The sequence below is a fragment of the Crocodylus siamensis genome, chromosome 1 (assembly GCF_052110815.1).
Source record: "Crocodylus siamensis isolate JL-2025a chromosome 1, ASM5211081v1, whole genome shotgun sequence".
NCBI classification, from domain to species: domain Eukaryota; kingdom Metazoa; phylum Chordata; order Crocodylia; family Crocodylidae; genus Crocodylus; species Crocodylus siamensis.
The window spans coordinates 102976954-103112052 of NC_143395.1; the positions used below are offsets into that span (position 1 = coordinate 102976954).

General features: G+C 44.6%; 1 protein-coding gene across 1 annotated transcript; it reads left to right on the top strand.

Annotated features, from left to right (window-relative positions):
• Positions 1 to 964: 964 nt before the first annotated feature.
• On the top strand, positions 965 to 84416 carry ENPP3 (ectonucleotide pyrophosphatase/phosphodiesterase 3). The gene is made up of 26 exons (XM_090039209.1): positions 965 to 1245; positions 11924 to 12002; positions 15151 to 15273; positions 21396 to 21521; positions 23119 to 23179; positions 30100 to 30197; positions 34552 to 34631; positions 35275 to 35394; positions 36824 to 36933; positions 39080 to 39145; positions 40214 to 40286; positions 40738 to 40846; positions 41015 to 41143; positions 42820 to 42851; positions 46813 to 46940; positions 49101 to 49167; positions 53438 to 53525; positions 54451 to 54623; positions 54720 to 54765; positions 57474 to 57628; positions 64649 to 64787; positions 65821 to 65898; positions 66879 to 67011; positions 70413 to 70569; positions 74792 to 76177; positions 81347 to 84416. Exons 1-25 carry the CDS (start codon positions 1129 to 1131, stop codon positions 74957 to 74959), a joined length of 2655 nt encoding a protein of 884 aa, XP_089895335.1. The 5' UTR covers positions 965 to 1128; the 3' UTR covers positions 74960 to 76177; positions 81347 to 84416.
• The last annotated feature ends 50683 nt before the right edge of the window (positions 84417 to 135099 follow it).

The following is a 135099-nucleotide window of genomic DNA, read 5'->3' on the forward strand; positions in this document are numbered from 1 at the left end:
AACTCAGCCCACTGACTCAGTTTCCCTCCCCAGCCCTACTATCAGGAAAGGGAAGGGAACTGAGCCCACCTGGGCTGAGTTCCTTTTCTCAGCCTGATTGATCCCAGCGCTGGGGAGGGGAACTGAGCGATAGGGCTCAGTTCCCTTCCCCAGCTCCCCAGTCCCAGGCGGCAGCACCCGGCTTCCCTCCTTCATCTGGCAGGCAGATCAGGGGCCTGCAGTCCCAGGAGGACTGGCACAGCCTCCACAGCCCTTCCGGGGTTGTGGGCCCCCATCTGCCTGCCAGATGAGAAAGGCTGTTTTGAGCTTCCCCGTTATAGTGTATGGGCTAAACATTGAAACAGCGTCACTTTTTAGATGAAACAAAATGAAACAGTGGTTTCTAATCGAAATGAAATTCAGAACGAACCACCGTTCTGTCAAAACCTTGAAACTCAAGTCGAAAAGGAACAGAGCCATTTTGCACAGCCCTACAAGACACCAAACTGTATTTTTTTTAAAAGGAGAAATCTCATGGTTTTTAAGCACCTACATTAGTTTTGGCAATATACAATGTTTTAGCTTATATAGGTTGCTGATAGGTTTTGACTGAAGCTATAAAGGAAGCATATCTTAAGGAGGACTGGAAAGACGGGAAGGGAATGGCATAGTACCGAAAAAAGACAAGAGTTCAGAATATAGCAGCATGAATAAAAGCACAGTGTTATAAGTTAGAATTCAATATCAGAATGCTGTTATATAAACCTGATTTGACTTAACGTATTTTAATGCGATTCTGAGAATTAAACATTGCATATTGAATTAAGGAAAGGGTGTTAATCAAAAGTTTGCATTTCACTGATACCATTTTGTGTGTGATCACTTTGTTGCTTCAGATTTCCAAGAAGTGCCCGTATCTTTAATCACCCCCCCCCATGATAGTGCTTTTCAAACTTTGACCTTACTGAGTGGATTTCACTGTTAATGTGCCTTTCTGTAACCCTATCACTCAAGGACTATGACCTCATCACAATCCTGAAATTACAGTGACTTCAGTTCACGCTCGTGAATGCTAGGAGTAGCCACACTAAAGAAAAAAGAAACAAAGGTATATAGCAGAGTCAGAAGTAAGAGACAAATAACAGCCAAATGCTACCGGACAATGAACACAGCACATTTCAAAACAGCAGGATGGAGTTAGTGAATTTACAAACAGAGCAACCTGTTAAGAAAAGCACACTTTTGAAATACAAGATACTAAGTGGAGTAAGTAATACCTTTTCTTTCTTTTATTCTTTAAGAATTCTCAGTTGTTATTATTACTTGATATACTTTACATTTGTTGGAGATAAGTTTAATTGTATTTTATCTAACTGTATGAATCTGTACAAGAAATACTTGGAATTGGGGTTGAATTTAAACACAGAATGAATAAGGTAGTACATTCTCTCACCCTCTGTTGTAACATTGTTTTGTTATTTGTTTTGTCCTAGCAACCAATTAGACATATATTTAATGTTTATATGTTGTATTCCTGTTTAAAATGAGAAAAAATAGCTTCTTGTGTTGGTGCCTAAACAACACTTTAATGTTGTTTGTATGTATTCAGATACAACATTAGCAAATCCTAATAATCAGGCAAGTCACTAGTAAATAACATCCTGATGGTGAGGTATGGGGAAATGGCAGTGAATGGGGTTGCATATTGTATTATGCAGCTCCAAACATTAAAAATATTCTGAATGACCCTCTCCACTAATATTATGATATTGACTTAAAATAATGAGATTGTTGTATAAATAATAAATCTGGAATTGTTGTTATTAGCTTTCTGTTTTTGACCCTTTGTGTACACTCAGTGCATATTTTCAGGCTTTTGTTTGCAACCACAAAGGCAAGAACTTTTTTTTTCAATGAAAACTGAGATTTTCATGTAATCACTAGCCTCTGAGAGCTGGGACTTGAAAAACACCAAATATTGAGTTAGGAAAACTGTGGGGTTCTGAAACTAGAAACTTCACTTATAATAATAAAAACAAAGCTATATAGAAAAGTCTGAATGACAGTATACACTGCCACAGAAAGCAATTTATGACACTGCTCAGCATTATCTCAACAAAGAGAACAACTTCAAACAGGGCAAAACAAACTGTGATTAACCATATAGTGTGACAGCATAAACTGTGATGACAGTTACAATATTAGGTACCAAAGAGGAATCAGGTCCACCAATGCTTTTCTTTTTAAATAAAATCAAATCTATTGTCAATGACAATGTGAACAAAAAATAAAAATATAAGGGGAAGCTTAGTAGAAAAAGTTGAGTTGCCAGGAGGTTTCTGAAGTACAGCATAATTATATTCTAAAATATCTAGTAATTATTCTTATTCTCCAAGATTACAGTGATAGCTGTTGAAAAAAATCCTACTATAGGAGGATTCAGCCACTATATTTCATGCATCATTGTTTGTGGATAAGGTATACACACTGGAATCTGTTAAATTAATAATGCTTGCCTCTCAATTGAATAACTGTTTTAAAGATATTTTCTACACTACTTGTTCCTAACAGTCTAGCATATGTGCAGTGTAATCTGAGCTGGAGGTAATGCTGTATGTATACTTCAATGATGCATGCCCAGACATTAAGGGGTTTTATGTAAATAATGCAATACTGTTTTTGCATATCAAAGGCTATGTGTTATATGATTTGTATAAAGTATATTTTAATTTGGTACATATAAAATTTTTTTCTATTCCTTCCCCAAAGCCCTCATCACAGAATAAGATGCTTTGCCACAGTGACCGTTAGACTTAAAACATCAGCATACTTTTTATTAGACTTTCAGATGCCTTTAAATCTTAGTAATAAAAAATTGCCAAATATGAAGCAGAATTTAAAGACTAAGCCCGGGCACCATGGCAAAAGGGCAGGAAATGCATTGTCCTAGTTGAGTACCCAAAATACTATAGAATCCCAGGAAGCTTGAACTGTTTTTGCTCCTTTTTCCCTCAGGGGGTACTTTGCTTCCCTGCAAGCTACTCCTCTCCAGTTGCTAGCCTCATCTCCGCTGACTACACTTTATCCCTCTTCCTTCTCTTCACAGTTATAGTGGCCATGAGTATTGGCGATGCGTAGGGGGTGCACACAGGTGCATGCGCACCTCCTGAGGTTGGCTGTGCACCCCCTGGAAGCACCAGCCGTGAAATCAGAAGTGCTGGCAGAATTGCACTTCCGGTTTTGCTGGTTTCGTCTCTAGTGGTTCCAGGCTCGGCCACTATATTAGGACCCCCCTGTCTCCTCCATCGGCAATCTGTTGCCCCGACAGACTTGGGAAGCACCAGTCACCCACGGCCATGAGTCTGCCTTTCATACCAAAATGCTGTTGGTTCCCTGGCGCTTTTCCCTAAGTCCTGCACTGCATGCTGCTTCCTGGCTTGCTTACCCACTCAACCCTTACCCATACACCCACTCCTTCTCTCCTTGTTATACGTCCACCTCTTTTGGTCTGGCTGCTGTGACCTGCATCATGTTTCTGAGACACACTTTTATGGTTAGAATTTACTTTCAGCCTGGTTCACTAGGGCCTCATCTTGAAGACCCGGTGGGCATGCTGTGCGGCCTATCTTTTTTCTCAAGTGTTTCAAAGAAAGGAAAGTGGGTAAGGACCCATGTTCAGAAGATGATGCCTGAGAGAAAATAATTTTAGTATTGAGGAAGCTAGTAAGTGTGTGTGGGTGCACACATGGGTGCATGCGTCTATACCATATATTCTCACATGCAGCACTCCTTGGAACATAATGCACACCTTGTTTCTGAAAGGCATGTGAAGAAAGGTCTTTCCTTGTAGTAAGTAACAGAGTAGCAGCAGCTAGGGAGCTAAGCTAGTGCATTGATCTGTTCTCTGTGTATCACTGTAGATTTTAAGTTTCATGCAGTAAGTGGCATAACCTACACTTTCTGTATTCTTTACATAGGATGCACGCTCATTTTCCAGCAGCTGTTTTTTGGGGAAAAGGTGCATGTTGTATGTGAAGAAATATGGTGTGTTTATATGGCCCTTGCTGTATGTTACACTTAGGACATATTAACTGCTCTTAAAACTCTAGCATCTGAGCATTCAAGCGGTAAAATCCATCCCAAAATGCCATCACAGTGTAGCAAAGCTGGCACTTTTCTGGCAAGTGGTACTTCCAGTGCAGTTGGGAGTGCTGGAACTGACAAACAGCTGCTTGTGGCACTCAGCATTGCAACAGAGCCTTAAACAAGCTGGGTTGCATTGGTGGGCCTGGGACCAACGAACAGCTGTTTGTTACTCCCAGCCTCCATAGCACCCCATAAGACACTGGAATCTTCAAAGGCTCCAGAGCTTAGGAACCGGTTTTTTAGGTCATAATAAGCATATTGTGTAACTGCTCAGTTTGATAAAATACCCATTGAGCATGGGAGGAATCAAACTCCAAGTTGTTAAAACCTATAAGTACTTGGGTATGATGGAGAGGCTACGGGACCTGAACCTATTCAGTCTCCAAAAGAGAAGGCTGAGGGGGGATCTTGTGGCCTGTTATAAACTAGTCAGGGGGGATCAGCAGGCATTGGGGGAGTCACTGTTCCCCCGAGCACCGCCAGGAGTAACCAGGAATAACGGTCACAAGCTGGCAGAGGGTAGGTTTAGGTTAGATATCAGGAGGCGCTACTTCACGGTCAGGGCGGCTAGGGCCTGGAACCAACTTCCAAGGATGTGGTGCAGGCTCCTACCTCCTACCCTTTTAAGAGGAGGGTGGATGAACACCTTGCTGGGGTCGTTTGACCCCAGTACTCTTTTCTGCCATGGCGGGGGGTCGGACTAGATGATCTGTTCAGGTCCCTTTCGACCCTAGAAACTATGAAACTATGAAACTATGTTTACAGCTTTTCCATAATGGAAACACCACATTCAGTTGGTTAAAACTAAGGCAGCCCAACTGGCAGTGGCTATAAAGAAATTTCACGAGATCACAGCAGGACAATCAGTCCAAGCTCCCATATTAGCATATAAAACCAAAGTTGTGTCTCAGATTCTATGTGGAGCTGAAGTATGGGATTATACTGCCAGTAATGATGTAGACATACCTCAGGATAAGTTTCTCAGGACTCTTCTGGGTCTTCCTCCTACAACTCCTGCATCCTTCTTGAGATTAGAGACAGGATTAGATTCCATTTTAACTAATATTATTATTAGAATGTGGGATTTGTCACATCCGAGGACCGGTGCACCCTTGACCTGCAAGCCTGGGTTGGCACGACCGGCTGGACGCAGGTACGATACGGTGGTCGTACAGGTGGAAAAGTGAGAGGAGTCAGGGAGTTTAAATGCATTTCGGTTAAAGATTTATTGTTACTTACACCACAGAAGAGTTGAGGCGTAGGAAGGAAGTCGTGGTTACACAGTGAGAAAGGACAAGTTCAGTTCAGCTTACAGATGCTTTCTCGCTGCACAGATCATAAACTGCTTGGTGCAGGTTTTCAGCAAAGCGTACAGGTAACTTCGGTTTAAAGACGTTTGTGAGCTCTTGGAGAATGGACGAGTCGACAAAAATTTGGATACAACACCTGAAATTTTTTTTCGCCGCAGGTGGGGAGGTTTCAAGCTTAGCAGAATGATGTTGTAGTGGCCAGGGCTACTTGCATCGCCCCTCAATCTAATTACCAACAAATATGTAAGGGAGGGGAGAATATGTAGTGGAGGGGAGTTGTGGGGAAGTATTTACAGCTGGATCTCAGTGGTAAATGGTGTGTCAAAGAAAAATCTTTGATTTCAGCTGCCGATGGCAAAAAGGTCAAAAGGTTAACATAACATATTTCGTCATCACAGTTCCGTGTTCAGCCCTCCCCCAGCTTAAATGTAAAATACACGCGCAGTCATTCTTGCATGAAACCTGAGCAGAAGTAAGAAACACGCAAAGTCTGCTCACAGTCGTAATTGGCAGTCCTGTAATTATTCAAGCCTGGTGTGTTGTGATTGGCTACCTGAAAACCTTTAATTTTGGAAAGATTTCCGCCTTCTGCAGAGACTTCCACGCACACCCAGGAGACATAGTCAGTGGCCTGGCCAGTCGCTGACCCCTCCCCACCTGCGGCAAAAAAAATTTTCAGGTGTTGTATCCGAATTTTTGTCGACTCGTCCGTTCTCCAAGAGCTCACAAACGTCTTTAAACCGAAGTTACCTGTACGCTTTGCTGAAAACCTGCACCAAGCAGTTTATGATCTGTGCAACGAGAAAGCATCTGTAAGCTGAATTGAACTTGTCCTTTCTCACTGTGTAACCACGACTTCCTTCCTACGCCGCAACTCTTCTGTGGTGTAAGTAACAATAAATCTTTAACCGAAACGCATTTAAACTCCCTGACTCCTCGCTTTTCCACCTGTACAACCACCATATCGTACTCATGTCCAGCCAGTCGTGCCGACCCAGGCTCGCGGGTCAAGGGTGCACCGGTCCTCGGACGTGACATGGTGAACCTCTTTGACTAGGCTCAGGATTGAACAGATGCCCACAGCTGTTTTGGCTGGATATAGACTTTCCATTCTAAGGGCTAAAAGATGTTGCCCAGCCTGTCTAGGAGCTTATAAATAGTGGAAGACACTATTTATTATGTCTTAGAATGTCCTGACATAATGACATAAGGAGAAAGTATTTATCATGGTTCTTGCAGAAATTAACATACTTCTCAAATAGAAATTAAATAAATTTAATAAACTGAACTGCAATTCTTGCTTACAAGGACGAAGCGATTAAACATCCTTTACTATTGATATGACCGATAAACTTTATCATTATATTTGTTTTTTATTGTGATAATTGTGGACCTATGCACAACATTTTTATAGATTCATGATCTGATTTGTCACCATATTTCTACTTGATTATGTTTATTTCAGGAGTAGGAATGATGCTTTTATAATGGTTGGCCCTATATTATATTATATTATATTATATTATATTATATTATATTGGCATTTCTTTTATTTTTGTTTAAATTTATATTATGGTTATATATCTGGATTTGGGAGCAAGGCTTTCAGCCACAATCCTTAATAAATTGAATTGAATTAAATTGTAGCACATGCCAGAACCAATTTGGGGTGCCCTGGTGTAGCAGGGCACTAGGGTGCCTGCTACTGAAGATAAGAAGTAGCTTAGCTGCCAGTTAGTAAGGCAGCAGGTGTTAGCTGTTGGAGCTGAGTAGATCAGCTGACCGCCAGGGGGCGAGGCTTGGCCTTCATGAGGAAGGGAAGGCTGAGGCCAGAAACAGTTCCCCTCTGGCCACTGCAGGAGCAGGAGCTCTGCGGCGGAGAGCTGAGCAGCAGAGCTTACGCTGGCAGTGTGACCGCTGCAATGATGCGAGGGGAGGGAGAGAACCCCTGAGAAAGGTATTGGAGAGAGCCAGCATAGTTTTGTGGAGTTGTGAGTATTACACCGCAGGACCGGGCGAGGCTGTAGGGGTGGAGGAGGCCTCAGCAGGAGCTCCCCAGTAAGGAGGGGGAGTTCCTGGCACCAAGAGGGTGCCGTGTGTGGGGCTGTCCTGACCCCAGCCCATTGGGGCGACTTCGGGAAGAGCCTAGCAGAGGTGGAAGCCCAGTAGGGTGTGGGCCCAGGAAGGTGGGCCTAAGCAGTGGGGGGGTCCCGACCCCAGCCCAGTGTGGGCATTACTGGGACAGGCCCCAATTGGAAGAGCCCCAGTGGGGCGTAGGCCCAGGTTGGGCATAGACTGGTCCGAGTGCGGGTGGGGAGCACACGAGGCATGACCACAGGCCCAGTGGGGGCATAGAAGGCCCGAGGGCAGGCAGCGAGCGCAAGAGGCGCGAGCAAGGGCCCCAGTGGGGGCAGAGAGGGCCCGAGTGCGGGCAGCGAGTGCAAGAGGCACGAGCGAGGGCCCCAGTGGGGGCATAGAAGGCCCGAGTGCGGGCAGCGAGTGCAAGAGGCGCGAGCGAGGGGCCCCAGTGGGGGCATAGAAGGCCTGAGTGCAGGCGACGAACATAAGGAGCGCGAGTAAGGGCCCCAGGGCGGGCAGCGAGCTCAGGAGGCACGACCACAGACCTGAGCGCGGGCGTAGAGACCACGGGGAGCGCGGGACGCAGGTCAGGATGCGAGTGGCCGCAGAATATAAGGGAGGCAGGCCCAAGTGGGGCGCTGCCTGTGAGACGCGAAGCCCCGAGAGGGGAGTAAGCCTGTTGGGGTTCTGGACTGGGCGAGAAGGAGCGCAGTCAGAGAGAGCCGCCCCAGGAGGGGGCGCGTGTATTGAGTTGGCCCCGGGATAAGACCAGCACCGGGACTCAGAGGAAATCCTGGCACAGTAAGACCAGCCCCGTGCCAAGAAGGGTAGGAAGGCAGCCTCCTTCACTGAACTAATAAGAGCAAAGATGTGGTGGGCGAGGCGGAGGATGTGAAAGACCCAGATTTGGCACGGTAGACAGGGACACTAGGGGAGGTCACGGCACCCCTAGGGGCCGTCCTGCCACACCTGGCCAACATGGTTCTGTATGCAGCACACACTCTGGAGTGTCTAACCATGGTCCTGGTCCAGGTCCTGAATTGCATGTGGTACATGGGATCACCATGGGGGGGAAGCGGGGGAGTGCATTATATGCGGTACCTGAGCTGTATGTGGTGCCTGCACTGGATTGGTCCTGCATGCTAACTCTGGTGTGCAGCGATGGTCTGTTGGCCCAATCCAGCCCTGGAGACAGCTCACAGGACCAGTCTGGCACCAGTGCTGCGTGTAGTACATGCCAGGCTCTGGCTTCTCATAGCACATGCAGTGCACAGAGTTGGGCCTACAACATAATGTTTGCTGCATGTGGGGGTGGTCCAAGACCTACAGGCCAGGTCTTAGCGTGCCATGGGCTGAATCTTTTGAAATTCCTAGTTTAAATAAAATGTGTTGAAAATGTAATGTGCAACAAGGCCCTGTATGTCTTTTTCTTTAAACCTAGATTAAAATAGATTTAATAGATTTCATAGACATCAGGGCTGGAAGGGACCTCGGGAGATCATCGAGTCCATCCCCCTGCCCAAAGGGCAGGAAGTCAGCTGGGGTCATAGGATCCCAGCAAGATAAGCGTCCAATTTACTCTTGAAGGTGTTCAATGTAGGTGCTTGAACCACCTCCGCTGGCAGACTGTTCCAGACCTTGGGGGCTCAGACAGTAAAGAAATTCTTCCTTATGTCCAACCTGAAACGGTCTTGCAGGAGTTTGTGACCGTTCGACCTAGTCATCCCTTGGGGTGCTCTGGTGAACAAACGTTCCCCCAGATCCTGGTGGTCACCCCGATAAACTTATAGGTGGCCATCAGGTCACTCCTGAGCCTATGCTTTTCCAGGCTAAAGAGTCCCATGTCTCTCAGCCTATCATCATAAGATCTGTTTTCCTGACCTCTGATCATGCGCGTGGCTCTTCTCTGGACTCTCTCAAGCTTTTCCACATCCTTTTTGAATTGTGGAGCCTAAAACTGGATGCAGTACTCCAGCTGCAGCCTCACCAAGGCCTCACCAAGGTCAGGATTTGCTCGAGAAGCATCTATGGATGCACGCCAGCGTTTTGGTCGCTTTATTAGCCGCAGCATCGCATTGCAGCCTCATGTTCATCTTGTGGTCAATGATGACCCCCAAGTCTCTTTCTTCTGTAGTGCTATCCAACGTAGCACTGCCGAGCCTATAAGGATGTTGCAGGTTTTTCCTCCCAAGGTGGAGAACCTTGCATTTTTCGGTGTTAAACACCAGCAGGTTCTCATCTGCCCATTTGCTGAGCTTGTCCAGGTCAGCCTGGATCACCCGCCTATCTTCTGGCGTGGATGCTTTGCCCCAAAGTTTGGTGTCATTGGCAAACTTGGCCAGTCCACTCCTGACTCCAATGTCCACATCATTAATGAAGATGTTGAACAGGATGGGTCCAAGGACAGAGCCTTGAGGGACCCCACTGGTCACAGGGCACCACGATGAGTGACTGCCATCAATTACAACCCTCTGGGTCCGACCACGGTGCCAATTTCCCAGCCAGCGGATCGTGGTGGAGCCAAGGCCACAACTGGCCAGTTTGGCCAAGAGGTGATCATGGGATACCAGATCAAAAGCTTTTTTGAAGTCAAGATATATGACATCAATCTCTTCTCCCTCGTCCAGGTGATAGGTCACCTGGTCATAGAAGGAAATGAGATTGGTCAAACAAGACCTACCCGCAACAAACCTGTGCCGGCTATCCCTTAGGATGTTAGCCTGGGCCAGTCCCTCAAGGATGGCCTCCTTAATAAACTTTTCTAAGATCTTCCCCAGGATAGAAGTCAGGCTAATGGGCCTGTAGTTAGCCGGATCCACTCTCCTCCCTTTCTTGAAGATCGACACCACATTGGCCTTCTTCCAGTCTTCGGGCACTACACCAGAGCACCAGGAGTTTTCAAAGATCCGTGCCAGGGGCTGGGCTATGACGCTCGCCAGCTCCTTGAGTACCCTGGGGTGCAGGTTATCAGGGCCAGCTGACTTGAAGGTATTCAGCTTCTCAAGATGTTCCTTCACGAGGTCAGCATTTATGGAGGGTAGGGGATCCCCATCACCCGGATCTCCCTGTCCCATAGCAGGCATGGGCGTCCCATGGGACTGATGAAAGACTGACACAAAGTACCTGTTTAATTGATTGACTTTTTCCTTGGCGTCAGTTGCCAGTTGCCCCATCTGGTTTAGCAGGGGTCCAACGTTGCCCTTGCTTTTCCTCCAGCTCCTCACATATCTGAAAAAGGACTTTTTGTTGTCCTTGATGCCTGAAGCTAGTTGGAGTTCAGTTGCAGCCTTGGCTTTCCTGGTTTGCTCCCTGCAGGATCGGACCAGCGTGGAGTAATCCTCCTTGGAGGTGAATCCCATCCTCCATCCTTTGTAGGCTTTTCTTTTAAGCCACAGGAGGTCCGCTAGGTCCCTGGAGAGCCAGGGGGGCTGCTGTGCCTTCTTGCTGCCTTTCCTCCGTGTTGAAATAGATTTAGCTTGTGCATTGAGGATTGCTTCTTTGAGGAGCAGCCACTCTTCTTGAACTCCCATCACCCTGGGGTCATGGTCCCTGAGGGCCTGACCGACTATCCTCTTGACCTTGTCAAAGTCAGCTTTTCTGAAGTCAAGGACTTCTGTGTTGCTGACTGACTTGCCAGCTTTACGGTGGATGGTGAAGGTGATCAGCTCGTGGTCGCTTTCACCCAGCTTCCCATCGATCACTAGGTCGCCGATTAGGTCGTCCCCTGTAGCCAGTATCAGGTCGAGCAGCGCTTTGCCTCTCATTGGCACATAGACTTCTTGAGTCAGGTAGAGGTCATCCATGCACGAGAGAAAGCTTTGTGACCGCTCGGATTTTGCTGAGTGATCTTCCCACGAGATGTCCGGGTAATTGAAGTCACCCATGACAACCAAGGTCCTGGAGCAAGCAGCCTCAGTGAGTTCCCGGGCGAACTCCTCGTCAAGCTCAGGACTTTGATATTTGATAAATATTTGTGTGTGTGTAAAATACACCCTTTACAAATTGTACAGGGTGGCCAGCATGGGTTATACTTTTCAGGATTAAGTATAACCATTTTAACCCTGGTATACATAACCTGGTTTGCTGACAATTGTCCCTTTCAGCAGTATAAGGAAACATTTTCCTTCCTCCTTTTTTTGCAAGTGAACATATTCCTGCTTGCCACATAAAATTGGTCATGGCTAAAAGGAAAGTATTTGGGTGACAACTTCTTGTTAAAATATAGGCAGCTCATCAGATTTTATTTTTGTCTTTCTCTCAAATCTGTTCTTCCTTTCATATCACTCAGCTCAAGATGTCCCTTCTTTCCAAATAAGTTACTTCCCATTATACGTACAATTGATGTATTGTTATATATATTATAAAGATAATGACATGTTTCACGGCATGTGGATTTTTTTTTGTGACAGGTTCTCTTGGTTTCTTTGGTGGTTATATCGCTTGGACTAGGTTTGGGACTAGGACTGAAACGTGAAGCTCAGGTGCAAGGTATGTCTACTAGCAGCCATTTTGGCTTTGATCCAGCAATACACTAAAGCAGAGGATGTTTCATAATTTAAAAAATAATTTTAAATGCTCATTAGTTGTGGAAATAATATTCTAGGCTTTTAAAATGTGCAAAATAAAGATAAGACATCTAAAGTTGGTGGGCTCTTTTGAAAAATTATTCTTTAATTGTTGTGTGTGAATTATTGTCCTTCTGTAAAGTATAATACTTGTTTCACAAAGGGGTTGGGAATCTTACTTTAATAATGCTTCTTGGTGAGTTGTGCTAGAAGTTATTTAAAAGCATTACTACACAGATATACTTTGTATAGGAGCCTCTTAAAACCCCAGTTATTAAATAGATGGAATTTCATTCAATTGGTTCATACCAGACCTGTTTGAAGATTTTCTGTCAAAAATACAGTTTCGGCAAAATTGTAAAAAATCATTTAAAATGTTTGACATTGCTAGACAAATTTAAAAAATATATTTGATTTCAGGTAAGGTCAGACCCTCTCTGCTCTCACCAAAAAATTCCAATTGGTGAACCAAACTTAAACCTTTCCTATTGGGGAAGATTAATGTTGATCTGTGTTTATTTGAATTCCTGTAGCACCTGCTCCGACTACTTTCTATTTTCTGAACTACATAGCTGGACTAAATATTCCACCATGCAGCATGACTCCCATCATGACTGATTTATATAATCTTGTTTGGGAATTCAGTTTATAGTGGAGAACGGAATATAAGGGTTTATGTAACAGCTTCCAGCCATTTTTTTCCCCCTGAAAATCCTGTTCTTTAAAGTGTTGACTTTTCATCCATATTCAGTTTTAAAATAACTGTTGAAACATCAACATTTTCCATGTGGTGGAAATTCTCATTTTTGATCAGCTGTAGTTAAGTGTTTACTGGAGTAAGGCTAATGAAAATGTTTTAGTACAACTCTGTTTTCTGGTAATTGATGATGTTTCAAATTTTGGTTGTTTCACATTTGAGCAAAACCAAAATTCTTAGAATTTTTTAGCAGGATTTTTTTAATAACTTGTTTATTAAAAGAAGTGAACTTCTCAATGTATTCTTTCTCTTCAGTTACAAGTATCCAGACAGACTTAAGCCAAGAAAGCCTTTCACATGTAAAAAAATCATTTAAACAAAAGCACAAGTTTCAAGCTGCAAAGAAAGCACGTTTCAGTGAAAAATGTTCTCACCGTCATTAGTGCAGTGTCAGCAACTGATACATGCATTTACAGCAGATCTTGTTTGCACACCTCCAAGACAATAATCACATGGGTTTTTCATACAATTAATGCACCTGTAGTAAAATGTTAAATTTCTTTTGCTTTTTTTCCCATTTACAATCTTTCATGTTTCTTTCCTACTTCTATTCTTCTTCCTTCTTGAACATTGTAATCTTTGTAATGATTGACAATAAACAGTAGTTACTTTGGATGACCTTTGCCAAATATTGCAATGTGTTGTCAGCTTGCCACATAGTGCTTACTAATATTTGGAGTCTGATTCTTCACTGTTTTCACTTGTGAATTCAATTACACCTGCATAAAATGTTACCAGATCAGAAATATCAGCATTTGACACCCACTTTGTGCAAGTGTATTTGAAAATGCAAGATGCAGGGCGATTGTGAATCATGCCCTTTACTCTTCCTAATTTAATTGCAGCTATTGCTTATAAAAGATGAAGTGACACACTATTGTGTGGGTTGCTGTAAAGAGTTGTTGGGATATTCAATCTTGTGATAATGGTTTTGAAGCTGCTAGATAAATTTAAGTATTCAAGGACTTATTTCATGATTGCTCCCATTCAATGGTCCCTCTAAGCGCTCTGCTTTGGTCCCACCTCCCCCTTTTGGCACAGCGTGGTCAGCTGGTAAGTGTTCCAAAGTAAATGTCCAGGTGGGAGTGGGCAGGGTTTGGCCACCACCCTTCTCCATGCTAACCACTGCCCAGAGCAGCACAGTGGTGTGCTATGGGGCCATGTGACATTGCCACAATATGGCCACAGTGAACCACTGAATGTTGGAGAATTTGGTTCTACTTGACACTGTTTATCCATAGCCATCTGATCTCTGAAGATTTTTATAGGCATTTGTGGCCAATCATTCATTCCGTTGCATGACTTTTTCTATTAATCAGCTTTAGGTAATGGGGAATAGATTTGTGTGAACCCCTTGTGTGTTATGGAAATGTCAGTAGTGGGTTCCTTGCATGCGAACCCTGAGGTGCATAGGTGTGTTCAGCGCTCAGTGGGTGAAGCAAATGGACTACAAGACAGACCAGGGCTTCCCGAGTCTGGCTGTGGTGCTGGTGAGAGTCAAGGTTGGGGGTTTATAGTATAGATCAATGACAGCTTTTGGTTTTAGGGAGATATTGGTGCCACCTATAATGGTCAGCCTAGAATTTGGTGTAGTTGTGATTGCACATTCTCTGCTGTGTGCTGTTTGCCTCTTCTTCTACCTCTTCACTGCAGTCTTACTCCATACCTGTCCCTCTTACCCTCTTTTCTGCTGTACTGACCCTCTTGCTTCCCTTTCCAAAAATTCCCTTTTTTCAGTTTTCTTAACATTTAGCTCCTCATAACTAAGCTATTCCCCCACAAATAATGCCATTGGCATTGTCCACAATGTTTGGATCTCTTTCCTGACCCTGTGTCATTTTAAAATAGTGAGGTCTGTGCACATAAAACTTATGTGCTATGAAAACAAACTTGTGTGCACATATGCCTGCTTAAATACATTTATAATTAAAATATCCTTTTCTGTCAAGATTAAACTTACAAGAGCTCAAGCATGAGTCTAAATAGTGCATTTTTTCCTCATAACACCACTCATCATAACATTCATCTTTATTTTGATTTATGCCCTATTTTTGTTTCTAATCAAGTATGATTATTCAGCTATATAATAAAGCATGGTGTGGTTGTCATCTACTTTGATGCAAATGGGTTCATATGTATTACATTTTGCTGAAATGTATTGATAACTGATTCAGTAAACAGTTTTTGAAAATGATTCAGAACATTGTCCTCCAGACCCCTTGGCTGTGTTCCATGTCCTGTGCAAGTTGTATTCTGAAGAGTGGATATACCTGCTATCTGTAGAGCTGAAAGATGCCTTATGTTTCCTTTTCAGTTAGCTGCAGAAGCAGATGTGATGAAACATTTAACAAAGATCTGGTGGGTTGCCAGTGTGATAGTGGCTGTAAAGAACGTCAAAATTGCTGCTGGGATTACGAGGCTATTTGCTTGGAACCAGGTATGTCACCTCAAAAGTTATACGCATCAGTCTAGCCTTTGTATTTTTCCTTTGAGTGTAGAACATAGTATGTATAGTCTGTTATTTACTTTGTAACAAGTACTCTCCACACGCAATCTGCCTCCAGACTTGTTTCGATTTTATCCTGGCATGTGATAAATTGGGCTGCTGACGGGCATTCATTTGAAGGCACAATAGGATTTGATCCCCAGTTACAACATCTGTGCCTCTTGCCAAGGTACACTTGAATAGCAGAAAGCATGATTGTGTGTTCAGGAGTCAGACTTAAATCATGACATACTTGTCAATTCAGGGGGATCATGAACCTGGACTTTCCCTGCACTGGCAATGTGTCCAATAATCAGCTGATTGACGGCTGGCTCTGGGGACTCACGGAGCTGATTTGAGCCCTTGTGTAGTTCCCAGAGCCAGCCAACAATCAGTTAATTGGGGCCACCCGAGGGTACAAGCCCCAGAGTGGGCCCAATCAGCCAAACTTGTGACAATCAGCTGATCAGGACTGGTCTGGGGATCAACTTCTGGAGAAGTCCTGATTGTTAGCAGGATCAGGTCTGCACTGGGGTTCCAGGCCAATATGGTCCCAATCTGCCATCAGCTGGCAAGCACAGCACCAGGATTCAAGCCCTGGTGTGGCCTCTGACAGACAAATAAACAGTGCAGTCCATCTTGCCACACATTTAATTTAAGGCAGGATGGAAACCAGTCATAGAGTTATTACATATTTTGTGTAATAACTTTGTGGCTGGTTTTCTGTTTTATTGCATCTTCTGAATGTATGGCCAGTTTACACTTTAAGAAATGATTAAGTGGTTCATTGTGTCTTCAGCGTACTGTCTGCCTGGGCCCTTGGGAACCTTTGATATGCAATGCTATTTGTAATTGAATGTAATGTAACATAAAATCTATAAGGTTCCTCCTGAAGGATTTTCACATTTTGTGTTATGGAGGTGTGTTCTTTTTAATCAAGAATATGTTTAGTTAAAACTTCAGTGTAAAATGCTCAGAAAAATCCATTACAAATGCACATAAAATCAAGCAAGCTATTTTACAGATAACTGAAGCACTTTCATCTGTTTGTCCAGATAAGGCACAGGTAGGAGCACAGCTGTTCTTTATGCCAGGGTAGAAAACGATAAAGAACCTATTTTGCTCTCGCACTAGTGAAGTTACTGGGTAGTTCTGGTATGGTGCAGCACACAGTGTTTATATGGGTGTGGGTAATGGGAACAGTGGGCTTCAGAAGTCCCTGTCTATTTCTGCATTTTATCCAGCATTTTCTGAATGTACCTTTCCCTGACATTTACTGTGTATGAAGGTAGGGTAGATGTGCACCTTTATAGACTAACCAAATAAGATATAACTATGTATTCTATTTATTTGAATGCAAAATGACCCTGCATGTAAGATCACGCCCCAATAATTCCACACCCAGAAAATTTATAAATTTATTATAATTTTCCATCTATGGAATTTTCTTATTGGAGGGTCATTTTAAATTCACCCTCCTCCTCCGTCACTACTGTAAGTTGGGGGAGAGGTGATGATGGGGCAGTAATGGGGCAGGTAGTGGGAGACAGAGAGTGGGGGAGGCAGTAGGGAAGCATGTGCTAGGGAAGATGGGAGTAGTAATGGGGCAGGCCGTGGCAGGGAGCAACAGTGTGGATGCAGTGGTGCAGGCAGTGAGAGAGGCAGGCAGCCTGCTACCTGCTGCCTGTCCCCCACCCCCCACTTATTTCATGTTGTGCCTGCCTCCCCCACCCCCAACAGCCTCAGGTTGTCCCAATTCTGCCTTCCCCCTTCTCCTTTCTCCATGCTGCTTCTGCCACCCACAGCCTGAGGTCTTTGCCTGTTTTCCTTCCATCTCCCCCCCACCCCAAATTCTGTCCCTTCGCTTGCTTCTCAGTGCCCTGCACCCCTTACCTTTGCTCTGCACCAGTAGGTTCAGTTCTTGCAGCAGCCCAGGACATGAAGCATGGTTCCAGCCTGGCCCCACAGCAGTGGCACAGAGCTGGCACTGCTGTTCCAGCCCAGCCCTGTAGCAGCAGCACCATGCTCCGTGTACTGGGCTGGAGCATGGATGGAGCCTACCAGTGGCAGAGCAAAGGTAAGAAGGGGAGGGAAAGGGAGAAGTGGCATGGAGTGGGGCAGAAACTGGGCTGGGGGCTACCGCAGAGAAATGGCAGGGTGTGCAGGGGCCGTGGGGGCACGGGGTAGGTGGCAGCTGTGGCTTTGGCTCCAGGTTGGGGCCAGAGCTGCAGCTGCCTGTCCCCACCAACTGCCTCTATTATTAGGCAAGGAGATTTCTCCCCAGTATTAAATGGTGGTGGTGCTGGGGGGCGGGGTGCAGGAACCTCATCTTCTAATTGAGTAAATAGTCAACTATGAGATGCTGACAATGTGATGATGGTCTCTGGATGCCACCACCTGGGCTGTCCATGCCATCCTGGGCCTCTAGCCTCACCGCCTCTGGGCCTGCTGGGCCAGCAAGAACCAGTGGCAGCACATTGTCCAGGCCACCTGGGATGATAAGCAGTACCTGGAGGCATTCAGGATGACCAAGCCACCTTCCTGGACATCTTGGAGCAGCTCTGCCATACCTGAAGTGACTGGACACCCTCCCTGCAGGCACCCTGCTGGCCATCACCCTGCTGAAGCTGGACACCCTGCCAGCCTTCAGTATATATCTATCTAGTTATATATAGGTAGCCAATTACCTCTCTCTTCTCATATGCTCTATATACCTCCTTATTTCTGTCTGTCTGTCTCAACTCTGAGGTCACTTTTGGCTTCTATTGGGTGCATCTACATGTGTGCTTTATTGAGCTAATTAGCTCGATAGTAAAGCATCACTGTCTACACTTGTGCCGACGTTAGGGTACAGTAAATTAACTCCACTGTAGAATACTGTTGGGGACAATACTCTCCTGTGGTGGAGTAATTATGTGCACTGAAACCCATGTGTAAACAGTGATGGGGTTAGCTGGGGCATGAGGGTGCTAAAGGGTGGGGACTGCCTGCTGCCTATCTGCTGCACTTCAGCACCTTCAGCCAGCCCCTTCGCCACCACCACCTGATGCCGCCATGCATCGACTGAGACTTATAGTAGGGTCATAAAACATTTCATCCTTGCTTTTTTGTTACTTGATTTTGAGAATATGGGTCTGATTCTTCTCTTAAGAGAGTTAATATGACTTTTGCTATATACTGAAGAACTACATTCAGAAAATGCTGGACAAGATGCAAAAATAGACACTTTTTCAAGTGGACACTGAAGCTTCTTTGGGGCCACCACTGTCAACTCAGGAAGTGTGGTGCCAGCAAAAGTCACAGTCAGGAGTTTCCAATGTTAATCTTTTCTTAAGAAGTGACCAGAGGCTTGGTTTGGTGGCAAAGAGTCAGCCAGGTTTATTGTTTACAAGTAAAGCCCTACCACACTTTGGCTTAATAAGTACATCAGACTAGGTGTTAATGCATTTATGTCTTTGATAAGGTAGTTGGCACAACACCAAACAGGCTCCCCTAAGCTGCTACAAAGTTCCCATATTTTCCAAACCTCCGTTTATACAGTGATCAAAGCAAGTTTTTTATCACATTACACCTGTATCCTGAATATCTTAAACTGTCCTGTATCTTGGGCTTGGTTCACATCCTGATCTAAGTGTTCCTGTTTCAGCCTTATCATCCTACAACTTGTACAGCCATCTCCCCCTCACATCTTTTGGCAGCAGTGCACGTTTGGCCACATGCCAAGCTTTATGTGAGTAAGTTTGCTCATCAGGCTTACCCTGGTTAATACTTTAGCAAAGCCTTTGTGCGGGCAGTACATAATGATCAATGTTCCAGCGAGGCCTACACCCTCTTTGCCTATTAACCACACCCATATAACCATTATGTGCTGCACTGCAGGAATTGTCCTGATATATACAAATTAGGAGTTTAATTTTCAAATAACTTTATGTACATCTTTATTTTTACCCCTTTGGCTGGTGACCAAGAAAATCTAGTATCATCTTCTCATACAGAAGAGTTATTAACAGGTGTTCAATACTCTAGAAAACTATGACTGAGGACCTGATCTAACCTTCCCTAAAGTCAAAGGAAAGACTGCTATTGAATGTGGTTACCTTTGGATCAGACCTCTGGTCAGTTTGTGGGTGCATTAGTCTTCTGTTTTCCACACCATTGCTTGTCAGTCATGCTGATATTGGCCTTGTTGCTGCTGCCCCTTCAGCCACAAAACCTGGCTGGTTTAATTTCTGCTTTGATGTATTGTGCAGATTTCACCAAAGATATGGACATTTGATTAGGAACCTGAGGTACTCCACTTGAGATCTCTTCCCAGTTTAACATCAAGCTATTCTTGACTATTCTTTGAGCATGACTTTCAACCAGTTATGCACCCACTTCATAATGTTGACTAACTGTTAATAAAGGTTGTGGATACTGTTTTGACTAAGCTCAGTTAGTTGATGAATTATGACGTTTAGGAACATAATCAGTCAGACTCAGAGAATACATTGTCCATCTATTGTAGCAATTTATGACTGTAGCAATTTATGGAACACCTTAAGCACACTTCTAATGCCCCTCCCTATATTATAGCCCATCTCTGTACAACAAATTAACTATAAGGTATTTAATGCATCATCTAAATCTTACAAAATTCTCAACACGTTGATTAATGTCAAGCAAAACAGCTTCTGCTATGCTTTGCTTTTTTTTGAATAGCTGATTCCAAAAACTCAGCAAGCCCACAGACATAACTAGCTATACCCTGTGGGAGAGTACATGCTTGCAAAGCAAAAATAGGAACATGCATTGTCTCTCTGGAATACTTTTACTTCCAACACCAAGACGTGTTATAATTTTGGTGAAACCATAGCATAAGTCAAAACCAAAGAGTGTTTTTGTATTGCTTCATAGAAAAATTGCATTGGAAGGGTTCCTTAGACAGTCATCTAGTCCAAGCCACTGCTTGAAGCACGCAAACTTTGCTTAGCATGTACTTAAAGACTTCTAAGAACAGAAATTCTTCTCCAGTGTTGACACATCCACATGGTTAGAAACTTGTTTTTAATATTTAATATAAATCTTCCTTGAGTCCATTACTTCTTGTCTTGTTTCTTGGGGAGAGAGAGAACAATTGAGAACCCTCCTTTTTACAACAGTATTTAAAGACTATTCTCAAATCATCCCTCAATTTCCCTCTTTTTGACTAAATAATCCCAATTCTTCCAACCTTTCTTTGAGTATTGTGGTTTCCTTTAACACTTCTAATATTTTTTGTTTCTCTCCTCTGAATTCTTTCCAATGTGTTCACATTTTCTTAAAGTGTGTTGCCCAAAATTCAGCATGATACTTGGGCTCAGTGCTTGCAGGTGTTGAGTTGAGCGGAAGAATTGCTTCTACTTGTCCTTGACTTGCATATGACATTTTTGTTAATAGATGCCTCTATGCTGTTAGCTTTATTCCTACCGATATTCAAGTATTGACTCGTATTTAATTTTTACTGTAACTCCTAGATTGGTTTCTACAGTATTCCAGCCTGGCCAGTGACTTCCTATTTTACATTTGTGCACTTGATTATTTTGTCCTAAACACAATTCTTTACACCTTTCCTTATTGAATTTCATCCTATATGTTTCAGAAAATTTTTCTAGTTTATCAAGGTCCTTTTTAATCCTGAGCCTGTCCTTTCCTACTCCACCGAGCTTGGTATCAAGTTTACCTAATTCAATCCCTCATGTCATTCAATGAAGATATTGCATCTAAGACATCTTGACTGAGCTCTCCTTCCAGTTTTAGTCCTTAGTATTCAGCTATTTGTGGCTTCTCTTTGAGCATGATTATCCAACCAGTTATCCATCCACTGTACAGTATCTTAACCTAGACTATATTTCCATATTTTACTTATGAGAAAGTTGTGGGAGACAGTTTACAGTTTTGCTAAGGTATATACAATTTACTTAAGATATAACAATATGAAAGTTGATTATGAATATATATCTACATAGTATTGATTAGAAGTAGAATTTATAAGCTTAAAGAACACAAAACATAAACAATATGCAGCATGGGGGAATCAATGGTGATTTTTTCAGTTCAAACTTGGTCGTGTACTAAACTCCGTTGTGGTGAGAGACAGATATCAGGAAGCCTCTGTTCTTGTTCTGAAGACTGCTTAGAGAAGAAAACCTGCTGTGTGAACTACAGAAGCATTTGCAAAGGTAAAGCAAAAGTTTTAAACATTTTTAAAGTGTTTATTGTCATATTATAGGGATATTTCCAGGAAAGCACACAAGTAAATGGTAATTTGAGAATAACCTATGGGGATATCCTGCTTGTTAGTAATTATGACATTTCATACAGCTTTCAGTTTGAACAAGTTAAGATTTTCTTTTGGGTTAAATAATGTTTCCATAGATTGAAAGACTTTGAGGAAGTTTCAGGGTGAAATACCAAATATTTCAGATTGATAGGAGGAAAGCAATTGCTTGGGAGTAATGCAGTTTATATAAAATTGATCCCTTAGGAATTAAAATAATATTCCTCTTGGGGTGGCATCTTCAAAAAAAAAAGGGAAAAAAAAGAGAAGCACAGTTCCTGCTTTGCACTTTGTACAGTCTAAAAATATCACTACTGTCTGTAATGACATCAACTATGATGTTAGAGGGGTGTTATGGAGGCATATAACAAGTCTAAGTAGTCTTTTTAAAAATTGTTTTAAAAAAAATATCTAGAGCATCTTTCATATCATTGTAATTGTATTACTGGAATCCTTTCTCACCTGATTTCCTAAAGGTATTTCATTTCTACATTTTATATTAATTACATCTTGTGGCTCCTCAGTGGTGAGGAAATTAGACCTATAGCCCAGAAGAGAGAGTGCATCACACAACTTACATGGCTGGTAACTTTATTCTTCTGAACAGGAATAAAAACTCAGAGCAAACATGGTATCTAAGGAGATACACAGCATAGCAACATTTAAACAAGCGGAGGGCATGTCTGTATGTGCCCATACAACAATGTTGCTACTGCCGGGCTCACAGTTATTTTTAGCCATTACTTGGCTGGAGTGGTACACTATAACAAGAGAGTGTGCCTCTGTGCCAAAGTACTTGCTGGTCTTGGGCAAATGCATGTGATCACTATGTCACCATAGCACATTGTTATGGTGACATAGCATCATGTGTAGACGCGCCAATAGGGTGTTTTTATACATCCTGCAGGGGTGTGAGTGTGTGGTGTGTGTTAATTAGAATGGCTTCTAGAGCCGCTCTAATTAAAGCTCCCGGAGTGTCTTGTAGCTCTGGTATCTCTACAATGTTCCCACACTTCAAAATGGTGGTGGGGGCACTTTATCTAAAGCTTGTTGAATGCTAATTAGCGTGCTCCAGCAGACTTGAATAATTATGTCTGCTCTGAGGCACTGTATTTACAGTGCATTGGGTCAGCTTCCCACCTCCTCTACAGGTGCCCATATATAATGCACAATACATCACAATATTCATAGAAGACCATTGCCTTTAATAACTCAGAACTAAGACCATTGCAAAATACTAGGAGGGATTTTCTGCGGGAGACCTACTACTCTTTCCGCACCATTTATTCTTCTCCATTATTGTTCTGTGCCTTTCTATTTTGTTCTTGCTTCTCTTTTTCCTTTCCTTTTTTCTTCTAAAGAGACCAGTCAATCATTAACCTGGATATTAGAAGTTTGAGTATTAAGCAGTATTTCAAAAACAGCACCGAAGATGCATAGGAAACTTCTTTATGTTGCTTTTTTAATAGTGTTCCAGTGTCTTCTTTTGTCCTTTTCAGGTGAAATGAGCTGGGTGGAAGAAAAATGTCCATCATTTGATAGTCCGCAGTGCCCAGAAGGGTAGGATAAGTAATGTTTTTGTGTTTTCTTTTCTAATAGATAGAATATTATAATAATCGGATATAAATGCATGCATTTTTGTGGCTGCCTATAATATTAAATGGTATTTTTTTATTTAAAGAGTGCCTAAAAATGTGGTATTTTATAACCACTGAAAAAACTGGTTCCTACCATAAAGAATGAACATGTAGTTTAAGTTTTAGACAAGAGATGGATCTTCCCTAGCTAGCAGTGGCAATAGCTCCTTAAGCTTCTCTTTGATTAAAAATGAAAGCCACAATCAGTACAAAGAAAGGAGGGAAAGAATACAAAAATGTGGTTACTAACATTTGTTATATATGTAAATTTTGGTAATTCTGAAATAAAAAGAGGAACCAACAAACAAAACTAATGTGGAAGTGATAGCTAAAGTCTGAGATGCCTAGAGGCATTGTATAAAGGTAGAGAAATACAGAGCTATAGACATTCCCTTTCCAATGCCCACCCCCCCTGGGACTCTGCCGCAAGGTTGGCGGGAGCAGCGGGGGCTGCAAAGGCACCTGAGATGCTGGACTTGAACCTAACTTGAATCAGGAGAGGATCTGGTACAAAAGTTTGATAGACCAGTCTAATCTAACCCAGGACATCTGATACTACTTCCATCCAGGTCTATCTTAGACCAGGTTCTGCCATTTTTAAACATATCTGTATGCTCTGGGCTTCTGTTCTGTTACACGTTTAGACCAGTTTCTGAACACTTATACTGGTTTATGTGTAATGTCTGGACCTGGTCTGTATTTAGCTGCATCAATTTTCAGACTGGATGCCCAGGAACAGTCCCCCTATTTTCTTCTCTTCTACTGTCTTGCATTAGAAAACTTTCAGAATGAATATTAGAAAGTTCTTAGCCTAGACTGATGTAGCAAGTAGAAAAGGAATGTAATAATAGCAAATTGTCTTGCTGTTCTTTTTTGCTCCTCTGTACTGACTGCAATATAGTGCAAAGACACTGGAACTAGCTTTCTGTTAGCTGCTGGGAGCTGTCTAGATATAGCAACACAGAGACCAGTATTAGCCACTGTCTGAGTGTCCTGTCACCCCCTAAGCTGCCTCCCATAGAAAGGTTGTTTCTGGTAGCTGAGTTTCAAGCTAACTCTAGTATCTCTACAAAAATAATTGTAGCATACACTTTGATGTATTAGCATGTTGCCTGTCATCATGTTCTACTCTTTGGGTCAAGGAAACTTTCTCTATTATTGCTTGTGTGGGGTATACTGTAATGTGGCCTGACCCTAGACCTAGATTCAACTTTTTCTCACTGATATTAATGTAATAGCTTTCTCTTATTATGGTCATGTTATCACAGCTATACTAAATTGTCTCTCCTCTAGAAGTCCTTGAATTTTGTTCCTGAGGTGTCACTGATGACCAGATTGGATTACGAAACTTTTGACTTACTCAGTGTCCTAATTAACCAATATAAACATTTCCCCCTAAATGTGAATGTTTATATTGTAAAACAGCACACCAATTTGTCATATGTAACTCAAATGAGAACATATGATCGAATCCAGATTAACACTTAGTTTATGAAGACCAAGAGTCATCTTTACAACTATTTATCAGAAATAGACCAAATTATTTTTCTGTAGTTGAATTGTTCATAGTCTATATCATTATTACAGTATCCCTAGGCTATTTCAGAGCAAGCACCTGACAGCAATTTATTCTAGTCGGCATACCTGCAAAAATGAATAGCTATTATGATTTGTGATTACCGTTCCTAAGCCTAATAAAGAATTTTTATTTGAGGAAGCTATGATGTTATTTGAAAGACGTTGGAGGAGGAGAAAGAAAAGGGTTGGTAACTATAACCATAGGTGGATCCAGGATTTTGGAAAGGGGGAGTGGTGTAGATAGAGGTGGGGGTGGTTACTAATATGCTAGGGGGCTAGCACTATATTATTCAGTTTAAAATTGAAGCTAAGACAAATATAACTATTGGAATGTAGACTGATTTGCTCGATTATATATAAAGCTTAAAAAAGCACAACAAACTAGACAAAAATAGTTAAAATAGTCAAAAGATATTGCGTCAATAATCCTGTAGTCATTATACTTAAATGTAAATCTTATTCAGATTCATAAGAAAAAAATCTAACCTTCTTGAGTGTCTTGACAGTGTCTCCAACACATCACTGTCAAAGGTTTTTACAGTTGAGTTAATATTACCATACCTGAGTTAAGTTTTTTTAGCTAGAGTTAAAAATAGTCAGCAGGGCAGTGAAATGAGAGAGAGACCTTATCCAGAATATCAGACAATAAAGAAGAAAGGATAGTCTGAACAGTAGAACATCAAGACTATTAAAAAAGGGACAGACTGTTTTTAATACCTTTGGAGTAGACAGAAATCAGTCTGAAATGACAATGAACCATGAAGTCAGTTGACTCTCTCTACAGTGCCTGAATAGAAATGCTGCTGCCCCCACCCCACAGCAGTTAGTTTTAAAGTTTGGGGGGAGGAGGAATTACGGGGAGGGAGGTGGTACAACTGCCCCACTGCACCCTCCCTGGGTACTCCCCTGAATGTAACCACCTACAGTAGTCAGGGTGTTAGAATTATGATGTGCATATGCAAGTATTTTTACATACAAATATTTGTAACCACCTGTAGTAGTACAATCTCATTCCAAAGTTCAAGAATTCCTGCATGCAATTGCTTGATCAGAGTATAAAAAAGTACTTCTTAGGTTAACAAATAACTCATCTTGTTTGAAACATATTCACAGCCTTAAAGTGGGATACATATTCTATTCCACAATCCATGGTGCTCTTTAATGTCAGACTAGCTTTAAGGTTAGACTAGAGTAAGATTAGAAATGGGCCAGGTACAACCTGCTTTGAAACTTCCTTAGGAGATTTCCTTATTGTTGTGAAATGGTGATTTTAAATTAAGAGGAGTTAGTATGTATCAGTATGACTCTCTGGATGAATCACTATTTTAATTGGAGAAATTGTGTTAGAAACTTGTTACCAATGACTGCAGATAACAAATCATTGTAGCTAGGAGAGTTCTGACCCAATGCAATAGAGTTCTCTATATACTGAGTATGGGGTTCCTTTGAACAGAATTGTAATTTAATTTTTTTAGGTTCCATGATATTCAGGTCCCTAATTTAAGACAATCTGCTGAATTACCACTTCCAGCTATAAATTAAACTATAAAAAAGGTAATTATTAATAGATTCATAGATTGCAAGGCTGGAAGAGACTTTGGAAGATCATTGGGTCCAGTCCCCTGCACCAAGCAGGAAAGATAAGTGGGGGTCAGGTGACGCCAGCAAGGTAACTGTCTAGTCTCCTCTTGAAGATTTCTAGGGTAGATTAAATTATGCTGAATTACAGAACTGGAAGACTGTAATTCTGTGTGCTACCCTTGTCAACCATGTATTATAAAAAGAAATAGAACCATCCCCAAAGATCATAGCCACATTTTACTCTTCAAAGCTCACTGGTTCTCAGGTGCTGAGGTACCATAGGGCACTTTGAGATGATTTCAAGGGTGCCTTGGGCTGCCAAGCAGTGTTAGTACCGTTAGATGTGCAAACATGATTTACAAGATAAACCCAGAGATTTCAAATCCATAGAGTTTAAAAACATTCTGAACTGGTGTGGCTTTGGGTTCTTTTAGAATAATTGCTTCTTTTTTTTAACCAAAAAATCAAGTGAAAACTAACAGCTGAAATAGTCTAAAAGATACCTTGAGTCTAATGGGCCTTGTTACACAGTAATTTTGGTCTGCTCCTGGAGCTTGTAACATGACATAACACCTGAAACTAATTTTACGTGCTAGTTAGGGGGCTCAAAGTTATGCCACTCCAGGCTAGGATTATCTCTGATGTGTGTTACCCAGCTCATGTTACACTAAGGTATAGACACTCTAGTACACTTTAATGTAAATGAAGTGTACCCTTGCCCCCACTAGCTTGGCTTAGGCCCACTGCCTCCCTCCAAACTTCCCAGCACCTCAGATCTGCACTCATTGTCCCCCCATCTCTGCCTCCACCCTTACTTGTGGCTGCCCTTGCTGTCTTTCTTTGAGGAACAGGTAGGGAAGGGATGGTCTGTCTGTCTGGCCACCATCACCACTGCTGCTGCTCTCTGGGCTGGGCTTAGCTCAGAGAACAGCAGCAGCCTGGCAGCAGTGGTGGTGGTGGGCCAGTCAGGCAGGTTAACCCTTCTCTGACTGCTCCCCTGGGACATACAGTGTGCATAGCCAGAAGTAAGCCGGGGGTGGGGGGAGTCCTGGGGGCAGGAGGGGCAGGGGGCAACCCCAAGGGACTGGGAGGAACTTTGGGCAGGGGTAGGGGAACCCAGGGAGCAGGGGGCAAAAGGGAATCCTGGAATAGGGCGGGGGGATAAGAATTTTTCAGTCCTTCTGCTGGTCTGAAGTGTGACTGCTCCAAACATGAGGTGGTACTAACACTGAGCAAGATTTGTGTGCCTTATAGTGTTACTGTAACATGCAACAAAACCCTAATGAAGTTAGAACCACTGTCTTGGCTAGAGTTTACTTTAACAAATGTTCAGATTTTTATTCTTAGAGAGCAATTTAAATTAATGTATACTGCCATCACAGTTACTATATCTGCAGAGCTTACTCAGTGCTAAGGGTGCTAAGGGTTTTAGTCTTGCTTATTTATAGTAAATAATAACAAATAGCATATGATTATGATGATCTCCACCCTAGAGTTCTAAAGGAACTGGCCGAGGTCATTGCAAGTCCCCTGGCACAACTTTACGAGCACTTGTGGTGCTCTGGTGAGGTACTGGAGGACTGGAAGAGGGCCAACGTGGTCCCCATCTTCAAAAAAGGCAGGAAGGAGGACCCAGGAAACTATAGGCTAGTTAGTCTTACCTCGATCCTAGGCAAGCTGTTCGAGAAAATTACGCTGGCACACATCCAGGAGGGGCCAGCAGGGGACTGCATGCTTAGGGGCAACCAACATGGGTTCATCAGTGGCAGGTCCTGTCAGACCAACCTGGTGGCCTTTTACGCTCAGATCAACAGATCATTAGATGCAGGGGTAGCAGTGGACATAGTCTTCCTGGACTTCCGGAAGGCTTTTGACACTGTCTCTCATCCTGTTCTCATTAAGAAACTGGGGGGCTGTGGTGTAGACACCCACACATTCAAATGGGTCGCCAACTGGCTGGTGGGCAGCACCCAGAGGGTGGTAGTGGATGGGTCCTTCTCAGCCTGGAAGGACGTGGGCAGTGGGGTTCCGCAGGGCTCGGTCCTCGGGCCCGCACTGTTCAACATCTTCATCAGTGATTTGGATGAGGGGGTAAAAGGCACTGTTCAAATTTGCTGATGACACTAAGATGTGGGGGGACGTGGGCACACTGGAAGGATGCAACAGGCTACAATCAGACCTAGACAGGTTACAAGGGTGGGCGGACGAGAATAGGATGGGTTTCAACACAGACAAGTGCAAGGTGATGCACCTTGGGAGGAACAACCGGCACCATACCTACAGGTTAGGGAACTCCCCTCTTGTCAGGTCGGAGGTGGAAAAGGATCTGGGGGTCATCATTGACTCCAAGATGAACATGGGCCGGCAGTGTGGAGAGGCAGTCAGGAAGGCCAGCCGCACCTTGGCATGCATCCACAGATGCATCTCGAGCAGGTCCAAAGAGGTGATCCTCCCCATCTATGTGGCACTGGTCAGGCCGCAGGTGGAGTATTGCGTCCAGTTCTGGGCGCCACACTTCAAGAGGGATGTTGACAGCATGGAGAGGGTCCAGAGGAGGGCCACTCGTATGATCAGGGGACAGCAGGGCAGGCCCTACGAGGAGAGGCTACGGGACCTGAACCTGTTCAGCCTCCAAAAGAGAAGATTGAGGGGGGGATCTTGTGGCCTGTTATAAACAAGTCAGGGGGGATCAGCAGGCATTGGGGGAGTCACTGTTCCCCCGAGCACAGCCAGGAGTGACCAGGAATAACAGTCACAAGCTGGCAGAGGGTAGGTTTAGGTTAGATATCAGGAAGCGCTACTTCACGGTCAGGGCGACTAGGGTCTGGAACCAGCTTCCAAGAGAAGTGGTGCAGGCTCCTACCCTGGGAGTGTTTAAGAGGAGGTTAGATGAACATCTTGCTGGGGTCATTTGACCCCAGTATTCTTTCCTGCCATGGCAGGGGGTCGGACTAGATCTGCTCAGGTCCCTTCCGACCCTAGAAACTATGAAACTATGAAACTATAAATGTATAAATGCTAAACTTTCTTAGTGATACTGATTGAGTCAATCTGTTTGTCAATTTGTTTGTAACCTCAACATATGCTCCAACTCCATGGAGGTGGCAGAAGATTTTAGTGTAAGAAGAACTTGGTCTACTCAGAAAGGAAATGTAGGAAGATATTTAGAAGAAGTCTTCTGCCATTACAACAAAATGCTGTTCTTGAAGTTCAGGCCAATTGAGTAAAGTTACTTGAAACGGGACCGTTAAAATATTGAAACTCTTTGTGGCGACACACTGGAAGATGATGTCATGATCCACCGAGAGAGGAGAGATGAAACTGAGGCCCTTGTATAGGAAGGTGCAACTGCGAACAAAATCAATAAGAGTTGTGCTAACTAGGTCCAGATTTGGCCCCTACTCCATTGAGTTTTTTAATAATTTAAAATGGAATCCCATGAGCTGATTTTTTTTTGGTTGTAAATGTACTTAGTGCTCCTCTTCTGGCAGTCTTGAAGCTGTTCATTAACCCAGTTTCGAAAGATGCTACAAATAACCTTCCCCTTAATTCTCATTATTATTTGATTTTCCTAAAATTCAAAAAAATATATATTTGAAATTGATTTCACCACATATTTGCAAGCTTGAGTGTAGAGCTCCAAACTAGGCTCCTTTGTGATGACAAGTTTTTGTATTTTTGTAGGTTTGATCTGCCACCACTTATCCTCTTTTCGATGGATGGCTTTAGAGCTGAATATTTACAAACATGGAGTTCTTTATTGCCAAATATTGAAAAACTCAGTAAGTTATCAACTGTAATGACTACTGAACAACAAGAAACTATAAGCAGGTTTTTCAGTCTTGTCTTCTCCCTTATGTATGTGACCTCCTGGTCAACTACAGCAGCCTTGTCTTCTGCGGTTTGTCTAGTTTAACTTTTGCTTTATAGCACATAAAATCACCCACTGACCACTGGCCATTTAGCCTCTGCCATATGATTTCAGACTTAAATCAAATATTGAGAAATGTTTTTTCAAATATAGTCTGAGAATATATAAAGTTCCAGTGGAAAATGTAATGCATTTTTGTACCCCATTCAAGAAAAATACTGTAAGCTATAATGAAACATTCTGTTTAGGTAAGGGCTATCATATATTTCTATACTGAATTATGTCTAAGGAACAATTTCATGGGTAAAAAAGAAACATCACTCAGTGAGACAGACTTTTTGAGTTAGGTACTTGGGTCTATTCATGGTCAGTTGCCTTTTTGGCAAGGGGGGAAGGTGCAATGCGGGCACACTTGCTCTGGGTGGAAGGGGGCAAATGGCAGCAGGGCAGAGCCCCCACTCCCAGCACTGCCATGCCCACATCAGCACTGAGAGTAGGGACTCTGCCTGGCTACTGCTTGCTAGCCAGCATGAGGGGGCACAGGATGTGGGTGTGGCAGCAGTGGGAGTGTGGGCTATGCTCTGCTGCCGCTTTCCCACTTCCTCCTGGAGCAAGTCGCCCCTGCATTGGGCCCCCCTCCCCACACTGGCTGGGCAAGTGGCAGCAGGGCAGAGCCCCCACTCTGAGTGCTGCCAGGCCCACATCCTGAACTTCCCACCCCCCCTGCTGAGTAACAGCCTCCCCGCCGTCCCATGTGGGCAGCTTATCTCGGTCCCAATCCCTGCCTCCCCCACGCCTCTCCCTCCTTCAACCCCAACAGACTTACCAGTTGGAGGCAACTATGTCAGCTGCTTGTTTAGTCTATGGCTGAATCTCTGAAGTGATGCCAAAACTTTTGGGTCTGATTCAGCTGAATCAAATCGGAACAGTGATTCGAATCTCCAGATTGAATCACTGTCCTCCAAATCAGCTGAATCCAAATCTGAAGTGAATACTTGCCGCTTCGCACAGGCCTATTCAATGTCATTCTAAATATATTCAACTGTTTATGGTGACTACAGACTCAGTCCTAAAACATGCAGATTACACTGAATCTGAAAATTAAGTCAGTGGGAGTTGAGGTTCCTCAGCAGAAGTGCACACCTAGAGCATGCTTCTCATGAGAATTTCATAAACACTTTAAAATCACACCCTAAAGGCCAAATCCTATTTTACTTTTATACATGCAAGTGACACGTATCTAGATACCTTGGTGCCATTTTTGGTGCTTATACAGCTCTTACCTTCTATTTCAACCTCTAGCAGGTTAGGATTGTCCAGGTTGGCATATAAGTGCCTGAAACAAGGTGGTAGGAACAGATGCCTCTCCTACATTTAGTCCAATAACTGTCTTTTGCAAACTTATCATAGGAGGGAGAGGATTCTAGGCTTCCCTTACTCAGAAGAACCTGTATTTCCCAATTTTCAGGGAATTTCTCAAACCACCAGGTCCCTAGTGGAGCTGGCATGTTTCCATTGCTGTTTATCATTGTATCCAATAAATATTAAATACAAGTTACAGAAAAATTATTGGGGTCCCCTCCCTTCCAGGGCAGCATCCATTTCACTGAGTCACTCTTTCTCTAGTTTCTCTCTCTCTCTGGTCTACACATCTTTTCCTCTTGGCTGCCCAGACAAGAAAGCCTCAGTGCCTAGCTGATTATCCAAAGATTAAAACACTTTTGCTAGGAAGTATGAGATACAGGTTCAGAGTGCTTAGAGGGGGATAGAGATACAAAAAAAGTGCTCTATCTAAAACACCTTGAGCTAAAAAGTAGGAGGGATCCTTCTCCATTTTTCACTTTCGGCAGAAAAACTATTTGTAGTTTTTATGTAACTAAATATTTAGGACTTACGAGGTGTTATATTTGTACTTGGGTGTTTTTATTCCTCTCTGGAGCTTACACAGCCATTATGAAGCTTTGAGTCTGTGTCAAAAACTGCAGTTATGCAGCTGCCTAAGTGGTATGTACGTATGTAAATGCGAAGTAGGATTTAACCCAAACTGTTCTCAGTATCTCTGTATAGACTCATATTCTTCATTTTCTTTGCAAAAACAGTGGTCTGAATTGACACTTATACACAGTTTTCTTTTTAAGTAAATGTTAAAAAAACTGCTAAAGGTTGCTGGGTAATCAAACTCAGTTTGTGGTTCACTAGCTACAGTTAAAAAGGATTGCAAAATGTCATAAAGTTAAACTGATTTGCATTCTTATCTAAGTGTTTGATGCTTTGCTGACACTGAGTCAAGAGAAGAAATTTGAATCAGCTAATAAGCATAGCATTTCAAGTTTAGTTCAAGTTCCTTTTGAAACAGATGGGAGAGAAATATGTGTTTATTAAATGGAAATAACTATTAACTTTAAGCTTCCAAGAGGTTATTTCAAGCCAGGCATACTTGCAGGTGACATATAATAGTTTAGCAAAAGGCTAGCAAGCGTTGAAACTGATTCGAACTACAGATATCTGACACCTGTACTTGTGTAACTTAGCTGGGCCTAAGGTGACTACAGGCTTTTCATGAGGAAGCTTTGCCTCAGAGTAGAGTAATTTATCTCAGCGTAGGTCTAAATGGTGTGCACCACTCCACTTCTACCCCAGAATAAAATTAAAATGTTCCAGAATAAATATTTTGTATATCTTCACCAAATGACACATGAGACCAAGGCTTGATTTCTTAGTTTGCCACAGGCTTCCTAGGTGACCTTGGGCACAACCCTTAGGGCAAAATTGTATTTGGCTTTGTCTAAGTGGCACATACACAACCAGGTAACTGCAGTTTTTGGCCCTTATGTGTAGTTTGTGGTTCAGCTGTGCATATGCTTGCTTGTTACACCAACTGGGCATTCTCTATAGGGCCCCATTTTGGCAGCGCTGTGCAGTTAAAGAGGATCTCCCATGTTTGCATATAAAGTTAGAAACAGACACTACCACATAGAGCAGATCAGCTGTGCTATGGTATGTCTGGTGAAACACATATTGCCTGTTGTCCCACCCACTGATGCCAGGGAGCAATGGGCAATATGTTCTACTGGGACTCGAGGGGCCCAGTCCTGCACACCCTAGGAATTCCCACAGAGGATCAGGATCCTCAGGTCCTGGAAACCCCTGCCCAGCCTTCCCAGCTTACCAGGACTGCCTCCTAGTATCTCTGGGGCACATCTGAGTAAGCAGGGAAAGCTTGCCTAGACTCATGCTGGAGATCCCAGGGATCTGCCTGACTTTTCCTGCTTACCCAGATATACCCCAGATATTCCAGGAGATTCTTGTTAAATAGGGAAAGCTGGGGAAGGCTCTCCCAGGACTTAAAGGGCCCAAAACCTATGCAGGAGTTTCTGAGTTGTGCAGAATCTGGCCCCTCAAGTCCCCAAGCTCTTGCCTGGGGTGGCTGGAGAACACAGGCAGCTCTAGGCTGCCCACACTCTCTTGCCATAAAGCAAATAGATGTCCCCCACAATAAAGCAACACAAATTCTCACTACCTTCTGCTGCAGCTACAAATGTGGGCATTTGTAGCATGACAAAAGTATGGGCTAAATCAATATCAATACAAAAATTTATCCATCTGCTTTCACTTTGTACCTCTATATAAATTGTATGGTGGCACAAAGGCAAGGAGAAGTGGTGTCTGTTTCTACCCTAAGACTAGTTTAGTCCAGAAATACTAGTTAAATAGCAGTTACAACTAGTACTGCTAACTCCCAACTTACAGCCTATGATTAGGGAACTAGCTCAGAGAGCAGGGGGCTTACATTCCAGACTCTCTTGGGCCAGATAGGATTTGAACCCCACGTCACCAGCTTCTAAGGAAAGTACTTCAACCAGCAGACCATAGGCTAATCACAATACAGACCCTTTTCTAGTCTTCCTCTTAAAGTCCAGTGTATATAATTGAATTTAATATTCAATTGATAAAATGGATAAGCGGCCCTGAGGCAGTTTATGCCCCATTACCAGTCTTTTAACTGAGTGACACATCTGGTTTATTCTCTTCATCATGGGCCCTGCATATCTGCCTTTCTTGATGGTCCAATAACCCATGGCATGGTGGCTAGAGCACTGTGCTAGGAAACTGCAGTTGCAGGTGTAAATTCCCCCAGGCAATGGAACTTTGAGGGACAATATTTAGTTTTTAAATATTTGATAAGCTTTATTGTATAAATATTTACTATAATTATTAGACTTGTTCAGGAAATAATGCTGTAATCACTCCAATATCTGTTGCAGAGACATGTGGCACACATACAAAGTACATGAGAGCTGTGTACCCCACCAAAACCTTCCCAAACCACTACACTATTGTCACAGTAAGTGAGAATTTACCATTTTTACTTTTCATTAGTTATATAGCATACTAAGATTTAGATTCTTTGGCTGAACATAGAATGAGTCTGTCACAAGATGTTAACATTATGATTTTAGATGTGACACAGGCATGGAAGCAATGAACAATAAATAAAAGACAGATAAAATCATAGAGGCATAAAACATTGCGAGAAGCAGTTTTGAGGGAAAGGGGCAAGATCTCCAAATTCACATGTGTATTTCTTGACTCAGAAGTGAAATATAAGCCTAACTCTATGGACAGACTACTCCTGCTCCTTGTAAGAACAGGACTGAATGAGGAGAGCTGTGTCTCACCCAGTTGGTCTCACCCAGAATATGACTAACCTACTTATGATGGCTTTCTTCTCTGATTATATATATGTAGTTGGCATTTATTATATGTGTTTACAGGAAAAGAAGCCTCTTATGTCACAGCAGTTTTACCAGTTTGGTTAAACAGGGAAAAACAAAGAAGCTGAACTATTCACTGGCAGCCATCCTAATGATATACACAGCCCAATAGATCTTTTCCCTTTTTAACATCTGTGATACAGTCAGGTAGAAATAATGTTATATTTAATGTGATTTTAAGGTTTAAACTTGTTAATTTGTTTTCCTTCTCAGGGTTTGTACCCGGAATCTCATGGCATCATTGACAACAGCATGTACGATGTAAACTTGGACCAGAGTTTTTCACTTTCTGGAAATGCCAAATTCAACCCAATCTGGTGGAAAGGAGAACCAGTAGGTGCCATTTTGTCTATAGTTCCATTTAAAGCCTCAGGATTAGCTCATATGCCAACATATAAAACAAAACAGTGCAGAATACCAAGCTGCATTATATCAAGCATCATCAAAATGTTTCTGTCATGCTGAACGTCTTTCTGTGATTATTGCCACTTGCTTAAGAGACACTCTGCCTTGGTTCAAAGTGGATGAGCTGCTTAATGTTGGAATTATTTTCTAAAAATGAAAAAAACCCCCACCTTTATTTATCTAGCATGTTGCTACAAGAAAAAAAGACTGAAAATATAGTGGCTAATATAGCAAACTGCAGTGAAATCCTGGTTCCATGAAGTAAGTTTTGCCCAGATTTAATGTTTGATATTTACATGTACTTCAAAAAGAAAAACAAATGCTTGAAAACAGTTTAAGGTTCTCAAAATGTCCTTATCTGTCATATTGTTTATAACAGTCAAACAGTTAAAAACAAGGAAATGAATAGTAAAACACTTTATACATGTACTTCTCATATAGTAAACACATTGGCTGCTTGCAGACGTTAAAAAAAATCCCCAAAAATGTGCCTTCTCAAGAAAAGCAGCATGTCACTTCAATCCAGCTCCTCAGCATCTGTATAGATTGGGTGCTTCAGTGGGGCTTTTTGGGCATTCTTATCTAAAGCTGATTCAATCAGATATTAGATAAAAGTGCCAAAAAACCCCATTAAAGTGCCTGATCTAAACAGACGTTGGGCAAGCCAGGTCAAATTAATGTGCTGCCTCTTCTGGGCGTGCATTGGGCTCTGCACAGGGGCATATGGAGTTTAAAGTAAAATGCTGATTTTCTTCTTTTTTAATGTCTGCAAGCAGCCATTATTTTAAAAGTAAAAATACTGCCCTTTTCAGGACAAAACCAGAAGTTTAGCTCTGATCCAGCTGCAGTTAGTATTATTCTTTTACTAGTAATCTCAAAATATAACCCCAGCTCAATTAAAAAAATAACAACAAAATAAAAGGGTCCATATACATAATTATATATATATAATTGAATCTGTCATGAAACAATTAGTTTTGTGATGGCACTGTTGTTGCAATCTGAAATGTAGAGAGATTATTCTCAGTTCATATCAAGAACAAACACCCTTCTCTGTCCTGCTCCCAAAACGTCTTTTCTCCGTATGTTATTTTTATGCTGAGAACAGCCAAGAGAGGGCAATATCCCAACACATGTAAATGTTTCTTTTGGTATGCAGTAGAAAAACAACAGATCAGGAAACATTGCAATAGTTAAGCAATCACAAGGTAGGTAAAAGAAACAAATGAAAATATGACCTTTGCTGTGACCCTCCATTTCAATGTTTGTGAATTGTTATTTTGGTTTGTCTCTTGTGTCTTACGTATTGTTATTCTGTTACATATCCTGCATGCCTATTTGTGTCCTCTCCCTTCAGATCTGGCTGACAGCAATGAGCCAGAGTTTGAAGGCTGGCACCTTCTTTTGGCCCGGATCAGATGTTCTTATTAATGGGACATATCCGACTTTCTTTAGGATGTACAACAAGTAAGTTTTACTATGGTCCAAAAATCCTAATGGCTAGTTCAAAACCCCAGAATGACCAATGATATTTCAAGTATTTTGAACTCACAGTTCACCTATAGTTTTGAAGCAAAGTTCTAGGAAACAGATACCATGTCAGTGTCATGTTTACTTAGAAATTAGCTTTTATAGCTGAGATTTTCAAAGCAGTTTAAGGGACTTGGCCAATCAATTCCTAGGAGTAAGTAATGGGTATTGGATATCCCTGTGCCCAAGGTGCTTATTTCAATCCACAGGAAAATGTAGGTAACTGTCCTATCCTGTTTTTAAATATCAGATAATATTTTATGCAATTCAGTCAAATATTTGGGCTTCTCAATTATTCTTTCTAAGAAGAGAATTGTTTCCACAAGTCTAACATGCCATATCATATAATAATAGGACATTATTTTCCTAATGTATATTGTTTAAAGAAGATTATGTATGTAAACAGGGGTGGATCTAGAGGGCTGCACCCTTCTTTCAGACTGGATCCAGCCCAGGAGCCTCTGGGAATATTTTTAAAGCCCCCAAAACATGCAAGAATCCCTCTCCTTCCTCCTCCATCCTCACAGGAATGTCCCCTTCTTGCCTTTCCTCTTTCCCACTTTGCCTGCCTGCTGCTGCTGCTGCTGCTTTCACCCTAGTCTGTGGGAAGAGCTTCAAAGCTACTCTTGCCTGCCTGAGCTGGGCTGGGCAAGGATGGGCTCAACTGGGAGCAGTGACAGCAGGAGGGCCAGTGGGGAAGGGTGGTTCCTCCTTTCCTGTCCTACTCTCATAGGACTAGGCTGGGTGGAGGAACCCACCGCCTGCTCATCTCAGCTTCTCCTGCTGTCATTGTTCCTAGGTCCCATGCAGACCAGCTGGAGCAAGTAGGGGTGGATTTGAAGCTTTCTCGGCCCTGGGACAGAAGAGAAAGCAGTAGCAGCAGGTGGGGGAGAGAGGAGCTTTAGTTAAAGGATCCCTACCAACATACATGTGACACTCTGGGCACTTTAATTAGAGCAGTTCTCAGAAATAACCTCTTGGAAGCTTAAAGTTAATAGTTATTTCCATTTAATAAACACATATTTCTCTTTGGTCTGTTTCAAAAGGAACTTGAACTGAACTTGAAATGCTATGCTTATTAGCTGATTCAGATTTCTTCTCCTGACCCGGTGTCAGCAAAACATCAAACACTTAGATAAGAATGCAAATCAATTTAACTTTATGACATTTTGCAACCCTTTTTAACTGTAGCTAGTGAACCACAAACTGAGTTTGATTACCCAGCAACCTTTAGCAGCTTGCTACAACCATAACATTTTTTTTAACATTTACTTAAAAAGAAAACTGTGTGTAAGTGTCGCTCAGAGCCGCTTTAATTAAAACGCCCCACTTCCCCTCCACTCCTGGAGGACATGTATAAATGCTCTGTAAGATAAGCACACCAGGCTTTCTCCTACTCACCTCTCAGTTGTTGTCATGGGTGGCCAGGTCTGGGGGTCACCCATGTCAGAAGAAGCAACCAAGATCTGAGGGCCATGCACAGAGTCCAAGTATAGGGGAGTCAGAAACCATAAGATCTGTCTGTGGAACAAAATCAGAGCTCCATAGGTTTAGGCAGAACATGGGGTCAGGAGGCCAGCTGGGTCAGGTGTTGAGGAAATCAAACTGGAGTCAGCTTAGGGAGCCAAAGGGTCAGGACAGACCTAGGGTCCATAGGCAAGCCAGACTGGGTAGCTAGAGAATCCATCAGAGACCCATAGAAGCACAAGTCAAGGGTAAGGCAGCCTAGATACAAGGTTAAGCCTTGTTGCCCAGGGACTGCCTCTTTTGGGGCAGGGATTTTTATAGGAAGGGGTAAAGGGCCAGTTGACCCTGGCTGCCCACTAAAGTTGCAGGGAATGGGTGGGTAGCTATCAGGTTTGGATCAGATCATCTGTGTCTGCCCTGATGGCCAGTCAAGGAGGTAGCAAACTGAAATGAGTGGCTATACCAGGCAGGCTGAGACTCCAGGTTCAAGGCTATAGCCTGTTGCTTACCAAAGCATGTCTCAATATATGTTTAGCTTCTTCACTGGTAGAATTGCCTTTTTCTTTATCTTGGCATAGGCTTGATGTCAATATCTAATATTAATAATTATTTTTAGATCTGTTACGTATCAAGAGAGAATTTCACAAGTACTGAAGTGGCTTGATTCTCCCAAATCTGAAAGGTAATGATTGATAATACTGTATCCAAGTAATCTGTGAGAAGACATGTTAGCAGCTTTCTAACACTTATAAATTTCAGTTTATTATGTTCACGCATTTGCAAAGACTATTTGAATCATGCTATACTTAATTTCCTTCATCATATAGTGATAAAAAGGTAACATAAATCGTTTGTATATTTATGAAGTATGTATATATGAATGGGAAGGCACAGCTTTGGATGGTTTGTTTTTTGTTTATCTACAGATTCTTTTTTTTTTTTTTTTGCTGAATCAGAAGATACCCAGGTCCTTCCTGGGACTGTAGATGTTTTCATATCAAAGAACTTGCACAAGAAAGAATAAATAAGACCAATTATATAGAGTAGTCCAGGCTGTTACTTAAAATATTACCTTAATCTAGTGCTCCGGAAGCTTACAGTGTTTGTGTAGGCTATAACATGGTTAGAGAAATATTAGCATTAGCTTTCTGTGCTATACATATGCCCAGAGCTATTATGAAGCTCCTGTACTGTTCTTGGACTCTAGTTTATCACTTTTGGCCACCTTTGCATTCCTGTTGTGTTTGCAAATGGTTACGTCAAATAATAAGACTCCAACTGAATTTTTTGTTATTCAGTTGAAGAAATGAATTTCCAAGTGGATTTTCACTGTATATAAATAAATGAAGAAGATGTTTTTTATTTTTTTGTGTGAAGTAAATTCTTGATAAATGGATGGCAGGTTGAAAGGAAGCTCTGTGGCTCCTCACCCGGTAAAGCATGAAGAACCGTGGCTATTTAGGATAGGGCCAACTAAGCCCGACTAAGAGCACTTCCTTTCCCTATGTGAGACCCTGATTTTTGCAAGCATGCCTTCCAGTGTTGGTTTCCTGAGTTTCTGGAAACCAACTAAAAATATCAGAGACTACTTCTGACAGTATAGTTTTGCGTGCTGAGACTGGCTTGGTTTAGAAATTGCATATTCCAGAGTTTTCCCTTTGTTTCTGTTTTAATCTTTTAAAATAAAGAGATGTTTTTTCAGAAACTTTCCCAATTTTCTCACGCTGTTCCTTTGTTGTCTGTTTTCTAGGCCTGATTTCTACACCTTGTATATTGAAGAACCTGATTCTTCTGGACACTTGTTTGGACCAGTTAGTGCTGGAGTAAGTTGTATTTTTTTCCCTTAAAGTAAATTGCTCTAAAATAAAGGTATGCATTACTTTATATAAATCAAAAGAAGTGGTTAAACTCTGAATCTATATGAATTTGCTTTATGCTGTAGTGAATTACATGCATTGACTGCTCTTCACTTCTGGAATTCAGGTCACAGAAGGCCTCCATCATCATGATTTCAATTTATATAACCTCTTGCTAGTGTCTGGGATACTAGCATGATTCTAGCATTTTCTGGTAAGCAGGAAAGATGTAGTTAATCAAATTGGCAAAAAGTGGAACCTAGATAACTCCAGGCAAGACTAAGATTTTAACGGGCCCTGTTTAATACAACTTTTAATGGGGTTAACAAGTGATCCTTCAAAGCAGTGTGATGACATAGTGCATAGGTATATTTAGCTATAGCTATGAAATGTTAATGAAATCCTATCTATTCCTTAGGTAATTAAAGCCTTGCAGTTAGCAGATCAGACATTAGGAATGTTAATGGAAGGATTAAAACAGCAGAATCTGCACAACTGCGTAAACCTCATTGTTTTAGCTGATCATGGTAATGTATATGGTTTTTGTAATTGGTTTTCCAGCGTTAGTTCCTGTGTATCCTTTTTATTGCCTCCCTTGTGCCTGACATTTGCATTCATCAGTTTTAATAAATCTTTGTAAATAGCCATTAGTGTGTTTAATATAAGAAAATAAATATTTATGTATTGTCCTTCAGGGATGGAAAAGACCTTCTGCAACAAACTAGAATACATGACGGATTATTTAAATAAAACTAATTTCTACATGTATATGGGGCCCGCAGCTCGCATTCGGGCTTACAGAGTTCCAGAGGACTACTTTACTTGTAAGTGTGAGATAGTGCTGTTACTGCATAATTAGCACAGTAGATAGTAAGAAATATGAAAAGTAGGTAATTAGCATTTTGAACCTAAACTACCAGGGCTGTATATCATTAGTCCAGGGAAGCAGCGTTGCAAGAATGATCTTTGACTATAACCTTAGATAAAACCAAATGGTAAAAAATATTTGACTCCAACTTGCCTTTTATCATTCATCAGGCATCTGACTAGACCAGCGGTAGGCAGTCCCAGAGTGTGGCACATGAAGGCATTTTGCTTGGCATGCATGCCTCAGAGCAGATGATGGGGAGGGAACTGGGGCTGCACTGCCACAAAGAGGATCGGACCCTTTGTGGCTCCCCTGCCGTCTGCCCCTGTCATGCCAACATCTTACAAGTTGAGGTTGCGGGTGTTTTTTTGGCACTCTGCCCAACAATGTTGCCGAACCCTGGACTAGACCTCTTATGTGTACATCATGATCCAGACTATCGATGGTTGCCTGCTATAATTTGCATTATTATCTCATGTAGAAAGATAACAGGAAAGGACAGGTTAAGGTACTGGACTTGGACTCTGTAGATCTGTGATAAGCTGCCAGTTCCATTTAGATTTCTTGTGTGACTTTGGGGAAGTCACTTAAGCTTTGTGTCTCAATTACTCTTTTGTAAAATGGGAAGAGTGCTAATAATGAAGTTACAACTGTAGCATGACTTCTCTACTGAGCATGTCATCTTTTCAGTGTAGATACTGTCCTTATATATAATTTCCTAGTGCAATGTGGGTCTTGATTATAGTTGAGACCCTTAGACCAGGGATGTCAAATTCACCCAGCTGAGCAGGCTAGACAAGGATTACTGGGCTGTTCTGCAGGCTGGAATTGACCATGTCAGAGCCATTGCACAGGGCCATCTGCAGTGGTGGCCTTAGCGTTGTTGGAGCTCTGGGGAAGAGAGTTATTTGCGGCCCCTTAGAGGCTTAATTTTGATGACCTGTGAGCAAGTCAGTCATTTTTTATTTCAATTTCACTTTGCTCTATCCATGAAACTGCAATGAGAGTATCTTAATACAATATTGATAATACAAATATTCAGTGTAATTAATTTTAATTACTTACTTTAATTACTTACATAATTTCTTTGGGGGCTCTTACTCTCCCTACAAGCATTTCTCTCCTGTAAAAACTGAGGGTTCAGTAAAAAAATAAAGGTGAGTAATACCCAAAATTAAGACTCTAGATTAAGGTCTTTCTCCGAAAATCTGGCAAATGAACTACAGACTCAGATTTGCCTTTCTCTGAAACAGTATGTTCAGAACAGGGAATAGGGCACATAAAGAACTGGAGGTCCAAATTAGATCTGCCATGACAAATCTAGAGTTCTAAAGTGTGACTGGATATATGTGGTGAGTTTGTCCTTGAATGTTTTCCGTTTTGCTTTTGGGTGGGTATCATCATGGCAGCTTTTTGCAGTTTATCTGTTTGTGTTTGGAACTGGTGATCTGGTAGCTTATATGCACATAGCTGGGTTACCTATCCCAGTGTAACCTGTGTAAACTGGTTAATTTATGTAGGCTTATATGGTGTTCATTTTTATAAATAGAAAGAGGTTGAAAATCTTGTACAAATCTTGGAAACTTCATTAACTTGAATGTAACTTATTCTATTGTCCTTTCTTTTAAACAGTTGATTCTGAAGGAATTGTTAAAAATCTAACAGTAAGTAAATATTTACATATTTTTTTCTTATAGATTTAGTTTCTCTTACTTGTAATTTAATCAATAGACATATATCTGTGGAAATTTTAACTATTGCAGCAATTCCATATTTTAAGTAGAGCATTGACTCAACAGTGTCTCTGGTATAGGGAAAATTCTGGATACTGCACAGAACCTTTGTAGGAGGGCTTAATTCAAAGGATCACTCCTGTTCTCTAGACCGGGGGTTTTCAACCTTTTTGTGCCAGGGTACCTCTGGTGGCTGGTCAAGAAGGAAGGAATCCCTCAGCATTCAGTTGATAAGCGGGGGGGGGGCTGGGAAGGGGGTCCCCCAGTGGCTGATCAGCAACCAAAGAGGGGGGTGGGTTCCCCACAACTGATCAGTGAGCATGCCGACGGTATGGCAGCAGAAGTGTCGCTGGCACAGCGGTGGTGGAAGTGGCAGTGGCAGCACCCTCTGATGAGTACCCCCTGGGGCCATCCCAAGTACCCCTAGGGGTATGCGTACCACTGGTTGAAAACCCCTGCTCTAGACTAGCAGGGACTGGTTGTTTGCCACTGGAGCAGGTCCATACATTACATTCGGTCACACACCCTTTAGCTTATTTGCTTCCTCCTGGCCCCACATATCTCCCTCTTGATTCAAGGGGAGGTCTGGATAGCAGTCTGGCCTTTGTATGATGTACAGCATGGTGGTCAGAGTTCAATGCTAATGCATCAGAGGTTCTGGATCAAGCACCCTCTGTGTGAGTGGGCCTAAATCTGTGTCTCCTTGGCAAGTGCCCTAAACTTTCAGCTACTGGGGCTAAAACATGGAAGATTTACTCTCCCTTCTTTGTAATCTAATGCCTGCTGGTCATTGGTTTCTGGCTACCTGGATTTTCATGACTTAGAGCCAAGTATGTGTCCAGAATGGGTGCACACCCATACATAGCCAAATTGGGCAAACAAGCATTTATGGGACCTGGCTTAGCTTAAGCCACCTAAACCTAAGTTGGGATTCATGCAGGCGAGCAGTTACTGCTTGCTGGGAGGAGGCACAGGCATCCAGAGGCAAGTAATTGGAGTTGGATGGAAAGCGGGGCTGGCAAAATGAGAGTGGCAGGTCTGTGGAAGTGGTGGTGGGTCCAGAGGGGGTTGGCAGATCCAGCAGGGACTGGTGGACATTCAGTGGGTGCTAGTGGGTCTGCAAGGGGAGGTAGTCAAGGGGGTAAAAATAGTCCACTCCAGGTCAGAGCAGGGGGGTAAAACAGCACATCTCTAGAGCTGTGGCAAGTGACTGGGTGCACCATTTTCAGGTTTGGTTGGGGCAATCTAAATATATCACTTGTACATATCCATAGCTACTCAGCCAGTAGTCTGTTGTATTTGCTAAGTTTGTGTGTGCACACTTAGGTATAGACAGTGAAGAAGTAATAGAGTTGCAACCTGAGCAGAAGAGGCAGAAATGTCCCTTACATGGCTAGAAAACCACCATTTAGACACAGGAAGTGAAACAATTCCACTCACAGTCTGTTCAAAGATAACGCCACAAGAGATCTTTCAGAAACCTACTAAATAATTCATCAGCTCTGTATATCATGTAGTGGTTGCCTGTCACTGAATAATCAAAGAGTATTTTATATTCCAGTCTAAATGTTTCTTGACTTCAGCTATCAGAAGCTCTAGAGTAGCTCTGCAGAAACTCTGTGCTATCCCATTGCTGGTGCTGTGGTGCTCACTGTTCCTGAAATAGAATCTGAGAATTATCAGCTGCTGAGAATGGTTTGGTAATGATGAAACGATAAAGCTATCTTAATGAGCCAGCTGAGTATTCCTTTGGCATAGGAAATTGGGAATCCACAACTAGGCTGTGGCACATACTTTCCTGCTGTGCTGGAGGTACTGAGGTTTAGAGTGAAGGGGCTTGGTTAGAGCAATGTCAAGGAATGACTTTTGGGGGGCCATAGTAGATCAGCCTTGATATTACTAATAGCTACTTGGGATTCCTTTTTTATTGATGACTTTCACTAGGTTAACTATGATTATAAGTCAACACATAGTCCTGCACTTTCTTTTTTATGTGCAGTCTCTTTTGGCTTTGTAATTAACAGTCAGATTGCACCAGTGTTTCCTAAAATCCAGCCTATCTAGACCACAGCACCTCCCAGTCAGAATTTTTGGGAGCTGCCAGGTTATTGCAATTTGCTCCTCCATAATTTTTATTCATATCACATATTTCAGATGAGAAATGTGTGTTACTTCTTTAAGGAAGTCCAGAAAATCTGGGCAATATACTAAGGCAGAGTCAGTGGTGGAATGAGGTCATGACATCTAGTGAATGAGCTGGTTTTGTTTGTTCAGATCTGTGGTTGTTGTGCTCTCTGCATACTCATTATCCTTTGTGGTTTTAATTTGGGCAGCTTCAGAACTATGGGTTCTTCATTTTCTAAACTAGAAAGAAACACTAACTGTAGCTACCCTCCAGTTACCGTTGGAAGAAAAGCATTTTTATTAAAGCTGAAAAGATCCATGTATACAATTTCTAAGTTTAAATTTCCTAAATCTGCCAAATTTTTCTTCTTTAGCATGTATAAGCTAATAAACGAGAGTGCCAAAAGTTGAACATATAGGCTACCTATAGATGTGCTCCAGTGTAATCAAGTCCGCTCCACATTCTAATTAGAATGCTTTAACATCATCGCAGTGTCATGTGTTAAGCCCCTCCCCACATTTCAGAATGGCTGGGGGGTGGCTCTTGAACTAAAGCTCATCAAATAAGCTTTAGTTCAAGCGTCCTGCAGCCATTTTTAAATGTGTGGAAGGTTAATGCACGTGACACTGCAGCATTTTAATTAGGGTGGCTGTCAGGGAACCACTCTAATTAAAATACCCCCCATACCCCTAACCATGTATATAGGCAGCCATACTGCCAAATGGCTGTTCCATCAATTGGGGCCTAAATGGTACTATGTGCCTAAGTGAAATCCTGTTCCTCCCTGCTTGAGTTCCTGGAAAACAGTTAATACATTACTTTTGTAACATGTTGCCTCTTTAACCTTAAGGCTAAATATCAAAAAAAGCAGAAAGGAAGAGGAGGACCTACCTGCCTTTTGCATTAACAGTTTTTGAGGAATCATGCAGGGTGGAATAAAATCACACTTAGACACTTAAGTCCATGTAATTGTCTAATAGATGGAATAGGATTTGTCCCATAATTTTTAAATGATTTCAGAATGGCACGTCATTGGCTTGTGAAGGAATACTTTCCTTTCTCCTGTTTGTGGCATGGTAAGATGGTAAAGAGTGACAAAACAAACCTTTCAAAGACCTTTAGCTACTTACTTATGGAGTGAGAACTCTCACACTAACTCAAGGTATGGATGCCAGTAATATTAGCAATGATACATGCCAAAGTCCTTGGGATGTTGTTTGTTTTTTGCACTAATTTGTCAACAGGGTTGTTACATATTTGATATATCTTATATACCATGGGGGCAGGCATTAGTCTTTTGGCGCCAGTTTTGACCTGTTTCCTATGACTCTATGGGTGTCAAGAACCACAAATTGAGGTGGAGGAGGGAGTCCTTTAAAGAAAGTAGCGGTAGTAGCATCATGTTACTACTCCCCACCCACCACCAGGATTCTCCTTTCCCACTCTGTCTGTCCATCTGCAAATTAGAAGCCTGGCAGTGCCTGCACATATTACGCTACACTGTGGCAAAGGGGCTGCCAAACCCATGCTCTATTACAGACTGACTTCAGGACTCTCTTATCAAAAGTCCAAGTCAGTCATTTTCATGCCCATTGTCAATTGAGACATAAGTATCATTAATAGCTTTATGAAGAAGCTATTATTCTAGCTGTCATTTAATATGTAATAACACATAATAATCACCCCGTTACCTATAATTATTTTGAAAGATGTGTTTATGTCTGACTTTAAGCAAGTGTCATGATTGAGTGTTTTCATGTTTTACAGTGCAGAAAGCCCAACCAGCATTTCAAGCCCTACTTGACACCCAACTTGCCAAAACGATTCCATTATGCTTATAACACTCGCATCGACAAAGTTCATCTTTTGGTGGACCGACAGTGGCTGGCTGTTAAGTAAATAACTTGCTTATACATCGCCCTAAATATGTCTCATTTCCCGACCAGATGTTTCATTTCCTTTCTATTTAAGACTTGGAAGTCTTGCAGCAAAACCAATAGCTGATCCATTTTCCAGACTGTTAGAGAAATGAATGTTTAGGAGGATATGGAAAGGAAATGTTTGTATGTCTCTCAAAACCAGACATCAGTGCTTTATGTGGTGTGCTCATAAGTATTTTCCTCTTAACCCAGCATGGTAAATGAGGAGTATCTAGCTTATTCTATGTGAATCTTCTCTAAATATACCATTATTTCAATGAGGCACCAAAATGATAGTTCTTATATGCGTATTTATTGAGAATACCTCATGCAAAATCTATTGCTTTTTTCCCTTCAAAGGCTTATAACTTAGTCCAGTTAAAGCCAGTTTTCATTATAATATTTAAAGTGCTTTTCAATGCTTACTTTTATTGTGCATAAACATTCATATTATCTAGGAAAATTCTCCCAAGTTTGTTCTCCTGGTAGAAAAACTTACCCAGAGCTGCATGTACGGACATTTGAATGCGAAGGCCCTTAAAAGTGGAGAGCTTGCAATGCTGACACTGTGAAGCCAAGCAGGGCATTTTGTTGGGTTCCTTTTTGTCAAAATTTAGCTTTCTCCTTCAAATTGTGTCAGGTTCACAGTGGTTAAAGAAAACAAACACAGTGCAGGAGCTCTTTAGTAAGAGACTAAGCCTGCAATTGTCCCCAGAAATGAATGACTTGGAAAGGTATGAGTAACTGAAAAGGTGATAGTTGAAATGGAAATAAGTATCTGACCTTAGTTGTAGCAGTTGGTTATGCCATTATAACAATGTGTGTCTCAAAACTGTATAAATTGTTGGCATCCACATGTTGTGAATCCATAGGGGTAGCTTTTCAAAAGTTTGTGTTGTGTGCACTCCCACGTTGAGAAAGCACACACCTGAGGGTAGGTATATTGTCTGGGTACAAATTTTAATGAGAAGAGAAAAGGTGATGAATCTTAGAAAATCAGAAATGTGAGGCCTTTGCATTCTATTTGCACTTTCTCTGAAAATGATCGAAAACTTCACATTCCCTTTGCCCTTATTGATTCAACTGGCACAAAAGCTTTGAAAATATATTCTGCATGTCCTTTTGTCTTGCTCACTCTCTGCATGTCTTATGTATTCCTAGATGATCTCCTGGGAGTTAAACATTTGCTTTCTTTGGTGATTTATTGATACTCTCTTGTTCTTTACTCTTAAGCATTTTCTGTATACTTCTGGAGAGGAGATTAATTTTGAATGTAAATTTCATTTACTAAAAAAGATTTTTCCAAACTTACCCTTTTGAAAGAAAGGTAGAAAATACCTATTCAGTATTTGACCTCTTGTATTTTAAGTCTTGTCAAATATTTGTCCTGGGAATTTTAAGAAAAATACTCATTTTGGTGTGTTTATATTTTCAGTTTGACCATGAAATTCATTGTTCTTCTCAGCTAAGCTCTAAGTGCAGTTATAAAAATAAGGCAGATAAGGCAGTTATCAAAATAAGTCAACATACATTAAGCTATTCTGGATACAGGATAAATTCTAAATTATAGCTCAGCAAAGTCAAAGTATCTGTTTCAGTTTGATTTCCAGTTGTCTCACCAATGAATAAATGACAGCTCTCCTTTCAAGTGTAGTCATTGCAAGCCTAAACAGTGTAGACTTACCTGCCTCCACAACTTGCTCAAAACAAAGCATGAACTCTATAGTGAGATATGAACATTTTCAGACTAATGAATTTCAGTGTTCCCTCATAAAGCAAAGGCTTCTGCAATCTTAATTAAATTGCTCCATGGAGACGAACATAGCTTGATTTTCTCAACAGATGTTCTTAATAGGTAAATCCTAAGAGATTATTGTGAAATTATCCTGAAGATGATGTGGTTTTTGGAACTTCTCTGAATGTCTCAATTTTGACATCATCCTTATTTCTATTTCTATTTTGGAAGCATACATGCATTACACAAGAGCTGGAAACTTAGGAGTAAATTCAGTTTTTGATTAAAACAGCCTCAGTACCTTAAGAGAGAGAGCATGTCATCAGTTTAGTGATTTGGGACAATATGTATTTATTGTTATATTAGTACTATATTTACAATATGGAACAATTTCTTCATAGGAATAAAAATTATACATTTTGTGATGGAGGCAACCATGGCTACGACAATGAGTTTAAAAGTATGGAGGTAAGGTGTTTTCTTTTCAAATATCACCTCCCACTATATAGTGAACATAAAAACTGTAAACGAACAATTTTGCTTGCATTCCTTCCACTTGGTCTAGGTTTAGGTATCTTATTTTAAGCTGCCTAAACCTAAACTGGGAGTGGCACATGCACCAGGAGTAGTGTGGGGAGCCCAAGTTAAGTAACATGGGGTCAGGGAAAGGACTAGCAGGATCTGGGTGGAGGGGCTGGCAGGTCTGCAGGGGTTGCTGGAAGTTACAAGCAAGGTTTACCAGGTCAGTTTGGGGAGGTTGGTGGGTCCAGGCAGGGTTTGGCAGGTCCAGGTGGGGTTTGGCTGGTCTAAGGGGCCTAGTGGGTCTGTGGGGGGAGGGAGGGTATTGGTGGGTCCACAGGGGGAGAGGGGTGTTACTCAGGTCAGAGAGAGCTGGGATGGCTAAAAATAGGCACGTCAGGGGAGGAGGGTAGGAACAGCACAACCCCAGGGGTAGAATGAGTGGCTGGGCTTTCACATCCCTGGAGCTATGCTGCATATGCATGCAAGCATTCACTAGATTGGGTTAACCCCTTCATAGATTAGGTTAACTTTCTCAGTCAAGTTAGCGCACCTCCTGAGTTGAATTAACTTAGAGCAGGCCATTAAACCCTGTGAATGCCTGCACAAGTAGATATTTAGTTCAACCTAACCCTGGTTAGGACAATCTAAATGTTGTGCTTGTTCATATCCATTGTGTTTCAGTTTGTTTATTACAATTTTTTACATGGTCATTCAGAATATAAGCCTGAGAATTTGTACCTAGGATAAAATGTTCAAACTGGCCTCAAGTATACCATGCAAAGTTCTGCAATTGTGGACCACATTTAAGTACACAACGGGCATGTCTATACATGCTGATTTAAGGTGCATTAGCCATTTTTACGGCATATTGAGAGCACAGGTCACATTTGCACACCCTGAATGCACCTTAAAAATGGCAATTTTAGGCTATTTGTGCCTAAATTTAATACCTGCAAAAGCAGGTATCAGCTTTAGACATGAATAGCTAAAGCACCTTAACACACGAGTAGATGTGCTAAAGCACATTAATGCTATGTATGTCGACTGACTTGGGACTACCTGTAGTCCCAAATTGGTCCACACACACACTGTGTTAATGCGCCTTAGAGTGTGCACGTGTAGACACTCATCTAAATCACCTTAATGTGCATTAGGCAAATGCACATTAAGTTTAGGTGTGGATAAAACGTGTAGATATGCCCAATGCCATAGTTTTGTCTTGGTGTCCACCATAAGTCAAAGATCCACCTGAGCCAACCAGCTACTTGGGCTAGCATGGTAAAGACACAAGTTCTGTAATCAGTGTCACAAAAGGCAATGAAGTGGTTAGCTTTGCATCCAGTCACCTGTCTCTCAGAAGTCTAAATGCCCAGGTACCTGTTTCCAGCTGGATGGTTGGAGATCACCATCAGTACATATTGGGGGTAGAGCATGAACTTGTGACTCTGGAGAGACAGCAAAAGGCTTTAGGCTCTTGACTGCCAGTCTCTGACACCTGAAAGCTGTTAAGAGTCAGATACATTGTAGTACCTAAACTAAGTGCAACATAGTGAGATAAAGCATATTTAAGTCACCCATTCTTTTGATTGGACCAATGAGAGGAGAACCTCTATAGGCTTAGAGGTTTCAAATAAGTATCCAAAGATATGAGATACCTACTTAAAAGTTATCTTTTCCTCTTTGATAGGATAGGGTAGATAGGATTTGAGAATAGTTTTCACTGTAACTTTGTGGAATTTTGCATCTGGATCTGGTTTTGGAGGTCTGGCACAATAAAAATATTTTAAAGTTAACCAAATATTTTTAAGAGTATATTTTTCAGTAACCTCACATAAGCCACTTCCAGTCCCAAGTTTAGACACTAGAAGAATTTCATATGAAATGTTATCATAGAAAACATTAATCACAGTTACTGTGCTGATGATGCACACTGAGTAAAAGCAATTTGATTCTTTATAAGACATCAAAATACTTTCCTCTAGTGGCATCCTGTTTTTGTATTACAGCAGTTCTGTTCAGACCTCATTAAGATTTTCTTTTGTAGTAGTTCAAAATCTATTTCCTGTCAGAAGAACATAGAAAATGCCATATTAGTTCAGTGGTTCATCCAGTCACATCTATTGTAGTAATCAGTTCTGGTGACTTCAGAAAAGGATTTTTAAAGGCTCTATTACATTTACCTCTTCAGTGATAAAGGCTATGGGCTCAAATTCCTGACCATAGTTGTTAGTCATCTCTAAAAAAATGAATATTTGTTAGTTTAAATACAGATGATTATTTTATTCATATAGATTCTAACATCATGTATGGACCATATTCATTTGTTTGCCTCCATCATATGTTGCTGCAGTTCCATAGATTAATTGCAATACATGCTGAGTATATAAGGTATTTCATATATTTTAAATGTGGTGCCTTTAGATTTAAATCAATGCCCTCCTGTTTTGGTGTCATGAAAAAAGATAGCAGTGACTGGCCTTAACTATTCTTTGTTGTCGCTGGACTTCAAGGCCCATTCCATGTAATGGAGGTGTCCATAAGATTCACCCCTTGTTCATTTGCATTTGCTCAATTTACAAACATGTTTTCATAGGCTGTCCGAATCCTACAGTTTGTCCAATACATACATACTCATACTTAATAGGGTTGCCAAGCTGGTCAATTGACCAGTCAAATATTGTCATGTGACTGGTCAATTGACTGCTTATTTTTGACTGGTCAAAGAATAGCAATTTTACAAAAAAACACATTTCTCAGTGGAAAAATTGTGCTTTTTCTGTGTTTTATTTGGACCTATTGGCAATTTTTTTTACAATTTTTGACCCCTCAATTAACCAAACTTTATTTGACTGGTTAAGTACCCAAACCTAATATTTAATGAACAATTTGGGCACCCAGAAGAGATACTTGGGTGAAAGCTCTGACAGCATCTAATATGGTATCCTGAATCCACTTGACATCAGATTCTAACCAGCACATGGACAAGAGCCCACTGCTGCACAGGGCTTATGGTTCTAAAGCTGATGTAGTCACACAAGGGGAATTTTTCAGACACTCAAGATTTCAGTTTGTAAGTGACTCAGGGTATGTTAGCAATATGGCTGCAGTGTGTCCTGGCCTTGATGCCCCTGAGCATGCCCTACCCACCTGTTCCTACTTGCATGCTCTGAACCCAAAAATATGCCAGTGAAACTGCCTAGAAGTGGTCCCCGGTGGCTTTTTTCAATCATGTCAGAGACTGGGGCCCTCAAACAGCTACTGAAGGAAGCTATCAAACAGCTTCCTTCAGTTTGGGGTGCACAAGTGGCAATGTGCCAAGGAAGACGAGGAGCATTAGCTCAGCATTCCTCCCTTCCCCCCTCCCAGAGGAGTACCTGTTAGAGTCTGTACTTTGGATCCTGGAACAGAGGCACGAGTTCTCAAACCTTGGCCATTGTTGCACCTAACAGAACCTGGGCAAGATGCCGCTGCAAGAGGAGTCATCACTGCTGAGAACTAGGTTAACCTTTCCCTGGAACCGCAACCTCCATAGGTTTCAAAGGCATGAATTCCTTATCAATTGCCAGGCTAGGAAGGGTTAACTTGGCTCCCGGCAGTGATACTTGATACCTCATCTAGCAGTATCCAGCCACTCAACTCCATGCTCTGCTCCCTGCATCCATTCCAATGCCATCACACAGGGCAACTGCCTGTGCCATTTGTTTGGCCATAGTTTTGCTACACCTAGCTTAAGCCATTTGTGGAAATAGGACATGACGTCATAAGTCACTTAGGCATCTATTAAATTGTTACCCATGCATGAAAAGCTGTGTCTGGACACTTGATTCCCGGTTGGCATTAAAAATGGTTCAAGGAATATAATATGCTTATTATATTTTAATATGTGTAATATGTTTAAGTGGCAGTAACATTCCATATATAAGCTATTGCAAGAGAAATATTCAAGACTTGGCAAGTAAAACTATCTCTTAAGGTGCTGACATGGAAATGTTAGAGAAACATAAAATCAGTTTCTTTGTATAGTTAAGTAGTCTTAATAGAGATTTTATGCACAATTATCTTTTTTGTATGATACATAATGGGCTAATTTCTGCTCTTAGGACATCAAAACAAGGACTTGACTTGATTTGCCTTTCCTGAGGGCAGAAATGGGCCTAGTATATTGTTTTCTAATCCAGATTCACTCAGATAACAGCTTTTTATTATTATTCTGCAGGCCATTTTCTTAGCATATGGTCCAAGTTTCAAGGAGAAAACTGAAGTGGAGCCTTTTGAAAACATAGAAGTTTACAATCTAATGTGTGGTGAGTATAGGTAGCCAGTGACATATTGGGTTCTCAAAGGCAAAATGCTGTAGGCTGAGGGAGAGATTACAAAAACCATTGGTGAGGTACTCAAAGCCCGTTCCTCTGAACCAAACACCTCATCTTGCCCACTGAAATCCTCTTAAATTCCATGTTCCTTTATGATATTCTCTCTCACCCATCAAGACATTAACTGCCAGCAATTAACCTCTTTATTAAGATCATTTGTTTTCAGAGTTCACTTAAAATCATGAGGAAGTGAAGTACTCCTAACGAATATGTATGGTGCTTACATGAGTGCCTGCTGCAGTCATCTTAGAATGGGAGCCTTGCAGACCATTAGAAATTCTGCCTTCATCAGAAATATAGGTGTACTTCTGCAAGCCAAAAACTTGTAAGAACATGGCGATGGACTAGGCTAGAAATTAAAAAATAATCCCATTGGAAATTTGTAAAAAATATGCAGTGATGCACAACCTGCCATATCTTAATGCTTATCTTAAAAGTTTAGCGCCCATGTTATACAACAAAACTATCCAGGAACTTCTGCAGCTGTCTGAAGTGCCAAACTCACCTGCCTGGCTGGGAAGCAACTGACCAATTAACCAACATACCTGTGTCTCAGTGTGCTCATTGGTCAAGTTGTTTGCTTGGCGGATAAAATTCACAAAGAAGAGTATTCAGGCAGCCCTTGATTTTACCTGAAATATTTCAGTTTTATTTTTCCTGGATTTTGTTTAATCAAACTTTTGATTTTTTAATAATCAGATACATTTGCATTTAAGGGTCAGGTAATTGAGATATTATTATACTATTTAGAAGAATTGCCTAAAAGAGGACCTGTCAGCCAAGTTACATTTTCTTCTGGAAGAAAACAAAGTTTTTTTTCTAAAATTTTGAATTTTGTTGTAACCTTTTTCAACAGATCTGCTGCATATTAAACCCACACCAAACAATGGAACACATGGCAGCTTAAACCATCTTTTGAAGATACCTTTTTTCAACCCATCATTTCCACAAGAAGTGTCATCACCTTCTTCGTGTCCCTTTACCAGTACAGTTCCTTTAGATAATTTAGGGTGCACATTTCCCTCAGAGGTAAGCAATAGTTTTAGAGATTTCTGTACCAGTCTTGTCATTTGTTTAAAAGGCACAAATTCTTCTTGAATAATTCTTTAATATTTTATTTTACAGGGATTGGAATTGATAAATCAACAGTTAAATCTCAGCACAGAAGAAAGTAAGTTGAAGGAAATAAAAGCAACAGGGCAGATCTAAACCAGTATCTTTTCTTTTTACTTTATATTGATTTCAGTGGTACTATTTTCAGACTAGAATCTTTTAGGTGAGTTAAGATTAGAAACTACTATAAGTATTGACTTTTTTTCTTGTTTTCCTGCCTGGAAAATAGATTGGCTGTCAGACTCCATTAGCAAGAGTTTTTCTTACTCAAATATGTAACTGCTATGAAATTCAATTGAAAAATGAGACACAATGATTATTTTGGGCAGTCTTTTATTGGACCATCTGTATACAGTATTTGGGAGGGTTATAGATGAACTTTTGGGTGCCACAGTACCTTCCTCCAATCTCATGGCACTTATAAAGGGGAGTCTTCAGAAAAACAGTAATGCATAAACACTCACTATGATGACCAGGGGTGGAGCATAACAGAACAAGTTCCTCACACAACCTTTCTCCCTAGTACAGCTACACAGGAGCTGCAGATGTGGGGCAGCCATCTAACTCATGGAAAGACACCTGTTATAAACTAGTCAGGGGGGATCAGCAGGCATTGGGGGAGTCACTGTTCCCCCAAGCACCGCCAGGAGTGACCAGGAATAACAGTCACAAGCTGGCAGAGGGTAGGTTTAGGTTAGATATCAGGAGGCGCTACTTCACGGTCAGGGCGGCTAGGGTCTGGAACCAGCTTCCAAGAGAAGTGGTGCAGGCTTCTACCCTGGGGGTCTTTAAGAGGAGGTTAGATGCACATCTTGCTGGGGTCGTTTGACCCCAGTACTCTTTCCTGCCATGGCGGGGGGTCGGATTAGATGATCTGCTCAGGTCCCTTCCGACCCTAGAAACTATGAAACTATGAAGCCCATTTGTTTAAAAGGGCTTTTGATCAGGCCTTAGGTCCTGTAGGTCATAACTGCTGTTCCCAGTCCTGCAGCTATATTTTACCATTATCTATGTATTCACACAACTCCCATAGATATGTGCTTTTGTGGGTGTGCACTACTATCTGCTTTTGTGAATCTTTTTGGCAGTTCATTTATATAATACTTCATCTAACTCAGGGATGGGCAATTATTTCAGCTGGAGGGCCACTTAATGAGTTTTGGTGAGCTGCTGAGGGCTGCAAGGGTAGCTCAGCACCTTGACAAGTGTCCCACCTCCTGGCTGCCATCTTGGGACCAAAATTCCTACCCCTAACCTCTGACCTTTCCTACCAGAAGTCCCTCCCCTTCTCCTGGAAGTACTCCTTTTGTGGGGCGGGGGTTCCTCATCTTGAAACCAGAAAAAAAAATACTAAAAAAATCAAAGATCAACTATAACGTATTTTAATTTCATTTAAATAAAAGTCCTGATTTATGTGTGTATCTAGAGGAGATTGCATAATAGGTTAAAATACGGTCTTACTCTTGCATCTTTTGTGTGGTGGGGGTGTGGAGGTAGGAGTGTGTATGTGGGGGCTGTGGGAATGTGTTTGGGTGTATGGTGTGGTGTATGGTGTGTGTGGTGTAGGTAAGGTCAGTGGGGGGCGGGTGTAGAGGGGTGTGGGTACAAGGTATGTGGTTGGGCTGGGGGTGTGTGAGATGGTGTGGCTATGATTGGGGTGAAGGGGTGTGGGGGCAATGAGAGGGTATGAGTGTGTGTTGGGAGTGGGATGTGTGAGAGGCTGTGAGTGTGTGTGTATGGGGGTCCTTAGAGTCCCTGGATTGTGTGTTTAATCCCTGGAGCTGCATGTGGTGGCAGCAAGTGGAGAAGCCCTACCCAGCCCCATAGTCTGCAGCTCTCTGCATGCCCAGTCCCTGTCCACAGGTGGCAGCAGCTTGTGGGACCAAATTCAGCTGGTCCAATAGCATTCCCACCCAAGTCCCTGGCTGCATGTGGTCGCAGTGCATGGGGCCAGCCTGGCTCCACAGTGCGCAGTGCCCACACTACCACCTCAGTCCTTGGCTGCACATGGTAGCCGTGTGCAAGGCCAACCCCACCTGATCCCATAATGCACAGCTTCTGTGCTTCTGCAGTATGTAGAACCAGCCTACCCCATCGTGCATGGCTTCCTGCACTCCCACCCCCTTCCCCCCCAGTGGGAGTCCCTAGCCCCGGCCCAGTGGGGCCCTTACTTGAATTTCCAGGCTTTCAGGCAGGGTGGCTGGGAACATCCTCAGGGCCACCAGGCAAAAACTCTGCCAGGCAGAGGTTTCTTGTCTCTAGTGCCCCTTGGCTTGGGGCTGGGGTGGGTCAGGCTAGGCTGGGGTGGGAGCTGGTTGCATATCAACCAGAGCTGCATCGCCTGCATGGAGGTGCCAGCTTGCAGAGGGGTAGCCCTGGGCCAGGGCTTATGGAGGGGCCCCGTGGCCTGGATGGAATTGCCTGGTGGGCTGGACCACAGGCTATATTTTGCCTGCCCCTGATCTAAAGCCTTCATCTCATTTCACCAGCACATCAACAGAATTATAGCAGTTTAAAATTACTATGAGAGGAAGATCAGGCCTCTGATTTTTTTGTGATATATTATCCATGTATTAATCAGAACATGAACACTGTTGTTCAGCAATTTTAAATATCCAAAAGGAATTTTGATATTAAATGTAGTGCACATATTAAGTTTTCATGTATGTTACATTCTGTATGCATTTCCCCCTTGAATATGCTTTTCCATCAACAAAAACATGTTTTCACAAATACAAAAGACTATAATTATTGTTTAAATTGTAGTGAAGAAGGCGGAGACTTATCATTTGCCCTATGGGAGACCCCATGTTTTACAGAAGCAAAACAACTACTGCCTCCTTTACCATCATGGGTACGTGAGTGGATACAGTCACACCATCTGGATGCCACTGTGGAGTGCATACACTATCAATAAACCTGTAGGTTACCAAATATACTTACCATACATAACTGAATGATATGCTGTAGTGAAAATGTAGTTCATTCATTAGGGTTGTTGCTTATGAACAAGAGGGATGTTGTGGTTCTTTCAGGCATACTTTTTTCTTGAATTTTAATATTTTTTTCTTTATTGAAAGAAGCCAGATTTAATTTCCTCAGTCTGATAATGGGAAGGTATGTTTTATAATTTTCTCAGAGAAAAATAACTCTTGCTTAGTTTTTGTTTGCTTTTGCGGTGTGAACATGGATTTAAGCCACAGATTTTCAGTGCTTCTTCAACTTGTGTTTAATTCAATGCCTAATTGTCCAAGTCGAGCTTCTTTTGAAAATCAACTTGCAAAATAGTCAAAACTAAGCAAACTTGAAATACCTTAAAAATGGGAAAATGACCACCTCAGCACAGCAGTTAAGTTGGTTCAACTTACCCTGTATATATAAAATGGCTAACCTGTTTTACAGTGGAACAGAATAGGGATAGCATAATGGGAGGGAATTGTAAGTGAGGAAATACATGAAACTGAAAACACATTGACTCTCTTTCTTGGCCATCGACTGTGCTCTAAATTGTCTCTGTTAGTTCCTGAGAAAAAAAATTAGTCTGTAATTTCCAAGAATGGCTGCTTATAAGTTCTCTTAAGCATATCATTATCTTTCTTTGTTAACAAAGTTTTCCAAATATATACAAACCTACTAGACAGTTTGTTCTAATGCAGTTTCTGTATATTCCAAAGCTGCATGAGTTGTAAATATTATAATTGGGGATAGGTGACCCTTGCTGAGTTCAAGGATTAGTGAATCTCTTGAACAAATTGGGTCATAGGGTTGAGTTCATAAACTTTTCTTTTCTATAGAATATAATCTTTGCTTTATTCCCAATGAAAAAAAGTTAAAATAGATTTTGTTTTAACTAAAGGAATATCTCTATTTTTTACATAGTATAATACAATGTGGTAATGGAAGGTCTTCTAACTTATGCATGTGGTATATAGACTTTTTGAGAATTTTCACTTCATCTTCTCTGTTAATTTTTTTTCACAGACTCTCTTAAAAAGATCCCTAATCCAATAATGTTAGCATTTGCATACAACTTTCAAAGACTGGGTGACCTCAGAATGGTGAAACTGATAGTGGGAACAGTGGATGGTTAGGAGGTTGGGGGCCGCATAAATACTTAACCTCTTGTGGGCCACATATGGCTTGCAGGCCACCAGTTGGACAGCCTTGGACTGTATACCCAAGATAACAGCAATATGGATTATACCTATTGTCAGTGTGATGTGAAATAATACAGTAATCGATTGACTCTAAACCTGTTGGGGACAATAACATAGGGTAAAGTTACAAACTTAGTGGAGATAAAGTTTTACTAATACATACTAGCCACAAGAAATAACAGTTTCTAAGATGAGACAAGCAGGACAAAGGCCTCATTAGTTCTACCAGTAGCTGAACAGCCAGCAGCCAGGAAGCTCTGTACGCAGTCTCATTCATAGGAAGTTTTGTGCATGGGTCCACACAGAGAGATAACACATAGTGCATCTTGGGCTACTGCTAAGCATTAGAACAAGGCCTAGTGATTTTCAGTGCCTCTAGTTTGTGATTATTGTTCACAAAGTGAAATAGGCTCAAGTAGCACAACAGATTGAAGCAAGCCATGGATTTGCTCATTGCATCTGAAATCTCAAATCTCTTGGGATTTTCCCAAATAAGGGCTTCCTTTTTCAAATTAACTCACAGTTCCCCCAACATCCCACAATGCTTTGTACCTCCCCTGCAATACCCCCCTTGTAGGGTGGGCCAGCTAGCCCAAGCTGCTTGCTCCAGCCAAGTAGGGAGGCATGCTTCAGCACCCCCTGGTTGCTGATCAGTGCAGTTCCATTTCTGAAATCAAAAGTGAATGTCTGTCTGTTCACTTGCTTATTGATTCAATTTACACAGCTTAGACTAACTGTGAAGTCTGAATCAATTCAGCCTCAGGATTTTTGACTGTACTTAGCCTAGAAGTCTAGCTAATTGAGGTCAATATAAAGAAGCCAGTGTAGGTACAAGATCCTGATCACATAAGTTGCATGTAATTTTCCTTGTGTATGATGAGTGGTGTTATGAATGAGCTATTCTGTTTGACAGGATATAATTACAGACATTACACTAGTGACAGAAGCCCAAGTTTCCGTTACTTTTTTTTTCTGATTTGGAAGCAAAAATTAAGATTCAAATTAGTGGTAGTTGGAATAAATTTCTGAGGTTACACACTGATCTTCTAAAGGAGAAGGAAATGGTTGCAACAGGCTGCCTCAGGATGCTTAGAAAAAAATAAGATTCTTTTTTATCCTGTATTAATAAGCATGTACAGGGTGGCATGCTAGCCCTTTTGTGTGTAGAATTTCAAAGTTCTTTATAATATTTCACTGGTTGTGCATTCACTTTCTGGATGCACTATAGTTTTATTTGATTTTGTGAATAAACTGTATTCTATCTGTGCATGAATTTGGAATATGTGGGTGCATCTACATGTGCAATTAATGTGCACCAGTAAACTTTGGTGCACATCATGCCAGAGTTTATTACTCTTCAGCATCATGTTTGAACATGCACCTGGGACTGCAACACATTGAGCCGGGTTGGAGACTGGCCTGAAGGGTCAGCCAGACAGCCTGGGGCTGCTTCAACTTGGCTCAGTGTGCCCAGGAGGGGCTGGCTGGGACACAAGGATGCTTCAGGTGGGGCTAGCTGGCAGGCAGCCCTTGCACTGAAGCACCCTTGTGCCCCAGATAGCCCTGGTCATTGTCTACATGTATGTTGCTGCTGAGTAAAAAAAAAAAATCCTCCATAAAATAGTACTTGTGTTTACAAGTACTAACCTGCAGGAGTTAATTAGTTTACTCCATCCTAATAGCTCTGCGCATGTAGACACTGAGATTTTACTGCAGCGCAGTAAACATTGCATGTAGATGTGGCCTGTTTGTAGTTAAAGAAAATTATATGGAAAGACTTTTTAAGCTTAGCATAAAAATATTGCAAAGTAGATTAGCTTTTGTAACTAGCACCATACCATAATAAGATAAATACAGCATTGAGATTTGATGTCCTCTTATGATTTATGGAAGTAAAGATTTTAGTTCATTGGGTTTATGGAAGGAGTTTGTATGTGTGTGTGTGTGGTTTTAGTAGTTTTCCTGCTTGCATTTCTCAAAAAAGCCTCCTGGAAGTGGCTAAAGTTGACCTGAGAGACCACAATAGCTGCTGTTGAATGCTATAGTTAAAGTCTGCCATGAAATGCAAATAAATTATGTATCCTGACACATTAATTACTAGCTAGTCACAAAAAATCTCATTATATGCACCAGAAAGAATTTCAAAATCTCATCCTCAGAGGAATTTTTATAGTCTTTGTAAGTGGCTTCTTCATGTCATCAAGATTCCCCATATAACCTGAGACAGAAGAAGCAAGAGTAGATACAGCTATGGAAATCATCTTTGAGTTTGACCTGCTGAAACATTAAAATTTTGGGCGATACAAGTGTTGAAGGAGGATTTCTTAGAGAAGCTATAGGTAGGCTATCAAATAAAGACCCAGCTCTTGACACTGACAATATGCCTAGAAATCAGCTATTTTGGGGAAAAGTCATTGAGTAGCTTATGACATTGTAGTTCTTGTGGTTTTTGAAGTTTTCTGATTTATCTTGCATTCGTGATTTCAGAGATAAATTTGGGCCTGGCTCTATTAAATGCTATCATTGAAGCAAAGAATAAAGCTAAAATGTCCATGGTGATCTGTCAGCAATTTCTGATACTGTTATTCATGAGGGTCTGTTGACTTGCTTGCAGACTCTAGCAAGAGTAATCAAGAATTATCTTTGCATTAGTTCCTTTCTTACAGTTTTGATAGAAACAAAAGTTTGTTGTGGCTACTTTTTTCTCCAACTGGAGTTTTCTTCTGCTAGGTCTAATAAGGATCTATATTATCATCCATCCTGTTCAACCTGGCTCTGATGTTACTGGCAGGGATAGTGAAAAAATACAGGCTATGATGTACTCAGTGGGCTGATGACAACTTGCTCAACATCTGTATCCTTCTGGATTGGCTGGAACAGTAGAATTAATAATGCATTCTCTATATACACTGGAGGCTTGATTTACAACTAACTGAATTTAGTTTAAGTTGAAGAGTGAAGTAATACACTAGTATTACTAGTTGGGAGAAAGTTGGGAGAGGGTGCCAGAAGAGTTATTGGAACTTCTTTTTAGGGAACACAAAGGCCATTTTTAACCCAGGTGTATAAATCAACTGTGATATTACCCTATTGACTCATATACCACACGTACCTTTCTCCCAAAGGACAGCTCCCCAAAATTGGGATGTGTATCTTTAGCTGGAAAGCTGATTTTCTTCCAGGAATATAAAAAACCTGCTTTGATTAATACTCCTCCAGGCATCTATTTAGGCTGCTAAGGGTGTCAGTTGATTGAGGGAGTCTTTGTTCTTCCCTCCACAGCTATTAAGAATCATCTTTCCTTTTTAAAGGTCTTGATGTTCCACTAATTAAGCTAACCTTTCTTCAGGTAATTTTTCTGTCTGCTAGCTGCTCTTGACCTCTCTTCTCTTATTTTATAGCCCTAGAAACTCTTTTTTAGCTCTTTTCCAAATCAAAGTTCCACTCATGGAGACCAGTCTTCAATAGCAGCTAGGGTTTCAGCTTTTGGTTAAGCAGGAGAGGGAGCTGAAGATTAGGTTATGCCCCTGCTATATGTAACCATAACGCTGTAAAAAATATTTCTTTCTTCATTCTGCCTTCCTAAAAACAATATGCATGCATGTGGTAGTCAAGAAAATACAGTAAATACTAGTCTATTCCTGGGTGCTAAGTAGAAGCAGTGACTAAAGAGCACTTTTTCATCTGTGCTTCATGAGAAAAGAGCAGTGTTCCTTCATAAAGGTTTTTGCCACATTTATGATTTTTGTCACCTGTTTAGATTCCTGTTATAAGCTCTATGTATAGTTACACTAAGAGACCATTCAGAACCAAGGTACTGCTGGATGTGTCAGCCTTCTTGTTAAGCTGTTTTAAAATGGAAGCAGATTATACATTTATTCCGTGAATGGAGAGGTGGTTAGCCAGGTTAGTCTGATGTCAGGCAGGTGGAAAGGCAAGGTGGCACTTTAGGGATTAACTGATTCAGAGAGGCCTAGACAACAGCTTAGATCATCAGATGGCAGATGTAAGACAAAATAGGCTGTTGCCTACAAAAGCACATATTTCTTTGAACCAGCTAGTTTCCAAGGTGCCACTTTGCCTTATGTTCTGCCCTTGTTCCAGGATCTGCCTTGCCTCCAGTAAGTTTCCAGATGGAACTGGAATGTGTAGATGTTCATCTACATAGGCTTGAACGACTTGGTTTCTTGAGAGTTCGCTTCTGTCCCCATGACATGACATAGCAGAAGCTGTCAAGCTGGAACTTGTCATCTGGAGAGTCCTGCTGGTGGGGGTTCTTCACTGATGTTGTCAACTTTGGAACACACTTCTCCGTCGATTCTATCAGATTTTCTAACATTGCACACGTACTGAAATACCCCTATTTTTTCTGCTACATTTTGGGGAAGGTGCAGGTGGAGAGCTGTAAGGGTTCAGATTTAAATTATTGCCCTCACTGTGACCCTGGGCTTACATTTAGATCAAGTGACCTTTCATTCATGTTGAGCTCCATTTACCATAGCTGACTACCATTACCATACATGGGACCAGTGGGACATATGAAGCCAACAGTTTAAACTAATGGAACTTAATGGAGGGCTGGGGATAACTATTTATCTGGGAGAAGCAATATTATATTTTAATGCCCTTGGATCACAGGATAGGCAGCTACGGACACTTTTATAAATCTCAATAAAGATGGAAAAAATGGAGCAAAAACACAACCCTCACTCCCTTCAACTCACTTTAACAAGTCAAAAGGGCATTACACTACATCTTCTATCTATCTTTCTATCTGTCTATCTGTCTGTCTATCTATCTATCTAATCATGGTTTATGAAGTTCAGAAGACTTACAAAATAAAGCAAACCCCAAATCCTCTTGATATATTAAATAGAAAAGAAGAGATCTGATTAACTATGATGGATGAATGATTATATTTTCTTACATCAAGTACAGTAATGTCTTAATAAAAAGGAAACTTAACACAAAGATCAAATGATGCTATCACTTATGATAGGAAAACTACTGTAGAAAACAGCATGCTGGTAATGCTGTTGGTGCAGCCCTAGCAGTTATAAATATGGATGTTAGAGTCAACTAACTGATAAGAATGTTGTGAACCAGATTGTAAACTGCTGTAAATTAACATATCTCCATTGAAATTTATAGAATTATGCCAATTTATATCAGTTGAGAATCTAGCCCTTAAAGTATTATTGTTAGAATTGCTTAATTTTCATCCTCTTCTCATCATATTCTGCCTCACAGTAGGAAATGAAATAAAATGTATCCTTCCAAAAATAACTTCCTTTTCAGGGCAATGAACAAATAAAATGTCATCTTTTTTAGAGTAACATACAACATGGTCCTTAAGTACTACAATTTTTTACAGTATTTAGGTTTTTTCTAAACTTTGGACATGTCTACATTGCAGTATCCTGCTTTGAGTATGCCCTGCCCACTTGCTCCTGCACTTATGCTTCAAGCCTGGAAATATACTGGTGTGGCTTCTTTTGGGGCTTACCTTACTACTTGCTCTCAATCAACCTAAGATCGATGTCTTGAGAATGGTCACAAAGGGGCTCTCAGAGTATCTGAACACAGAGGAGAAGGACCAAGTTAAAGTTCTCTATAGAAAACATAAGTTTCCATTACTTACATTGACTTGATTCATTTAAAAAATGGGAAATGATTCAATGAAAGCCATTCTAGGAAGTCAGAGTCCATATAGGGTATTGGGTTAACCACAAGTGTGGGTGTAATGCTTTTTTTTCCCTTTTTTTCCTTTTTTTTTCCTTTTAGCAGGGAGACGTTTCTTCTCTTCCTCCCACTGGCCCCAACCGTCTGCGGGCTGATGTTAGAATCCCTGCTGCTCAGAGCCAAAATTGCTCCAGCTACCAGCCCGACCTGAATATCACCCACGGTTTCCTTTATCCTCCCAGTTAGTATCATTCTTTTTATAGCTAGAGCTTAGAAAATCTTAATCAGCTGGATGTGGGTTTGTGTTTAAACATATACACAACACCAAAACAACCTGTTTGGAATAAGCATGTTGTTCAGTAAAAGGTTTCCAGTGGTTGTGCATTGACCAGAAGAAGTACAACTACTACTTGTACCCAAATATTTTCAGTTCAGAACTTTTAGGTTTATGTTAAAAATGGGACAGCTGCATGTGATGAAAACTGACCAGAATAAGGGAAAGAGGCAGAATGAAGTCAAGTATCTGACATAAATTATACCAATGACATTTCAATTTTAAATACTTTCATGTTAGATTGGCTTTAGATAGATAGTACAGAGAGGGGAACTAACTTGTGATAAGGTGGTGTATTCATTTTTGATCATATGCAAAGCTGGGTTAGAATAGAAGTGAATAGAAGCCAGTTAGTCTCAGCCTATAGCCTTTTTCTACATGTCACAAAGCTACCATGAACTTTATATATCTGAGACGTCTCTTGGGAGCGTTCTCCCAAGAATGAAAACATATGTTTTCTAGAACAATTTATTGTATTATACATTTTTGTTTTGATTGGTTTATATATTTAACAATGATATTTTCTTAAGGCTAAATAGGCTTGAAACAGTAAACAAAATCCCAGTGAGTGGATTTCACTCTGGACTACTAATGGTGTAATGATTCTTCTCTGGCATGCCCCATAGATAATTTCCTAGAGAAATTTAAGTGTGGGAAATCCTTTATTGTCATTTATCCCAGATTAATACTTTCCAGGTTAACAAATCCTCAGTCTCATTCAGCCCCCTACTGTATACTATAGATTGCACAATCATCAGAGTTTATATATAGCTGTATTTATTGTTTATAAATGTATATCGCTATAGTTCCCATGCCAATGTGAAGCTTTAATTAAGGAAATGCACAATAATATAAATATATCCATCTTCAGTGATATGGGAACTTTATATGAGAAACCTCTTTGTGTATATTAGTCATGCATGTTTCACTTTTTTTTCAGACTACAACTCAACCGCTTCTGAACAATATGATGCTTTACTTACCAGCAATATTATCCCCATGTATGCCCAATTCAAAAGTAGGTTCAGAGGTTTTGATGACCATGTCCATTCTGTTAAGTGGCTCTTTCCCTTAGCTAAGTAAAATATTTTTTAAAATACTGCTGTTATGCTGTAATATCAATATTCAGTATATCCAGATCTAATTAATTGCACTAAAGTAGTTTTGGCTACTTTTCATGGTTCATTCAGACTTCATTTATAAACTTGCTCTGTGTGAACAAAAAAAACCCAGACCAGCACAGTTACCTGAATCTTAGAAAGAAATTAATTAAAAAAAAAGTTTCTTAAGGAAATTGAGCACTGTCACAAGTATGAAACCTACTGGCCTGTTACTGCAGAAAAGAGTTATAGCTATAAGTGGCAAACAGAAAAAAGGGTTTTTAGCCACTTTGTGGGTATATCTACACATGAAATTTAATGTGCAGTGATAAACTCCAGAGCTGTTTCAGCTAGAGTCAACAGCTCCTGAGGGCAGAGCAGCCCTGGGCTGTCAGAAGACTTGGGAGTGTCAGCTCAGCTCCAGGTGCTAGCATTGGGTGACAAAGGGGCTATCCAGGGCACGAGGGTGCTGAAGTATGGAGCTAGGTGGCAGGCAACCCCTGCAGTTAAGGACCTTCATGCTCCAGCCAGCCCGTCACCGTCTAAATGTGTGTTTCAGTAGAGTTAAGCTGTACCATAAGATTGTACTGTCCCTGACAATACTATCTTACTGCAGAGTTAACAGCACCCTAATACTGCTGCATGTGCAGATGGTGATGCTTTACTGTGGAGATGCTCCACAGTAAAGCACATGTGTAGATGCACCCTATAACTATAAACATATTCTCACTACCCTACATCCTAAAGTTAACACTTTAAGCAAATTATATCAATAGAATGGTGGTACATACTTTTTCTCTAGTCATGAGACAAGAGAAGCAGTCTTTGAGAACATGTTAAAGAAGTCAAACCTCTTGAAACTGGTATTAATTATGTGCAACTGTTCTTTTAATGGCAGAAATATGGAACTACTTGCACAATGTGCTGCTCCTAAAGTATGCTGCAGAGAGGAATGGACTGAATGTGGTTAGTGGACCAGTATTTGATTACAATTATGATGGCCATTTTGATACTCTTGCTGAAATTACAGAGTAAGTACATGAAAGCAACTGAAGTAAGTCTCCAACTGTGGCTTATTCCATAACCATGTGTTATTTTCTACAGCGGCAGACCATGCAGTTTACCTCACAGTCATTTATTACTTGCTTAAGCAATAGTACTTCAAAGGCTTAAGGAAGTACTAAATGACTGCATTAACTATATCACACTTTGCTCCCTCCCAATACTGTCAGCATTATGGTTCATGCCTGGCAATGCTATATTGCCATGGCAATGCTATATTGCCATAGCAATGAGCTATCATGGAGTAGCTCATCGCCACGGCAATGTAGTGTCTTGTGTAGATGCTCCCACCCATACCCAAAGGGCAAACATATATCCTTTGAGTCTGAAAGACCAGTAATAAAGTATTTGTGAGAGTATTTCCTTTCTCTACAATGTTGTATCCATTGTCACTCACAAAATAACAGCTGCCTCTGAAGGCAGAGAGAATCCTTCAGAAGTTAAAGTTACAGTAAAAAGAAAATAATTGTAAAAAGGTACCTACATGTACTGCACACACATACCAGACAGTTTGCTAACTGTAGCTATAGCAACTACATGTAAAATTAGATGGCTACCTTGGTTCTGGCTCTCCTGGAAACATAGAAGGAGCCCACCGAGGCATATCCAGACGTTCAGGAGCTGTGCTCTTATAATTAACTCATTGTCACAGAGGGCCCCTCTACATGTGCAGGTGAAGGTTCAGTGCATGGGCGATTCGTGCCTCCTGAGTCTGGGGAGGCACCAGATTGCCAGCTGGGGGCGGAGGGGGAGGAGAAGAGGGTCTCCCAGCAGCCAGTCACCAACCAGGCGGTCCCCGCCAGAAGCCAACGACTAAGCCAGTGGCAAAACTGGAAGTGCACTTCCGGTTTCATTGCTGGCTTTTCCAGGGGGTGCACAGCTGACCTCAGGGGGTGTATGTGCACCTGCATGTATGCCCTACGCATCTCAGTGGAATCTAACGTGCCATCTACACAATCACACCTGCTACTATGCTATATATGGCATTAGATCCCATCATACCTTATCACCAGTGTAGGGGAAGCCTGGGATCATGATCCCAGGCTCCCCCTGCACCAATCCTGTAGCTGCAAGCCCTGAAGTTGACAGGGCTCAGTACGGTTCACAGTAGGGGCGTTTCTGGGAATGCTGCCCCCACTGTGAACACTGTCAGCTTCAGGACTCTCAGCCCAGGAACTGCAGAGAAACGTTGTCACAGCTGTGAGCCTTTTAAGGTGTGGGGCTTGCAGTGGGAGCAGCATTCTTCCTGCTGTCCCTGCTGCAAGCCCCACAGCCAAGGAGGCTCACAGGGGGCACTGCTCTCCCTGCTGCAAGCCCTGCAGCTGACAACACTGGGAGCCTTGTCAGCTGTGGGGCTGGCCGTGGGTGGTGCACTCCTGTGCCTGGTGCACCCTGTGACTGGGTGTCCCAAGCACAGGGGAGCACTTGGCTACATGTTCAATTAATAGTGTGATCAGAACAAGCTATACAATTATTCCACATTTTTGTGGAGTAGCTTCATAGCTTATTGCATGCTTTATCATGCCATTAATTAGTTGAATATGTAGCTGGGTCACAATTTAAGGTATGATTTACTGGTTAAGTGTACTGTGTAGACGGGGACCTAAGGTTCTGTCATCCACTGTATTCCCTGTTGTCTCCACTGCAGGGCCCTACTATACATTAAAATGGAAGCTGGATAGAAACCAGATATATTTTCAAGCACTGATTTTGTAGCTGGGTGGCTCTTTCTATAGCTGGAGAGTCATTTTTATGGTGTGATAATTATCTTGTTTGTGTGGCTGGTCAAAATTTATTGCCTGGTTAACCAGTTAATTGTGTAATATATGTAACGTGTAGGAGGAGCCTTTTATTATAAGCTATGTAAGACAGGGGACCATGTTTTTGTTCTGAGCTTGCTAACAGTGTGTTCATTTGGACCCAGATTCCTGACAAGGTCCTGTAGGTGCCATAATAACACTCATAAGAAATAATAATAATAGCCCATGTATTCACACAGATATGGCTACTCCAAACAAACTATGTCTTCCATTCACATCTTCCCACCTAATTTCTTGTTATTTCATGTACATAACTGTTTTTTCCCCCTCCAGAATACTGGCATGTATTCTCAAGCAGCCCATCAGAATTTGTCCCTGTACTTGTAAGACATTTTTAGAGTATTAAATGCTTTAGAAATAAGATTTAAAAATATGTATATATATTCATCAACATGTCAAAAGTTTTATAAACATTTTCAATTCTCATAGTTTCCTTGCATACCATATGGTCTCAAGCAGCTGACATGTAGCATACTACTGAGTATCAAGTAGCATAGTTGTCTAGACATATCAAGTATATTGTTGTCTAGACATAACACTGAGAGGAGACTTACACACAAGCGGGAACTATAAAAAGACAGGGATAAATAATTTTTTTTGGTAAATAGATACACAACAGCAAAATTTAATTTATATTAAATATTAGGGAAAAAACCCCTTTTGGCTGTAAGAATGCTTAGGTAATAGCACAAAGTGCTGTGACAGCTGTAGAAACACCATCAATGAAAGGCTGTGTTTAAGGCCAGACTTAATACCACATCCATCCAGGGTGGTTTGGAGAATGGTGAAATCAGTTCTGCCACGATGTAGGAGGGTAGATGAGATGACAGGCTGGAGATTCCTTCCAAGCAAAATGCTCTAATACCATGGCAACCACATAACGCTGTCTACAGTTCTCAGTAAACATGTTTTATTTCTGCCAGGTTAGTCATCACAAGCATAAACTGCCTGATCCTGTAACTAGCAGCAATTCAGGAGTCACTTGGCACCTCACAGGGTTAGTCTCTGTGTACACACTACAGAGGCATGGCTATAAAACTGATGTAGAACAGTTTTAATCTATGACTTCTAAATTGATTTTTATAGCAGGTTGTCAGCTGTCATTAACTTTGCACTTTTTGTTTTTGCTGTTAAACAGAGTTAATTATCTTTTTGTTTTTCTCAAATGCAGTTTCAGACTTCTCAGTTGTTAACTGAATGAAATGCAAATATGGGGCTCAGTATTCCCCCATGCAAAAGCACTCAGACTCTTATGCATCAAAATATTTATGTAGGTGTTGAAGTTTAAGTGAGTGAGTAGTGAATTTCATTTCAATGTGCTGATCACATATTTAAACATGCTTTCAAAACTATTTACTGCCTTAGCCTGGGGTTTGCTGCAGAAGACCAGTCAACTTAAAACTCTATCATAGAGATTTTTTTTTCCAGTGGAAAAAGTTGGTCAAGTTCTTCAATGATCGACACTCCATAAAACTATTTTGATGCCAGTGATTTTTGTCTTTTATACCCTTAGTTATCAAGCCTATCACAAACTTAGTGTTCTTTTACAGGCATGTCAAAAACACAGAAATCCCAATCCCAACCCATTATTTTGTGGTGCTGACTAGCTGCAAGAACCAGTCCAATACTCCACTGAATTGCCCAGGCTCCTTGGATGTTTTGTCTTTTATCATTCCTCATCGACCTGACAATAGTGAAAGCTGTGCTGTGAGTACATTTATGGACTTATATTTCTCTTTGGTCCCTAAGTAGAAGTTTGCAACATTTTTGCACAGGTAGGGGTTCTGTTTCTCAGTCACATAATTCTGCATGTGTAGATGACTACCTATGCATGTACTTAAGCAGAAGATGGAGGAGAGGGCCCTTCCAGGTTTAGCTTACTGCAGGGCGCTTCCCTGTGCAAGCAAAGAACTGGGTTCCAGGCCCCCTTGTGTAGATGGTGCTTGTACCTGTATCTTTGACTGCTCAACATAGTTCTTTTTACCTTTTTCCCTGAAATCAGCCCCCCAAAATTGAGGTGCATGTCATCTGTGGAGAAGCTGCTTTTTCTAGCTGGAATAGAAGCACACTCCTTTGGTTCCTTCCCTTAAATCAACTACCCAGCAACAGTGGTGGCATGCTTATTCAGCCAGCTAAGGGAATAAATTGCTTTAATGACTCATTGTTCTTTCCTTCACACGTTAATCATCATCTCTTTTTTTAGTGGTCTTGAACTTCCATTTATCAAGTTAACCTTTCTGCTGGCAGTTTTGCTGTCTGCTACCTGCTCCTGGTCTCTCTCCTTCTGTTTCAACAAGAAACAGTTTTTAGCTCTTATCAAAATCATAGCTCTACCCATGGAGACCAGTCTTCAGCAGGGGTTAGAAGTTCTACTTTTGGTTGAGCAGGGAAGGGAGGGTGACTGAGCTGAAGATAAGCTCTGTTTCTGCTCTATGCAGCCAGACCATTTTTTTCTTCATTTTGTCTTCTCAAAATGAAGGTGTGTGTCTTATTCAGGGGCATGTAGCGTGCAAGAAAAACACAATTCTACTTGTATGTGAAGGCTAAAAATATCACTTATATGATTAAAAACTGTCACTCAGACAATCAAAAAGTAAGTAAAAAGCTACCTTTTGTGTTTATGAGCTAGGATTCCTACAGGATCTGTTTGGGACAAGGGCATAGATGGTTTGGCCTAATGATTAGGCTACTGAAGGAAGGCAGGGGCCAGGGCTGGGTCAGAGTTTAGAAGCCAAATTACCAGGTCCAGAGGGAAATCCATGGGAAGAGCCCAAAAGTGCACGCCAGGGTCAAGGTCAGGGTCCGGGAATCAGATGCCAAGATACTAAGTCTGAAGGATAATCCACAGACCAAAGTAAAAAAATAGAGTCAGACTAGGGCTAGGTACCAGCAGGCTCACCAAATCAGAATTGATGCCCAGCTTGGGAGTCTGCTGCGACAGCTGGGGTTAGATGCCATAATACCAACTCTTGCAAAAAAATTGCAAGATTCATCATTTCCAAGGCAAATTAACTTTGACTCATGATCTGGGGATTGAACATTCATATCTTGGTATTTTTTTCTTCTGGTGCATGTAGAGAATTCTCAGCTGGTAAGTCTCTGGAGGGGAAGGGGCAGGAGTGCAGATCAAGGCCCCCATGGACGGTGAGGGAGGGAGTGGGGCAGGGGTTGGGGGAGTGGGGCCACAGGGTCAGGGCGGGTTGTAGGACAAAACTGTGGGTGGCTCATCCAAGGGGTGGGGGAAGCATGGCTCCCTGCCACTGTGTGAACCCCCAGGAGAGTATGGAGGGCACGTGTCCCCCCTAATTTGTGTGTAGGCAAGAGATGGGCTGCCCACTTCAGGCCGGGGCTCTGTGCCCTGCTGACTTTGCCCTGGGGGCCATGTGCTGGTCATGCTGCGTGCCTTGCCCATCTGGCAGCGCTGTGTTACTTCTGGGGCAAAGGCAGCAGGGTGCAAAGCCCTAGCCCACAGCAGGCAGCCCACCTCTGCCCTGCGCACAAATCTGGGCGGACACGTGGCCCCCATATCTCCCTCAGGAGGGTGCAGAGCAGCAGGGAGCTCCACTTCACCCTGTGCCTCTGGAGGAGTCACCTGTGGCTCCATCCCATGACCTGATCCGTCTCCGTGTCTGTGTGTGAGTCTGCATGTGTCTGCACATGTGCATGTGTGTTTCTGTGTGTGTGTGTGTGACTCCCAAGCCACACCATCCCCAGCTCTGCTGCTGCCCCTCACTCTTGACTCACAGTACCCTGCATTGCCTGCATACCCTGCTCTCCAGACTGCACCCTCAACACGCACACACAGCTCCCCACACCTTCGAAAATAACCCCTCCCACACACACTTGAGAAATAGCATCTCATAATTTACATTTCAGATCTCTTGATTTTTAAGAGTTTGTCTCATGATTTTTGACATGGTGGGGTTAGCAATACTGTAGATGGATAGGCAGCACTGCTAGCAACCAGTCAGGAGGCAGCCAGTTAACTAGGTGGGGCAGAGCTTGTCAGCCAGAGACTCAGGTAGGTATGGCTGCCTAGACAATTAACCTAGCAAGGGATCATCCCTGCAGGGGTTGACTAGGGACAGAAGTTACACACAAACTGATTTAAGTGAGCAGAAACTGGTTTAAACCTGTAACAGAACATAAGTTCAGTGCGCATAAGCCAGTTTCAAAAAGGCCGAAACCGATTTGAGATTAACCTGGTTGAATGTAGTATCAGATTTAACTGATTGAGTTCAAACCAGTTTATGGAATGCCTGACCCAGACCCCTTCCTGATTTAAGTTAAACCAGAGTTGCCCAGCATCCTGACATGTTCTGCATCCCTGGTCTAGGTTGTGCTCTGTTTCAGTGGAGCAGGGCTGGTCCTGCTTCTCTGCTCCCTAGCTGGAGAGCAGACAGGGCACAGCCAGACACTGGGTCCCCTAAGGCAAAGAAGGCGAGGAAGAGGTTTATTCCCCTCCCCACCTCCCCTGTCCCACCGGCATGGACCCCAGCTGGGGTCTGCCAGGCAGGGGCACAGCAGTCCTTGCCAGGCATTTCTCCACTTGTTGCTATAGTGGCAGGGGCATGGCCAGCCCCAGCAGCAGCAGGAAGCAAACAGATGGGGGGTTAATTCCCCCCTCCCTGCCTTGTCCCAATGGCACAGACTCCAGCTGGGGTCTGCCTGGCCTGGGCATAGCAGACAGTGTCAGGGTCCTTCCCTCTTGCTGCTGCAGGGGTGGGGATACAGCCAGGTGCTGGCTGGCATGGACCCTGGAGGCAAAGTGGGCAGAGAGGGGATACCCCGCTACTCCACCTTGCCCCTTGGGACCCCAGCTGGGGTCTGCCTGGCTGAGACAGAGTAGGCCCTACCAGACATTTCCACCCCCATTGCCACTGGTGTGGTGCAGACATGCAGTATGTGGTGCCACGGACCTGCACTGCACATATAGACATTCTTCACACTGCTACTTTGCAGTGCAGGGGTTTGGTTTTTTTTACCTTGGGAGATCGTGGGATTAAAAAAAAAAAAACAGGCCAAAAAAGGGTGTGGCGCATATAGCAGCAGTGCATGCAGCTGAAAACCAAAGCCTGGCTGGCCAAAGCCATGCTCTTGCTGCTGGTCAGTCTTCTTGCCCCCACCCACCTGAGTGCCCCCTTTCCCCACCCCACCCAGGAAAAACTGCCCAAAGTGCATGTAGCATGGGTGTTCCCTGGGCAGTAGCACAAACATTTGCACTCATCTGGACACACCCTAATAATTTAAATATTTGAGCATTTTGGACCATTGTTTCTTATACTTTGGGGATTTGGGGGTATTTTTTAAGTTGTGATTAGTTTATACTAAAAATAAAACAATACTGAATTGTAAACGCATTAAAAATATGATTCCACTGTATTTTGGAGTTAAAAGGTCACTGAAAGTTCATGATATCATTTATCAGCAGTATTTTGCTTTTTTGTCACTTCTGTGGGTTACAACCTGCTTCCAGGATACATGGGACCTAGCATACTTCCATACTATACTTCCTATTTTCAGGCAAAATAAACAATTATATGAAATCCGGAAAACAGGAAAAAAATAGTATCTTTTTAGTAGAGCAAGGGATAGAGAGGGTGAAGAACCAAGGAAGGCCTGGAAAGAGCTTTCCGAAGTAAAGGCCTTTAAATCTTTAAACCATACAGTTTTTTCTGCTGTCTGATGACATTATGAGAGATATGAGTGACTGGTGCTTCCTGAATCCGGGGGGGCACCCGCAGAAGTCACTGATGGTAGTGGCTCTGTCAGGGGGGCACCAGCCCTGCCAACAGCGTTGGTGTCAGCTGTCAGGGGGGCACTGGCTCCATTGGGGGTGGGGCACGTGCACCCCCATGCACCCCCTACTAGTTGCCTATGATGAGAGACTAACTAGTGTTTGAACTTTGCTCTTTTTTGCTTCTGGCAGGATAATCAACCAGAGACCCAGTGGGTTGAACTAAGACTTCAGGCTCATGCAGCACGTGTCCGAGATGTGGAGCTTCTAACTGGGCTTGACTTTTACTGGAGCCAGCCCTTCCCTGAGATCTTACAGTTAAAGACATTTTTGCCAACATTTGAGACTGAAATTAACTGAGTACATGCCATATGCCAGTAATTTGGGAAAATAAATCTAAGTAAACTGGCCTTTTCTTTGCTAATGGATTATGCAGGAAACATTACTAGAGCTCTTCAGGTAATGAAGAGAAGACAGCAGAAGCCATCACTTTATTTTGCTTTTTCTCCAATTTCAAATTTTTCTTTCATGTATTTACCTTAAATTGTGCCAAATGGTCAACTCAAGGCAAATTTGTCTCCTCACCTCTGAGCCAAGCTTTCAGTATAGAGAAGATTTTATATCCATGGATCTCTAAAAATGCAAATAATCTATCTTGTAGATTCACAATAAAAAATTACTGAAGTGGAGAACTTGGCATTTTAAAACTTATGGAAAAAATATCTCTGCAGTGAAGACCGAAAGGAAACCCAGTTTGTGTAGACAGTGTTTTTCCCAGCTGTGTTTGTCAGGAAATATTCTGGTTATCTACAATTGCTCTGCTGACCATCCCTTACCTCTTCTGTGATTTCACATTGACTCTCAAACAATCTGAATATGGATTTTATATGCTTAAGATATCAGCTTATTTTTTTATCACATGAGTAAATGCCTCACACCTGCACTTTAAAGACATAAAATTATAATAAACGGTCTTTTTCCATAGCATTGATAAGCTGGCTCTTTGAATTTTTTCCACAGAAGGAAGTACCTAACAGAAGCCTGTGGCAGCTGAAAAGTATGTCTATGTGATAAAAGTGCTTGCTGAAGGCTCTATGAAGATTTGACAAAGTGTTTTCCTGTATTTGTTTAGATATTAAGCTATAAGTTGTTGCTAAAAACCTAATTATAGTTTAAGATGTAGTGAGGCCTTGTATAAAGTAAGGCCTAGTAAATTTAGCAAAGCCTAGAAGTAGTAAGGCCCTGTGGCACAGTTAAAATTACCTTATCAAAGGAATGCAAGGCTTGTACTGCTATTGGTCAGTCTATGGACAGCTGAAGAAAAAGGAATCTAAGTGGTCGTATGTTATCAGTGTCCTTCAGAAGCTATAAATTAGCTGAAATATTTGGAAACCATTCAGAAGGAAGATGCAGCTCTGTGAAAAGGATTAGTTAGCTGTTGCCTGGATCGGTGGACCTGTGGACCTCGAGAAGCCCAAGAACTGCATTCCAAGGTCCTTTCCGGCACCCCTCAGACAGCATTGTCCAGGGACTCCTGACCTCGCTGTTTTGTGGAAAGAGAAGCTTGCTGTGTATCAGGTATCAGAGGAACTGCTGATAAGTTGCCAGTGCGAATTGCTTTTGTCTGTTATTGTTTGTTTTGTTACTACGTGTAGTTGTGTTTTTCTTAATTCAGTAAATCTTTCTTGACTTTCTACCCCCGACCACACTCTCAATCTAAACCCTCTATAGGTGGCTGGACATAAATTGGCATCACGAACAGGATTGAGAGGCTCTGGTCTGGAGAGAAAGGTCGGAATGGAGGGAGTTGCATGGGTTCCGTTAGTGGCTTTGCTTAAGCAGGTGATGGGGATGGAGAATCCTGGGTGGGATAAGGATAGATTGAAACCTGCCTGGAGTGACCCAGGAGCTGTACCCGATCATTGGGCTAGGTTTGCTGCTGCTGCCTGGTGTAAACCCAGGAAGGAGTGCCTGTTGTGGCTGCTGACCACATGCCTGCAGTTAGGGGCTGAAGAAGTCACCCCTCTCCAGGAATAGGTCACCCAGCTGAGTAAGGAGTTAGAAGATGTGAGAGATTCCAACAGCATGGCATGTGAGGCAGTGCAGGCCACTCAGAGCCGTTTGGAGACTTTGGAGAGGAGGGAGGGAAAAATTATGATCACGCACGTGGCCGCTTCCCTGCAGAAAAGGGCGCAGTTAGCACAGGCTGTGGAGCCATCCTTCCACAAGATCAGATAGTGTCTTTATGGGCAGAGACCAGAAGTTGAGCTCTGGGAAGATGGAGAGGAGGAGACTGATGATGAGCCTGGTGTTGAACCGCCCCCTTATGTCCCTGCCCAGAGGGAGGAACCTAGCCAGGTCTTCCCTGTGATAGTAACCCATTCAGGGCGTCAAGGAGGGAATCCCTAGACAGAGCTACATTCATTTACCCAAGCGGAAATAAGAGATATAAAAGAACAGCATACATCCAAGCCAGGAGAACCAGTGATAGACTGGCTAGTTCAAATGTATAGTGAAGGAGCTTCTGCAATTTCAGTGAATAGAGCCAAAGCAGCCCAAATCATTCTGCACCCCAAGCTCCAGTTAATTCAGTTTGCGGAAGGTGATGAAAATGTTACTTTGTCTTCTGCTCCGCTCCAAGCCACTGCAGCCAGTTTTGGTAATATGGAAGAAGAGCTTAGTCCTTCTCCTCGAGCATGGGTCAATTTGGAGGAGGCTGTTCGTTGCTTGTATCAATTGGCGCTAACTGAGATAATTCATGCAGCAGTTTGGATTCGCACACCAGATGCAGAAGTCGAGACAGCACCGTTGTGGAGGAGGTTTTGCCTACAAGCACCAGCAGTGTACCTCAGCCTTGTTGGCCTTGGAGTCAGAGGTGGTAGATCACCCAGTAAGAGATGTGATTTGGCGATTAGTGCAGGTTCTACCCATTTTGCAGAAGCCACGGCTGGCTAAGCTGACAAAAACTGCCAAGGCCATGGCGGTGGCCTCAGCAAAAGACAAACCCCCTGATCCTCCTGAATTGTTGGAAGAAGCTGGAGAAGTTTGGCCCAAGACTCAGTGAGCAAAATTGTGGAAGGACTTGTTAGCTGCCAGTTTTAATAAAGTGCAAATTGATGGAGTGCCCACCAGTGTTTTGCAAGGGCTGTGGGCTAAACACTGCAGCGAAAAAGCAAGCCCAGAAGCAGAGCCATCAGTGCCACCAGCAGGGTCACTGAAGGGATTTTCTGCCCTGAGGGCAGAACTGTCGACATTGTCCCAGGCACCTGTAGAGCCGCCAGCATCTACCCCGCCTGATCACATGGCCTAGGGAGTCCAGCTGGCCCAACCCCCAAAGGGAGGGGCCCAACCCCCAAAGGGAGGGGGCAGCAGCCAGCCAGGGACTGGTATCTAAAATTGGCCCCTTAATTTGGATACCTGTACAGATTCAATTAGGTAAAAGTAAAAAGTTAATTGATATGCTATTAGACACTGGTGCCCAGATTTGCATTTTAGATTCCGCAGATTGGAAAGGGGAGAAAGGAACCCCTTATCAAGTAATTGGAGTCAGAGGCACCAGATGACCAGACATCTGGTCCAAGCAACCTTCATGTTACCTAATGGCTCTAAGGTAACAGCGGCAGCAGTAATACTTAAAGGGGGACCAAGTTTACTGGGACATAATGTACTAAGAGGACAGTGGTTTGCCCCTGAACAAGAGAATTGGCAGTTCGGGTGTGCAGTGCCTCACCAAGAAACAGAAGAAACCTCTGTAACAGCCGTAACTTGATGTAGCATGATCCCACTAACTCTGCATCCCCTAAAAGGAGTACACAGACCCCAGTATTGAACTCCCCCTGAGGCCACACAACCTATCCAGTGTATCATAAGTCAACAGCTGGAAGACGGAACTATTATCTGAACCCACTCTCCATATAACAATGCAGTATGGCCAGTGTGCAAGCCAAATGGAGGGTGGCGGTTGACTATTGACTTTTGAGCTTTGAATGCTAATACTGACCCCTTAACAGCTGCTGTCCCATCACTACCAGCCTTGACAGAAAGCATCTGGTGTTATGGACCTGCGTGGATGGGATCCGTTGATATCAAAGACATGTTTTTTGCTATTCCTATCCAGGAGAGCCACTGGCCAGTATTCGCTTTCACGTGGATGGGGCAGCAGTATACCTACACCGTGTTGCCCCAGGGGTGGATACACAATCCCACCCTGGCTCATGGGGTTTTAGCTACAATAGTTCATGAAGTTCAAGAAAAGTACCCTGACGTATGCATATGGCAGTATATAGATGACGTCATGGTAGGCAGTCAAGACAGAGAGGCTGCCACCAAGGCCTTTGAATCATTACAAGAAAAAGTGCTTACCTTTGGATTCACATTGTCTGAACAAAAAATTCAAAAGGTAGGGCCCCAGTGTGAATTTCTAGGAATAGAATGGCAAAATGGGGGGCCCACAATACCAACTGAGGAGCTGAGAAATATAGTGGAGACCCCAACTCCCACTAATGTGAAAGAACTGCAAGCCCAATTGGGAGCACTCAATTTTTGGCGCATGCATGCTCCTGAGTTTACTGTATTAGCTCGTCCCCTGTATAACCTATGTAAGAAGAGAACCAAATGTGAATGGGGTCCTGAGCATAAATATGCTTTACAAGCTCTTAAAGAAGCAATAACTGTTCATGCCTCCCTAGCAGCACGATGTCCAGAAGGAGAGCTTTGGCTCCATATAGGCGTCTTGGAAGGAGGACCACACTGGAGCCTGTGGCAGAAGAAGACCTCGGAAGCAGAAGGAAAACCCCTTGGATTATGGAGCTGAGGCTGGAGAGTGGTGGAAGCCAAGTACACTCTATTAGAACAAATGTTGTGTGCAGCAGCCCTGGAAGCCACAGAAGCACTGAGAAGAGAATTGCCCACAGTTACCACTACTCCAATACCGATTCTCGGAATGGCTCTGTCAAACTGCCAGCTACCACCTGGGGGTAGAGCCCAAGACACCATGGTCCAAAGGTGGATTTATTATATTCTGAGCCAAGTCCAATGAGTAACCCCAAAGGGACACCCTGCATTAGTCGAAAGAGTCACAGAAAGTACAATTAATGTTTATTCTGATCAAACTAGCTGCAGTGAACCTTCATCTATCAAAGAAGCACCTCCTTTCTTGCCTGAAATGGACACCTCAGCTGATGTTGAAGTCTGGTTCACAGATGGGCCTGCTTGAGGTCGTGCCTGGAGAGCAGCTGCCTTGAGGATTTGAGATGGCAAGCAAGTAGTATCACAAGGCCTCAGAAAAAACGTGCAGTATGCTGAGCTCCAAGCAGTGCTCAGTGTAGCTATGTGGGAATTAACAGAAGGTCCATTTCCTAAAAGGCCCATCTATATTTATAGTGACTTCTGGATGGTAGTAAAAAGATGTACTAAATGGCTAGTCCTATGGCATAAAAAGAACTTTAAAAGGTGAGGACAAGACATTTGGAGCCACGAAGAGTGGAAAGCCTTATGGGAGTTAGCCCAAGATAACCTTCCTCTGCACATCCAACATGTGAGTGCAGCACATGGAAATAAAGCAGGGGAAGGCCCAAAGGCAAAGTGGAATAGGCAAGTTGATCAGCTAACAAGAGAGGAGAGCTCAGAAACCTTTTATGTTGAAGAAAAAAATAAAGCGGCTGGCCCATTGTCACCCAATTCCTCCTCCCACTGTACACCTGGGGAATGAGCCGCAGAATGGTTACATTGACAACACAGGCACCGTGGGCGTGATGGAGCCACCCACCTGGCCGCATCTTAGGGCATTCATGTAACTAAGAAAGAAGCACAAGAAATAGTCGGCGCATACATCACTTGCCGTGAGGTAAAAATGCAACTAAAACCCTGCCCAACTGTCCCATTGTCATTATGCAAAGGAAAAGTAGCGTGGCAGGTATGGCAATGTGATTTCATAGGCCCCCCTCCCTCGGACTTCCCAAAAGCAACAGTACGTGTTTGTAGCTGTAGAAGTTGTCACAGGAATGACATTTGCTCGTGTCTCAGCAAGAGCTACAGCCCAGGACACTTGTGCAGCACTGGAAACTTTGCTTGCTGTGTATCCACCACCTATAGAAATACAGAGTGATAATGGCCTTCACTTCCACAACCATCTTGTGTATGAATGGACTGCATAGCATGTTATGGATCTATTACCTTCCATACTATCCGCAGTCTAACAGATTGGTAGACTGAGCCAATGGCATCCTCAAATGCAATTTGCGGTTGGCTGCTGGCCTGGCTCTTAAAGACTAGGACTTGCACCTAGATAGAGCTATCAATTGAGCCAATAACCGACCACGTCTGGGAGGTAGCCCCATGCAGCAAGCCTTTGGATTGAGTGGTCCCTGTGAGCCGGCAGTAGAGCAACCTAGGGGTGGTGACCTGGGAAAGCTCCAGGCAGGAGATCGGGTGAAGCATCCTCAGGAAGATAAATAGGAGGGGACATTATTAGCCAGAGGTATGCATAATACATGGTGGGTATTTAAGTCAGATTCACCTAACGAGAGCCAAGCTCCTTGTTGTCTTGTTCCTACAAATTGGATCTGTCCACAGGTGCGGCCATTACTGTTCCTAATTGAGCCTGCCACTGGAGATGAGTCCTGCTCTGTCAGTGGTCTGAATTGACTGGTACCATGAAGTGGTGGACTGTTATGAATGTATTCTTTTTATTAATGCCTTACTGTGTTTCTTGGGTAGGGCATGTCTATTATCCTTCTTATTACCCAGATTTTAATGAACTTGCTCCTGAAGACCTCAAGGAGTGGCCTGACCCTGAAGAGCATCCCCTGGAAACGCACTCAGATGGCCTTCACATGGTCCAGCTGCGGTATCCATACAGGAAGAAACCCGCCACCCTGGAGCAAGTGAAGTTCTGAGTAGAAGAATACTGAGGATAGTTGACTGACAAGGTAGTAATTGTCAGTGCACCTGTGGCACTAGTTTATTATCTTGGGTTCATTCCCTACCTGAAGGCTGGAATGGCTGACTGTGGGAAGGGAGGCGATTGTTGTAGCTTTGCTCATTTGGGAATTTGTTGTTACATACTTCCTGAAGGGAACCACATTGAGCTCAACACCCCTGAGTTTGTGTCCCCAATAGTACATTCTACATCTGTTCAGCCTCTCGAGCCACTGCGTTTATGGGAGAATCTGCCCTCTCCCATTCCTATGGCTGATCGCACTCTCCAGTGGTGGTGTGAGGCCCACCAGGTGGGAGAGCACATTACAGGTTGGAACAAAGTTATTACATGGTTTGTGAATCATACCTACACAGAGGTGTGGTGAAATGGTACCCACTTTAATACAACCAGAAGGAAGCTGTATCTGCAAGTCTCTACCACTTATCCTCATCCTTTCATACTAGTGGGATTCCTAAAGCAAATCAGTGCTATGATTCTGCCAGGACAATGTTGTTTCATTAACCCAATACAGCATCGTCTCCATGAGCGTCAGTGGGAGCTCTTTCGCTGTCTGGGAGGTAAAGCATGGCTACAGGCTCCCCGAGAAGGAAGGATAAATGTAACTTGTGAAAAAATGGGGTATTCAATACTATCTCTGGCAGTTACCCCACGAGAGGCCCCGACCCCACCTGTGTATAACTTCACACCCTGGTGGAGGTCACAAGTTAAAATCCCAACCCTCCTAAATGCTTCATTGTTTACTGCCCGAGTGTTGTTCTGACCAGAACAATGGTATGTCTGAGCTACTTCTCCAAACTGTTCAGCAGGAGCTGGGTAGCTGAAGGGTTGCTTAGATGGGAATGGCCAGTCATTTTCCATTCCGTAAGTGCACTTAAGTCCCGCAGACAAAGAGATACTCCAGGTTATCTTTGGAATGGACTTAACTCAGCTATGAATGTATGGAACTTGGATAAATCCCAGAAAAACACTGAAGGAGTAGCCAATCTCCGACAGGCGGTAGGGCTACTCACTAGAAGAGGCATGCTTGAAGGAAAAGCATTAGAGCCCACTGATGAATTGCTAACTGATGTAGGATTAGAGACAGCCCATCTTTCCCAGGTCATGATGGACACTGCTTTTAAAGCAGACAAAAATCAGACTTGGAGTACTGCTTGTGTGCAAGTCCAGTTATCATTGAATATGCATTTTTCCCAGGTAATAAACAAAGTTAAAACTAGAGAATGGCCCCCTGGCTTAGAGCATCATGGGATGCCTGCAACATTTAAAGAAAGATACCCCTATCAAAGTACCTGGGTTACTACTTGGGAAGGCCATGATAAAGGAAAATGTTCATTCCTGGTGCAGAGGGTAAAAGAGGAAAACTGAACCGCTGCTTATTTGCTAAACATGGGGCTAGGAGGAGGATGCCTTTGGGACTGGAATTTGCATTGCCCCATATGGAAAATAGTTACCATTGATGGCCCACGGTATGTGACACAGTCCCCCTTCGTTCAAATTAGTAGCACCTTGATTGGATTAGGAACCCTATGGAGAGGCTGGCCTCTCAGCTCACCTAATATGACCTGCATATATGAGTTACCTAATGTGTCATATGTAACAATAGGGCAACGTGTTTGATGGGAGGGACCAGGTCGTTTGCTGCATGAAAATAGCACCACATGGACTTTGTGTAATTCATGTTGCTTAGGCGCTAAAAGTGGAGCCATTGCTCTACTGCAATTAAGTAACTGCACTATTGCCCTAAAATGGCCAGAAATTTCCTCTGAAACTATATCTCTCAACTTAATGGTACCCACTTTATGGGTATCAAATTTAGACATGCCACGGTTAGAAAACTGGAATAATGTGAAAAATAAGCTGCAAAGCCTTAAAGCGAAGGCTCGGAGAGGCACTCAGCTCGCCTTGCTCAAGAGGGTGGGCGAATCATCAGTCTGGCTGTCAACGTGCCCGAGCCATGTAAATGGTATGATGTAATCTGTGCTATTCATGTGTCACCGAGTGTCACCTCAACTACGTGGCTAACCATCTTGAGCATCATAGTATTCTGTATTGCCCTAGTGGCAACCACTAAATGGTGTCTCAACCGTTGTTGTCATAAATCTGTTTATGCTATGCAAGTTAAATTTATAGATCCCTCCCCATTTCCCGATGTAGCGCATGTGGCTTTGGCATCTCAGTTGTAGCTACCATAGTGCTTAAGCAAGCAAGGGGTGGAGTGTGGCAGCTGAAAAGTATGTCTCTGTGATAAAAGTGCTTGCTGAAGGCTCTATGAAGATTTGACCAAGTGTTTTTCTGTATTTGTTTAGATATTAAGCTACAAGTTGTTGCTAAAAGCCTAACTATAGTTTAAGAAGCAGTGAGGCCTTGTATAAAGTAAGGCCTAGTAAATTTAGCAAAGCCTAGAAGTAGTAAGGCCCTGTGGCACAGTTAAAATTACCTTATCAAAGGAATGCAAGGCTTGTACTGCTATTGGTCAGTCTATGGACAGCTGAAGAAAAAGGAATCTAAGTGGTCGTACGTTATCAGTGTCCTTCAGAAGCTATAAATTAGCTGAAATATTTGGAAACCATTCAGAAGGAAGATGCAGCTCTGTGAAAAGGATTAGTTAGCTGTTGCCTGGATCGGTGGACCTGTGGACCTCGAGAAGCCCAAGAACTGCATTCCAAGGTCCTTTCCGGCACCCCTCAGACAGCATTGTCCAGGGACTCCTGACCTCTCTGTTTTGTGGAAAGAGAAGCTTGCTGTGTATCAGGCATCAGAGGAACTGCCGATAAGTTGCCAGCGCGAATTGCTTTTGTCTGTCATTGTTTGTCTTGTTACTATGTGTAGTTGTGTTTTTCTTAATTCAATAAATCTTTCTTGACTTTCTACCCCCGACCACACTCTCAGTCTAAACCCCCTGGAGGTGGCTGGGACAAAGCCAGATGTATTCTGGGTTGACACACACCTGTATTCATTTCTTTCAAAAACTTGGTAATGCCTAGTGTAATCTTTGTGTCATATAGTTTAAGCCCTGGATGGGAGCAGAAAATGGCAGTGGCACACAGTGCTACACTCAGCGGTAGGTATAAATTGGTATTTAGACTAGCTGTCTGATTTGTAAGCACAATGAAGCAGTTTTACAGTTGCATAACAATGTTTGAGTTTATAATTAATTGAGATCCCAAGATGTTATACCAGCTTATATAAACAATGGCTTTAAAGCCCATATAGAGCAGCTAGGCCCTGGTTTGTAACGTGCCATGTGGAGAGCCCATATACACAACTTTGTACTATTCAATTTATATATTTTTGACTGAGTTAAATCTGTCTGGATTTGAATTTGTGATTAGCTTTGTGGTTTATCTCCTCTAGCATACAATTATATTTCAATATGCAGCATTTAGGCACCCAAGTGTTATTGCATGACCAAGCAAGAGAATGATGACAACAAGCTTTTATGGCTTGTTGTTAGGGACTCCCTTCCTTCCTAACAGGGATAGGTGAGTAACCCACAAGTCACACTTCAGGTAAACCTCAAATGTCACTCTTTATTGCAAAAGAAAAAAATCAATAACACACAGAGAGAATATTAAAACAAGCTTCTGAGCTGCAAGCACATCAGGCTGGAGGAAAGGCACTCCATACCTTATCCCTTGTTATTATCTGATAGGTTTCAGGAATGCCACCCAGGGTGGTGAAACTACCTCCTTTATTGGGTCCTCAGCCTTGTCCTCCCTGAAGTAGTTTCACCCAGGACCCAACTATTATGCTTTATATACTTTTCCCCCTACCGGTTATCTCCCCCAGAAGTGGGGTTCACTTTTAGCCTCACTGTCTTTTCTGGGATTAAAGCCAAGCCGTTATCTCATTTTGCGTGCTGTTATTTTCTAAATCCAAATTGCTAGCTTTGCACTTCACTAAGACAGTTGGTCAGTCTAGGGCAGTTCCCCTTTTTTTCTTTTTATCAGCAAACTGCAGCAGATGCATTAGGTCATTACCTCATGGCCTCCGGGTTCCACGAAACTAACCTCCTCTTCAGGGTGTCAGACTGGCCTTTTCACAGAAGCCTCTTCGGTTCGGGCCTGAGTTGGGCCTCACACTTGTACAACCCTCTATTTGAGGAGAGACTAACCCTTTGAGCTTGTGCATTCAACTCAGTCAACAAATGTGCATGTTCAACAAAAATGAAGTCTTAGGCATGCCATTTACCTTTGTTAGAGCCATAAAATGAATTTCAGAAGTGAAGGGGAAAAGTCTGTTTTAAGTACATGAAATTATACATAATTACGTAAGAAGCATGAACCCTTAACAAATTTGTATCTGTAGGTTCTTTGTTCAATGTATTTTCCAAGAATTCCCATATTTCTATGTCAAATCACCCCTTGTTCCTGAAAAACATCAGAACATTTTAAAAAACATCATCTGTCAATATATGAATTTATTTTAAAACCTGCAGACCTTAATCTCTGGTACTTAATTTTTGGATAGATAATCCTTTGCAATTTACTATCAGTTTGGGAGCTGCTAGATGATGGCTATAGGGTGGCTTGTGAGACAAAGGGCTGGTAATGTTAGTCCACCATAATTAGTAGTTTTGGGTCTTTTGCAGCAGGCACTCAGATTTCGACTTATCTCCTCTGAAGAGATCCTTTCTACTTTGCATCCCCTATGAAGCACTTAGGTGTTCAAAATATCAGCTAACAAGTCAGGACTAAAAGGGTGGGTGACAGTATTTGTCAAGCAGTCCCGGTCTAGAATTGGATATGTCACAATTTAACCCTAGGGAACACAAGTTCCTTATGGTGCTTCAAAGTGAAGCGCCTTCATCTGATCCTTCATTTGATGAGGTTTAATTTTTTGTATGATTGGGTACTTTAAAAGTGCTCTGCAGCTGTGCGTGTGTGCTTTCAGTGGGCTTTCAGAGGCCAATCACATGACAAATGTAACTTCAGCCAGTGACCAGGGAGCCTGGGAGCAGGGACTGCAAACAGGGTAAGCAATTTGCAGACAGTTCTCAGACCATTTCGTAGGCAAGATCATGGCCCTCCCCACTTTTTGAGGGGCAAGACTTTCAGCTTAGGGTGAGGAAGCAGGAACAAAAGGAACCCTTTGGGGTTAACAAGCAATAAACAGGCCAGCTTCCAGGCAAGTTTGCTAGGGAAGGTTTGTTGGGAGGAAGAGCAGTAAGAGAGAGAAGGCAGATGAAGAGACCCAGGGAAATCACTGGAAAACATTGCAATGCCAGAGCCACTGCCTCTGTTTACCCCTGTAAGGCTTCTGTTCAGGCAGGACCACTCACCACCAAGATTTCCATCCAGGTTCAGGTTTGGCACTGTGGGGACTGTGGCTTGCAGATTCCTTCCAGTGATGGCCAAGTTGGAGAGTGCCTGCAGTATGAGCGGTGCCTCCTGATGGTGTCTCTCAGGGAACAGGCAAGAGAACTACAGGAAGAGGTGGGGAAGCTCCAAAGCATCCCATGCCATCAGGCATTCATTGATTCAGTGCTGGAGGAGACCTCCAGGACTGTGGAGGAAGCAGTAGAGAAGAGAGAAGACATGGACACCCAAGAAGGTGGAAGCTGGAGTCTTGTGACTTCTGGCAGCAAGCAGAAATCTTCACCTTCACCTGCAGTGATTTGTCTGGAGAACAGATATGCAGCCCTGGCAGCAGAGAGGGAGAAGTATGTTCCTTTGGTGGAGGACAGACCAGGCCCACCAAGGTGGGAAGGATTGAGACAACTGCCACCAGCAAGAAGTGATAGGTAGTGGTGGCTGGAGACTCCCTTCTGTGGTAGAAATTGGAAATCATCTGCTGACCTGACCTGTTGTCTTGGGAGGTCTGCTGCTTGCCTGGAGCCTGGATTCAAGATGCCAAGGAGGTACTACCAAGGTTCATCCAGCCCTCTGACTAACCCATGCTGCTCATCTATGTAGGCACCAATGATAAGGCCAGGGGAGAACCTGAACCTATCAAAAGTGACTACAAGACTCTGGGTGCAAGGGTGAGGGTGTCAGGGAATCAGGTTGTGTTCTCATCATTCCTTCCAGTCAAGGGAAAGGGCCTGGGCAGGAGCAGGTGCATCCTGCAGATCAATACCTGGCTGCATAGGTGGTGTTGCCAGCAGGGCTTTGGCTTCTTTGACCATGGGATGTTCTTCCAAGAAGAAGGATTGGTGGGAAGGGATGGGATCCACCTGATGAAGAGAGAGAAGAGCATCTTCACAGACAGGCTTGCTAATGAGGAGGGCTTTAAACTAGGTTTGCCGGGCAATAGAAACCAAAGCAAAGAGGAGCAGGAGTTTTACTTTATGTAAAAGAGCCATATGATTACTCAGAGTTCCAGTATGAAATTGGAGATAGGCCCGTTGAGAGTCTCTGGGTTCATGTTAGAGGGGAGACCAAGAAGGTTGATGTTGTGGTAGGGGTTTGCTATAGACCAATAGACCAGGAAGAAGTGGTGCATGGGGCTTTCTTCAAACAGCTAACAGTTTCCAGATCACAGGCCCTGGTTCTCATGGGGGACTTCAATCACCCTGACATCTGCTGGCAGGGCAATACAGCAGTGCACGGGCAATCCAGGACCTTTTTGGAGGGTGTTGGGGACAACTTCCTGGTGTTAGTACTGAAGAAGCCAACTGGGGACCTTGCTCTTGACCTGCTGCTCACAAACAAGGAAGAATTGGTGGGGAATGTAGTAGTGGATGACAACTTGGGAAGCAGTGACCATGAGATGATTGAGTTCAGAATCCTGAGGAAAGGAAGGATGGAGAGCAGCAGAATAAGGATCCTGGACTTCAGAAAAGCAGACTTTGACTTGCTCAGGGAACTCATGGGCAGAATTCCTTGGGAAGCCAGACTGAGGGGCAGAGGAGTCCAGGACAGCTGGCTGTACTTTAAAGAAACTTTACTGAGAGTGCAGGAACAAACCATCCTGATGTTTATGTTTGTGGTGTGCTGAGACCACTGCTTATCATATAGACCCATATTGTATTGCATTGTTTCCATTCATTCTCCTGTCTGTCTGTATTAGAGGTCTTAACTGTTTTCTTCTTTAGACACTCTTTGGTACACGGGCTGTGTTCTTGTTCCAGGTTCAGTGCTTAGCACAATGGGGTGCTGGTTCAGGATTAAGATTCCTGAATATTATGGTAATACAAACAATAATAATTGTGACTATTACACCTAAATACACAGTTCATACATCACTAATACTGCTTTAAAACAATCATGAGTATTCGTGCTAATGGAGACTGACAGCTTGGATGTGATCTGAAAGCAAACATGAAAGGGTCATGGATACAATGAAACTGAAAATTCTGTTTCTAATTTGAAAAGTCATTCTCTCTGACCCCACCCCACAATTTATTAATTCTATACTAGTTAAAACCTACACATATCCTCTTACAATACAGCAGGGTGAAAGTCAATAGAGTTGAAAAAAATAATCAGTGACAGCATTTAGCTTAATATAAATAAACTAACCAATTGCCTGTCAGGAATGATGGGAGAGGCAGAGGAGGGGGCAGGGACAGAGTGCTGCCACCCACTAACCTGTGCTGCCATTGCCTTCCAGGAGCAGGGGGTGGGGGGGAAGCTTGTCTGCCATTCACTCCGTCCTCCTTGGACAGCACCCCACACCACCACTGCCTCCAGGGAGCAGGTCCAGGGAGGGCAGGGCCAGTGGCACTAGCCTTGCCCCCCCACTCTGTCCCCTCCGTCATCGCCATCATGATGGCACTCCACCACATTGCTGCCGCCACCTCCTGTCCAGAACACTCTTGGAGCACTCTGGTTGTTTCAGTAACCAATCAGAGTGCTCCAAGAGGTTATGACCAGACAGACAGGTGGACTAAGCCCTTATTAGATTTCATAGATTTCATAGACATTAGGGATGGAAGGGACCTCGGGAAATCATCGAGTCCAGCCCCCTGCCCAAAGGGCAGGAAGTCAGCTGGGGTCATAGGATCCCAGCAAGATAAGCATCCAATTTACTCTTGAAGGTGTTCAATGTAGGTGTTTGAACCACCTCCGCTGGCAGACTGTTCCAGACCTTGGGGGCTTGGACAGTAAAGAAATTCTTCCTTATGTCCAGCCTAAAACAGTCTTGCAGGAGTTTGTGACCATTTGACCTCGTCATCCCTTGGGGCGCTCTGGTGAACAGACATTCCCCCAGATCCTGGTGGTCACCCCTGATAAACTTATAGGTGGCCATCAGATCACCCCGAGCCTGCGCTTTTCCAGGCTAAAGAGTCCCATGGCTCTCAGCCGGTCATCGTAAGATCTGTTTTCCTGACCTCTGATCATGCACGTGGCTCTCCTCTGGACTCTCTCAAGCTTCTCCACATCCTTTTTGAATTGTGGAGCCCAAAACTGGACACAGTACTCCAGCTGCAGCCTCACCAAGGCCGAGTACAAGGGGAGAATGACGTCCCGGGATTTGCTCGAGAAGCATCTATGGATGCAAGCCAGCGTTTTGGTCGCTTTATTAGCCGCAGCATCGCACTGGAGGCTCATGTTCATCTTGTGATCAATGATGACCCCCAAGTCTCTTTCTTCTGTAGCGCTAACCAACGTAGCACTGCCGAGCCTATAAGGGTGCTGCAGGTTTTTCCTCCCAAGGTGGAGAACCTTGCATTTTTCGGTGTTAAACACCATCAGGTTCTCGTCTGGCCATTTGCTGAGCTTGTCCAGGTAAGCCTGGATCACCCGCCTATCTTCTGGCGTGGATGCTTTGCCCCAAAGTTTGGTGTCATCGGCGAACTTGGCCAGTCCACTCCTAACTCCAGTGTCCACATCGTTAATGAAGATGTTGAACAATATGGGTCCCAGGACAGAGCCTTGAGGGACCCCACTGGTCACAGGGCACCACGATGAGTGACTGCCATCAATCACAACCCTCTGGATCCGACCACGGAGCCAATTTCCCAGCCAGCGGATCGTGGTGGAGCCAAGGCCACAACTGGCCAGTTTGGCCAAGAGGTGATCATGGGATACCAGATCAAAAGCTTTTTTGAAGTCAAGCTATATGACATCAATCTCTTCTCCCTTGTCCAGGTGATAGGTCACCTGGTCATAGAAGGAAATGAGATTGGTCAAGCAAGACCCACCTGCAACAAACCCGTGCTGGCTATCCCTTAGGATGTTAGCCTGGGCCAGTCCCTCAAGGATGGCCTTCTTAATAAACTTTTCTAAGATCTTCCCCCGGATAGAAGTCAGGCTAATGGGCCTGTAGTTAGCTGGATCCACTCTCCTCCCTTTCTTGAAGATCGGCACCACATTGGCCTTCTTCCAGTCTTTGGGCACTACACCAGAGCGCCGGGAGTTTTCAAAGATCCGTGCCAGGGGCTGGGCTATGACGCTCGCCAGCTCCTTGAGTACCCTGGGGTGCAGATTGTCAGGGCCAGCTGACTTGAAGGTATCCAGCTTCTCAAGGTGTTCCTTCACGAGGTCAGCATTTATGGAGGGCAGAGGATCCCCCTCACTCAGATTTCCCTGTCCCATAGCAGGCATGGGCATCCCACGTGACTGATGAAAGACTGACGCAAAGTACCTATTTAATAGGTTGGCTTTTTCCTGGGCATCAGTTGCCAGTTGCCCCATCTGGTTTAGCAGGGGTCCAACGTTTCCCTTGCTTTTCCTCCGGCTCCCCACATATCTGAAAAAGGACTTTTCGTTGTCCTTGATGCCTGAAGCTAGTTGGAGTTCAGTTGCAGCCTTGGCTTTCCTGGTTTGCTCCCTGCAGGACCGGACCAGCGCGGAGTAATCCTCCTTGGAGGTGAATCTCGTCCTCCATCCTTTGTAGGCTTTCTTTTTAAGCCACAGGAGGTCCGCTAGGTCCCTGGAGAGCCAGGGGGGCTGCTGTGCCTTCTTGCTGCCTTTCCTCCGTGTTGGAATAGATTTAGCTTGTGCATTGAGGATCGCTTCCTTGAGGAGCAACCACTCTTCTTGAACTCCCATCTCCCTGGGGTCATGGTCCCTGAGGGCCTGACCGACTAGCCTCTTGAGCTTGTCAAAGTTGGCTTTTCTGAAGTCAAGGACTTCTGTGTTGCTGACTGACTTGCCAGCTTTACGGCGGATGGTGAAGGTGATCAGCTTGTGGTCGCTGTCACCCAGCTTCCCATCGATCACTAGGTCGCTGATTAGGTCGTCCCCTGTAGCCAGTACCAGGTCGAGCAGCGCTTTGCCTCTCATTGGCACACAGACTTCTTGAGTCAGGTAGAGGTCATCCATGCACGAGAGAAAGCTTTGCGACCGCTCAGATTTTGCTGAGTGATCTTCCCACGAGATGTCCGGGTAATTGAAGTCACCCATGACAACCAAGGTCCTGGAGCAAGCGGCCTCAGTCAGTTCCCGGGTGAACTCCTGGTCAAGCTCAGGACTTTGAGTGGGAGGTCTGTAGTAGACTCCCACCGTTGTGTCCCCTGTGCCGTATTCCCCACAAATTTTTCCCCTGTGGGTCTCTAGCTGTCTATGCCGGTCACCAACCTCAGCTTGCAGGGACATGTAGCTTTCCTTCACATAGAGAGCTACACCCCCGCCCCTTTTGTCAACACGATCCCTCCTGTACAGGGTATAGCCCTCTATACCCGTGGTCCAGTCATGGGTGGAGTCCCACCAGGTCTCTGTTATCCCAATGACATCGTATTTCTTTGCACTGAGCAGGAGGACGAGCTCGTCCTGCTTGTTGCCCAGGCTCCTGGCATTAGTGTACAGGCAGGCAAGTGTGCCCTTAGGGGCTCTTGTCTTGCCCACAGATTGTGCCAGGGCTGAGGCAGGGGTGGGCTCCCTTAAGTGCCTTGGTCCGCTGGCTTTGCAAGGGTCACTCAGCGGGCCAGCAGTGGCAGTAGTCCCCCCATCCCCCAGCGGGCTTAGTTTAAAGCCCGGTGGAGCAGGTCAGCCAGCCTGGCTGAGAAGAGCCTCCTCCCCAGGGGAGAGAGGTGGAGGCCATCTCTTCCCAGCAGCTCGCTGCCTCTCTCACCAAAGAGCGGGCTGTGGTCATGGAAGCCAAAGCCTTCCTGATGACACCAGTGCCGCAGTCTTTGGTTCACTGCGTGGATCCTCCTCTCCCTCCTCAGCCCATAGCCTGAGACTGGGAGGATCAACAAAAACACCACCTGAGCTCCCAGACCCCTAAGCCCCGCTCCCAATTTCCCGTAGCGCCTCATGACCTGGCTGGGGGTGCTCCGAGCCATGTCATTGGTGCCCACGTGAATAAGGAGCATGGGGTAGTGGTCTGTGGGCCGGAGGAGCTGCGGGATCCTCTCCACAATGTCTCGGATGCGGGCCCCCTGGGAAGCAGCAGACTTCCCGGGCTAAGGGGTCGGGGCAGCAGATTGCCCCCTCAGTGCCCTGCAGGATGGAGTCTCCCACAACAAACACCTTTCGCTTTGTCTTGGGGAGAGTGGGGCCAGTAGCTGCGGTCGAGCCTGGGTTGCCTGTGGGAGCCAGCAACTGAGCAGTCTCTGTTCAGTCTTCGCTGCAAGAGGTGCGAACCTGTTGCTAAGCTCTGGCGAGGGAGGGCCCTTGGTGCGGCAAGCCTTTGGGCCCTTGACCACCTTGGTCCATGCCCCTGACTGGGCAGAGCGGGAGGTCCCAGAGTCCTCCTTAGTCGTGGAGGGAGATGGTGCTCTCCCCTGCGGCTCCAGGGGGAGAAAGGCCTGGCAGTAGGAGTCTATCTCCTGCTCGCAGTCCCTGATGGCACGCAGTCTCTGGACTGTGGCCTGGAGCTCCTCCAGCTGGCGCGCCAGAGACCCCAGGAGGGAGCAGACCCCGCAAGGGGAGGTGGCCATGCTCCCGGGCCCCAGAGCCTGAAAAAGGGACAGGCAGCCCCCGCAGCCAAGAGCCAGGGGCTCTGTCTGCATGGAGCCCAGAACCATAGGCTCCGTCTGGGTGGCCGTCTCTGAGGTGCCCAATGGGGGGGCTGCAGAGCCCGAGGGGACCCTCGGGGTGCGGTGCGTGCCCATCCGTGTCATGCCTCTGGTAGGCTGGCTACGGCTGGGGCTGGCTATGGCTGTGGGGGTCGCAGGCAGGGTCTCGTGCCCTCCCGCGCCCTCCCCCGTGTGAACTCCGTGCTAACTCAAGCGCCTGTTTGCGCAGCCTGTTCGCGTGGCTCTGGTGGCAGGGCTCCCTGCGGGGCTGGGCCAAGTAGGGGCCTGGGCGGGGGCTTGACCCGGCCCGGCACCAGGCAGCAGCCTCCTCCCAGCAAGCGAGGAGTTAACCCCTTCCCACCACGAGCCCGCTTACCTCCGGCTGTGCTGGGGGTCGGCAGGGGGCTCGGCGGCTGCTGAAGGGGTGTCTGGGGGGCTTCGGGGGAGTGGGTCTCTCACCGCTCCGGAGCCTACCTGAGTGTGTTTTTTGAGTGTGTTATTATATTAGAATAGTGGGCTCTTGACAGATGTTAATGTAAAGATGTGATGGGATCTGATGGGATCTAATGTAAAGATGTGATGGAACAATCACATTGCCTGCCATGACATGTTGTGCCACATTGCTGGTTCAGAGGGATCCTGATATTGAGTTGCCCTAAACTGGCAAGCAACAACTTTAGCTCCCAGCTGTAGGAGTGCACCATACAGCTGGGGGCCCTATCAGTTGGTCAGGGCTTCCAGCTCAGTGTGTTCCCCTGGCTGGAAGCCCCAGTCAGCTACTGGGGCTCTCAGCTACACAAGCACATTGTACGTTCCTCCTCCAGGAGCCTTAGTCAGCTGAAGGGCCTCTTCACTCCAGAGGCTGGCCACTGGCCACACATTCAATTAAAAGCGAAAGAACTGGCCACAAAGTTCTTACACAAAGAATAAGCTTTGTGGCTTATTTCTCATTTTATCACACCATCAATTGATTGCATGTCTGGATAGGCCATTACTTAAGATATGACTAACCAGTTAATCATGTCTTAAGTGTAATGTCTGCCAGGGGCTACAGAGTCTCTGCCCTACTCCCTTCCTCAGCAGTAGCTATCTCCTGTAGTCCAGTGGGAAGAAACTTCAACCAGCATTGAGCAAATGCTTGCTGCTCCATTCAAGAGCACTTGCACACCCCACCTACACAAACTGTGCTGAAAGTTGTATTTAATGACATATTTTTCCTTACAAGAGTTTTGTGTCCATGCTTCAGTTGGCTTTATTTGCCATGGGCCTTATTAAAACAATAATATTCCTTGCTGTTGACAGTGACAGCCACAAAAAGTTTTTTCTTACTACTAAATTCAACAAGCAAGTCTAGTCATGAATGCCTCGAGACATATCTGGAATTTCAACTGATTTTTGTAGGCTGTTTTTTCCTTCTTTCTTTCCCTTACTGCATCCCTGGGTTATGGCAACTGTTACTGAAGTTCCATTTAATGAGCAGTCTGGTTGGGCTAATCTCAAAGCTTAGTTCATAGAAACTTTTATAGTTTTAGCAGTGGTTGTATTAACATGCTCTGTCTATGTTTTGAAAATAGATTGAAAAAATGTAAACTTAAAATGAAAAAATATATTTTGAAACCCAACAAGGTACTTAAAGATGATTTGTTGTAAATCAAACCTGGAGCCTAAGTTATGCTTGTAAATCCATGTCAGTTCTTATGAGGACCCAGGTTTGAAATCCTTGGTCTAAATGGGCTTGCAAACTGTATATTACCGCCTAATTGTGTTTTTAGCTTATTATTTACTACATAGCAAGTAGTATCTTATTTTGAAAAATCAGGCAATCAGCAGAAAGACTTCCAATGACTTTGAGGGTCCCTAGAACTTTGAGGGTCTCATAGGACAAACTCTGTCCTGAGTCACATCTATCTAAATTCCCGAATCTAGTTAGATATAACTGAGGGGAGAAAATGCCTCAGCCAGCTTTCAGATACTAGAATATGCTCTAATGAAGTGAAACTCACCACTACTCAAGCCCTGCAGTGCTTAAGTGTGATTTTTAAGTGGTGTGTAGGCTTGCACTGGATAAATATAAACCTTGTTTAGTGATAACATTTAAAAATATATATATCTTGTCCTAAATATAAACAAACACCCACGGTGGATAGCAACACCTTGGTACTTTCATAGTTCCCAGAGGTGTTTTCAAAGATAGCTCTGTTCTGAAACTATGAACAATTGTGGGAATTAGCAAATTAAATCAATTTCGAAATCATATGTATTTGGATATTTATTTGGATTTGGGTAACTATGCTTTTGATTCTACCTTTGCTACATAAATGACAAGACATTTATGGAACTTCTGTCCCAGATCCCCTCCAGATTCAAGTTAATTCTCAGTCCCCAGGTATCCCATAATGCACCCCCTGCAAACCTCCTCTTGCAGGGGAGGTGAGCTACCCTTGGCCCAAGCTGTCTGCTCCAGCAGAGCAGGAAGCCATGCGCTACCGACTTCTGACTTCAGCCTGGGCTACTGTAGGCACATGGCTGCATTTCTGGAATCAAAAGTGAATGTTTGTTCCCTTGCTTATTGGTTTACTCCATGCAGCTTAGACTAACCTGCAAAGATTGAATCAATTCAGCCTCGGGCTTTTTGATTGTTTGTACTTAGCCTTAAAGTTCTAGGAAAGTAAAACTGTATCACTAGTCTATGTAGGTTATTAAACCTACTATAGCATAGGTTGGCAACCTACAGCCCACAGGTCAGATCTGGTCCACAAATAGACTGGATGTTGCCCAGGATATGGCCCAGCTCACAGTATTGGTAGCATGCTCCAGCCACAGCAGTAGAGGAGGTGTCTCTAGGGTCTCATTACCTGCCTTTTCCTATCAATTCCCTTTAAAGCTGCTGCTGATTGCTAGAGGGAGGCAGGGATGTGGCCCACAGTTGGGCTGGGGTGCAAGCAGGTGCCCACAGTGATGAAACGTCATCATACCCTGTAATATATGGAAGTAGCATCACAAAATAACAGCCCAGAGAAGGACTGAGGAACCTATTACCCCAGGAGGGAGCAATATTAATAAAAAAGCAATCAAAATGAACTACAGTGATGATTGATAAAAAGTTACACAAGCAAGTAGATGTCAGATATTAAGGAAAAGCTTCTAAAGGACTTTAAAAGCAACTTTCTGCCTTGAATCGTGCTTTGCTCTACCCTAGAAACCAAGATAAGGTTCTATGTCTAAATGGCCTCAAGCTTAACTCCCCCTAGCCTGAGTCTTCAGTCTAAAGGGTCATGTTCCAACCTGGTAACTGCTTTGGTGCTGCATTTCCCAGCCTGCCCTTTGAAGCAGAATGGAAGTCAGCTCACTTCCCACTGATAAAAATGAACACCATTAGGTTGAAGTTATTATTCTTCCTTAGGACCTTAGGTACCAGATTTTCAGAGGGGGTTTAAGGAACATTTAGCTACCACTGAAATTCATGGGAGTTGAGAGTCTAACCCCTGTAATGAACACTGAAAATCTCAACTTGGAATGCTCTAATCTGCTCCTTCTCTTTCAGGATCTTTCAGAGTTACTACCACTTGAAAAGTTGTACGAGAGTGGCTGGAGCTTCAGCGTAGGAGGATGCTGGAAGCTGAAACATTGCTTTAGCTTAAATTATAGACCAGTCTGCTTTGTCTCTGCCATAGTGGGAGTTGCTGAGGAGATAGTGGGCAGGAAAGGCCCAGTCCATCTTACTCCCGGGGAATCTGATTCTGTGACCCCTCAGGCAGAATCAGAGAAAAAAGGGGTTTTTATAACAAGCGCTACTATATTTCCTTTGAACCACTTCCTAACCCACAGTGACCAGGCCACACATAACAAACAAACAAAAAAAGCAGTTTCTATTTAAATATTTATTACAGCGATTACTACTGTTGGCAGCAATTTATTGAAAACCACTTCCAAAGTAATTAAACTAGATCATTTTAACAGATGTTTTTGCTGAAGTTCCAGTTCAAAGGGTTTTTCCTTCTCTAATATTTGAACAAATCTATACAAAGGGCCAAGTTATCAAATAACCTCCCACAATGTGCCTGCAGTATTTATGTATGGCAGCTTGTTCACAAACTATATGGGCTCTTGAGTATGTAAAAAAAGGTAGCTGCTAGACCAGGTAGGCAAGACCAAAACATTAGTATACTGGGGATGCATCTACACGTGTAATTAGTCATGATTAAATTTACTGGGCTCCAGGGTCCAGCCCTAGCTGCCAGCACTTGGCTGCCATCTTGGAAACACAGCCCTGCCTTCTGATTCCTGGCCAGCCCCTTCTCTGCTCAGGATCCATGTGCCCACCACAGGAGCAGCATGTGGCAGCTTTCTCCTTGCCCACCTTGCTTCCCCATGCCATGTGTGCTCCAGCCCCTGCCCCTTACCCCTGCCAATGAAGCCCAGTGCCCCATCGTTCCAGTCCCTATCCCTGACAGTGTTGACCAGTGCCCTGCATGCCTGCTGGCCCTAGCAGCGCCCCCCTGCTCAGGCCCTAGGAGAGCCACACACCCGCCAACAGGGCCAGGGCACCAAGTGCATGAGGCCCTTGCCAACCCCCTCCTCCCGCACTTCATACTCCAGCCCACCTTTTCCACTGCCCACACACTGCCTACCCCCTACCCACTCCTAGCACCACTCTCAGGCCAGGCACATGTTTGAAACAAAAAATCTTTATTCCCCTTGCAACACTCTCCCCCCATTTCTCCCCCCTCCCCTCTCAACACATAGAGCTCCCTTGCCACTCCTTCCCCAACAAACACAGTCCCTCCACCACCCTCCCCACCCACCAACAATAAAAGACCTGCTTTACAATGTCAAAACCATTTACATCTCTGTTTTTCTGTCCCAGAGTGGGGGCCTATGGGGGGGGGGGAGCTAGGGGCAGAGCCCAGGGGCAGGTGCCCAGCCCCACAACCTCAGGCCATTCCTCCCATGGGAGGGACTGTGGAAACCCCAGTGGGTGGAGGCCTTGTGCTGTGGCCACCTGGGACAGTGCTCCATGAAGGTGGGTGGCTCCCTCTCTGGCTGACCCAGTGTAGGACCAGTGTCCCTGTGAGGCAAGTCTGGGCCTTCAGCCAAGTGGCACAGGGGAGAGTGGTAGAGCTGGGTCTAGGTGGGTAGTGGCAGGTCTGGAGAAGAGGCAGGGCCAGGGCCATGGGCTCCTGCAGGCAGGAGGTACCAGAGGACCTTCTTCCAGACCCAGGAGGGGGCCTGCTGCAGGGAGGTAGACAGGACTCAGGGACCCTGTGGGGCCATGAATGGGGGTCAAGCAGTGAAGGGCATAAATGAGATTGCCAGGTCTAAGAGGGTGTCAAAGGTCTAGTGGTCAGTGTCCTCATTCTCCAATGCCTGGGCCTGGAGGGCCACCTGCTTTAGGAGCAGGTCAATACACTCCCATTCCAGGGCCTCCATCTGCACCCAGTGCTCCTACTGTGCTCTGTCCCATGCCTCCTCCTGGGTGTTCTCCCAGGCAATATCCTCCACCTTGCAGGCATGCTCCCACGCCTCTAGTTCCTCTGCCACCACCACCAGCCACTGGAGCAAGACAATCCTATTCAGTGTACACTACTGGCACAGCTGGCATATCTGGATGGCTCCAGCACTGGGTGGTGGTGACCTGGGGCTTGCATCCTGCTGGGGCTGGTGGTCTCTCTCCCACATCCAGATGTTGACCCTGTAGAGGCAAGAGACAGAAGTCTTTTGTAAGAGTTTGCAACATTTCAAAGATAAGATGCTGTGCAAAGAGGCTGTGTGCTGTCCAGCCTCAGATCTGGGGTTGGCAATTCATGGTGCCCAGGGACCATGGTAAGTCCTGGGTTGGCTTGGGGCCAGGCAGATGTTGGATGAGCTCCTTATCCCCACTTATTCCCCTGGGGCTGGTGGCCCACTGGGTGGTTGCTGCAGAAAGCCTGCCTATCATATCCCCTTCCCTGGGTGGGACAGGCCAGGCTGTTGGCAGCATCTACTGGCATGGCTCCAGACCCTGCTCCCTCTCTCTGCCCCCGCAGACCACCCAATCTGCTGCAATGCCACTCAGCCCATGATGCAGCCCATGGATACCATGCTGCTGCTGTATCAGCAATAACTGGGTTGAGCAGACCATGCTGTGGCAGTGGCAGCCCAGAGACTTTTCTGAATCTTCAGAGCAGGTAAGACAACCCCTTCCTCTTTTCAGTTCCCTCCTCTCCTGCACTCAGCATCACCAGCAGGATATGTTCATGGCACAATCCTACTACTTATGCCTCTGACTGATAACAGCACTCTGGGGTTTATCTTGTGGGAGAAGGGGGCATTATGAGGTATACAAACCTCATACTGGCCAAAAAAGAGTTATTGAGTTTTTATTGTCAGTCCTGTGCTCCTACATCTGCAGTGGACAGGCTACTGTGCCCAAACTGGAAGTTGCACCAATATAACTGTTATTTGGTCACACCTATATAGTCAATATTGTGCAAGAACTAAGTGTAGACAAGTCCAGCTTCATGGTGGTGATCACATGACTAAGTCATGTTCCACATAAGCGGTCGTACTCTTCATTTCTAAGGAAAGATGAAATGTGGCACTACTGCTTACACTGTGGAAAAAAAGGTTTGAGTCATCAATGCTTTGAGTACAGCACTTTTTCCATGTGCTACAGTTTGCTTTTTAAAAGTGCCAGAAAATAAAAGACTGAAAGGTTTTTTCATTCTGTGTTCACACAATGCCTCTTTTCAGATGATTTCTCTGGCTTTGAGACAGTACAAAAAGAAAAGTTCAAGTGCCCTCTTGCTATTAATCTGTAGAATAGGATGTTAAGAAGATGATAGGAAGGTGTGGGCAATATTGCTAAAATATGGAGGGAGTACTATAAACTGAGCTGTCTGGCATCTGTTGTAGGACAATCTGGCCACATCTACATGACACTGACTGCGCAGTCATTTATTACTTGAATAAACAAATACTAAATAACTGTGCAGTAACTTCATTTGTGCACCAAGGAATGGCTCTTTCATGACACCGACTGCTCTGTTGTTTATGACTACTGCACAGTAGTGTGTCACACTTCCTGCCATGCAACACTACTGCACAATCAGCATCCTATGTAATGGTATGAGTCTCAGATAGAGAACAGTCAGCCTAATTTACACAACTGCTATATTTCAAATATATTCTACATTCTTGGCAACCTTTTAAACTAAAAAAAAAAAAAAAAAAAAGGATTTTTTTTGTAGAATGAAAGAATATATTTACAGCTGCAACTTTTACAGCTGCATCAGACAGATCATACATAAATTTGTCAGCTCTTACCCTGAAAGTCAGTAACATTTCTCTTCACAGTTCCTTTTGTAAGTGTGTGTAGGGAAGGGGTCCAGGGGGTTGCAGCTGAAAGGATAGGAATTTCATTCTCCTGGCTGGTCTGGCAGGATTCTGCAAACCAAGAACAGCATTCCTTTATGCATCACTTCCTCTCAGCTTTTCTTCTTCCAGCTTTTTTCCCCACCGAGGGCTTCATTTGAACTTCTGAAACTCAAGAAATAATGATATTACCATATGCAAAACATTCCAGAAAGAACTGATGGGTGATGACATTTAAGCAGCAAAACTTTTCTATAAATTGAACAAATTCAGTGCTGTTTCATGTTTGTACTGGATGGGTACAGATAAGCTCCACAGATGGAGATTATCTGTGGATAAAAGTCTGCATTGGTTATTCATCTGAAAGTTGTTACTTCAGTGACCCAATTTTTTGGTGCTGAATTCAGTATAATAATGGAAGCCATATTTTACCATTGGACATTTTGCATAAAAAGATCCCCATCCTCTCCTCCCAGATGATGGTTTTGAGTTTTCCTGCACATGCAAGTGATGATTAGGCTTGTAACCACCCTTGGTTACAGGTAAGTACCAGATTGCTGTACTTGCATCCACTGACTGAATCTTGCTTGGCTGCCTGGATCTGACCGTAGCCTAGAGCTCTTGGCCTCTAGTCCTACATTCAAAGTACAATCCTTTGTTTATTTCCCCGCAAAAGAAATGAGATTTCACAGTCCAATTCTAAAAATAATGTCTGCTCCCTAAAGTTTCCCCATGGCTCTTGTACCCTCCCAACCACAGATGATTTGACCTACTTTCAGACAGCGTGAAAAGCAAGCCAGGCACTGTAATAATATGCATGGTACTTTGGCAGGAGATTGTATAAGAGTTCGGGAGAGAACACCAAGAAGCCAGACTGTGTGCACCAAGGGCGCTTGTACACGTGACACCAGGTGCTGTACACATGATGAAAATTTCCCTTTTGGGTGGCTTAACGGCATCACACTTTACAGGTGCATGAGTTTTTGACAATTTAAATGAGTTGTGTTGTCATAAATGAATCCCTATCCCAGTGTAGTTTAGTTTGTGATGATGCAGCTTGGAACAGTGCAGCCATTAATCTGTCACATGTACATGATAATTCACTGAATGATGTATGGTGAACCCCTTTGTCCATTCGATATTACTACAATTTTTGTGTAGTGAGCTCCCTTGTCCACCAAATGTTGCTTCAATTTTCAGGTATGTGTGTGTAATGAATGTTTTAGGACACCAGGGGGAAACCCAGGTGAACATCGCTGACTAGCCCACACAGTGGTAAGCATGCCTGCTTTATAAATAGCGGGTGAGTTCTGCCAGCTTTCATTCCCTCACTGGCTATCTCTGAACTGCTCAGCTGTTCAGACCATGTTCTGCTGGGTGCCATGGCATACACAGGGCTAAAGAACCTAGCAGAACTAAAACATGTCCAGAATAAGCATGCTCATAAGGTACAAAAAGTTGCCTCTGGTGCAGACAGAGCCGTCCTCCCTGCCTTGACCCTTCCTGGCACAATCATGTGCCAGGTGAATGCTGCTGACTGCCACTAAAACTTTCAACAGTCACAGAGCCTAGGTCTTGCGTGCACAGCAAAAAATCCCCAGTTGTTTGCCTGGCAACAACTGGGAGGAATCCCTGCTTCCCTCAACCCTGCACTTCTAAAACATCCCTTTTCAGCTGGCGGTGGCATAATTGTTCCCTTAAGGCTGAATTTGCATGCTGGTTTTACATAAACCCAACAAGCAGAGTTCTGTGAGCCCAATCACGAGCATTAAGCTTTATGAATAGCGGGGAGTTTTGTCAGCATTCATTCTCTCACGGGCCATGTCTAAACTGCTCAGCAGTTCAGACCATCTCCCACTGGGAGCAGTATCTTGACACATAGGTCATTGGGTAGTCTGCTACTGTACCATGGCATACACAGGGCTAAAGGACCTAGCAGGGCTAAAACACATCCAAAACAAGCTTGTGCATAAGATACAAAAAGTTGCCCCTGCTATAGACAGATCACCCCTCTCTGCCTTGACCCTGCCTGGTGCCAGCAAGTGCCAGGTGAATGCTGCTTACTGGCACCAAAACATGCACAGTATCAGAGCATGTCTGCTGTCCAAACTTTGCCCAGACACAACAGGGTGGGAAGGAAGATGAACTGCCCTTGGCCCCGTCACCTTAGGACTTATAAATTGAGAGTATGGATCCCCAGGGTACCCTTTATTGATCCAAGATGTCTGATGTTCGGGGCAGAATGGGAGAGAATGAGGACCAGAGTGGGTAGTTCTAGGTCCAATTGGACCTTCACCAAAACAAAGAACCTGGTGCAGGTGCTGGGGGACTTAGAGGTCATGTGCCAGTTTGTCTGCAGCCCACAGACCAATTGGCACATTGACCTTGATGTTCCCAGGAGAACGGGTGAGTGGGAGCATAACAGGATGGTTGTCCAGTGCCATATCAAGGCAAAAATGCTGCAGGCTGCTTTCTGCAGGGATTTCATCAGCGCACAGCAGCAGGGCACCCCATTGCATGACGTGGTTCATTACAGATACCGCCAGCCACTAACAGAGGTACTGGATCCCCATGAATGCGTAGGGACAGAGGATCTAGGCCATCCTCACCCGAGGAGACATTGTCAACTACTGCTGTGAGTTGCAGGGCTTTCAGTGGAGAAGATAGCATCAGGGCCCTGGTCGTCACCTGCCATTTCCTCTGAGGAGGATAGACCTAAGAGTTCGACCTCTACACCCAGTATGTGAAGCCCTGGGGGTCGTTTAAGTCACCTGAAGGGATAGCTGTGATTAGGTTGAGCTGCGAGGTGAGAGGGAGAGGGAGTGGCATAAGATAGTACTTTAAAGACCCCAGGAGTTAGTGGGCAGCGCAGAGCAGTACAGGGCAATGCATAGCAGGGAGTCACATCAGTGGCCAAAGGAGGTGTGCACTTGTTTACAGCCACTTTAAACCTGCTATCACCTGTGGCCAGGCACCCCTTCTTGGGCATTTTGCGCCAACCTCACAAGATTCACTGAGTGCATCTTTTTAGAGTGCCTAGTGTTCTTAATTCACACTTTTCCCCACTGTCACGGAGCGGGGTGCAGGGGCAGCCATGATCCCGCTAGCGCCCCCCTTGCCGTGTCTAGTTAAGGTGGTCCAGCACCCTCTACTCACCCGCCACGTCTTTGATGTTGAGGTTCGCTATGGGAGGCTGCCTACTTACACCTACGACACCTTGCTGGTATCACCTCTGTTCCAAAGTGGGGTACTTTCACCCCAGCCTTATGGGCCCATACATGCCTCCAAACCTCCCCTTTAGCACGGCCCAAGCCTCGCAGTTGTTTGTGGACGATATCTGGTCCTCTCTAGTGCCTCTCGCCCCCTCTCGGGGTCTCTCGCCGCGCTCACCACGCTTGCCACCCACTCTGGGGCCTCGCCCACTCTGGGGCCTCTCTCAGCCCTCTCGGGGTTTTTGGCCACGCTCACTGCCCCTCTCGGGGCCTATACCGCGCCCCTCACGCTTCGCCCACTCTGGGGCCTCGCCCTCTCTGGGGCCTATACCGCGCCCCTCGCGCCACGCGTTTCCCGTGCTTAGGGCTTAGGTGGCTGTAGCCGTGCCTGGCCCCTTGCCCCTTTCATGGGTCGTTTGCCCCACTGGACAAACTGCTGCCCTCATGGGCTGGGGTCCAAACCCTGTACACCATGCCACTCCGGTGCAAACAGTCGTGTCCCACTGGCACTGTGCCCCTGCTGGGCACCGGGAACCCCCAAGCTGCTGGGGAGCTCCCGTGAGGCCTCCTCACCCCCCTACAGCCTCACCCGGTCCTCCGGCATAACTATAACACAAGCCAAGCCCAAATGGCTCTAACAAAACCAACAAAGAGCCTTCCTGCTCGTAATGCAAACTCCCAGCCCCAGCAGGGCCTCCACCATACCTCCTTTCAGGGCTCTCTCCTCCCTAGCATCATTGCAACCGGTCAGCTAGGAAAGGCTGCCATCACCAACTCTGGCCGCTCAGCTCAGCCACAGAACTCCTGCTCCTGCAACTGCCAGAAGGGAACTGCTAGCCAGGCTTTGGCCTGTGCTGTTTACAAAGGCCTGGCTGGGCCCCCTTCTGGCCACATGACCTGCTCAGTTGTTACGGCAACTGGCACCTGGGGCTGCCCAGCTGATTGGCAGCAGCCCTTCTTAGTAGCGAGCACCCTAGTGCTCTGCTACACCCACATTTCTTGATTTTCAGCTCCACTTGCAACACTGCCACTGAGGACAGTGCTGAGGTAGGCTGCCACTGATGCACACGCAGATAGGATGATGAACACCCTCAAGGGAGTGCGAGCATTAGCTGTGTGAGATGGTGAGATAGATCCATCTGGCTATGGGCAAATTCATAGCCATCCTGCACAACAGGAATCGCACTGAGTCCAGGAGGCATTCCCAGACCTGGGGGGACCAGCAAATCATTACCAGGCTCCTTGCAATGATTCTATGCCTGATGGCAAAGACAACCTGAGCAGGGTGCAGGGCCCAGGGCAAATCAGCCTTTGTGGGACCTACCCCCCAGACACAAGGAAGCCAGCAGCAGATCTGGCGGGGTTGGGGGTGCTGAGTGGCCAGATGTGAAGCTGGCAGAAGCATGGAATCACTGCAGCTGCTCTGCCCAGCTCTGCAAGGCCCCCCAAAGCATGGGGCCCAGGGTGGTCACCCCGCTTCACACCCCTCAGGATGGTCCTGCCTGTTGGTCATTGGCCTTGCCGACCTTGCTCCTGCTTGGGAGCAGGACAAGCTGATACAGATCTGTGCTTTGCTATCTAGCAGTTCACAGTCAGGCTTGGACAGTCCACTGTACTCAGTGGTTCTGGAAGTTCAATGTCTGGCATAGCTCTTGATGTGCTAATGGGACCTATTCAAAAAGACCACGGGGACCTCAAACCCACATTTCTTCCCTGGCTTCTGCTGGGTTTGGGGTGTTTGCTGGTGTGATACTTAGTGGTGGAGCTTTTCATTGTTCTGCTAAGTGCTATTATGTGCAGCCCTAGGCAGATCATAGGTTTCTGGGGTCATCAGACACCTCACGTTTTGAGAGAAGGGGCAGTTACAGGAACCTGAGGTGTGCAGGAATTGAAATATAAAGAGCAGGGCTGTTATAATCCTACCAACCCTATTCAACAGCCCTACCTATTCAACTCCCTTAGTGCAATCAGATGATGCTGTGAGCCAAACAGTAGTTACTGTTGTGTCCTGCATAACCACATGGCTTCAATTAATCCTGATGGAATCTATAAGGAGAAACAGGTGCTGCTGGATGCTCTGGAGGTGTCCAATCGGAGTATGGAGGCACTCGATAATGCAGAGATACTGCTAGTGAACGCAAACAGGCTATGATAGACCTTCTACAAGGTGCCAACACAGGGCAGCAGCTTCTCAGGCCTTGCTATACCAGTCAATGGGCTGTGAGCTGGAGTTGACGATCTGAGAGGAAGCCCTGGATCTCAAGGCTGACAGGGTTCTATGGATCAACCAACAGAGCAGTGATTGCATGGTCTAGATCCATGTGAGCAGCTCTGACTGGTGGGAGTACATCATACTGTCAACTTGGGATGATCAACAGTGGCTTGAGTAGGGACACATATGTGCACATAGTGTCACTGCTGTCACTGCACACTGAGGACCAGGACACTGTCATGTGTCACCCCATTACACCAGAAAAGAGAGTGGCCATGACCATCATGAAACAGGCCACCATTCCAGGCTCCGCTTCATCAGGAACCAGTTCGGTGTGGTTCCCTGCATGACCAGGGTGGTGATCTGTGAGGCTGCAGGACATCATGATGAACAGCTTCATCAGCCTCCATAACCCCAGGGAAGATGCTGAAGGTTTCAAGGCCATGGGGTTCCCTAACTGCATGGGTGCATTGAACAGCACACACATCCTGGTCCTATCCCCCTACCAGGGGAGCCACTCATTCACCAATAGGAAGAGATTTGCCTTGGTGATCCTCCAGGCCATAGTATATTACTGAGGATATTTCCCTAACATTTATACAGGCTGGGTGGGCAGTGAGCATGATACCCATGCCTTTTGAAACTTGCTGCTGCCTCATTGGACCCTTGCTAAGCCAGACTGAACAACTGACATCCAGTAAAAAAACAACCTGTTAAATGGGTACTTTGCATCAGTCTTGCATCAGTCCCATGGGACACCCATGCCCACTATGAGACAGGGAGGTCCAGGGGAGGGCGATCCCCTGCCTTCCATCAATGCTGACCTCGTGAAGGAATACCTTTAGAGGCTGGATACCTTCAAGTCAGCCGGCCCTGAAAATCTACACCCCAAGGTACTCAAGGAGCTGGCAAGCATCATAGGCCAACCTCTGGCACGGATATTTGAGATTACCTGGTGCTCTGGTGTAGTGCCTGAAGACTGGAAGAAGGCGAATGTAGTATCTATCTTCAAGAAAGGGAGGAAAGTGGATCCGGCAAACTACAGGCCCATCAGCCTGACCTCTATCCTGGGAAAGATCTTAGAAAAGTTTATTAAAGAGGCCAATCTTAATGGACTGGCCGACATCAGCATCCTGAGGGATAGCCAGCACGGCTTTGTTGTGGGTAGGTCTTGCTTGACCAATCTCATTTCCTTTTACGACCAGGTGACCTATCACCTGGACAAGGGAGAAGAGATTGATGTCATATATCTTCACTTCAAAAAAGCCTTTGATCTGGTATCCCATGATCACCTCTTGGCAAAACTGGCCAACTGTAGCCTTGGGTCCATCACAATCCACTGGCTGGGAAATTGGCTCCGTGGTTGGACCCAGAGGGTGGTAACAGATGGAAGTCAATTGTCATGGTGCCCTGTGATCAGTGGGGTCCCCCAAGACTCTGTCCTTGGACCCATATTGTTCAACATCTTCATTAATGATGTGGACATTGGAGTCAGAAGCGGACTGTCCAAGTTTGCCGATGACACCAAAATTTGGGGCAAAGCATCCAAACCAGAAGACAGGCAGGTGATCCAGGTGGACCTGGGCAGGCTCAGCAAATGGGTGGATGAGAACCTGATGGTGTTTAACACTGAAAAATGCAAGGTTCTCCACCTTGGGAGGAAAACCTGCAGCATCCTTACTGGCTTGGCAGTGCTACGCTGGCTCGCACTATGGAAGAAAGAGACTTAGGGGTCATCATTGACCACAAGATGAACATGAGCCTTCAATGTGATGCTGCGGCTAGTAAAGTGAGAAAAACACTGGCTTGCATCCATAGATGCTTCTCAAGCAAATCCTGGGACATCATTCTCCCTTTGTACTTGGCCTTGGTGAGGCCGCAGCTGGAGTACTGCATCCAGTTTTGGGCTCCACAATTCAAAAATGATGTGGAGAAGCTTGAGAGAGTCCAGAGAAGAGCCACGTGCATGATCAGAGGTCAAGAAAATAGACCTTATGATGAGGGGCTGAGATCTATGGGGCTTTTTAGCTTGGAAAAGCACAGGCTTAGGGGCAATCTGATGGCCACCTATAAGTTTATCAGGGGTGACCACCAGGATCTGGGGGAACATTTGTTCACCAGAGCGCCCCAAGGGATGACAAGGTTGAACGGTTATAAACTCCTGCAAGACTGTTTCAGGCTGGACATAATAAGAATTTCTTTACTGTCCGAGCCCCCAAGGTCTGGAACAGCCTGCCATTGGAGGTGGTTCAACCACCTACATTGAACACCTTCAAGAGAAATTTGGTTGCTTATTGTGCTGAGATCCTATGACCCCAGCTGAATTCCTGCCCTTTGGGTGGGGGGCTGAGGTCCCTTCCAGCCCTAATGTCTATGAAATCTATGAAATCATACGATGGAGAAAGGAAAATATGTGACTGGGGTCACTGATGCAGTGATCTGGGTTATTGCCTTGCCCCCACTTATCATAGCAGATGCAGCTTACCCTCTACTGCCCTGGCTTATGAAGCCATATGGAGGACAAGTCACTGATTGGCAAAATACAACATCCAACTCCTACCTCAGCAAATGCCAATGACTGTTGAATGCACCTTTGGCTGTCTGAAGCACAGTGGAGGTCACTAAATTACAGGCTTGAGGTGGAACCAGAAAATATTACAGCATTCATTTTGGCAGATGGCATGCTCCACAATATTTGCAAAACCAGAGGGGAGGTTTCCGCTGAGTCCTGGTCTGTGGAAGTGTGGGAGGCAGCAGCCAGAGACATGGGCAGACAGGGCACAGTGGGCACAGTGCCCCCTATGATCAGCATTTGAATGCTGGTCAGGGAGCCATTGTGCAGAATAGTCTGGTCACACATATTGAGGTTGCTGCAGATGGAGAGGGTGCTGTATAGGCCACCAGTTTCATAGTTTCATAGTTTCATAGTTAGTAGGGTCAGAAGGGACCTGAGCAGATCATCAAGTCCGACCCCCTGCCATGGCAGGAAAGATTACTGGGGTCAAACGACCCCAGCAAGGTGATTGTCTAGCCTTGTCTTAAACACCCCAGGGTAGGAGCCAGCACCACTTCGCTTGGAAGTTGGTTTCAGAACCTAGCCGCCCTGACAGTGAAGGTGCACCTCCCGAAGTCTAATCTGAATTTACCCTCTGCCAGCTTGTGACCGTTATTTCTAGTCACTCCTGGTAGTGCTCAGGAGAACAGGGACTCCCCCAGTGCCTGCTGGTCCCCTCTGACTAGCTTGTAACAGGCCACTAGATCCCCCCTCAGCCTTCTCTTGTGGAGGCTGAACAGGTTCAGGTCCCTTAACCTCTCTTCGTAGGGCCTGCCCTGCTGACCCCGATCATGCGAGTGGCCCTCCTCTGGATCCTCTCCATGTTGTCCACATCCTTCTTGTAGTGCAGCACCCAGAACTGGACGCAGCTGCGACCTGACCAGTGTCGCACAGAGGGGGAGTATCACCTCCTTGGACCTGCTTGGAGATGCATCTGTGGATGCATGACAAGGTATGTTTGGCCTTCCTGACTGCATCCCCACACTGCCGGCCCATGTTCATCGTGCTTGATTTTAACTGAAAGCTAAACCATTCAGCAGTTACCATTGAGTGGATTTGAATTTGGTGGGCAAAGCTTGGGGAACAGCCTAAGGAAACCAGGACTTGGTGGGATATGGGAACAGAGACCCAGACAGAGACATGGTGAGCATTGTCTGGGGATGAAAGGGAAACACTAAATGAAACAGTGACCCCTAACAGTGGAGGAATGTGCAAAGATATATATACAAGAAATTCATGGGGTGTAGATTTGCGCACACATTATACACACTCAGAGAATTTCAGTGCCCAGTTCATAGGGGTGGTTGCTTGAGTAAAATAAAAAAGCAAGTGGATTTATACAGAAAATAAAGTTTAGTTGATGACATAGAAATAGGAAAATAAAAAATAAGTTAAGAGTAAAAATAAAGATAGGAATTAAAAGAATACAAATAAAATAGGAATAAAATTTAAAAAATATTGGTGTAAAAATTTAAAAAATGTGTTTAAATATGTTAAGAAATTAATGAAATCAAATTAATTAAATGACACTTAATTACCCTTGATTGACTGTCCAGTACATGCCTCCCAAATCCTTGCCCCCTCACCTTAATATTAGAATTTAGGGTGGGGGGAGAAAACACCCCCCCATTGGACCCCCAACTGGGTCCTGCCCCATGCATGGAGGGGGGAGTCTGAAGTGGGCACTTTACTCTCCATTCCTGCCTGGAGCCAGGAGTGATTCCCTTAACCATGCCCCCCTCCCCCTCCCTGATCCTGGCTTGGGAGGGAAAGGGGTGGGCCAGGATCTGCCTGGAGGGGGTGGGGCTGGGTCTGCCTGATGTTGGAGGAGGGCAGGGGAAGACCTCAGAGCCTTTGACCCTCTCCATGATTGAGCAGAGAGGGAGGAGCATGGCTGAGGATGATGTGGGGAGAAAGATTTACTTCCTGTTCCTGCACAGAGCCAGGATCAATTCCTCTAGCCACACTGCCCAGATCCTGGTTCAAGTGGGGAGGGGGAAGAGCCTCTGAGGGCTTCTGTCCTGCTTTCCCTCCCATGACGCAGACCCTGGCTGGGGTCTGGTGCAGGCCAGGGTGGGGGTTTAAACGACCTTGCCCCATCATCCTCAGTTGGGGCCATGCTCCCCTGCCCCCCCATCTTTGCTTAAGCAGGGAAGGGGGAAAAGTCTCCAAGGGCTTCCCTCCAACCATCTCCCACCCACCAGGCAGAACCTAGCTGGGGTCTGGTGCTGGGGTTCTCCCTCCCCCACCCCCTTCTCTGCCAGCTGGAATAGTGATAGTGCTCTAGCTAGGGAGTAGGGGCAGGGGGGCAGAGCTGCGCTGCTGGAGCAATGGGGCTGCAAAACATCTTGGGATTCAGGGTGGGGGGGAGGGTGGAGAGTTAACTTGAATCCAGAGGGGTCTGGGACAGAAGTTCTATAAACTGGTTTGACCTAAATCAGTTAAGTCTGATACTACATCCAATCAGGTTTATCTTCAAATAGTTTCAGCCATTTTGAAAGCAAGTTAAGTGCACTGAACTTCTGTTCTGTTACAGGTTTAAAATGGTTTCCTGATTACTTAAACTGATTTATGTGTAACTTCTATCCTTAACTTCTATCTTTAAACCAACACAGTTATATCAGTACAAAACCTCTGTGTAGAGGATCTTGTTATGTTGTGTTTGAGATTTGTTCCTTCTATCTTTAATTTTTGTTTCTTCCAACTAGAATTGCTGCCATACACACACAAGTGTGTAGATAAATGGGCCATACTAACCTTCATCATATTCAACTTGGGCAGTATTCCACGATCCTTTCAAATATGATAGAGATTACTAGTGAGTTGAGTATTAGGCTACTTAACATAAAAGCAGAAAATCCAATACTGAAGCAGGTGACTTTTGTCAAAAAGAAAGGCTCAGGTGCAAAGTTCCTGCTCTCCACGAGGCCTGCCAGGTCAGAGTTCCAGTGGGCACTGCCCACCCAGCCAGTGCTCATGTGCATGATGGCCCTGTGGTGGTCCATGACAGCCTGGAGCACCACGGAGTGAAAGCCCCTTTGGCTGTAATAGGAGCAGTCTCCATGGGGGTGGGGGTGTGGGTACCATCCAGGGCCTTGATGCACTGGGGGAATCCCAGGGCACACAACCCCACCACCATTGCCAGGGGTCATTTACACGGTATCTGTCAGCATGCCCTGGAAGGCACTGCATGTGGCAGAATACCATCTCTATCTCTACCCAAACTCTGCTATCTGACAATTTGGTTATGTTGGTCACTGTGAGGGCAGACATCTCTGGCCCCATCAGCTTCAGGTAACCCTAAGTTATAACCTGAGCTGGATACATTCCAGACGGAGGGGGAAACCTGCTCTCTCTGCCTACGTGACTGGTCTCAAACACCTGGGTGGAGGCTTAAACTCCCTATTGTTCTAAGCAATGTCATCATGACTGGGAGGGGGCTAGAGACGTTGCCAATCTATCTGGCAACCAGTGATGCATTTCAAATTGGTTGGCTGGCAGCCAACAGTTGCTGGCCTTCATTGGATCAGGTAAATGAGGTCATAAGGTCTATATAAGTTAAGTACTGCCCAGTAGAAGGGGCAGCAGCCATGATGAGAACTCTCAGAGAAGCTGGAACATCTGAAACTCGCTCTCTCCTTTGAAACACATGCTCAATGAACTGCTTGCCTTCAGAGGAAATCTCCACCTGCCTCTGAATGATACTTGTAAGCTACTAGAGATCTAACTAGATACATAGCTTGCAGTAACACTGATGTGTAATCAAAGGCTACAATGCCACTGTTTGCTCTAAGTTATTTCTCTGATATTGCTCTACCCTGTACCCTTATTCCAAACCTACTCCTTGTAACCAATAAAGTTCTTTTTTGTACCTAGCATGGGAGACTTATTGGGAGAGGGTCTAGATTATGCCTTGGTTCAGCTGACTCAGGGAGACCACTAGTTGTGTTTCAGACTGAAGGAAGCACCCCAAGTTCTTGCAGTGGGTCAAATAGCCTCAAGGACTAGTAGGCCTGTGTTTCGTAGGGAGCACGGGGCTAAGTTCAATCCAGACCCTGGGTGGTGGTGGCTTATGGGTGTGCTCCAGAAAGGGGGTTGGCCAAACGTGAGGCACTCCCAAGGAGGCACTCGGAGCCTGGAAGGTGGTTGAGCACAGTGAGGTAGGTGGATCAACGCAGGGGCACCCCCTACTGCATACCTCTAGGATGACCTCCCTGGTGGTGGCCTTGCCCTCACCGAACAGGTGGCTGACGTACTGCGGGCTGGCAGGTATGGCCAACTTGAGCAAGAGGTGGACCAGGTGGACCAGGCAGGTGTCTGTGGGGAGGGTGGCCACATGCCAGTGTCCTGCCACTCCAGGTGGGGCCAGAGCTACTCCAGGAGGTTGCAGAATATTGTCCTGGTCATGAAGAAGGCCTCCAGCCAATGTTTCATAGTTTCTAGGGTCGGAAGGGACCTGAGCAGATCATCTAGTCTGACCCCCTGCCATGGCAGGAAAGAGTACTGGGGTCAAACGACCCCAGCAAGGTGTTCATCTAACCTCCTCTTAAACACCCCCAGGGTAGGAGCCTGCACCACTTCTCTTGGAAGCTGGTTCCAGACCCTAGCTGCCCTGACCGTGAAGTAGCGCCTCCTGATATCTAACCTGAACCTACCCTCTGCCAGCTTGTGACCGTTATTCCTGGTCATTCCTGGCAGTGCTCAGGGAAACAGTGACTCCCCCAATGCCTGATGATTCCCCCTGACTAGTTTATAACAGGCCACAAGATCCCCCCTCAGCCTTCTCTTTTGGAGGCTGAACAGGTCCCGTAGCCTCTCCTCATAGGGCCTGCCCTGTTGTCCCCTGATCATATGAGTGGCCCTCCTCTGGACCCTCTCCATGCTGTCCACATCCCTCTAGAAGTGCGGCGCCCAGAACTGGACGCAGTACTCCAATTGCGGCCTGACCAGTGCCGCATAGAGGGGGAGAATCACCTCCTTGGACCTGCTCGAGATGCATCTGTGGATGCATGACAAGGTGCGGTTGGCCTTCCTGACTGCATCCCCAAACTGCCGGGCAGGGGCTGAAGCAGCCATAGCATGGGGAGGCATTGTATACAAGGAGAGAGCTACTGTGTGCTGCCTCTGTGCTGGGCATGCTGCTCCTGGGCAGGGAAGTGGCTCAATCAGAGTAAACTTAGGCTCGATCAAATGCACCTACAGACTATCTTTTGTTTTGTTATGCCTATAATAGCAGGGTCAACTAAATTACTTGGCATTTGTACTGGTATTTGACCTATGAACCCAAATATGCTAAGATACAAAAACTTCAAGAAATTTTCCTATGCATTGTGTATTTTTCTGATAGGCTGGTCTGCCAGACTACATGGCAATACATTGGTAAAATTCAGTTAAATGCAGAATATTCCTTCTGATTGTGTGAACTTATATCAGTGGAAAGTTATATTGTGCTCTCTTGGATCCCTTATGTCTCACAAATATTTTCTTTCTCCTTTTAACTGAACGCCTGATTTTCCCCTGCTACACTGTCCATACCTTGGAATTCTTCTTAGTTTCTGTCAGTACTATTTTTCTTCTGAGATGGAAAATAATGAACTTTTATGTAACCTTTTAATTGGTTAGAAAAGCTTTAAATTAACAACAGTTCTTGCTGGGAGTTCACTGCATTGCTTCAGAACACTTTTTGTACCCACAAATACTGGGGAAGGGATACCATAACCTAAATATCACATATATTTTTTTCAAGACAGCTTAGAGAATTAGCAAAGGAAACACAATTGAAAAATTATTACTTATTTTTTTAGAAACACATAATTGATCCAAGGTTGTGTTTTGAAACAAATATGGATATTTTTGGACATTTTATCAAGTCCATATAAAAAGGTTTTTGTTCCAACCATGAAATGCAAAATTGGCATTCCATGTTCTGATATCCAGTAAGAAGGTTAAGAATGCCAGAATATGCAATTTTTGTAACTTTTTTAGAAATATGTAATTCTAGAATTGCAACACCACTTTCAAACCCACATTCCTTTGCTATTAAGAGTTAGCAACAGTGGAAATTCAAGCTGGAGAAGACCTATTTTAAGGTATCCTATCTAAATCCCTTTAAATCCAGGGTTGTTCTTTTCATCAGCATAGGGCTTTTCTCAATTAACTTTCAAATATCCCAGAGCTGGGTCCTGGGCTTTAGACCTGCACTTTGGCTATTCCTTGATATGTGTAGGTTTGGAGCGGATACCTTGCTATTTTTACAAAAGGTCCTTAAATTCTATTATGAGTAAAGCTTTGGTTAGGTGGTATTTGCCTCTGACTTCATGAGCACTAGATGCTCTTAGGATGTCTTTAAACCATGGTCAAGCACATGCAAAATGTAATAAAAGTACAAATAGTATACTCAGCATATCATGCACCCAGGATTTCTCAAATGTTGTTCATAGTTTTTGGGCTTTGAAATACCTCAGGCTCTTATTAATTAGACTCCTACTGCCATGTGTTTCATAAATTCACATGACAATGGAGTTAAGAAAAAATCCAAGTGAACCGAACAGAGTATCAGCAAATTCTTAGATCAAAGTGGTCTGTAAGCAAACATGACAATGGAATTAAGCACTAGTTTAAGTGAATTGTGTGATGCATGCTTTATGCGGAATTAGAATTCTGTTTTCCTTATTCTAACAATCAAACGTCAGAAAAGAAACAAACTCTTAATATAGAAATCCTAGCATAGGCTATCTCAGTACAATACTATCTTGTATTATACAGACACATCATTGTTTAGTAATTAGAAACTCAGCAGGGAGTGGGAAGCCCTGAGTTCTAGTATTTGCTCACAGAATTATTTCTGTGTGTTTTTCAGTCCAATGATTGCTTAATGCAAGGATTGTCCAACTGGCAACCTGTGACCCACACCTGGCTCCTTGAGGGATAAAGATAAAGCCCCTGGGCCATTCCCTGACTTTGTTCTTGCTGCTGTCGCTGGAGTCTCTGGGCTCCATCTTCCTCCTTCTGCTTCTATTGCCTGCCCCCACTGATGGGTGTGGGGCAGTGTGATGTAGCTTGTACCTCAAACCACCACAGGCATGATCCCTGCCCAGTTATTAATGGGAAGGAGGATCAGGACTCATTTGGATTTACTGTATCCCAATATGGAGGAAGAAGTGCAGAAAAAACAGACCCTTCTAAAACACAACTATGATTATTATGCTAAAGAGAGAGTGTTGGGGGTGTGTGATCCTGTCTACACAAAAAAATTCAGTACCTGCCAACCTACTTGGATTCCAGGCAGGATCCAAGAACAAATGGGACCCTTCTCTTTTAAAATTGGAGTAAAAAATGGCCAAATGGTGAGACAACATCAGGACCACATCCGCTTACAAACCAACCTACTTGATGGATCGGAGTCATTGCTTGAGAAGGGTGGGTTTTCGGAGAACCTGGAATGGGGTAGAATGAGAATTCGGAACCCAGTAATATGGAAATTTCCACAAACTCTCCTAGTATGGAGGTCCAAGATGCTGGAGACAGACATATAATCCCCCAGCCAGAAGAGAAGCTTGTTCTTGAGGAGGGGCATTATCCAGCCAGAGAATGAAGCGCTCCTAGTTATTTGAAAGATTAGGTCTGGGTTGTAAATTAAGAGGGAAGGACTGTAGTAATTGGGCAATTATAGGATTAGTGTTAGTTCTTATTATTACGGATGGAGCTTGAGAGCTAGAACTCTACCCTCTGTTGTTCCAGAGTTACTGTTATCTTCCCAGTTAGGTGTTGTTTGTTCCTGAATAAAACAGCATGAGGTTTTGGGCCTGGAGAAAAGTAAGTCTCAGTATTCTTTGTTAAATAAGGAACTTAACAGCAGGGCTATGACACAGGACAAGAAGTAGCTAAATCACAAATTCTTCAGCAAAATTACCAGAGAAAAGATAGCTTTATTAGTGGAACATCCATGCCATTAAAAAGGAGAGTGGGCTGTTAAAACCTGTTGAGGGAAGAGGAATTAGCAGAAATTAAGTATGTTCTAATAAGTCATGAAGTCAATTGACTCCATCAACGCTGCCAGAATAGCTGCTGTTACTGCTATTCCAGAAAGAAAATCAGCTTCCCCACGTAAGACACACCCCAACTTTGGAAAGCTAATTTTGAGGGGAAAGGTGTGTGCAGTATGCAAGTATATATGGTATCTTCTAATTGAGCAACTACTTATAGATGTCACTAGAGAAAAAGGTCATGAAATGGGATTTAAAAGGGAGTGGGATGTAGCTTTGCAGTTCTGTCTGGAAGAACATTTGAAGCTACATCTATCTATTTCTATGTTCATTTTAAACTGCCGCAAAGCATTTCATTTTTTAAACTCATTGTCTCGTATTTTTAATAATAAGATAAATTGTAAAGGACGTTTTTGATACCACTGTGAAAATTTTGGCCAAAGCCATTATCAGATAACAGAACTTTTCTCCTCCATTTCCAATTATATTGACTACTTTTACCATGGTTAGTGCAATAAGCACTATTTTTTTAATTATTTATGTGTTCAAGAGACCATTGAACTAACTGCTATAGTTCAATTTTCCCTTTTAAAAAGTACCGCTGTCTTGTGTTTGGAAGAGATCTCTTCAGCCCGTATTTAATGTGCTAGTTTGTGGTTTTGGAAGAACTGAGATTATTTAATATTGAGGAGAGATGACTGAGGGGGAATTTGATAAGTCAGAGAGCCTCGTTTTCTGTTTAAAAGTCAAAAATTCTCTGTTTAAAAAAAACACAGATCCATGTTTTTTCCACAATTAAAATGAAACACCTATATATATAGAGAGGGAAGTATCAGTTAAACATAATAGTTTATTGATATATTTAGAGTTTTAAAGCTGTTTGGAGCCTACCAATATATTAATCATTATAAGAAAATAAACTCTGTATACCTATATATTTTGGCATGTGATTTTGGTTTTTGGCAGCCATGTAACAAGTGGAGCTGAAAATCAAGGAATTAATGGAGCTGAGCCTTTTCTGAGATCTCTGGGCTCAGTGAATCTTGTGAGTGGATAAGAAGCAGTAGGGCAAAAATGACTAAGACTGGCTTACCTGGCCAAGTGGTAGGTTGCAGGCCCTGAGCGGCTGCAAACAGTTGCCCATTGCTCTGCACCTCCCAGCACTGCCCACTAGCTTGCTGAGCCTTTAAAACAGTATATAATGCCAAACCAATTGCATCCTCCCCCCCAACCCTTCATCTCACAGCCCAGTGTGATTGCAGGTGTCAATTCAGATGATAGGTGATCTAAAAGTTCCCCAGGGCTTCACATACTTGGTGTGGAGGTTGATGTCCCTGGTCTCTCCTCTTTGGAGGAATCTTCACAGGCCATTGAAGCACCCTGCCTCTGTCTTGCTTGCTTGAGGCAAGCATGAGTCAGACCCAGTGGTTGGCGAGGTCTCAGGACCAGAGGATGACTTGGAGATTTCTGAACATCCCATTTCATGGTGTTTGAATACCTCAAGTAGTGGATATAGGTATTGATAATGTGACACTTTGCACACGGGGGTGCCCTGCCACTGAGCTCTTGCAATTTCATGTCAGAAAGTAGCCCTTGGAATCTTGGCCTTCACATTGCACTAGGTTGCTATCTTGTGCCCATGTTTGGCAAGTCTCCTGGACACATCGCAGTATACGTGCCAGTTCTCATGCGGGCTGTTGATGATCTGGGTTAACACCTCAGGATCTCCCAGCACCTGCACCAGGCTCTTAGTTTCTGCATAGAACAAGGTAGTCCTAGTCTTACGTGCCCTACATGCTCTGGTCTTGTCTCCTCAGCATCAGACATCTCAGATCAATAAGGGCTATTTATACCCAGGAAGCTGTCTCCTCAATTTATAGGTCTTCAGGTGCCTGGGTCAAGTAAAGTTTACCCTCCTCCAACCCTCTTTTTGGTGCACAAAGTTTGGGCAACATACATGCTGGCAACTTTGTTTCCTTTGGACATACTTTCTTAAGATGCTTTTTTTTTTGCAATTTTTGGTGCCAAAAGTATCTGCAAGGTATAGCCAGGGCCAGCCCACAGGTTTTCTGGGCCCCCTGTAAGTTATAGTTTTGGGGCCCCCTAATGCGGAGAAGCTGTTGGCAATGGGGCAAGAGGGGGGGGGTGCGGGGAGCGTGGCAAGTGGCTGCAGAAGCTGTCAGTGGCATCTGTGGGGGGGAGGTGGTACCAGAGTGTTCACAGTCGCAGGGGGCCCCTTGGCTGTGACGCCCCTTGCGGCCACAGGTTTCACAGGATAGAAGAGGCATGTAGTTTATCAATGAGCCATGTACTGATAGGTAGGCCAGCGAGGGTTGCCTATAGGATACCTTTCAGGCCATGGCACAACACAGGGCTACCCATCAGTCACCAAAATGGTCACTGGTCCCTGCACACAGTTTCTTACATAGCTGGTAAGGGACTGACTGACTGACTGACCAACTGAATCGATACAAAGTGACCCACAATTCATAAAGCAAGCCTGCTTAACGCTCAAGTGGGCTCACAGAAGGCTGCTTGCATGCTTTGGGATCCTATGACCCCAGCTGACTTCCTGCCCTTTGGGCAGGGGGCTGGACTCAATGATCTCCCGAGGTCCCTTCCAGCCCTGATGTCTATGAAATCTATGAAATCTTATGTAAATAAAGGGTGTTGGGGGAGTGGGGGTCAATTAAGATGTGTTCTGTATAATGACTCAATATATTTTGGGGGGGGCACCAGGACCATGCTGGGGGGGAGGGGAGCTATGACTGTGTAGGAGTCCGCAGCTTAGCAAGGCTGCCTTCTAGAAGTCCAGGAACACTCATGGGTGTGACTACTGTGGGCTAGTACACACATACCCACCATGGCAAGAGTGATTAATGGGTCCCAAAATTTTCCCTGCTGCCCAGAAAGATGTACTTAGCAAAAACTGAGAATGTGATCTCTGTCCTAGTTGGGAGTATGTTCTGCTCTGAGGCTTTAACATACCACCTTATTGGATTTTAATGAGTCCTCAGTGTTCCATTGCTATCTGTGAGGCTGTCAGACCAGAAGCCAGACTGGCCTAGGAGTGCATAACACAGTGGCCCGTGACTGCTGGGTAGCAGGCTGGGGACTGTCACCATACCAGAGCCCTGGGAGTGGCAAGAGCTGCTGGTGGCAGAGAGCAGAGCCGAACTTGGTGTGTGGCCAGGACCAGCTGGCAGCAGGGCAGCCCCAGTACAGCCAGGTCTTGGCCCAGCTGCAATTCTGCACATTGGCAAGGCACTGCTCCATCTGGACTGAGCCAAAGCAGGGCGAGGGGCTGCTTCCAGAACTTGGTCAGCACTGCACACACCTGGCTGGCAGTGGCTCCACAATCCTGCCACTGGTTCCAGTGTGGACCTGCAGTCGGGGCAGCTGTGACTCCTGCCTCAGGCCTGGGGCAGCAGTGTGTTCCACTCCAGCCACTGCTCCCACTGTGCTGGCTGTGGGACAGGGGACGGGTTGTAGGAAGCCCAGGCCATGGGGAAGGGCCCAAGCCCAGGGCCCCCATGAATCTTATTTTGCAAAAATTCCACCCCTCAAAGTTCAATGAGCTAGCAGCAGGTTTGGTTGTAACAGACCCAGTTGGATAAGACATGGAGGAGACACACACCCCTGACATGCCCTGCTCCCTCCCCTCTACTGATAATGGTGTTGCTGTTATCATCCCCAGTACTTACCACAAGCACTGTGGAATTGCTTCCTCCCCCCACCCTCTGTATCTGACCTGAGCAGCGTGTGGGGCCCCACCCCCACTCTAATCTGGGCCCTGGACCCGAAGAAGCTGCTGCGGCCAATGGCAGCAGCAGCATCGGTGGTGGAGGGGGTAGTGAGCGGCTAGACATGGAGCTGCCACTGCTGCGACCTGCTCTGTGGGACCCCCCCAAAGCATGAGGCCTGGAGCGGTCGCCCTGATTTGCCCCCTCCCAGGGATGGCCCTGACTCAAACACACCCATCCTAGCACCCACCCCATCACCTGATGGGGTGGGTGAGCTGATCACCTTCACCATTGCCAACAATAAGCTGATGACCTTCACCATCTGCCATTAAGCTGGCAAGTCAGTCAGTAATACAGAAGTTTTCAACTTCAGGAAAGCTGACTTTTTGACAAGCTAAGGAGGCTTGCCAGAGAGGCTCTAAAAGGCCACAACCCAATGGTGAGGGGAGTTCAGGATGAGTGGTTGCTCCTCAAGGGAGCAATCCTGGATGCGCAAGCAAAGTCCATCCTGTGTCGGAGGAAAGGCAGCAAAAGGGCACAGCAGCCCCCTTGGCACTCCAGGGAACTGGTGGACCTCCTGCATCTTAAAAGGAAGACCTACAAAGGATGGAGGACTGGAACTACCACCAAGGAGGAATACTCTGCTCTGGTCAGGACCTGCAGAGAGCAAACCAGGAAAGCCAAGGCTGTGATGGAACTCCAGCTAGCTAAAAATATCAAAGAAATAAAAATTTCTTTTTTAGATATGTGGGGAGCTGGAGGAAAAGCAAAAGTGAAATTGGACCCCTGCTAAACCAGATGGGGCAACTGACAACTAACGCCCAGGAAAAAGCAAACTTGCTAAATGGGTACTTTGCATCAGTTTTTCACCAGTTCCATGGGATGGCCTTGCCCACTGTGGGTCAGGGAGGCCCAGGTGAGGGAGATTCCTTGCCCTCCATTGAAGCTGACCTCGTGAAGGAACACCTTGACAGGCTCGATACCTTCAAGTCAGCTGGTCCTGACCCAAGGGTACTTGAGGAGCTGGCGAGCATCATAGCTCAGCCCCTGGCAAAGATCTTTGAGAGCAGTGAATATCAAGGGCTATAGGCTGTACAGGACGGACAGGACAGGGAGGAAAGGTGGGGGTGTGGCGTTCTACATTAAGAAGGAATACACATCCTCATCAAGTAGCACAGAGTCAGAGAAGGGGCACACGGAAGTGCTCTGGGTTAGAATACAAGGCAGTCAAGAGGAAAGAGACTTAATGGTGGGGGTCTACTACAGACCACCCAACAAAGGGGAAGAGCTAGACCAGGAATTCTTAAGTCAGCTCATGGAGGTAGTTATATCAAAGGATGTGGTCATCATGGGTGACCTGAACTTTCCAGACATCCTAGCCAAAATGCAGGACCTCCATCTAACCCAGGAGTGCACAGCCCCACCAGGGGAGATGCCTTGTTGGACCTGGTGCTGGCCACAACCTGGTGTGGGGACTGTGGGTGCTCGACCACCTGGGCGACAGCGATCATTGCTTGCTGGAATTCACCATCCAGCACAAGGTGCAAAGGCCCACAGCAAGGCAGCAGCCCTAGATTTCAGGAGGGTGGACTTCAATGAGCTAAGGAGAATAGTCGGGGAGGCACTGAGGTCCTGGAGGGGAGGGGAGGGGAGCCAGGTATCCAAGAAGAGTGGTCGCTCCTTAAGGAGACAATCCTCCAAGCCCAAAGGAAGGCAATCCCAACAAGGATCAAAGGGAGCAGGAGGATGCAAAAGCCCCCATGGCTCACCAAAAGCATCCAAGAATGTCTCTTAGCTAAAAGGAAGGCGTACAACCATTGGAAGGGAGGGACCATCACCAGACATGGTCTTTCTGGACTTTTGGAAGGCCTTCGACACTGTCTCTCACCCTGTTCTCATTAAAAAACTGGGGGACTGTGGTGTCAACAACTACACGGTCAAATGGGTTGCCAACTGGCTGGAGGGTTGCACCCAGAGAGTGGTAGTTGATGGGTCATTTTCGACCTGGAGGGATGTGGGCAGTGGGGTTCCTCAGGGCTCGTTCCTCAGGCCCGCACTGTTCAACATCTTCATCAGTGACTTGGATGAGGGGGTAAAAAGCACCCTGTTCAAATTTGCTGACGACACTAAGTCAGGGGATGTGGGTACGCTAGAAGGAAGGAATAGGCTACAGTCGGACCTAGACAGGTTACAGGGGTGGGCAGATGAGAATAGGATGGGATTCAAAACTGACAAGTGCAAGGTGATGCACCTGGGCAGAAAGAACCAGCAGCATACCTACAAGCTGGGGAACTCCCTTCTCGTCAGTGCAGAGGCAGAAAAGGATCTTGGAGTCATCACTGATGCCAAGATGAACATGGGCCGGCAGTGTGGGGATGCAGTCAAGAAGGCCAACCGCACCTTGTCATGCATCCACAGATACATCTCAAGCAGGTCCAGGGAGGAGATCCTCCCCCTCTATGCGGCACTGGTCAGGCTGCTGCTAGAGTATTGCATCCAGTTCTGGGCACTGCACTTCAAGAAGGATGTGGACAACATGGAGAGGGTCCAGAGGACGGCCACTCGCATGATCAGGCGGCAGCAGGGCAGGCCCTACGTGGGGAGGCTACGGGACCTGAACCTGTTCAGCCTCCACAAGAGAAGGCTGAGGGGGGATCTAGTGGCCTGTTACAAGCTAGTCAGAGGGGACCAGCAGGCACTGGGGGAGTCCCTGTTCTCCTGAGCACTACCAGGAGTGACTAGAAATAATGGTCACAAGCTGGCAGAGGGTAAATTCAGATTAGACATCAGGAGGCGCTACTTCACGGTCAGGGTGGCTAGGATCTGGAACCAACTTCCAGACGAAGTGGTGCTGGCTCTTACCTTGGGGGTCTTTAAGACAAGCCTAGACAATCACCTTGCTGGGGTCGTTTGACCCCAGTACTCTTTCCTGCCATGGCAGGGTGTCGGACTTGATGATCTGCTCAGGTCCCTTCCGACTCTACTAACTATGAAACTATGCAACTATGAAGTCAGCCGGCCCTGACAATCCACACCCCAGGGTACTCAAGGAGCTGGTGAGCGTCATAGCCCAGCCTCTGGCACAGATCTCTGAAAACTCCTGGCGCTCTGGTGTAGTGCCCGAAGACTGGAAGAAGGCCAAAATGGTGCCTATCTTCAAGAAAGGGAGGAAAGTGGATCCAGGTAACTATAGGCCCATCAGCCTGACTTCTATCCTGGGAAAGATCTTAGAAAAGTTTATTAAAGAGGCCAACCTTAATGGACTGGCCGACGCCAACATTCTGAGGGATAGCCAGCATGGGTTTGTTGTGGGTAGGTCTTGGTTGACCAATCTCATTTCCTTCTATGGCCAGGTGACCTATCTTGTTATATATCTTGTTATATATCTTGACTTCAAAAAAGCCTTCAAGCTGGTATCCCATGATCACTTCCTTGCGAAACTGGCCAATTGTGGCCTTGGGTCCATACGATCTGCTGGCTGGCTGGGATCATTGGCTCCGTGGGCGGACCCAGAGGGTAGTAATTGATGGAAGGCAATCATCATGGTGTCCTGTGACCAGTGGGGTCCCCCAAGGCTCTGTCTTTGGGCCCATATTGTTCAACATCTTCATTAATGATGTGGACATTGGAGTCAGGGGCGGACTGGCCAAGTTCGCCGATGACACCAAACTTTGAGGCAAAGTTTCCACACCAGAAGACAGGTGGATGATCCAGGCTGACCTGGACAGGCTCAGCAAATGGGTGGACGAAACCTGATGGTGTTTAACACTGAAAACTGCAAGGTTCTCCTACTTGGGAAGAAAAACCTGCAGCATCCTTATAGGCTCGGCAGTGCTACGGTGGCTAGCACTACGGAAGAAAGAGACTTGGGGGTCATCATTGACCACAAGATGAACATGAGCCTTCAATGCAATGCTGCAGCTAGTAAAGCGACCAAAATACTGGCTTGCATCCATAGATGCTTCTCAAGCAAATCCTGGGACGTCATTCTCCCCTTGTACTCGGCCTTGGTGAAGCTGCAGCTGGAGTACTGAATCCAGTTTTGGGCTCCACAATTCAAAAAGGATGTGGAGAAACTTGAGAGGGTGCAGAGAAGAGCCACGTGCATGATCAGAGGTCAGGAAAACAGACCTTATGATTACAGGCTGAGAGCCCTGGAGCTCTTCAGCCTGGAAAAGCACAGGCTCAGCGGTGATCTGGTGGCCACCTATAAATTTATCAGGGGTGCTCATCAGGATCTGGGAGAACATCTGTTCACCAGAGTGCCCCAAGGGATGACAAGACTGAATGGTCACAAACTCTCCCGCCACCAATTCAAGCTGGATGTAAGAAAGAGTTTCTTCACTGTCCAAGCCCCCAAATTTTGGAATAGACTGCCACCAGAGGTGGTTCAAGCACCCACTTTGAATGCCTTCAACACACATTTGGATGCTTATTTTGCTGGGATCCTGTTATCCCTGCTGACTTCCTGCCCCTGGGGCAGGGGGCTGGACTCGATGATCCTCCCGGGTCCCTTTCAGCCCAAATGTCTATGAAATCTGTGAAAAAAACCTGCTACTACAACAGGCATAAGTGCAGTAGGTGATAAGTTTGCTATTGGGGGAGGTGCCTTGGCACATGTTACCATGTTAATATTTTGGCATACCTTCTGTTTCTCTTACAACTGCCCTCCAGACATGCCAGAGACAGCAGATGCATCATACCAGGCCCTCCCCTGGGATATGCATTTGCAAGATGAATGAATAGAATAGGTATTGCCAGCTAATGGTTGGAGATCTCTCCCACAAGAGGTTTTGTAGCCTGTAGGGGGAGATGAAAAAGGTGGGTTTTGGGATATGGGGCAAAACCCCTGTCTTCTTTCTTTCCCTGCAGGACAAGAAAACTTTGCTGAGCTTGCCAAGGACTCTCCATTTGAGTTTTGTTTTTGCCTGTTCTTTCTTTGTTTTCTTGATTATTTATTTATTTATAATTAAAATAAAGGTCTTGTTTTGTAAAGTTTTGGATTTGGTGTGATTTTTTTGCATAGAGAGATTAATGCATGGGCCAGCTGGGCCCAGGCCCAGGAACTTCTAGCTCACCAGACCTCTAGGGACTTCATCAGCATGGATGAAACTGGTGTGTGTGAGGTGGTAGCTTGACCGCACCAGAGCCCTGGGAGAGGCCAGAGCTACTGGCGGAAGGAAGTGGAGCCAGGCATGGTGCATGGCCGGGACCTGCTGGTGGTGGGACAGCCCCAGCACAGCCAGGTCCCAGCCTGGCCCAGACACGATCCTGTGTTAGTCAGGTGCTGCTATAGCCAGAATGAGCTGCAGTGGGGCAAGGGCCCACCCCCAGAGCTTGGTTTGCATCACATGTGCCCAGTGGGCAGTAGATCTGAAGTCCTAGCGCTGACTCCAGCATGGACCTGAAAGCAGAGGAGGCCATGGCTCCTCCCCCAGGCCTGGAGGGCAGTGCTTGTTGCTCCAGTCACCCCTCCCACTGCACTGGCCAGGGACAGAGTCTGTGGCTGCAGGGCAGGGCACAGGTTGTGGGGGCGGGGGCAGTGAGTCATGACTGGCCACCCTTGGGGTTTGGGATTCGTCCATTCAGTCCTGTGGTCAGCACCTGCAGAGCTGAGTGTCAGCAAGTTCAGGCAGAGCCTCCCCCCACACATTGACCCAGCTGTGACCCAGAGTGACCCAGGTGAACTGCATTGTCTGGCTACAAGACTTACAATAGCTCAGGAGCCTGTCTGTCTGCTGTGCCAATCTTTGCAAGCAACTGCAGGGTTGGTCCAGGGGCAGAACTTCCTTTTGCCATGTCACCCCAAGAACCTTTCGACCAGCTGCTGCTTAAATGCCCCTGTCCAGAGCCCCATTAAATCTCTGGCCACTTTTACACAAAAGCAACTAGCAGGATTCTGAGAAGCTCATCACGAAACTACATGGCTGCTGCTTTATGAATAATGGGTACATGATACCCAACCCTGGCTGACACCCTTGGCTTCCCCTGTCCAGTGCTGCCCAGGGGGTGAGGCAGCTGGTCAAAGTAGTTTGCTGAAGGGAGACCATGGGAAATTAGCAGCTGGCAAGGAGACCCACAGGGGGGCAGGAAAAACTGGCAGAACCCGCAAGTCTGGTAATAAACTGCAGGTTGGCTCCAGGGGTGGGGAATGCCTTTAGACACCCAGGCAGTTCTTAATTCCTTGATGGAACCAGGGGAGGCTTATGGGATGATGGTACCACTGCCAGTAACTGTGCCCCTTGGGGAGCCACGAGTCGCAAGGCACAGGGGGCACCCATGCCAGGGCCATGTGGGGGGCGAGGAATGACTGTACAGGTGATGGAAGCTTTGTGTGGAGTTCCCTGCAGCTGCTGCTTTGGGGGGGATGCATTTCAGGAGTGGATTAGGGATTTATCCGTGCCCCCTGCTGTAACTGAGTACCAAAGACATCAGCGGGGTGGATTGTTATGCAGCACCCCTTGCTGTAATTTACTGTGAATTGTGCACTGAGCTTTATTTGATTTAAATACTGTCACTTGTACACAGTGACATAACAAATTAAAATACACTGTGTCAATTTTAATAAACTTGTTTAATTTAGTGAGGATTAAACCCCCATCTTGTGTACAAGTGCCTTTTCACAGAAAGGAAAGTAAGTAAAAATTGAAAAGCAAATGCTCTGCATATAAATAAGGGTAAATGTGACTGATTCTGGCTGCAATAGTTTGCTGTTTATTAATACAAATAATCAAATTATATTAATTGATGCAGTGCCTTTAATGTTTTCAATTGCCCAGACCAATGGAAAGGCTGTGTCAAATGCCAGCTTCAGATTCTATGAAAGATTAAAAGGTACTACCTGATCTTGAAATCTCACATTTCTTATGAGAACTTACGATAATTTCAAAATCTAAAATGATCTAATGGGCTGCTTGGACTTCATAACAGTAGTTCTGGCTTGGAGCTTTGCCCAACACCATTTCCCCTAGCTTTTTTGTGGTTCCTGGCTTTTAAACGTAGAGGAACATTAATTTAACAAGCACAGTTATATATAAAGTGGACAAAGGGCTAATAATTAGGGCTGTGCAAAGCTTTGGGTGCTGATTTGATTTGGAGGAGATTCAGCTCGATTTGGTGGCCGAATCTAGGAATCCAAATCGAATCAGGAGGCTAATTAAAAGGTCTGAATTGATTTGAAGCTCTATGAATCGATTCAAACCCCTGCCCACTCTCCCAGCCCCCACATGGTGCCCTGCCCACCCCAGCTCCTAGCCCTTTAAAAAACAAAACAGAAAAGCCCCATCTCACTGACTGCTGCAGTGGCCTTGGGGTGTCTGGGGGCTCATGGCAGAGCCCCCCCATGGTGTGGGGCAGTGGAGAGCCACAGGGATCACCCCTCTGCCAAACAGCACCCAGTGAGTACTAGGGGCTTTTTTTTAAAGGGTCAGGAGCTGGGTGGGGCAGCCAAGGAGGGGGCTGGGAGAGCAGGTGGGGGTTGGGGGACTCATGAAAGAGCCCCCCATGCAGCATGGGGCAGTGGGGGGGCAGCGGGGATTGGCCCCCCCCACCTGGCAGCACCTGGTGAGTAGGGGCTTTTTTTTCCAAAGAGCCAGGAGCTGGGGCAGGTGAGGCTGGGAGAGCGGGCGAGGAATGGAGCCTGTGTGATTTGGAGATTTAGCTGATTCAGCAGCAGCTTACTTTCCAAATCAGATTCAGCTGAATCTATTCAGGACAGTGATTCGAATCACCGAATTGAATCACTGTCCCCCAAATTGGCCGAATCTGAAACCAAAGCGAGTACTAGCTGCTTCGTACAGGCCTACTAATAATGTCTATAGATCTTTCCCTTCTTTCTGAAAAGTTTTTTCTACCGCTCAGTGACCTCTTTCTGGTTCTTTTCTGCCAGTTGTTCAGCTTCATTTAACCATAGTTTGCTATGGTTAAATTCTGAGATGAATCTCCTGTACATGGTCGATAGGCTGAATATCTGAGCTATATCTATTTCTTTGTTATAGCAATCATCATGAGGTAATGAAGGTGCAATTTTCAGTGTAGAAAGTGTCAATAGTCTTTGCCTTGTCCCTATTCTCCCCAGAGTCTCTGCCTCTCTCTCCACTCCCCAGTCTCTGCCTCTTCCCCCCCACTCTTCCTAGTCTCTGCTCTCCTCCATCACTTCCCCACCCCTGTCTCTGTCTCTCCCCACCAGCTCCTTTACTGTCAGAAGCTGTTTGCACTCTATTACCTCCCTGGAGCACAGCATGTGGAAGCATAGCCCATGCTGGGCCATGTAGCAGTGGTGGAGGGTGGGGAGTTTCCATGTGCTCAGTGCCTAAGAGGGAATTCAGCCCCAGCTGGAGCTGAGCTGTGTATGACAGTAAGTCGTGGGAAGCTGTAAGGGAGGCATAAGCTGCAGAGGGTAAGTGGGGTGGAGGGGGAGAGGGAGTGGGAAGAACTGGCAGCTGCTATGGATCTGACTCTGACACCACCCTGGGCTCAGGGCCAAAGTTAGAATGACAGCAGCTGCCTGCTCCCTTGCCTGCCTTGCACTCTGTAAGTGATCTAAGATGAGGGTTCCCCTCCCCATGCTGAGTGGGGCTGGGTGGTGGAGCTCATCTTAGGTTAGAGTAAATATGGTATTATGTAAATTCAGCTCCATAAAGCCTTTTTGTCTTTTACATAGAAATATTTCTGGCCAGTATATTTGTATTTGGTAGCAATATAGGAGGTAGTTCATGAGACAATACAATATACAAATCAGTAATGTTCGTATGTTCTACAGTGTGTTTCATCTGCAGCAGTGTTTCCAAAACTTGATACCTGGAGCATGCTTTTTTTCCATATTAAAATTGGTGGTATACTTCATGCACTGGTCCATGAGATGGGTGTGGTCCAATGGGCCCAATTCAGCTGCATGGGGGCAGCACATTTGGGGCCTAATCCACCTGCATGGGACCAGACCAGGATGGAGCTGGTCCAGCCCGGCTGATCACGCTTCCCAGCACACTTCTGCTGCTTTTATGGCATGGTGGCACACCCTTTGGGAATCACTGATCTATAGAATCAAATGGACTTGATAACTGGGTGCATCTACATGTGCACTTAATTGAACAGACTAATTAGCTCCACAGTAAAGCGTTACCATTACACATGTGCCAGTATTAGGATGCAGTAAATTAACTCCACCATAAGATAGCACTGTCAAGGACAGTAGAGTTAGTTAATTAACTTTTACATACTATCTTACTGCCTCTTTCTGCTCTTAGGTACTGTCTTATTACGGCTGAGTTCTAGCGTGCACTGAAACACACATGTAGATGGTGACAGGGGCTGGCTGGTGCACAAAGGTGCTGAAGTGTGGGGGCTGTCTGCCACCTAGCCCCACACTGTAGCATTCTTGTGCCCCACTTAGTTCCTCCACTACCCAATGCTGCAGCCCAGAGCCTGGGGCTGACCCCAAGGCCCCTTGTCAGCCTGGGGCTGCTCTGCCCAGGCTCAAAGTGCTGAGGTCCTGGGTGCATGTGAAGACATCGTGCCCAGGAGTAGTTGAATTGGGAGTGAACTGAACTGGAGTTTATTGTTCTGGCTTAATAAAAAAAACCCTGAAGCACAAGGAATTGAAGTGACTTAACTACTGTGTGAACTTAATTATGTCCGTATGGCACTGTGCTGTGCTGTGCACAGGAACCTGAGTTGTATGTTTCTTTCAGCCTAGATGAAAAAAGGAGGGTGTCACAAGCAGAGATTCAGCTCTGTGTAAGATTTCTTGGGCATCTCCAGATGAGTGTGCATGTGCAGTTTGCAGTGCAAAAAAAAGCGGCGTGGTGCATGCATCAGTAGCGTGGGCCACCAGAAACCAAGTTTGGCTGTCCAGAACCAGGCTCTGGCTGCTGGCAAGGCTCCATGTGGCCAGATTAGCACCACTGGTGCCCTGGGAGGCCTCCAGGGCTGACTCCAGTGTCCCTTACCTGACTTGGGACAATTTGGTGCATGCTGAAGCGCATGTGCAGGGCATGCCCTGGGGCACAAAGCAGTAGAACAAATATGTACTTCTGCTATTTGTATTATGGCAAGTACACACCCCTGTATTTGGGGACATGGGCCGTATGTTCATATTAACCAAGTGCTACCTCACTGACTCTCTTCCTGCTGTAGTTAATGCCTCAAAGGCAAGAACAGATAAAAGTCAGGACCAGGGCCACCCTCATAGTTGCCCTCTCCTATATTAAACAATTTCAATATAAACTAATTTGTAATTAAATGGCCACATAACTTTTTGTAAAGTAGTTTTACCCATATCCTGCATGATGCACGGATCAAATTTACGCCGGATGAGTTACTGTACAGTAATGCACATGCAGATGCCTTACTGTGTCCTAAGTCAGACCACATGGAGCGTTAATGCATTTTAATGCCTGCTCTGGTAGATGTGTAGTAACTTACTATACAGTGAATTTAATGAGATGTAAATGCACATGTAAATGAGTCCAGTGTAACCTAAATTTATTTCCTGTGTATACATTTGACTGAAACATCTTAAATGTGTATCTTGTTCATTGTTCTCTTTGAAAAACCCAAAAGATAGTTGTTAGGAAAGATGGTAAATCACTTCAACTTCAGAATATGATCTCTTTATTTATCCACAACTGGATATCAGTTTAATTATGGGGGACAGGGATTGTATTTTATTTCCACTCTTGCACCAATACCCTCCAATTAAATATCAGTGACTATGACCATTAACTAAGTAAAGGACCTATATGGAACAACACAAATTTGCTCAGATGTTTCTACAACTGATAAAAAATATTTCTTTCACTTGGAGTTAAAAATATTAACTTTAGGTCAAGAAATGAAAAGCTTTTGGAAAAGGAAAATTTGGGGCTAAAACCTACAATATATATGGATCTAGTCTAGGTTCTTGGCTTTGCTTTCTCCCCAGATTCATACAGTTAAACCTCAGCTTTCCAAAAAAGCAAAGTTGTGATAGAAAACTTTCAAACAAACTTACTTATCATGATACATAAATACTTCTCAACTCAGTATTTCAGTCTTTACTAGAATAGTTAACGTGACAGTAATTTTTTTAATGGAATGCTACCAAATATACATACAGTACTGTAAGAGTGACATTGTAGCTGTGATAGTTAAAAATTATGTGAGGCAATGATTTTTTATGGTGATAACTTTTAGGACCAACTATATCATTGGGATAAAGTTAGGCAAACTTTTGAATGTGAGATATTCTGTCAGGTCTGACCAAATACATATATGCAGTATTTCTGTTACACACAGGTACACTGGCCCAGAGATTAGGACTAGTATCTAGCAGGATTTGGAGATGATAAACATGCACGCATCAATTTAGGTTCCATATATACCCTCAGAAAAATGGTAATCAATCTGGTATCTACTAAACTAGAGCAACTGAAACAATAATAACTAAAAATCCCCTACTTTTTCAATGTTCATGATTCTTTTATTTTTATCAGACAAATGTATTTGCATTGTTTCATTACAGTTGAAATGCCAGAAATTCTCAAGGTATCATTTTTCATAGCAAACCTGTTGCTGGATGAAAATCTAAGCAATTACCATCTCCCTGATGCTTGAATGTCTTATGAAACAAAATATTATTTTCTATAGAGAATAAGTGATGTCAGCTCATACCTCATGATGGTCAGCTCATGATGTCATCATGGTTTATGGGGGCTGGCCACAGACATAATTGTTTGCAATGCTAGGAAAAACAGAATAAAAATCTTACTGAAGACTCAAGAGCTTAGTTCTGGCCTCTGCAATTGCTTTTCTACTGCTTGATACAGTCAGAAGAAATATGTTTTCTAGTTCACTGGTGCTGGGCTCCTCAAGCTGACTCAAGTAATGTTTCATTACATTAATGCTGTTAATGCTATACTTCACTGATGATGATGGATCTAATTCTGTGGCAAATTTCATTTTATTATGAAGTATAGTCCTGAAAAGACTGGTAATTTTGTAAACAATAAATCTTTATTTTGAAGAATGAACACCACGTGCCTCTGGAGGCTGGGGGGGCATGCCAACTGCCTGCCGGCGATGGTGGCAGTGTCAGCGGTGGGGGTGTTGTGGTGGCAAGTGGGGAGCTCCTGCAGGCGGCTGCAGCAATGTAGGCAGCAGGGGAGAGGGGTGGGGTGGTGAGGGCCGACTGGTGGTCAGCAACCACCTGCAGATGCACTGCAGGGGAGGAGGTGGCGAGTACCGACTGCTCACAGGCATCACCAGCAGTGTTGGCAGTGCTTTTTGCAGGGGGTGCATGTGCATCCACATACACCCCCTACACATCGCCAGTGTTTTCAAGACAAGCCCACTGTTTTTCCTTTGTGTGTTAAAGCTGCTGCATAGTTGTGATCAATTAAAGCCAACGCAAACATTACGTGAACTGTTTGTAAAAGCTTTTTAAAAAAAGAAACAGTGACACTTTAGGTACCTTGAGATTAGAGGAGCATTCCCATTACAGTTAGTTTTTTTCCTAATTCAAAAATAGTATGAAAATTGTAACACTGAATGCTTCATTACTGAACAATTTGTTGCTCCACTTTCCAGGGTATGGGACTCCAGTGACTGTATGTCTGCCATGAATAAGGTCACAGCTATGTGAAAGGAAACCCCATGCCAAAGCGTATGCAGTTAGCTCACTTCTCTCTGGAACTCCCAGTTAAGTCCATGACCAGATACCCATTTACTCAGACAAAAACAAGACTGAGCTTAGCATAAACCAGGCATGGGAAGGGAGAAAGCCATGTTGGCTGGGAATATATAGTAATTCAGCACAAGTCAAAATACAGTGCATTAAAGGGTTGTCAATCACAAGTTTTCCTTGATTTATGTGGGTTCTTTATATGCGAATTCACTCTTATGCAATGAGCCTATTTAGACCCATAATTCGTTATATGTGATTCCCTCTTATGCAGTCAGCATAGACGCCCCCCACAACCCAAGCAGGTAAGTCTGTGGGGGAGGGGAAAGGGCTGTGACCCCACTCATCTCAGCCCCGGCTGCAGTGGCCCTGGGAGTAGCTGACACCAGCTGCCTGCACCAGGGCACGGCACAGCCAAGGAACAGAGGTGAGTGGGAACAGGTGGAGCATGGTGCAGCCCAGTGCTGCAGGCAGCTGGTACTGGCCACTCCTGGGGCTGCTGCAGCCGGGGCTAGGGTGAGTGCTGCTCTGTTCCCTCTGCTTTACTGCCTTGTGCAGCCTTGGGAGTGGCACCCCTCCCTCCACCCCTTCCCTAGTTCCAGCCTCCCTCCCTCCCTCCCTCACTGCTATGGGAACCTATCCCTGTTTGTTACATTGTAAAGTGGGTTTGCTTCATGCAAATTTAATTTATGCGCTGTTCTCCAGGAATGCATGTACAGAGTAAGTTGAGGGAAACCTGTACTAATAGCTTAATACTACTGCGCAGGAGTGCTGAATCACGGTTTTTACCACACGACACTACTGTGCAGTAGTATTGAGCTACTGCACAGTCAGTGTCTTGGTAGTGCCCATTGAGGCATTATTTTGAGCTAGTATTTTCTGGCAGTGAACTTGAGCTCACGAAAGCTTATATCCATTTATCTGTCTGTCTGTTTGCCTGCCTTATAGGGATCTACCAAATCCATGGCAGAAGTGGGCTGTGCAGCAGCTCTTTTAATTTTGCACGTTCCCCCTTGCACCCCCCCACTCCCACTGCTGATTGGCTGAGGGGACCCTGGTGGCCCCACTGCTTGCTGCTGATTATCTGGGAGGCAAAATGGCGCTATATTTAAAACTGTGTTTTTGTCTCCCTGCTCATCAGGGAGAGGCAGGGCCCAATGGGGGGATGGGGGGGAGGGGGGAGTGCACAAAGGACCTAGGAAGATTAAAGGAGCTGCTGCTGTGCTGTGAATTCAGTAGGTCCCTATTTATGTAGTTAGCGTATAAGGTCTACAGCAGTGATTCTCCAGCAGAGTGCCATGGGGTTCCTTGAGATCTTTTCAAGGGCACCATAGGGTGCCATGCCATGTTACCATTGGTAGGTGTGCAAACATGATTCACCAGAGGTTTCCAGTTGGATTAAGAACATTCTGCCCCATTCCGGCCTGTCTGAATTCTTTGCCAGGGAAGTTATTCTTCTGGAGGCAAACAAGGAGTGAAGACTTGGAGCTGGCAGGTTCTGAGGGAGGCACGTGGCAGTGGCTATGGCAGCTTTATGGACTTCAGTCCACACCAAAGCTGCTCTATGGACTTCAGGCGCCCACCAGTTCCACTATATGGACTTCAGCCCGCACCAAGACTGCCCTGTAGACTTCAGCTCCCACCAAGTCTACTCTAGGAGCTTCAGTCCACACCAAAACTGCCCTATTGACTTCAACTCCCACTGAGACTGCCCTGTAGACTACAGCCAACACCCAAGTTCCTGCTATGGATTTCAGCCTACATCAAGACCACCCTATAGACCTCAGCCCACACCAAGACTGCTCCATGGACATACCAAGTCCAGTATCTGGACTTCAGTCCACTCCAAGACCGCTCTGTGGACTTCATCCCACACCAAGACTGCCCTACAGAGGAGACTACAGCCCACATGAAGTGTGCTCTATGGACTTTGCCACCAGCAAGACTGCTCTACGGACCGGAGCCCCCACCAAGCCCATTGTAGGGACTTGGGCC

What these genes read in the sequence shown, in the direction of transcription:
- ENPP3 (XM_090039209.1), top strand. Translation starts at nt 1,129, where the DNA reads ATGCTACCGGACAATGAACACAGCACATTTCAAAACAGCAGGATGGAG. An exon ending in AATACAAGATACTAAGTGGA is followed by an intron (nt 1,246 to 11,923) that starts GTAAGTAATACC and finishes TTTTTGTGACAG; the next exon opens with GTTCTCTTGGTTTCTTTGGT. An exon ending in AGTCCGCAGTGCCCAGAAGG is followed by an intron (nt 23,180 to 30,099) that starts GTAGGATAAGTA and finishes GTATTTTTGTAG; the next exon opens with GTTTGATCTGCCACCACTTA.